The 110514-nt window shown below is 35.7% G+C and overlaps 8 protein-coding genes and 1 long non-coding RNA gene across 13 annotated transcripts; 3 read left to right on the top strand and 6 right to left on the bottom strand.

Annotated features, from left to right (window-relative positions):
• Window positions 1–3489: 3489 nt before the first annotated feature.
• Window positions 3490–23314, bottom strand: LOC108965555 (protein msta). Its single transcript, XM_018928069.1, has 7 exons — window positions 23003–23314; window positions 22580–22840; window positions 10791–10981; window positions 8665–9093; window positions 8488–8595; window positions 4141–4325; window positions 3490–4045 (listed from the first exon to the last, which is right to left on the bottom strand). Exons 1-7 carry the CDS (start codon window positions 23132–23134, stop codon window positions 3807–3809), a joined length of 1545 nt encoding a protein of 514 aa, XP_018783614.1. The 5' UTR covers window positions 23135–23314; the 3' UTR covers window positions 3490–3806.
• A 5908-nt stretch (window positions 23315–29222) lies between these two features.
• On the bottom strand, window positions 29223–33471 carry LOC108965564 (ubiquitin carboxyl-terminal hydrolase 33). Its single transcript, XM_018928083.1, has 6 exons — window positions 33295–33471; window positions 32658–33213; window positions 31887–32601; window positions 30804–31824; window positions 30411–30747; window positions 29223–30355 (listed from the first exon to the last, which is right to left on the bottom strand). Exons 1-6 carry the CDS (start codon window positions 33367–33369, stop codon window positions 30024–30026), a joined length of 3036 nt encoding a protein of 1011 aa, XP_018783628.1. The 5' UTR covers window positions 33370–33471; the 3' UTR covers window positions 29223–30023.
• An 860-nt stretch (window positions 33472–34331) lies between these two features.
• On the top strand, window positions 34332–37563 carry LOC108965561 (SNF-related serine/threonine-protein kinase). The gene is made up of 8 exons (XM_018928080.1): window positions 34332–34582; window positions 34654–34872; window positions 35064–35239; window positions 35301–35652; window positions 35709–35843; window positions 35901–36021; window positions 36092–36775; window positions 36882–37563. Exons 1-8 carry the CDS (start codon window positions 34332–34334, stop codon window positions 37407–37409), a joined length of 2466 nt encoding a protein of 821 aa, XP_018783625.1. The 3' UTR covers window positions 37410–37563.
• Window positions 37564–44634: 7071 nt separating this feature from the next.
• LOC108965545 (dynamin-like 120 kDa protein, mitochondrial) lies at window positions 44635–49315 on the top strand. 4 transcript variants are annotated; one of them, XM_018928049.1, is made up of 16 exons: window positions 44635–44802; window positions 44897–45185; window positions 45258–45393; window positions 45558–45680; window positions 45811–45885; window positions 45954–46543; window positions 46616–46843; window positions 46903–47048; window positions 47102–47266; window positions 47324–47502; window positions 47896–47973; window positions 48027–48421; window positions 48482–48600; window positions 48673–48757; window positions 48821–49025; window positions 49083–49315. In XM_018928049.1, exons 1-16 carry the CDS (start codon window positions 44771–44773, stop codon window positions 49145–49147), a joined length of 2910 nt encoding a protein of 969 aa, XP_018783594.1. In that variant the 5' UTR covers window positions 44635–44770; the 3' UTR covers window positions 49148–49315. The 4 variants fall into 4 exon arrangements, with proteins under 4 accessions (XP_018783594.1, XP_018783593.1, XP_018783596.1 ...); XM_018928048.1 differs by having other exon boundaries at window positions 47324–47511; XM_018928051.1 differs by lacking the exon at window positions 45558–45680 and having other exon boundaries at window positions 49083–49314.
• A 16-nt stretch (window positions 49316–49331) lies between these two features.
• Window positions 49332–51435, bottom strand: LOC108965546. The gene is made up of 2 exons (XR_001993114.1): window positions 51372–51435; window positions 49332–51293 (listed from the first exon to the last, which is right to left on the bottom strand). It is a non-coding gene; the product is annotated as an uncharacterized LOC108965546 (long non-coding RNA).
• A 4438-nt stretch (window positions 51436–55873) lies between these two features.
• On the bottom strand, window positions 55874–78999 carry LOC108965548. Of its 2 annotated transcripts, XM_018928052.1 has the most exons (4): window positions 78898–78999; window positions 77709–78466; window positions 60304–62172; window positions 55874–56552 (listed from the first exon to the last, which is right to left on the bottom strand). In XM_018928052.1, the coding sequence occupies exons 3-4, from the start codon at window positions 62165–62167 to the stop codon at window positions 56392–56394; spliced, it is 2025 nt and encodes a 674-aa protein (XP_018783597.1). In that variant the 5' UTR covers window positions 62168–62172; window positions 77709–78466; window positions 78898–78999; the 3' UTR covers window positions 55874–56391. The 2 variants fall into 2 exon arrangements, with proteins under 2 accessions (XP_018783597.1, XP_018783598.1); XM_018928053.1 differs by lacking the exons at window positions 77709–78466; window positions 78898–78999 and adding an exon at window positions 76851–76942.
• Window positions 79000–85064: 6065 nt separating this feature from the next.
• LOC108965529 (40S ribosomal protein S23) lies at window positions 85065–86363 on the top strand. Its single transcript, XM_018928009.1, has 3 exons — window positions 85065–85154; window positions 85611–85770; window positions 86019–86363. The coding sequence occupies exons 1-3, from the start codon at window positions 85151–85153 to the stop codon at window positions 86284–86286; spliced, it is 432 nt and encodes a 143-aa protein (XP_018783554.1). The 5' UTR covers window positions 85065–85150; the 3' UTR covers window positions 86287–86363.
• A 3665-nt stretch (window positions 86364–90028) lies between these two features.
• On the bottom strand, window positions 90029–97975 carry LOC108965528 (nucleoprotein TPR). The gene is made up of 6 exons (XM_018928008.1): window positions 97684–97975; window positions 91118–97472; window positions 90753–91045; window positions 90561–90697; window positions 90356–90494; window positions 90029–90292 (listed from the first exon to the last, which is right to left on the bottom strand). Exons 1-6 carry the CDS (start codon window positions 97832–97834, stop codon window positions 90138–90140), a joined length of 7230 nt encoding a protein of 2409 aa, XP_018783553.1. The 5' UTR covers window positions 97835–97975; the 3' UTR covers window positions 90029–90137.
• A 10242-nt stretch (window positions 97976–108217) lies between these two features.
• Window positions 108218–108967, bottom strand: LOC108965526. Its single transcript, XM_018928005.1, has 5 exons — window positions 108898–108967; window positions 108761–108838; window positions 108669–108689; window positions 108407–108592; window positions 108218–108316 (listed from the first exon to the last, which is right to left on the bottom strand). The coding sequence occupies exons 1-5, from the start codon at window positions 108950–108952 to the stop codon at window positions 108312–108314; spliced, it is 345 nt and encodes a 114-aa protein (XP_018783550.1). The 5' UTR covers window positions 108953–108967; the 3' UTR covers window positions 108218–108311.
• Between the last annotated feature and the right edge of the window lie 1547 nt (window positions 108968–110514).

Here is a 110514-nt window from a genome sequence, read left to right as displayed (position 1 = left end):
AAACTATAGATTGATTGGGACAATCCTGTTTAAGTATTTACCTTAAACGTCGGCATAAAATTATCTCTAATAATGTTAGTAGCACCAAAAGAAGTCATTTGAAATGCCGAATTGTATTGTTGAATATGACTCAAAAAGTGCTTCGAATTTTCAGAAGTCCCAAAAATTAAGGAAGACAATAGTTCAGGTGGAGTTTCTAATGGCGGCAATCTCACTTTACCATTAGCACAACACATTCCGGGCGTTTCACCTGGAAATTTAGCCGCATCACAATGTGGACATATTGCGTCCATTATTCCAATATAWCCGTACATACTGTAATTAATCCGACTGTTGTAATTAAAAGCAGCACGCATAATTTCAGGTACAACAGATCTATTTCGTGCATTACGTTCACGCTGCGATGCATTAGCTTGTGCTCGTTCATCTGGAGTCTGTGATCGCCTTTGTAATGCCGTAGCATTTGCACGACGCGTTTGCCGACCTATATTTAGTATATTCGTTTAGTAAATGATTAAACTATTATTGATGTATGTTAATATGAAAACGTATAATCCGCTGGCTAAGTGGGACGAATCTGACCAAACAAATGGGTTTTTGGTTTGTTTTTTAAAAATAATTTCATCATACCTTGAGCGCTTTTCAGCTTTCCAAGTAGGTACGAGTTAAATAAAAAAAAATGTAACATACATGTGTGCGGTAAAATTTTTGAAACATTTTGCCGATATCTCGAGACCCTAGTCACGGAGCGGTATCAAAAATACTCTATACTATAGAAATCATCAACAGCTTCCACGTTTTGGCCTATTTCTCGAGACCCTGGTATCCGATTCTTAAAATTTCAAAACACAAACCATCTACGGAATAGTCCAAACAAAGCCTAAAAATTTGGTATGGATAGGTGAGCCCGTTCTTGAGTTATAAAGTCACAACGAAAAATGGCATTAATTTTTATATATATAGATTGGATTCTAACATAAAGAAAGTATCCTATGTCCTTATCCTGGTTCTGAACTACCACATGTAGGATGGGTTTTTTTAAAAACTTGTCTTTTAATGTTTTAAAGCCGTTTTATTTTAATAGAAAATTATTTAATAAATACAATTGTGTTGATTATTTAAGCTGTATGTAGAGTGGTCCGTGGTCGCCGGTTGTCTCGCGTGGTCTGTCCCTTTGTCTGGTCCTTCGTTCGTCTTGTACCTACGGTTTCGTAGTCAATCCAGTCCATTCGCTGCTGTCACATCTGTTCCCTACCCAGTGTTGCATTTCTGTTTTAATCTTACTGTTCGTTTACACAGTCCTACATACATACATACTAACATACATATATACATAATGCATTTACATGCAATGCACATCTAATAACAATAAAAATGCATGGGGACACAAGTCATGAATTTACAGATAAGATAACATTAAACACACACACACATGTATTAAATTGTACACTTGAAAACAACCCAATGTAGCATACTTGTGAAACATATGAAGCAGCACACATACATATACATATATTTAGTTATTTAAGATAGTTTTCTAAATTTGTATATAAGCAATGAAAATACCAAATAAAGATTATAATGAATAAATTATCCCTCGATATAAGTCTATCATTGCCCCCCACCAGCGGTAAGGTTTGTTAGAAACTACATTGAGGTAATAAAAACTGTGGAAAAAATGTCCATAAGAGCCGTAGCGAATGAGTTTTTGTGCTCAAAATCGATGGTTCACAATGCTTTGATTCATAACGCGAGTACAGGCAGTACTGGAAATAAAATAAGAAAAAAAAGCGATTCAGAAAAATTATTTCAGAGGACGATCGTGTAATTTGTAGAGTTAGCAAGGGTGAATCCTTTTTTGACTACCAGAAAAATTCTCGGCAAGATAAAGGATGAATTGACCAACGATGTATCAACACAAACCATCAGACGTCGTCTTCTTGCAAATGGCCTACGGGATTGTTTCACAAGAAAACCGCCTGATTAATTTTTTGTCGCACGTTAATTTTTTTGGAAAAGTGGGCGTGGCCCCGCCCCCTACTAACTTTTTTCTACATATCTCGAAAACTACTATAGCTATGTCAACCAAACTGTATAGAGTGGTTTTTTTTAGGCATTTCCATATACAGTTCAAAAATGGAAGAAATCGGATAATAACCACGCCCACCTCCCATACAAAGGTTATGTTGAAAATCACTAAAAGTGCGTTAACCGACTAACAAAAAACGTCAGAAACACTAAATTTTACGGAAGAAATGGCAGAGGGAAGCTGCATTAGGCTTTTCTTAAAAATTGAAAATGGTCGTGGCGTCGCCCACTTATGGACCAAAAACCATATCTCAAGAAGTACTCTACCGATTTCAATGAAATTCGGTATATAATATTTTCTTAACACCGTGATGACATGTACCAAATATGGGTGAAATCGGTTCACAACCACGCCTGAAATCTCGATTATCACTTTATCATGCGAGAGTAGCCCTTAGCACTTCCTTACTTGTTTCATAGAAATTTTAATTCTAAAATAGAACTTTTTTCACGTACGTATATCGTGGAGTGTATAAACAATTTTTTTCGTAATTTTTTGAAGGCATCTGTCGGAGAAATGGCTGGGTGAATGAGATGCGTTTTTTCACTGGCTGACACGATTTCTTATGTTTGGATCATCTGAACACACAAAAACCCAGTTTATGAATAGTTATCGTCCCTACTACTAAATTTTGTCATAACATTATCAAGAAATTAAAAAAAAATTATGAATCTAGTAGGGACGATAGCCAGGCGGTTTGTGAACATTTAGAAACTAAGCAAATCGGTTGATTAGTTCGACCGGAATCATGTCCGCCAGTGTTTTGAGAAAAACGCGTTTGAGGTGTTCACTCCGAGCGATCCGAACGTCGAGCGGTATTATTATATTTGGGCCTTTTTCGAAACCTTCCAATGGTAAAGTGTAAGTTATGTAATATGATATTTATTTGTAATTAAGCATTTATTTATCATTGTTATTATTTATTCCATTCAACGAAGGAAATATACTTTTAATAAGAAAAGTTCTTGTCTTCTTCTACGTTTTTATTATTTAAGTAAGAAGTAAGACTAATAAAGAACAAATATTTAATAAGTTAGAAATCAATAAAATGATGTCAATTTTGGGTGTTTAAATTTTCAAATTTTTTTAACGTGCTGAAACATATACGTAAGTACATAAAAGATACAATGCTTAAGTGAATACATACATACATATATACTTAGTCTTCCAAAGATTTGTTCAAATATTAATAGATGATATAAATACATACATATCATTTAGTAGTTTAATGACACGTTGCCTAAAATTTTTAATTAATAACAAATACTCAAATCAATGGCTTTTTATAGTATCATTAAACTGTAATGTAATAAATGTAAAGCAAAGTTTTTGTTTTTAATTTTAATCATTATAAGAATATATTTAATTTTTTAATTAATTACTATGACAAACATTCAAAGGACGAAATAGAGTTTGTTTTGTTTGTTTCAAGTGTTAAAATTCTAATTTCCATTTGGCACAGCAAAATGTTACCATTTGACACACAGCCTTTAAATGAACAAATTATTTGGTCACAACGTATGTTGAGAAGATCTAAATCTTAATTCGTGCTATTCAATTGAAACTAAGTGTAAGTATATATATAGTAAGGTATTTTTATTTTTATTGTTATTTTATTTTTTATCTTTAAAAGAATTAAAAGAATTTTAGCTTATAAATTAAGCAATTTGTTATATGTTCACTTAGTGAAATCCCGTGGGTTAAAATCCTGTAAGATCTACATCACTAGCACCATTCTAAGAGCGTCTCTATTGATTTTCGCTTGCTTAAGGATGTGTCCTTCAACGAAAAGGTCGCATTCCTGCTGCAAATAGTCTATGCATTTTTCGACATAGAGTAGCGACTCTTCGAGCATGTTTTTCGGAGACAACGTGGTCTGCAAAGCTACACGTCGGGTGTGTTCTGCTATTGCGGAGTGTAACTCAAAACAAAATGTGCCCAACATTCGGACCTCACCTAAGAAAAAAAAAAAAAAAACAAAAGAAATTAAAATTTGATATTAGGTAGATAGATAGATAAAGATATACCATATAACATTATGTCATACTTACAAGGCGCCAGGTTCTGATATAATTCTAATAGCTCCTTAACGTATTCCAATTTCTTATTGAGTTGATCTTCAGGCACTACCATTAGTTCTTTGGGATCAGTACCAATTAGCTGCACTAATTGTATTTTGGCTTGACATATAAAATAGTGTCTTCTGGTAAGCCACTTTTCATAATGTTGAATATATCTGAAAATTATTAATAATTAAAAAATGATCCAACGTAATGGTATATATTTATGGGAATTGCTTATCTCTTTGGGAGAGTATTAGTCAATCAGTTTTAAATACATCTAAACGAAAATTTAAGCAATAAATAAAATAAGTTAATAGTGATAGTAGCAAAATAGAGAATGGTTAATTGGAAAACTCCTACTTAATATGATTTAGGTATGAACTATCTACGAATAATTTTACCAATTGTAAACTAAAACAGCACTAGTAATTTTTTAATCACTTATTCGTGTAACATGCCCCCGAGAGAGTGAGAAATGGACTTAATGTTTTTCCTGAATCTAATTTCAACAACCGCATAACGTCTAGTTTGGCTCATCTCCGGTTTTGTTGAGGAAATTGGATATGATGCTAAAACTAGGCACACTGTCTGGGAAAGCTGGGACATTAATGCGAGAGGTGAGTCATTTTTTGATTTAAATGTTGTGAATACATATATATGTATTTATCATCATCATTTCATCCTCATTTTCATTGTGATCATAGGTATATTACTTTTAAGTTAGACGGAGAGCGCCCAGCGAGCAGACCCTTATAAGGTCAGGATCAAAAATTGAGAACTGCATTGCAGAAATTTTCGAGCGTCTTTTCCAACCATACCCGGAAAAAAATCGCTCCTATCCGCTGACGTGATTGATGAATGCATCAAAGTACTGTAAATACAGGTAAATAGTTTTATGGCTAAAAGGAGCCCTATTGCTTCCAAGTGCAACCTCTTCCAGAAACATTACATTTGTTCAGTAAGCGCCAAGGCCAAGGATGAAACATTTCGGCCTGGGGAGATCCGATCCAAAATTGATGTCGACCTCTTCAAAAATTTTGTAATAGGTCCAAAACACTTTGTCGATTTACAACGAATTTTATGATCAGTACTAGCTGACCCCGCAGCCGTTGTCCTGCATGAAATTATGTGTTTTGAAGTGAAAAGAATGTTGAATTTATCATTTAATTTTTTTTTTTTTTCAATGTAAGGTTGCTTGATAAATCACATTTTTTGGTTTCTGTTCCGGTGTATAGAAAAGATGGTTTTCATGCATACATGTGAAGACTTCCAAACTTGACAAACCAAGATGTGTCCTGCGGATGGAATTGATATCGAAGCACCGGAAGTATCAACCGGAATTGACCCATTTCCAGTTTTTAGCGCAATGACTCAAATGATGTTGACTCGCGTACATTAATCAATAGGAACCAAAGGTAGAAACAATCGTCGTTTTTCGGGTGGATTATGTAAATTCGTCCTATTGTATTAGTTGACAACACACCTGGATGTCCATCTACTGGTTGGCCTTGCTTTCTGCGCAACTAGGTATTTCGAATAGAGCAATGTTCTAGCAAACGGATCACTGACGAAAGTTAAGAAAAAAATCGTCAATGTTAATTTTGTTGCTGGCGGTGTTTTAATTGGCTGTACCGTATTCTCTGAGTTGAAATATACTCTTTGTCCATTCTCCAAATTAACTGCGAGACGCACAACAGTCGGAAAACGTTCATGAATTGCAAAAGTAAATATCCTACAAAGCGCTTTATTGCAGTTCACGTATCGACCATTTGATACTTGCTAATCTCATCTCGTTCAAGACCAATAACCGTCATGTTGCTTCCTTTAGTGACGTACTTACAAACGTATTTTATCGATTACACCAAATTGCAATACTCAACATAAATATGAGTTTTGAATGTGAATTAGTGGTGAATATAGTACGATCCATGAGTTTTCAACTTCGATATTCATTCTTCTAAATTAAATGCTGAATGTTTTGCCATTGTCGTCTGGTGAGCTGATAGAGTGGATATCCATCATTTCTTGTTTGTGTTTCCGAAAGAAAAGCACGTGGATAGTGTTTCGTGCATTTATTGTCAGCCATACAAACCGAAAAGGGATTGTAATGTTTGAAAGGTCCATGAATCATACTGGTTTTTACCACTTCGATAATACTGGATCTTTGTCTGCAACATTTGAATTTCCGCAGAAACGATTTCATCAATTTGATCTGGTGGAACCACCAAATAATGTGTACGTGCGGTAAACCTCTCTTTTGCCACTCAACAGAGTACATCTARCATCCAACAGCACCATCAAACATCGTAACTGTTGTTTGAAAAGTTGTGCTATGACATCGTGACGATCGATTGTTGATTGACTGCGATCCATAATTCCGCACGTCATCGCATCCTCGCAGTGCTTCTTGCCTTGCCTTGCCTTGGGCCATACGTTGCTCGAAAAAAAAAACGCCGACCGATATTAGGGCGACCTCTTCGTGGCTTCGTAGCAAATTTCAATCTGCAATTGATCACTTTGCGTGAAACACACATATGTAAGTAAAGTTTTTAGTGAATAATTTTCAATAATTTTTCTTTTGAATAGCCGGAATAAAAAAGCAAGCGACCGAAATTGAACGATTCAAATAATTCACAAATCAAAATATTGAAAAACAAAACAAACAAAAACTAAAAAAAAAAATGTGTATGGAAAAGAGTTACTACCCCCCCTCGATCCCCTAGATCCCCTATGGACCTGTAGAGAGGCCTTTGAAAATGACCAAAAATCAGTATTTTTGCTCATTTTTCCATACAAACTGAAACCAATGCAACCCAGCCAACATTTTTGTATGGACAAGAAATCAAAATAAAGAAAGCCAAAATGTTTCAGTGGAATGTATATACGTATATAATTGCATCTATCCTTCGGCCGCGCTTTAAAAAAATAACCTTGGCCGGTCCAACACCGGCTACGCCATCCACAGTATTTTAGCATTGAACACCTTTTCCTCCACAGTATCTTAGCATTTCATTCGTTTCCGCACTAGCGGCCTTCTGCCGCGCTTCAAAAAAATAACCCTGGTCGATCCAACACCGGGGTGCATTGAACACCTTTTCCTCCACAGTATTTTAGCATTTCATTCCTTTCCGTACTAGCGGCCTTCGGCCGCGCTTTAAAAAAATTACCCTGGCCGATCCAACACCGGCTACGCAATCTACAGTATTTTAGTATTGAACACCTTTTCGCGTTCACTTCATACMTTTATTGCTAAGTGGGTTTAATTTATTCCCTTTTGTTCGTGTTTTCTCGGTAATTTGACAGTTCAAATTAGGCAGTCATTTTGGTTTACCGCATTATTGAACTCAATGCAGAAAAAGGTGTATTTTATTTAAAGATTTACAAAGAAATTAACAATCAAAAGTAACTAAAAACATTATTAGTGGTTTTTATAATTCATAAGTAATATATGTGCGTGAAAATGTATCAATAATTGGTTTGGTACAACTCACAACAGATGTTTTCATCTGTACACTAGGATATATTTAGAATTTTGCAAAAAAAATAGCATTTTTTAAAGTGAATTTGTGGAAAAATTTGTGAACCGATTTTTATAAAATATATTTTAAAACAAAGTTCGATAATTTAAGTATACATGCGTGTTTAACATTTTCCATTTGGTTCTCTCGTTTAGGTACGGTGAGCCAAAATTAACCGGCGCGATACTAAACACAACCCGAGTTACTTTTTGGAACTATCCAATTTTCCGACTTTTCCTCATGAAAAGTATAACGTATTTTTATTTTTAGCCTTCCCCGATCCACAACGAATAACCTCTGAAAATTTCATTAAGATTGGTGCAGTCGTTCTCTTAGCGTTACTAGCAAACAAACATTCGTTCGTTTGTATGGGAAACAGAAAAGGGCTGTTTTTGGGGGTTTCCCGGAAATTTTTCGAAATTTTTTTGCGGTAAAAACCATCTCTGAACCCCAACGCCCACATTAAAAAAGAATTATCAAATTTAGTTTAGTCGTATGAAAGTTATGAGCGTACATAAATTTTGGCGATTCATTTTTATTTACATATATATGTACATAGAAGATAAAGGAGAGTTTGGTTACATAACGAAATAACGGTATAAGCTGCCCAACTGAGACAGGTTCGACCTTCCAACTCAACCTAAATACGAAATTCTAAAATTCGGTAAACAGCTATTACGAAATTGATGAACCAGTTTGACATTTCAAAAAAATTATGACTACTTTGCTGGCATAATTTAAATATTGACCTCCCTTATATAATACAACAGTACTGTAATTTTTATTAGATGCAATATATGTATGTACATTAACTTACTTGATGCAATTTTCCACAGTTTTATCCATGGCCTGCAAGTCTTTTCCAGCCTTTTCTAAGATACTTTTTATAAATGATATGTCCGCTTGAGCTCCACAAGTTGAGCATCTAACACAATGTAACAGTTAATGTATAGATGTAAGTGCATATTTATTTATAATTGATTTGTTACCATACCTCCAAGCCGAATTCCATTCCTTTAGACTTGATGGTAAAATAACACCATCGCAGTTGGTGGTAGTGCACTTGAAGGCATCGTAATTAGTTCCGCATTCCGTTATATCCAAACACCTTTCACACACACATTTAAAGAGTTTTGTGTGCATAAGATGTTGCTGGCGTTCTGCAGTACCCCAAACGGCATCGGAGTAGCAAATACTTAAATGAGTATTCTTTTTAATTGCTTTTGGTGCCCATAGAATTAAATTTCCTTCCCTTGAAAAGCTTTTAGCTAAATTCGGAAGGCAGGAGTGTTCTAAAAACGAAGCGTTACTAAAAACTGCTACATGCGGTGGATCTGTGATGGGTACTTCATGTCCATTTATTTGCAAAATACCAATTGTTTTCATAATCAAGTCCTCGTTAAACTCGGTTGTTTTAAAAAATCTATACGGTAAAAATGAAATGACTCATACTCATGCAATTACATCTATTTGAAGGATAAGAGTAGATTTAAAACAAAAAAAAAACTTTTAAAATGATAATGAACCCCGCTTGGCATTATTCCACTGTGAATCTGAATCTTTTAGCTAATATGGAGCTAGTGTCGGATATACTTCATAAACTAACGCAAAATTATTGCTGTAATTCAGTTTATCAACACATGATATTATTATTTTTTCTTTAAATGGGATTTACTCCTTAATTTGTCTCTAACTATATATTGCCATAAGTTTAATATATCATAATAATCACTACTTAATTAGTTAAGACACTTATGTCTAAACTCCTATTTTAATTATTAGCCTACACCCCTTTTGTATACCTAAGTTCGACAATAAATAAATAAATATTTAAAACGAAATAAAAGCAATTAGTTGAAAGAACATTGGATGAATTTGCAGGTCGCTATATGTGGGTATGTTCGACGTAAACCTGATTCAACCCATTTTAAACTCTTGAAATGGCTTAAGAGATTATGAGAATATTATGTGTCAAATGTCGTGCACAAACCTCGAAAAAACTTTGAGAGATGAGTTTCCTGCCCCATTATAAGAACGGAGTGCGGCTACGCGCATAATAGAATTTCTGAAATTATTCATAATTGGGATCGTACTTATTTTTTTCTTTAGTGATTAGTAATGTAATATCTAAATAATTCCACCTTACTTTATGTTTTAGTAGTGAATTTTAAACTGATTGTGTTTTCGAGTTTAGTTTCTATAACTAGTGAGCATTAAGGGGTTAGATGGGTTTGAAACTTCGAAAATTCGCTTTTTTGTTTGTCTTACTAATTTCAACAACACCTATAGAAATTTTCCTTTTCTCTTTGTCCTAAATTTTAAAGTTAATCCGAGTAATAGTTTCGGAGATACAGCCTTTGTGGTCGAGGCTAGCTACTCTAAGTGCGCCGTCTTTAAACGCGTTTTCCTCGAAACCGTGTTTTTGAAATCTGAAATCGGTGGACACGATTTCAAAAAGTTATGGACCGATTTAGTTCCAATTGTGTACACATCTTTACAATAACATTATCTAGTTTTTGAATGAAGTTTTTTTGTTTCATTACAACTTATTTTTTTACCAATAAATGGCGAAAATTTAACCAAGTAATGAGATTTTTTGTTCAAAGTCTGAGAAAAAAAGAAACATTTTAATATTTTTTTATTTTCTTCGTTCAAAACCGAGATTTATATAATATATTAACGAAATAATTAGTTATGCTGTCCACTTCGTGAACACCCTTTTTGTGAGAGACCCAGGGAGATGAGGTCTTAACGGCTGAATTTTCAATATATTGACATATATCAAAATTTCAGGAGAAATTGTTCAAATATGTACCTTTGATATGCCATAAATATTGGATTGATCGTAAAAATGTATTTTTTGTACCCCTAAAACCTACCTAACCCCTTAAACTTTAGCTTCGTCTCTCTCAAGTTTTGTGAGTTTTGTTTTGACGCAATTGGAGGCAGTAGACGTATTAATTTATTTGAGTATATTACTCAGTTAAACAATGCACTTGTTTGTTAAGTAAGTTTGCAAACTACTATTGCTCTAATTTCTCTAAAAACCGTATACATATTTCTACAACTTAAACACATGATTACAAATGGATAATTTTGTACGGTTTGTTTTGTACATACCTTGGTATAAATTTTCCGATACTTTCTAAATCGGCCTTCCACTGCATAGAACCTCGTCGTTGTTTTTCCAGGGATTCAAGTTTTAAAAACATTTTCCATTTTTCAGGATCACTTTTCGCCAAAAGTAGGCAACGTACCGTCCCCATACATTGGTATAAAGGATGAGAATTTGTAAATTCTTTTACTGAAACCTAAATTATAGACAAATTTTAGACAGAGTACAAAACAAAATTTAACCAAGTAAGGAAGGGCTAAGTTCGGGTTCAACCGAACATTTTATATCCTTGCAACTTGCAACAATCAAAGTCAGGGAAATATTTATGGTGTAAAACGTCAGCCAGAGAATCGAATAAGGTTTGTTAGAAAATCGAAAATCATTATATAGTACGTATTTATATAACATTTGAGAGTTGGGGGTAGTAGCGACCCGATTTTATCCATTTTTCTCAACACCACATACTAAAAAACAAGGGGCTATGTCATGATTTTGCCCAATTTTATCTATTTTTGGCAAAAAAAAAATACACTCATGAATAAAATGCGCTCACACATTTTCGTTGAGATAACCACACATTGGTGATAAGGTAGTACACACTAAACATTACATTATCAAGTAGAATATAAAATTGTGCTATATGGGAAGTACGCAGTGATTTGGCTATTTTTCTGTGGTTTAGGAAAAATGTACATTAAAGAACGGGGCCACGCCTATTTTTTCAAAAATATTGAATAAAACTATAATACTCTGTGGCAACAGGTAATAAGAGTATAAACAAAATCCATCAAATTTGCAGTCACATAAGTTGCATGGACAAAGAAATAGCACACTTTGTATACAGTAATTACATAAACAAAAACAAATTGAATAGCACTAGGCCTCTTCTGTGGAAATTAAGAAATTTTATTAGACATTTTTTAAGTGTTATGGTTTTTAAGCACTCTCAACTTTTATACTTTGTAGTGCATCTACAATTTTTATACTCTTGCAACAAGTACGGTTGTAGGTATCGCCTAAAACTTATTACACAAACATACTAATATAAGTATAAATGATCAGGATAACGGGAAAATTTTTAATCCGGGTGACTGCCTGTCCGTCCGTTCGAGCAAGCTGTAACTTGAGTAAAAATATCTTGATGAAACTTGGTACACATGTTCCTTGTTCAAAAAAATAAGGCGAAATTCGTAGATGAGCGTAATTGACTACGGCCACGCCCACAACTCGCCATTAAAGGAAACCCATAAAGTTCCAAAACTAAGCACTAAAATAAGAAATAGAAATTTGGCACAGAGAATTGCAGTAGCAAGGGTTTGATGTGTAGTACATATCTCCTAGACCACCACAACTATATAGAATAGCTAAATTACGACAATTCTTATAATAACTATTTCCAACATTGTGAAAATGGATGAAATGGGATGATAACTCCGCTCACCACCCTTAAACAGTACTGATAACAACTACTTAAAGCGCGATAAATCAATAACTAAATCCATCATAAGATATAAAAATTGGACTTTTTAGGTAAAATCACATATCTCAGGACATAACATTCTTAGTTTACACTGCGAAAATGAGCGAAATCGGAATCGAAATTTCCAATATTTTAAAATTCCGTCTGATTCTCTTCCTTCGAGTATACAAATCAAGATGAAATTAATATTACGAAATACAATTTTGTACAAATATCGGTCAATATGTGAGATATATAATTTAAATTCAGAGGTAATATTTTCCTGTATGTATGTATGTCTGTTAAAAATGGGTTGAATCGTACCTAACTTAACGATTTTCGAACTTCCAGATGACTTAATACCGCATACATCGACCAGTGAGTTATCCCTATGAAAATGGGAGAGCGAGTTTTTGTCTCTGTGCCAAAAATGGATAAACTTGGACGAGAAATTGAGCTTGTCCCCATTTAACAAACATATAACATCCGGTGGACTTGATTCCATATGATTAGTGATAGTGCCTTAATGAACCTCAGAAAGCATTTTATTAGTAGTGTCATATTAATAATACACCACAGTTACTGCTACAACAATATCACTAAAAAATCTGGGGTGTGACTTAACCTTTACGGCTATATACTGTCCATCGTTTTAAAATTATAGAAATCGAATTTAAAGACTTTTTTTGGAACACTAGGTCAAAGATTTTTAGCAAGTGGAGATTACAACTCCAAACACACGAACTGGTGCTCACGTCTAATCAATCCGAAAGGACGACAGCTGTATCAAACTGTTATAAATAGGCACAATAACCTTGAACTAATATCTCCTGGTAAGCTGACATATTGGCCAAGTGATCGTAAGAAAATACCAGATTTAATTGATTTTTCTGTAATCAAAAATATAGATAAATCGCACATAACAGCTGATACATGTACTGATCTATCTTCTGATCACTCTCCTGTAATAATAAAGTTATGTGAACAACCCATATTCGTTAATCCTAAAGTGGGTCTAACTTCTTATAAAACGAATTGGCTAAAATATAAAAAATACGTCAGTAGTCACATTAATATTGAGTACAAAATAAATACAGGAAGAGATGTTGACGAAAGCATAAGAGAAGTCAATGATATAATAACCATCGCAGCTGTCTTAGTAACACCAAACAAAAGCTAGAAGCCGCTTGGTTTCAGAAAAATCTCTAAAAGAGACATAAAAATGCTTGTAAATGAAAAAAGCCGAGCAAGACGTGAATGGGAGATATATCTTTCCCCTTCCACTCAGCTTCAATTAAAATCTGTTGTACGTAATTTAAAAAAGCACTTAAACGTGAAGAAGAATTGAACACCGAAATGTATATAAAGAAGCTGTGTCCAAATTCCAACAAGAAAAATTCCCTTTGGAAAGCCGAAAAGTCTATGAAGCCACCAACTGACTCCAACATGCCCATACGAGACTTGGGTGGAAATTGGGCTCGAAGTGACGAGGAAAATTGCTTTGCAAATCACCTAGAGAAGGTATAATATTTCAACCCAATTTGTCAAAGAACCACTTTAAGCCCAACAGCTAAAGAGTCGCTCGAGTCTCTTAAGACTTCACCTTCTGCTCTCTTTGCTCTTCAATGCAATTCTTAGTTTCTGATACTATACAATTTCATGGAAAAAATCGCAGATTATCTTGATAGATAAACCTGGGAAAGACTTAACACAGCCATCTTCATACAAATCAATCAGTCTTCTACCCTGTATTTCAAAAGTATTTGAAAAGTATTACTATCCATGAAGTCTCCTTTCCTCCACGAAAATAAAACAATACCAATGCATCAATCACGTCACTGTTGACAGTCATAACTTTGAAGTYGTAGATAATTTCGTCTATCTTGGAACCAGCGTAAACACCACCAACAATGTCAGCCTAGAAATCCAACGCAGGATAACTCTTGCCAACAGGTGCTACTTCGGACTGATTAGGCAATTGAGAAGCAAATTCCTCGCTCGACAAACAAAAACCAAACTCTATAAGTCACTCATAATACCCGTCCTGCTATATGGTGCAGAGGCTTGGACGATGTCAACAACTGATGAGTCGACGTTGCGAGTTTTCGAGAGAAAAGTTCTGCGAAAGATTTATGGTCCTTTGCGCGTATAGTATCATAGTTCAGCAAATGAAAAGACAGTGGCTACGCTGGCTAGGTCATGTTGTCCGGATGGACGAAAACGCTCCAGCTCTGAAAGTATTCGACGCAGTACCCGCCGGGGGAAGCAGAGGAAGAGGAATGCCTCCACTCCGTTGGAAGGACCAAGTGGAGAAGGACCTGGCTACACTTGGAATATCTAATTGGCGCCACATAGCGAAAAGAAGAAACGACTGGCGCGCTGTTGTTAACTCGGTTATAATCGCGTAAGCGGTGTCTACGCCAATCAAGAAGAAGACAATGCATCAATTCGGTTTTCGTGCGAAACACAATAGAGCAAGTAAATAGAATTTCTAACGAGATAAGGAAAGCATTTGAGCACAGGGAGTACTGTTCAGCAATATTTCTAGATGTAGAATTGTATAAAACATGGTGGGAGATTTCATATCTGATGAACAACAGATAATGGCTGGTGTATCCCCAGGGCAGTGTTTTAGGCCCAACACTATACATCATACATACAGCAGATTTTCCAACAGCTAATAATGTACTAACTTCAACTTTTGCGGACTACACAGCTATAGTGAGCCGTAACAAATGCCACATTTTAGCATCAAGAATATTAGCGGAGCATTTAAGTTCTGTCGAAGAATGGCTAGCGAGCTGCAGTATAATGTGAATGAACAGAAGTGTAAGCATATTACATTTTCTCGAAGACCAAAGATGTGCCCGGCAGTAAAAATAAACAATATTTTAGTACCCCAAGTTGGATCAAAAATTATTCCCCTTTTTAGAGAACAATACAAATTTCTATCTTTTTTTAATATTTTAAATTTATTTAAAAGGTACAGTTAAAACAATGTCAGGACTGATAATTTCCTGAAATTCAAAAACATTTATAACGCAATAACCTTTTTTCACTCTTTCGCATTTCTCAAGCGTAGCTGTGTTTTTACGGTTCCTAAAAAAAATCGGCATCGGCAAATTACTGTCAAAAATTCCTCATTTCCATACGTTTTGTATGGCGCATATCTATATATATACCGCGGCAACGCTGAGCGTTGAAAAATTATGTTTTGATAACGCGTTAAGACGTGAAAACGAAGAAACTGTAATTTTTCTTAAACATTCCTTGAGGCGCGATGTTTGTACAAATTGATGAAAGTATTTTTAATAAGTTAATTCGTTTTGCATTTCATTTCCTTCGTACTAAATTTACAATTTGTGTGAAAATTTAATGGAAATTTATGAAGCTATGAAGCGTCGTCGTTAATGCTGAGCTGTAAAAAACGCGCCGCTCAACGCTTTTATTTAGGTTTTCCAGTTTGCTGGTTGATGACATATTTAGCAGGATTGCAGTTGAGACGAGAGAAGTGGAGCAATCACAATTCTATTAATTGATTGGAGTTGAGGGTTGTGTTTAGTATCGCGCCTTTTAATTTTATCTCACGGCACCTAAATGAGAGAACCAAATTTACCTAAAAACATACTTTATAAGAATCGGTTCACAAATTTTTCCACAAATTCACTTTAAAAAATTAAATTAAATTTTCATCTGTTGTGAGTTGTACCAAACCAATTATGGATACATTTTCACGCACATATATTACTTATGAATTATAAAAACCACTAATAATGTTTTTAATTACTTTTGATTGTTAATTTCTTTGTAAATCTTTAAATAAAATACACCTTTTTCTGCATTGAGTTCAATAACGCGAAAAACCAAAATGACTGCCTAATTTGAACTGTCAAATTACCGAGAAAACACGAACAAAAGGGAATAAATTAAACCCACTTAGCAATAAAGGTATGAAGTGAACGCGAAAAGGTGTTCAATGGTAAAATACTGTGGTTGGCGTCGCAGGTACCAGGGTTACATTTTTAAAGCGCGACCGAAGGCCGCCATTTCAGAAAAGAATGAAATGCTAAAATACTGTGGCGGAAATTCCGGTGAAGCATTATTTTACAAATTTAGGTATAAAACAAAGTAAGGCTTTACATTTCTTAACGAGATTTCATATTGGTGTTCTTTATTTTGATTTCTTGTCCATACAAAAATGTTGGCTGGGTTTCATTGGTTTCAGCTTGAATGGAAAAATAAGCAAAAATACTGATTTTTGGTCATTTTGAAAGTGCTCCCTACAGGTCTATACTGGCTCGAGGAGGGGTTTATTAACAAGTTCGAAAAAATATGAAAAAAACGCATTGCTTAAAGCTAGTAAAATAAGTAGGGGTGGTCTCGTGGTAAGTGCTTATTTAACCATCTTCAAACTAGCATTCAGTACTACTGAGTTCTTAAGTACTTTTAGTAATTTGTCCATGTAGTAAGTGGGACTCATTATTAATTGATTGGAATTCATTAAATTTTTATTTTTATTTTTCGTTGTAAAGTTTGAATTTTTTTTAAAAAGGCAGCAGACGTAGAGCAATGTTTTGAAGGGTGATCCGTTTCGAAGTGTACTACTTTTTTAAGGAAAAAACAGAAACTTCAAATGTAATGGGGAATGTTTATTATGATTCTTCCTAATTTATTTTTTGAAGATTATCTCTTTGAAATGTTGGCCCCGGTTACGTCTCGGATGGTCCATCCGTTGAGTCCAATTTTCGATGACTCCTTTCAAATGTTGGCCCCTGTCACCCAGCTAACCGTTGCCTTTTCTGGTTGAAATGTCCGCTCTTAAATCTCTTCCGGCTACTTTTCGTCCTAAAGTGGCAAATTGAGCCATTGCCATTGAGCCAGAAATGGACCTCATCGCTGACAAAATGCACCAAGTTGTAAAATGTGCCATGTTTTTCCATACGTCAGTTGAGTGATGGGTTTCAATATTATTATATTTTATCGGCTTAATACCAAACAGAAGTTACTTGAAATTATTTAGAACTAAGGGACTACTTCTTCTTTTTTACTGGAATAGACACTGCTTACGCGATTATAGCTGAGTTAACAACAGCGTGCCAGTCGTTTCTTCTTTTCGCTACGTAGCACCAATTGGAGATTTCAATCGAAACCAAATCCCTCTCCAACTGGTCCTTCCAAGGGAGTGGAGGTCTTCCTTTTCCTCTGCTTCCCCTGGCGCGTACTTATCAAATACTTTCAGAATTGCAGTGTTTTTGTCCATTCGAACAACCTGACGTAGCCAGCGTATATCTCATACAGCTTATCGTTCCACCGAAAGTAATATTCGCCGTGGCCAATCCGTATCGTAAATATTTTTCAGAATCTTTCTCTCGAAAACTCGTGACGTCAACTCATCAGATGTTGTCAAGCTTCTGCTCCATATAGCAGGACGGGAATTATGAGTGACTTATAGAGTTTGGTTTTTGATCGTCGAGAGAAGACTTTACGTTCGAAGTAGCACATGTTGGCAAGAGTTATTCTGCGTTGGATTTTCAGGCAGACATTATTGATTGTGTTTACGCTGGTTCCAAGATAGCCGAAATTATCTACGACTTCAAAGTTATGACTGCCAACAGTGACGTGAGAGCCAAGTCGCGAGTGCAACGACTGTTTGTTTGGTCTTTTCCAAGATTTGGCGCATCGTGAATATCTGGTCGGTTGTTTATTTTCCAGGTTTAAGGCGACATTGATAAGGTCCCATCAGTCTGTTGACGGTAGGCTTTAATCTTCCACACAATACGTTTGATAGAACCTTATATGCGATGTTTAGGAGACTTATCCCATGGTAGTTGGCACAGATTGTGGTTTCTCCCTTTTGTGAATTGGGCAGGTCACACTGAAATTCTAATCGTTGGGCGTGCTTTCGCCCGACTATATTTTAGTTAATGCATGCTCCAGTTCTGCGCCGCCATGTTATCGCTCCATCGTCATCGATTGGGGAATCGGATTCGCCCTCTCCTTGCGTTGCACGTATGCTGCCATTCAGCAGGCTGGAGAAGTGTTCCTTCCATAATTTAAGTATGCTCTGGGCATCGGTCACTACAAGAGCATGCTCCGGTCTTGAAACCTTCTGTTAGCCGCCACATTTGTTCGTACTACAGTGAAACTTCGATAACTCGTATTTGCAAGGGACCACAATTTAAATACGAGTTATGGAGTTTTTCAAGTTATCAAGTATCAATTCATACGAATTATAGAGTTTTTTTTATTTATTTTTTCAATTTTACATAAAAAACAAGAAATGATTGAACATATTTAAATTTTAAAATATAAAGTGCATATGTTATTCAATCAATATATGTATGTATGTATTTTGAAAAATTGTACAAAAAAATTAAGAAAAGTGTTCATTTTAAAAGAAATCCGTAAAATGTTTTTGACGGACATTATTTTGGCGTATTTTATCTATGGCATTATCAATGTTTACAATGTCATTAAAAATAGTATCTTCAACATTTGATGACATGAAAAAAAGACGCAAATTTTCAATTGAAGCTTTCGCAACATTTGTGGAAACTGAGGGAATTTCAAATGTTTCATCGTTTTCATCGTCGGTGTTTTCGAAACCCAGAATTTCATCATCATTGAGGCTTCCAGTAATCACCAACTCATCATCAACATGAATGTAGTCATCAAAGTTTCCACGTGCTTCTGCATTTTGTGGAACATGAGCCCACTCTGCTATGTAAAGTACATCTTCGCTGATTACGACTACAATTTAATCCTTAACTAAACCGCAAGCTCGAAAACAGTTTTTAGTAGTCGATTTACTGATATTTTTGCATGCTTTATGAGCAATATTCATTGCATCATAAATCGAAATGGAATAATCCTTTTTTTCCTCGATGCTTTCAAGCAGTTTAACAACAACTTCTTTACGGTACAATGTTTTGAAACTTTTGATTATGCCWTTGTCGAGTGGTTGCAAAACTGAAGTGGTGTTAGGTGGCAGAAATTCAGTCTGCACATTGCTCAACGGTTCCATTGCAGTATGGGCGATGCAATTATCAATAAATAATAAAATCTTTCTATTTTGTTTTATCATTTGTTGGTTCACCAATTGTAGCCATTCAAGAAATAAATTACGTGTCATCCATTACTTTAAATTTGCACGATAAAGCATAGGGAATGTCTTGATGTTTTTAAAGCATCTGTGTTTCATGGATTTACCAATCATTAATGGTTTAAATTTTTCTGACCCATCCATATTTGCAGCAAGCAACAGAGTAAGACGATCCTTGCTCAATTTGCCACCATGACAACTTTGGCCTTTAAAGACAAAGTGCGATCAGGAAGACACTTGTAAAATAGACCCGTTTCATCCGCATTGAAAATATTCTTGGGCTCATAATTCTCTATTAACTTTTGAATGTTTTCTCTCCATTGAACGCACACTTCATCATCAACGGCCGCGCTTTCACCGCAAACTTTTTTGAAACTTACATTATTTCTCTTCTTGAAATTGTTCAACCAGCCATTACTTGCGTTGAATTGTGTTAAGCCCAATTTTGCAGCATACACCTTTGCTTTTTCTTTTAGTAAATGTCCTCCAACTGGAATAGTATTAGATTCTCGGCATTGCAAAACCAAGTGAGTACTACTTTTCTAATTCCACGTATTCTGGTAATTTTTGGCACTTACGTTTGGTGTTTGAGGGCAAACCCAAATCACATCACTTTTTTCCAAAATTGATTTGATTGTAGATGGCGCAATACCGAACCTTTTCGCAATTTCTACTTGTTTTTCACCAATTTTTACGGCAAGAATAATTTCGTTTTTTTTTTTAACTGGCAATATTTTGCACTTACGAGAACTTGACATCTTGCGTTATAATTGATACTAGTCTACGCTAGTTGTAGAAAACAAAGCAAAACATATGAATAAGCGTAGCTGTAAAATAATAACGGTTAAAAAACGTACTATGTTTTCGTCACGTACGGTTTTTTGTGAGAAAAAATTCGAGTTGTAGAGGCTTTTGATACACATTTTTCAATTTTTGTCTCAAGAAAAATACGAGTTATCAAAGGGACCGAAATAGATGCATTTTTCGGGAATTTTTCTAGGGACCAAAGAAATACTATGAAATATCAAGGCTTTTCGCTTATCGAGGTTATGACTTATCAAAGTTTCACTGTAGTACCACAGATAACAACAATATTTCGGGACCCGGCGAAGTCGATCAGTCTAAGCCCATACTACTACTATTATTTCTATTATAACTATTAGTTAATGAGATACAGCATTTTTGTGAAACAATTTATGTTGGTTTACAAATATCATAAAGCACATAGTATGTTAATAAAGCATTGCTTTTTGGAAGAAAATACTGTTGAATTTGGGCTCAGGGCCAGGAAAATCAACCGATGAAAAGAGATTTCCTAAGTTGGAAAGAGGCGAAATGTGCACCAGGAACAATGACGCCCTAAAGAGGTGAAGCTCTGTGCAAAGTAGATGCCTTGCAAGTTCATAATCTAATAAAAACAACGATTCTGAGGAATGCTTGTGCCCTAAAAATAAGGTGACATCTGAATTTAAAGTGCGCAATTCGAAGGATTTGGAGAATTATTTTTTTTTTTAGGTTGGTAGTACTGTCAGTCACATTTATGTCAAATTCCATTAGTGTTTGAGATACGTGTCGTTTTGTGAGCTGCTAAAATTGAGTTTTTTCGTTTTTTGCGATGTCGAAATTTGTTGATCAAAGAATTTGCATTAAATTTTGTTTACAGAAGCAATTTTCTGCTGCGGATACGTTGAGGATGATGCAGAAAGCCTTTGGTGATGAGGCTATGTCTAAAAAAAATGTTTACAAGTGGTATAGTGAGTTCCAAGCCGGCCGTGAACGTGTCGAAGACGAAGAGCGTCCAGGGCGACCATCAACCTCAACCGACGAAGCTAACGTTCAACAAACCAAAGATTTGGTGTTGAAAAACCGTCGATTAACAATTAGAGACGAAAGGCTCAGCCAATATTATTTTGAAGGATGTTTTGCGCCTCAAGCGCGTCAAATCTCGTTGAAGTGTGTAAAACGATGCTTTCTGACTACCAGGGTGTAACGAAACGCATTATAACTGGCGATGAGACTTGGATCTATGCTTACGACCCCGAAACAACCGATCAGTGTAGTGCGTTATAAATTCCTTCCAACCAGTCAAACAGTCAACAAGGAATATTATTTGAACGTTACGCATCATTTGCGTAACGCTATTCGCCTAAAAAGGCCGGATTCGTGGAAAGGCAATTCTTGGTTTTTACACCACGATAATGCACCATCAGATACTGCCCTCGTAATTAGTGACCATTTTGCCAAAAACTCAACCCATATTCACCTGATCTGGCGCCGTGCGACTTCTGGCTGTTCACCAGGCTCAGAAGACCGCTCCGGGTCGTTTTTATACGATAGAGGAGATTCAAGCCGCAGCGAAGACGAAACTGAAGGCCATCCCGGAAAGAGACTACAACCAGTGTTTCGAAGATTGGAAAATCCGTTGGCATAAGTGCATTGTATCGGGAGGGAATTACTTTGAATGGGATGAAATTGATTTGGAAGAATAAATAAAGAATTTTCAAAATAAATACAATGTCACCTTATTTTTTGGGCAAAGTATAACCGAATACCATTAGAAATATGGCTCCATCATTCCACACTGAAGTCCAATCGACAGCTATTCTAGTAGACTGCATATGATGAACCGGTTCTCAAGCGTGGACGAGACGAAAAAGTCGAAAGGCTGCTAAATTCAAAATGCTATAGGGATAATCGCGGCCTCAGACGGGCTATTTATAGGCACGCTCCCGCCACCTGGGCCGGCCGGTACCACCGCAAATCTGTAGTATCTTCGAAAATATTCATTTAAATTATATGGTTTATAGGGATATATACAAGCAGATCTATATTAAATGAACAATGTATTTAAGGTATTTAATTGTAAATGACAAAAAACCTTATTGTGGGATACCCATAAGATAGACATATGCCATCGCGGAGTTTTCTAGAGACCTTTTCAATGTGTACAATAATTAATACATTATTTTGATTAATCATATTAGAAACCTGAAAAATAACAGTCCTTTTCCACTTCTGCAATCACTCTATCTATTAAAAAAAAAATACCGCATCAAAATTCCGTTGCGTAGTTTTAAAGATTTAAGCATACAAAGGGGCATAGGGACAGAAAAGGAGAAATAAAACTCCCAAACGTAATCGACATTAACAACAAAAATCTCATAATTTGAATGCGCTCTTTCAGAAATTAGCTAAGAATTTATAGAAAATAGAGAAAAATCGTGTTCACTTACTTTTGAACCTCTTTTAACGGTAAATTGGCACTCAGCTTGGTGGTCAGCTTTGCCCTTACACTCAACGCCGCAAAGCGGCCAACCACATTTATCGCATTCGACGTAGTCTGAAAGCTCGATTCCATTTAAACAGCCTAAGCAAACGGGATTTGTTACTTGCGAGGGCGTACATATTAGAGGAGCTTCCTTTAGGATGATTTCAAACGGTTTAATGCTTCGGGTAGCCACCAAATATCTTCCCAGCTGATCTGAGTACTCCACCTTTGAATATACATTTTTTTGGGAAATTGTGTAGAATTATAAAAATGTATACATATACATATGTACATCTGCATGTATGTATGTGCATTTATTTACACGCATCCATACATATACATATACATATGTACATAAACAGTTACGCTTAAACAAAAATATAGTTACTTTGAAGGGTCTGCAATTGGCTTTATGCGTTTTCCAATGCTGTTTCTGATGCCCCACGCAGCAATAGAAGCTTTGATTACAATTTGAACATTTGTTTTTGGTCGGCTGATCGCATACTGCACAAGTGGACATATCCTTTTTTAATTTATTCGAACTGAGCAGAAGAGAATTGTAAGTTAAAGCGGTGTAATTAGTTTTATTTATAACAATTATATTTATTATCTAAAGTAGTTTAAATACACGGCACCAAAGCATGAACCACCAAGAAGAATCTCGCAATGAATATCACTAAAATAAATTTATCCAAAAATAGACGTTTAAAGGTTGATGCTTAGAGGAGAAATGTGTGGTGCCCAAGATGAGACATGAACACTGCCACACCAGCGCAAATATAGGGTCGGGGTATTACCGTATATACATGTATACATAAGTACAGTAAAACCTGTAAAGTTGGACACCCTTGGACAAAATATTTTGTACCAACATAATATAGTACAAAATATCCATATACATACTCACTGCTTAATCTGGACACTTTCTATTTTGGAAGTTGGATAAAATTTGTCTCAATTTTTAAACGGCTAGCATTAAAATCCATTTCTATCTTGGACAATACATTTAATATGAATGTATATTTATATTACACGCAAAAGCATTAGTATTTCGGAATCAATGGAATTTTTCAAACGCAGTGGAGTTATCTCTGAAAATAAAAAGTGAGATATTGAATAAACCGGCTAATAAACGGCTATCTATAAGTAAATTTGTAGACAAATATTGGGTTTCCAAATCAACGATCGCTAACATTAAAAAAGGCAGCCAACACGTTATAAAAGAATTAGATGACAACGCTGTAACAGGTGATGAAGGACCAAATGTAGATCTTCAAGCTGGCTCAGATGGGAAGGAAAAGCTATCACCACTTAAAACATATTTACTGACAATAAAAAGGCTTAAATGGCAAAATTGACTTAGTTCTAACAATGAGGAAATGAAGTGCAAAATAGAAAAATTATTTCGTTCACTGACAACGCTACAAGCCACAGTTATATTGTTAGAAATACAACCTCTCGACCAAGGAATTATTCAAAATGCAACATTTTGAAATGAAATCACCACATACTTATATGGAGGAAAGTTCTCTGATTACCATTTGCATGATTAGCAATAATTCGCTGAGTATTTATTATCAAAATGTAAAACGCCTTAATACAAAACTTTCCGATCTGTATTTAAATAGAGTCAATTATAATTTTAAAATTATTGCTTTCACAGAAACTTGGTTAAAGCCCAACATTTTTGATAATGAAATATTCTATAGCGAATTTGAAATCTTTAGATTTGACCGGCTGAACAAGAAAGGAGGAGGTGTCTTGTTTGCTGTTCATTCTTCAATTCCATCTGAAGAAGTCGATGTTTCGCATGCAGACTTCATAGGATTTAAGTGCATTCGTAATTGCGCTAATAGTGGCTATATCTACTTAACTTTATCTTATATACCCCCTCACTCGGATATATCTGTATATATGCAGCATGCTTCATTAATAAATATTAATCATTAATAACTATTAGTACTCACTTATGTTTTAACGAGTTCTTAGATAAAATGTCGGAGTTGGGTCTTAACCAAATTAATTTAATTTCGAACGAGTTTGGTAAGTTCTTAGATCTAGTCTATGTTGATAACGCTTCAATGTCCTCTGTTGTCCGATGTGATCCTTTGGTTCGGCCAGAGGACTCGTATCATCCTGCTTTGGAAAATAACATCGAAACCATAGCCAACTTTGCTCATAATAATACACAAGACCTTTGTTTTCGGTTCAACTTTGCGAGAGCTAATTTTAAGAAAATTAATTACGAACTTTCTAAAGTTACTTGCCAGATTACAATGGCAATATTGAATTTAGTGCTTCCCACTTCAATGAAACTATTTTAAACTTGTTTGAAAAATATGTTCCGAAGTGTGTTGTTACTCATAAAATGAGTTCTAATTTATTTATGGTTTTTGAAAGAATTATGTAAAATAAAAAATAGAAAATCTCGTGCTTTTAAACTTAAAAAAAAAAAACTGGTTTAGATGCTGACTATTCAAAATATTCTAAATTGCGCCGACAATTTGGTGAACTTAAATAAAGTAAAAAATAATAGTATACGTAATCCAAAATAGTTCTATGGTTTTGTCAACTCCAAACGCAGGATTTCTAATTTTCCGTCCGCTATGAAATATAAGTCTAGTATGTCCAGTGACAATCACACCATTTCTAATATGTTCGCTGAATTCTTTAGGTCCAATTACTCTCCAAAATCTCCAAAAAATGTTCCGCATCAGCACAAGTTATGTCCGATTTCTGTCATTAATGCACCTACCATTTCCGAAGCAGACGTCTTATATCAGTTAAATATATTAGAACAATCATACACTTATGGCCCAGATATGATTCCCTTGTGCTTTCTTAATAAATGTGCCAAATATACGTATATACCAACCCCTAATAAAAATATTTAATTCATCTCCTATGCAAGGCTTATAATAAATTCAATTCTTTTGAATAAACTTGATCTTCCTGGTTTTCAACCAATATTTCTAAAATGCGTTGCTTCTTATCTTAGTAATAGAATTCAACAAGTCATATTTAACGATACTCTTTCCGACATAATCAATGTTCCTTCAGGCATTCCTCAAGGTAGCCATCTTGGTCTAATTCTGTTCTTGTTATTTATTAATGACATATCATCTGTTGTTAAGTTTTCAAAAGTTTTATTATATGCTCAAATAGCGAAAGATGTCAGTTGCAAATAGACTTAAACAACATAGTTTCTTGGTGTGCTAGAAATGACATGCCATTGAACATTAAGAAATGTAAAACGATGTGCTTTTCACGTAGATCTGTAGACCCTACTTCATACGTAATACAAAACTTTAGGTTGGAGCAAGTATGCAGTTTTGTTGACGTGGGAGTAACTATGGACCCCAAACTCAATTTTAATCTTCACACATCTTCCATGGTTTTTAAAGCTAAAGGTGCTCTTGGTTTTATTAAACGTTGGTCTAAAGAAATAGAGATCCGCTTACCACAAAAATTCTTTTTACATCTTTGGTTAGGCCTATATTAGAGTATGCTTCCGTGGTATGGAACCCTCTTTATCAAGTTCATTCTGAGAAAATAGAGTCCGTTCAAAAACAATTTTTACTTTTTGCCTTAAATCATTTGCATTTGGGATTCCAGTTTAAATCTTCCCCCTTACACTAAACGTTTAAAACTTATAAATCTCCCTACACTCGCTCGTCGTAGGGAAATGCTTGGTATAACATTTCTCGTAAAACTCATCAATGGGTCAGTCTGTAGCCCATCTCTCTTGTCTGATATTAATTTTAACATTCCCGCTCGCTCTACCAGGCAGYTTAGACCTTTACTTTTAAAATTTTCTAGAACAAATTTCGAGTTAAACCAACCATTCCGCCGCATATGTCACGATTTCAATTCTTATTCCAGCATATTTGATCTTACAGATTCACTATTTACCGTTAAAAAATTATTTTATCTACTCTTAACAAGTAATATTTAAAAATTATAAACTTTAATATAATTCTTAATTTTGACTGTTGAAATTTTTGTTTCTGTAGCTGAGCAGCTTAAGATCGCAACGCTTAAAACTCCCTTGCCTTTTATGACTCGGCTAATTCCGCTCGTTCGTTTACATATGGATCAAGCAGCTCACGACTTCCAGTCTTAGATAAAGTATCCTCTAGGTAGCCTAAGGATATCCGTTTGAAGGTCAGCTAAAGTGTGAAAGCGGAACATCCCCTCCAGAGGGTTGTGCACTGGGTTTGGGACCCGCGACGTAAAAAACGCCCCCTTTAAAGTCATGTATCTGGAATGTCCGGTCCCTTATTTGGGAAGGTGCTGCCCAGATGTTTGATGTCCTCGTTAGAGCGAAGGCTGGCATCACCGCCGTCCAAGAAATGCGATGGATAAAACAAGGACTGAGGCAAGTAGGTCCCTGTGGCATTTACTACAGTGGACATATGAAAGAGCGCAAATTCAGTCGCCGAGTACTGTCATTCACCCCGCAGAATAAACGTCTAGCCACAGTCCACATCAAAACGAAGTTCTTGGAGCGCACCTATGAGAGCTGCCCCTGCCACGATGACAGCAGAGCGGTTCGATGCCAAGCGACGCTTCAGACAAGACGGCTCTCTTCGGCGCGACAACTTCAATCTGCTCTTGGAGTAAATAATTCGAGCTACAGAACTAAGTAAGGAAGGTACCAGCTTCTATAAGAGTGTACAACTGCTGGAGTACGCCGATAACATCGATATCTCTGGCTTCAATACCCGCGCCGTTAGTTCTGCTTTCTCCATAATACATAATGAAGCGAAGCAAATGGGTGTGGTTGTGAACGAGGAAAAGACGAAAGACTCCTGTCAAACAAACAGTTGTCACACCCGCGACTAGTTATAACAGCCATAACTTCGAAGTCATGGATAATTTCATCTATCTTGGACCCAGTATCAACACTTACAGTAATGTCAGACTCGAAATCCATCGCAGAAAACCTCTTTCCAACAGGTGCTACTTCGGAGATGTATAGTCCTTTGCGCATTGGCCACGGCGAATACCGCATTCGATGGAACGATGAGCTGTATGAGATATATGACGACATATGCGGTATCTACGCCAGTAAAGAAAAAGAAGAATTGCATTGACTTTTTGCGTTACTTAAATACCCTAGAACATGCTTCCTAGCAATGTTCTGATGATAACTCACATACTGATCTACAAATTCAGTTAGGGGTTGTTAGAATAACCAAAATCATTATACATATAGTATGTAGTATGTGGGCGTAGGGAAAATTCTTTGACACAAGGATTTATTATTATCAGAAAGTGATTCTCGCCGAATTTCAATATATATCCCACTCATTGGCCGATGAAAAGTCAGCCATAGTCCGATTTTGACAATCATTTGTCATAAGATGGCTCACATTAAAGACACTATTTAATCCAAGTTTTATCAGGATATATTCATTGGTATAGAATCCATTGAAATTTGAAATTGTGTTATACATATGTATGTGATTATGATCGATTTCGCCCATTTTCATATCGTAAATAGGAATGTCAGAAGAATTTTACGAATTTGTTTGAAGGTAGTGAATTAGGTGCGCCGTGGCCCACGCGCAAAGGAGAACCTTTCTCTAGAAAACACACTACATCGACTCATCAGATGTTGTCTTGTTTGGTTTTTGTTCGTCGAGAAAGGACTTTACTTCTCAATTGCCTACTTAGTCCGAAGTAGCACCTGTTGGAAAGAGTTATTCTGCGGTCCGTTCCCACGACAGGGTCTACGCAACCGGAACTGTTAATTCCGAAGGACTGTCAACTCGGCAGAATTCTGCCGCTACAACAAAAACAACAACAACAGTTACTCTGCGATGTATTTCGAGTCTTTCCTTTTAGAGTATTCATTTACTACGAATTCCATTCAAAATACATACATACACATCTAAACAAGAAAGTCTTGCAAACGGAAAAACATATTTTCCGTAACGATTCAAAAAAATATTCGTAAAGAACACGTAGTCTAATAACACATTTGTGTCACTTTGTTTGTCCGCGATGGGCTATGGGCTTCTAAACTACTGAACCGATTTTAGTAAAATTTAGCAAACTTTGTCTGGTTTGAACCAGCTTAGAAAATAGAATAGTAAAAACAATTCATAAATAAAAAATACTGTAAAAGATCTATTAATTGGACGCTCTATTAAGCGGACAACTTTATTAACTGCAGAGAAAGAACCAGACATTGAGAACAGCCTTAAATTCGTTCTTTTTTCCAATGAAATTTATTTCTATGAACATATTCCCCTGGATTCTTATACCGACAAAAACGTTTTCCCCTTTTTTCGTAAATAAAACTTTCACTGTATTGAATAGTTTATTATATGAATAATAGTACAAAATTTATACCACAGCAACGCGAGGCCGGAGCCATTAGTCTGATATATAATTCAATGAAAAATTACGTTTATTTTGAATTTTTCCTTCTGGATGTTACAAATTTCGTGGCTAACTTAATATACCCGGTTCAGGGTATAATAATAATATTTTAAATCAGAAATAAATGTAAAATATTTTCACCTAACTGATTGACCTACCTATATATGTTTGTTTTGCGAAATTCACCTGAGTTCCTGATATGTATAGAAAAACTATAATTTATGACGTATACATTTCATTTTTTTATTTAAACGAGCAAATATATTGAAATATTGCAAACAGTAGCCTCTACCATATCTATATACCACAATGAAATAAACTAAAGGTGAATCAAGCCTTAGCAAATAATTAAAAAAACTGACAATTCAAATAGGCAAATGTAGCAATGAACAAAGCAAATTTACACATGTGCATACATATGACAATATATAGAACATATAAATTCTTTATGTTTGATCCAAAGAAAATACGTTTTCTTCTCGAAGCATTTTGTTAAACTCCATAAAGAAGTAGAAAATTTTAAAGAAATTTTATGCTAATACATATATGTAGGTATGGCAAGAACTTAAGAAAAATTCTATTTTTTACTAGAGGAAATCATCACAAAATGTTTTTTTTTTTTTTTKTGTTACAAAACCACAGAATAAAGAATATTTCTTGCAAAGAATTATATGTCGTTTTGTCGGTTACGTAGAACAAATATAAAAATTTGAAGTATGAAACACAATTTGAATACGCCTTTTTCACATGATAACAGATAATTCAGTGCAATTAATTTTTATACATGTTAGTTCACCCAAAAATGTTTTTCTTTATCTTAAAATTTGCAAAATACAACCTTTCTACTAAACATGGTTAACCTCTCTTTTATTTCATCATTGGTATATATATACTTACATACATTGATAAATTTACAATGTAAATATAAAAAGCTTACGAATATAAAAATACATACAAGGATAGCCCAACAGAATTAACTCTAAAAAAATTGTAATGCCCACTTCGAAAGTCTCAAAGCTTTAAATATCAGTTTCGGTGGTCTCTCTGGATTCCGGAAACTGAACAAATTTCTGAAGAGTTACGCCATCTTTACTTCTCGATCTATTTTTAGTATGTCCAGTATGCACCGCTATTATTTCATCCGAATATGATCCTATTCTCTCGGAATAGTTGCTCTTTGAATTTGGTTTTCTAGGCTTGTTTTCATATAGGAATGATTGCTTTTGATTTGTATTAAATGCACTTTGCTGTAAGTCGGGTTCGATATCAACTGCTTGAGTGGAATGTCTGTGTACTTTTTCCGCTGAACCATTTTCTATGCTATCGAAGTTTCTCCGAAAATTGTAATTACCTGTTGTTAATACGCAACTTAAATGAAATTCCATGAACAAAAAATATATAGTTACCTGTAGGTCCAAATGCACTTTTAATAGCATTTCGGCTTTTTGTGTTCTTTCTTCGTAGACTATTTCGAAGTAATGGTGGGCGTAGCTTCTTACTATTACCTCCAAAACGTTTTGTATTTTTGACTTCTTTAAAATTGCCATAATGAACAGACAATATTGGCGAGCGATTACTGTCATCCGAACTTCTATTATCTACAATTAAATTTTCTTGCATCGTTTCAGATTCATTCATATCAACAGAATTCATATTTCCTATATTGCTTTCCGTATCAGAAAAATCAAATTTGTCTCCTAAGTGGTCAGAATCGAACTGTTCATCTTGGTCAATGATTTCAATCTAAAAGTAGAAATTGTTTTCCAATTTAGTCTTTTTATTTTTTGAAATTTACAAACCTCTTCTGTAACCGCTCCTCGAAGCATTATTACTGGCCCTCCTCCATAAATACCATAAAAGAAACGCCACAGAAGAGCATTCACCTGGGCATAGTCCGAGCCCGGCCGCACTTGTCGAATTGGTAACGTCTGAGCAGCATCTGTTAGGGCAATATTAGCATTAGAAATGGGTCCCGGTTCCTTATGAGTAATCCCGCGAGCAAATTGTTGCCATTTTCGCAGCCAAGGCATTGATATGGCATATATGGCGCCACAATCATGTTCGGTATCCATACCAGTGAATTTCGTGAACACACATAATTCATAAAGTTGGCGTCGTTTCAGAGATTCAGCTGCTCTTTTGCAAATTTCGCATTCAAACAACATGTTTATAGCAGGGCCGCCACCAAATGTACAATATAAAAAATCCCACAATGGCTGAGATATAGGTACTGCAATCTGATCTAACAAAGCCATTTTAGACTGTAGAAGGCCACCGTGTAAACACAGTATTGTCCAATTATTGATTGGTCCAGGTTCCGCAAATGTACTAAACCTTGAGAGCCATTCACGTGCAACATAAAATCGAATTTCTGCCGTGTGGACTGGATTCATCGCAGAAATTTCACTTGCCTTTGCTCTAACTAGATCCATTTGGGGATTATGCTTTCGATAAAATAGAACATATGCTTGACAGTTCTGAACAGTGCTAGCTTGTACTTCTGTGACGTGTTGATCATCATATTGGTACCAACGATCTGTAACAGGATTACGGGCAAAACATGTATAGTGACCACCGCCTACGGTACCATGATGACAAATTACAGAAACCAAATTGTACACTGTTACCACTGATTTACAATCTTTATGTAAATATGGTTTCATATCGAAACCTTCAAGAGGAAAATGAACAGGTGACGATATTTTCGAACTATAGGACAAATCATGACGGAATCGCTTCAAGTGAATGCACAGCACCTCCGGTAGTTCCAAAATTTGTGAATATTTAATTCCTGTTCTTAATTTATTGCACTTTTCACAACTGTGTAATAATAATTTTTGTCGATAAAAATATTATAATTAAATATTATCGAAAATAAATACCTATACATATTATCTCCTTTGAGTTCGTCTGCACTAAAAAAACTTGACATACAGTCATATAACGTTACAGAAGGGCCCCACAGCCATGATCGAAAAACTTTCCAGAACCAGGTGAACCATCCGTCTGTGTTATTAGGTGCCAAAGTGTCAATTGAATTAAGACTTTGAGCGCTTAAGCTATGGTTTTGATGGAGCATGTTCAAATAGTCTCGATTCGGAATGGGTAACGAAAGATCTTGAAACGTTTCTTCGCGAGTGGAAACGCGATCACAAGTGAGGCATTGTACAGATGAGAGTAATTTTCCATCAAATACATCACTTATAATTGAATGAACTTCTGCTTGAGGCTGCGATGAACTGTTGTGTGCTTTTCGCGTTCTTCGATTACGATCTGCGCTACTTGTATTTAGCTGTCCTTTTACTTGATTAGAATGCTGGGAAAGGCTGCTATCACACGTTTCATACTCAGAATCTGACAAGGAGCTTGACAGAGACACAGAGTCTGAATCTACTGGTTCTTCTGAGGTGTTCATCTCTATCATTGGAGTTTTGGTACACGACATTATTGGCAATGCATGACTATTTTCTTTTAATTCTTCATGTAATTGGTCCATAAAACAACGCAAAAACTCTTGGGTATCATGCTGCTGAAAGCCACGAAACATCGGATGAACACTTCGAATTCCATATAATATTCCACGAGGTGCAATGTAATCTAATTTTCAACAATATTGCATAAATAAACAGATTCAAATAATTTTAAATATTTACCTTTTCCAATCCCCTTTTTGCACCATATATCATGAATTAACCGCTGATAACTTTTTGCAAGTCCAACTTTATTCCGATTTAAACTTTGCTCAACTATGTGTTCAACCAGATCACTGCAGTTAAGGAAGTAATGTGTCATGGGTTGTACGTTACTGAGAGCTTGTAGCGCTGAGTTCATGTAACAGGTATTAGCGATGTTTTGAAGTCCGATTAGTCCGTTTGATGATGACGATATTTCCTCGGCGTTTTCGTCACTTTCATTTCCATCACTGCTATCTTTTTCATATTTTGGCGAAGCGACCGTTGACCTCATTGCTGTTATAAACGGATCCTCTATCAATGTTGGCTTCACGTCAATAAACACCTCTCGTTCACATAAATAGCACCACAAACGTTGTGATGACATATTCATGTGTAGACAATGGCAGTTATCCAGCTGAAAATGTTCAGTACTGTGATCATTGGCTTGTTCAGAGCATCCCACACGTAAACAATTTCTCTGAAGACAGATCCATAGATTCGGTCCGGAATATTCACACTCTGCACATGACTTTACCTACTCCAAAAAAAAAATATATATATTTTGGACCGTTAGTAGATAAAAAGACATTACGAAAAGCACCTAGTACTTGTGTACCTTTTCAAGCTTTTTAATTTCCAACACATGCTCATTGCCAATATGTGGGCACATCTTACTCCTTTTCTGTGCCATTGCAAAAATTAGTTGCCAATTCCCGCACAAAACATGAAATCAAAGCAAAATTCCAGCTTAATTTTGCAAATCTTCCTGCAATCAAGTGATAGTCTAAACACCACAAAGTTACCACATTTAAAAATTTTGTTATTATTACTAGATCATGAAAAAATAATATGGTGGTTACATGTTCCAAAGTTTCCTAGCGAAGACAGTTATTTTATAAGTGTCCTCCGCGTACGCATATGACAGAGTTTAATCAATTAATATAAAATGTCTGGTAGTTTAACATATATTATATATGTATATGTTTTTATGTAATATGAGTTATATATGGTATTGAACGGTATACAAGATTTACGGTAGGTAAGGAATTTTTACGGAAATGTGATAAATTAAATTAAAAACGAGCTATTGAGTTGGGCCAGTAAAATTTTGTTTTTGAACAAGAAATAAGGAAATATCTACACTGTGGAGACTTTACAAAATAATTCTGATGGTGTGGCAGCATTTAAAAAAATGCATTTGCTACAGCCAGAGCCCGTCGCATACAGATATTGGATCAAAAAAAGAATTGAAGAATTATTTCTATAAGTGTTTTAATAAATTAACTTCATAGAAGTGTGTGCATGGAGTGTGCATCTGAGGTGTGCTTGGAGATTCGGAGTTTTGTTATTAAAAGGACGTAGAGAATTTAATTTAATTAAAATGTGTTTAATTTGATTGGAACCAAAGAAGAATATAGAGGTTTCCACTTCTCTAAAACAGAATGAGGCAGATTCTCTCTGGGAAATATCTCCAAAGAAATATTTCGCTTGATTAGAACAAACGTCAAATTATTAAGGAAATCCTTTTAGTTATGACTAAAAGTTCTATATAATCGAGACGAAAATACATTTTTAATCGGAGAAAAGTTTTTAGAATTAACTGCCTATTCAATATAACAACCATATCACCAAAGTATATTCGTGAATTCGGGCATGCACTCTGATGAGAATATGGCTTTCGGTGCATCGGCAACACAAATACAATCTATATCCGGTTGTAGCGGTGGATCTTACGATGGAAAAATAGCTGGATTATATGATTTAGAAGAAACTCTAGGATCGGGACATTTTGCTGTAGTGAAATTGGCCCGACATGTATTTACTGGTGCTAAGGTAGCAGTGAAAGTAGTAGATAAGACTAAATTAGATGAAATATCCAAAGCCCATTTATTTCAAGAAGTAAGGTAAGATATACGAAAAACAAAAGAAAATAACCCATAGTAAGGGCCATTAATAAAATGCTTATTTTGTTTAGATGTATGAAATTGGTACAACATCCGAATGTGGTGCGTCTCTATGAGGTTATTGACACGCCAACTAAACTCTATTTAGTTTTGGAGTTGGGTGACGGTGGCGATCTTTATGATTATATAATGAAACATGAGGGGGGTCTTAGTGAAGAGTTCGCCAGAAAATATTTTAAACAAATTTTACGAGCTATCACTTATTGTCATCAGCTGCATGTTGTTCACAGGTGGGTAAAGAATTTTGTATTTAATATGATGGATTTTGCAATATATGCAAATCATAATTAACATAAAAGTTTAAAGTTATTTGCGAATAATTGACTATTATGTGCATGAATGAATGAGAGATTAAGATAGAGTACATTTTTTTATGCACTTTTATTTAATTTTTTTTTTTGTTTGATATTTTAAATTTCAGAGACCTGAAACCAGAAAATGTTGTGTTTTTTGAAAAAATTGGTGTCGTTAAATTAACAGACTTTGGATTTAGCAACAAATTTTCTCCTGGTCAAAAGTTAGAAACATTTTGCGGCAGTTTGGCGTATTCTGCACCGGAAATTCTTTTAGGAGACTCTTATGATGCGCCAGCTGTTGGTGAGCATTAAAATATTGTAATATAAAATTCGTAAATTGACAAATCTGAGATTTCTTACAGATATATGGTCCTTGGGAGTAATACTTTATATGCTTGTTTGTGGTCAGCCACCTTTTGAAAAAGCGAATGATTCAGAAACTTTAACCATGATTATGGATTGTAAATATACTGTCCCACCACAGGTGTCTCAACATTGTAAACAGTTAATTAGTTCAATGTTGGTTCGTGACCCAAAAAAACGCGCTACCCTTGAACAGATTGCAGCACATCCTTGGTTAAGTGAAATACCCGATTTTGATGCAACCGATAGTTTGCCATTGATAAGCAGGCAAGAACTTAGTGATGAAGACCACGCTTTCATAATACAAAAAATGATTAACGGAAACATAGCTCCTAAAGAGGAAATTTTGCAGTGAGTATTAATCGTCTTACATGCTATTGTACTTAAATAATGGAAAAAATCTATAGGGCGCTGGACAAAAATCAATATAATCACATCACAGCAACATATTTCCTTTTGGCAGAATTGAGGCTACGTAAACGTCGCGAAGAGCAATTACCGAAAAAGCATACATCTCTCTTTTTACCAGAAGCTGTTACGAAGTACATCAAATAAATTTATAATTATATCGACGTATGAACTCATTTAAAAAATTTTAGGGCTAACGTTACAGATTCAAAGCGTGAGAAACAACCAGACAAAAAAATAAATTCTTTGGACTCAAATAAAATAGTAATGCCGATAAATATGGTGGCGCGAAATGCAGCAGAAACTAAAACCGTTAGTTTACGAAATACGCTTTTGTAAACTGAAACCTTATTAAAGTTACATGTTTTTTCTATTAATTCAGGATAAAAGAAGTAGAAAGTGTAGCATTGTCCGAGAAGAGGACGAAGACGAGTCTGGCTATGAAAATACGAATGATGGTAATGAATTACGTGTGGCCATTACACGACGAGAATCAATATCTGATGGTCGTTTGAATTGTGTGGTTCAAGAACGGACGAAATCCAATTCTATGATGCAAGTTGATGATCGTCCAAAAATGACTGCATCAGTAGACGCTACTTTAGTACATAAGCTTAACCAAATAGAAAATCACGTCGCATGTGATACAGACGTGAAGAGGAGCGCTTCAAATTTTAGAACAGCTAGACCACCCGTAATGGAAGATGCTTTAAGAGGAATGAAAGACCTTGAAATAGGCAAATTAAATTCCTTATCTATGAGTAACAAAAACCCAGTACTAACACATCGTCGTAGCAAACTAAGCAAAATTCGAACACCCTCATGTAGTAGCTCGGAAGCATCGGATGATGATACTAAAGCACGTAGCAAGAAAAAGATGAACAAATTCGTTGGAGACACTCCAACGAGATTTCGCATGCACCGACGTGATTCCCACGATGATTCAAGTGATTCACAAGATCAATCATGCCCTCCCTCTGGATCCCAAATACCATCAACACAAATGGTTACCGGCAGTAATACAAATGTAAGCGGAAAAAAGGATAATCAAAAACCTAGCAAAGAGGTAAGAAAAAGTTATTTATGATAAACGAATTATGTATGTATGTATACATTTTTGTTTCCTTATATTTCGTTAACTATTAATATTAATTATAATTTTTTAAATTTAGCATAATAAAACAGATGAAAAGCGAAAGGACAGTAACTCGCACACAGAACGACAAAAGAAAACTCCGAAAGACGAGAAAAACAAACATAACTGTTCCCTTGAATCAAAATCAGAACAGTTTATGATCGGAACAGGTCGCCGTCGTGTTCGAGAGAGCCAATCATTGGATCGTATAACCGAGGCACAGGAATACGAATTTCGTCAAAAATGTCTCACATCTGACATTCAAACCGATATTAGGAATTCTCTTTTTAATGTTAACTCATACACTGTTGCAGAAACTAAGGAAGAGTATGAAGATGATATAATTTCCATTGATTCACAAAAAATTAAGAGCAATTCCATTTTCCTCGAAAAAAATTCAATGCGCATACGTGAAAGCATATGTAAATTGAACTCAATAGAAGATATTATTCTCGAAGATAGTAAGATATCAAAAGCAATTCAACTTACTGGCTCAAAATGTTTTGTTACTATGAAAAAAATTCGTAAGCTAGGTAAATATTTTCCAGTAGTAAACTTTTCTTAATACGACAGGAGTCAAATGATACAACCACTCATAAGAGGCAGAATGAATGAAAAATATAACTAGATATTTTAATTAAATTAATTTAAACTTAAAAGTATAATCTAATATTCAATGCAATATTCTATTATTAGTAATAATAAATAAATCGCAACAAAGTCACATGCATTACGCACGTTCTCAACGTAATAAATATTTTTAATATACGTGTTTTCGAATTGAGCGAACAATTTGTAGGCTACCAACCATAGCATAAATCATTTATATATGTATATGTATATATACAACTGTATTCGAAATAATAGCATTGGTTTGTGAATAATATGTAGCAGTGGCTTGAAGAGCACCTGCATTGGTCAGTCGAAAAATGGCCAACATATTGTGGTCCGATGAAACAAAAAATATTTTATTAGATTCCCGCGGACACCGACAGTATGTATGAAACATGGATGCGAAATTGTACGTTGATATAATGAAGTCGACTATGGAACCACACGCTGAATGGAAAATGCCGTTGAAATGGGTCTATCAACAAAATAACGACCCCAAACATACTAGCAGGTTGGCAAAAAATTGGTTTGCTCTAAATGGAGTTGAGGTTATGGGTTGGCCGGCTCAGTCACTGGACCTTAATCCAAATGAGAATCTTTGGGCAGAGGTCAAAGAAGCTGTAGGGAAAGAGAATCCGTCAAATACGAAGCAATTATGGAGTGCTGTGAAGAAGGCGTGGAAGATGCGCAGCTGTGTTATTCAACAATGATCTTTCGACGAAATACTACTTGTTTAAACTTTATTTTATATTTTTTTAATGAATTAATTGATTTTTGATGTAAAATCCTCAATACTCCTATTATTAATCACAGCTGAAATTTTCATTTACAAACTTTTTTATTTATTTAAAAAAGAACTTTATCTTATTCTTTAAAGAAATCATATTTCTTTTAAGCTTGAATATGAGCGAGTTAAATGCAATAATAATAACTCATAATAAAAATCTATTACACGATTTTTGTGTTTCATTTGAATTCTGGGTTATGACACTGCTATTATTTCGAACACAGTTGTATATATATATATACACAGTGGGCGACAAAAGTCTTCGTACAGCGATCATTTCGGCTATCTGACATGTCCAAAAGCAATATGAGAAAAGTAAAGATGCAATTTTTTTTAAATGTGCTTTTATTAATACATTACAAAAATTAACTTGTATTAATAAAAACTGAACCAGTTATTAACATAAAACGAAAAAAATTCAACCTCTAAAGTCTACGTACGGTTTGAAAATCAGAAGGAAATACTTTTGTAGGGCACTAAAAGTTAACATAAGTGATCGTTTAACATTTTGTTGACCCTCCACTAGCATCTATAACTGCTTGCAAACGTCGGGGCATTGAAGCGAAAAAATTTTCGATTTCAAGGGCCGTTATTTGTTGCCATTCCTGTTGCAGCTTCTCTCTTAGTACTAGGGCACTAGTAATGTCATGTTTTCGTATCTTCCGCTCCAAAAACTCTCAAACGCATTCAATTATATTTAAGTCTGGGTTTTGAGGAGGTGAATTCAGTTGTCGTGGAGCGTAGTAAAGCAGCCAGCCCTTCACGATGTGGGCAGTATGATTTGCATCGCTATCCTGTTGTAAGATCCAACTCTCACCAAGACATAGTTTATCAACCGATGCTTTTAAGTTTTGTTTCAAAATATATTTATATAGAGAGCGATCCATGTTACCTTCCACATACACCAAAATTCCAACTCCAGATGCAGCGACAGTGCCCAAAACCATTACACTACCAGCGCCATGTTTCATTGTAGGAACTAAGTGCTTCGGGTTCATTGCGGAATTTGGTTTTCTCCAAATAAATTGTAGTTTAACTCATCTGTAAATAATACTCATTTCCAGAAATCGAAGTTTGAGATTTTTTTCACTTATATATGGTTTCTTACGCGGAGTTCTGCTGTGAAACCCATTATTATTCAAGGTCTTTGAACTATTCGTGGATGCACACTTGTATTTGACCTAGGTGCTACCTCTGCGTCCAACTTAGTGGTTGTCACTTTCGGATTTGGTCCACTTCTTTCAAAATGAACGATATATCTCTGCGACTCAGCTTCTTTGAGCGACCACTGCGCGTTTATTTTCAAGACTATTCGTATTTTTGTAGTTATTGAATATTGTTTGAACTGTTGATTTTGTTAAATTAAATAAATTTGATATTTCACCAAACGATTTCCTTTCATTTCTATACGGGAAGCCATTGTCACAACCACGAACTTCTGGAAGCTTCCAAAATACAACTACACATGAAAAAAGAAGCGTGGAATGTGCGACATATGTAGACTTTTGTCATTGATTTTTTTTTTTTTTTTTGTTTTATGTGAATTATTCGTTAATGATAAAAACAGATTTGAAACAAACTTGCATCATTATTTTTTTTATAATACTTTTGAACATGTCAGATAGCCAAAATGGTCATTGTACGTAGCCTTTTGTTGTCCACTGTATATATATTATATTTATCTAACGGTAAAAGAATAAAATGAAATATTGGACTCAATTGAGTTGATTATAATGAATAATGAATATTGTCAAATATGCAAAAAAAAAAAAAAAAATAGCAGCCAACATAAAATTAGCAGCGCAAAATGCGCCAATATTTTCTGCTACACTTCACCTTTGGCTGATTAACATAAAATTTTCGATTCGCTTTGCTTCAGACATTTGCTTTGACAGCTAAGTTCGATGTATGTTTTGCTACGGTGGTCAGACGGGGATTCTTTGTCGTTCATTATAGTCAATTCTCTGCTGGTGTCGCTTGTAGCGTTCACAGAAGTAACAAGTCCGACGCGTTGATGTGTTGAACACAATGCTCGCGACAGACTGCAGCAGCACGACAGTGAACTGAAAATGGCGTTGTGAATCCTACTACATGAACGTTTGTGAGAGGGCAGCAACATAACAATGGCCAGCTTGTACACAAGACAATGCAGTTGTCCATTTTGCATGTACCCAATTTCGTTGTTGCCATACTAATACCTTCTTGAAAGTGAAATTTTTTATGCAAAAAATAAGTATAAGTCGGCCTGCAGTCGTGTAGTCGTGTAGCTGCCAAAATAGGTATGTTCATAAGAACGTGTGTATTTTAATATTTGACAGATGGCGTTTGCAGTCTGTCGCGAGCATTGTGTTCAACACATGAGTCGGAATATTTTCTTTATTATCACATTCTCATAAATACAAAATTCGTAATCACAATCTCGTTTAACCATTCACTAAAGTCGCAAAATTATATTATTGAAAATTGTCACATATTTTCACGCAACATTAGTTATTCCATTCATTTCATTATAAACCAATAAATTAATCTATTTCAAGAATTAAAAGCGTTTATGTTCATTAAATTAGTTTTTAGTATAAAACAAGAAAATACTTAAATAGTTCTTCCATTAATTAAACGGTGAAAATATAAAAATTTTTAATCTGTATAATAAAAAAGCGCTATCCGGGATTTATCCCCGGCGCTATTGCTGAGGCGCGCAGGAATAAGTTCTTTTATCTCGGATATGAATTGTCAACCTTATGGCCAATTAACGTAGAACTTTTTCTTCGTTTTACGTCAGACATTTGTTTTGAGAGAAAAGTTCTATGTGGTAGCCAGATCCTTCTCCACCTGGTCGCTCCAACGGAGTGGAGGTCTTTCTCTGCTTCCTCCAGCAGTTACTGCGTCGATGTCGCCTTATCGGAAACCTCGTTTGGTATCGCTTGGAGGCTTAAACCGGCTGTTGACGGACACTATGTTACAATTTCGAGTATGATTTATCCAACCTTATTCTACAAAGAAGCTGATGCATGCTCCTTATCAGTTCTTCACCACCATATTTGAATAGCTAGACCATCAATGCATAGTCTCCCGCAACTTTGTTGTTTTTCAGACTGTTAATTTCAACTTCTTCATGGTCGGGCAATGAAACGTGCGCTTCATCGTCATCGCTGGGGAAACGCGTTCACCATATCTTGGGTTCTACTTTCACTACTATTCAGTAAGCTGCAGAAGTGTTCCTTTAATAATTTTTCTATGCTCTGGGCATGAGTCACCACCTCTGGGGATTCTACAAAAGTATGCACCGCATCTTTTCGTAGAATGTTCGAGTATTATCACTGTCGGCAAGCTCTTCGTACTCACGCACTTCGGCTTCTTTCTTGTTTTTCGTCTCGTTTCCTTCAACTATTTTTATTTAGGAACTTGAAGCGAACGCACGTCAAAAAAAAAAAAAAAACACTGGAGATGTATCTTTCGTCTTTCATTGGTTGATTTTGATTCGGAAACAGCCAGATAGCCTGATGAATTTTCTTTTGCTAGAATTTAGTGCTACTGATAACCATATTTCGGGTCTAGGCGAAGTTGATCAGTCTCAACCCCTTTGAGGATGTTTCATCAAGGAAACTAAAATTACCAATCGTTGTGCCTTCGATTCCTTTCTTGCCATCCTGGCGTTAAAGTCGCCAAACACGATTTTGACATCGTGGTGGGGGCAGTTCTCATAGCTGCTCTCCAAACACTCATAGCGAACATCTTTGGGAATATCGTCCTTCTCCTCCAACGAGGCGTGGGCGCAAATCAGCGTTATCTTGAAGAACTTCGCTTCGATGCGGATTGTGGCTAAACGTTCACCCACTGGGGTGAATGACAGTACTCGGCGACAGAGTCTCTCTTCCACCACGAATCCGACACCGAAATTGAGCTCCTTTATATGACCACGGTAGTTAATGCCACAAGAACCACAATAACCTGATGCCTTCTATTAGCGCTTGGAGCGTCACGTTTTAAGTAGCCTGGCTTTTCTCAATTAATCAGTTTTTGAGATGATTTCTTTATCTCTGTAGTCTCTAGTGATCCTTCACACAGTATGTATTAACAGGTGATAATAGTCATTTTCTTGCTCAGAGACAGTTTTCAGTATATACAACGTCCATTTTCCTATTTATTATTATAGTTGTCTTCTTGTTATTCTATCAATGTCATACGAGTATAAGAGAGTATGTAAAGTATAATGAAGTGATTATTCTCTTCTCTGAAGCAGCCTGCTTTTTGTACTAGTAAATCTGCGAAAGTGTTGGGTGTTTTCAAAAATTGGGTTAGAAGAATTAACGTACACAATTCTCTTCCCTTTAAAAGAAGATATATGTACACCACAAAAACTTTAGATTGGTTAGCAGGTTGTTATGTAGGAGGCTTTTGAATACTGTATCTAATTTATTCGATAAATCGTCTGGAATGGTGCAGCATGACTTTCGAAATGTGGATAGTACCACCATAGCACCTAGCGTCATAAACGCCCAGATAGTTCAAGTCCTTAACCAGAAACCATCCTCTGATGGGGCGATCCTCGTAGCGTTGCTATTTGCGCTATTTGAAGACATCAAAGACTCGACGCTCCCCCCAGGACTGAAGAGGTGAACTCCTGAGCGGTCGACAATCATCCGTACTATTTCAAGGTATAAACTCAAAACTGAGAACAATTAAACAAAGGATTCCGCAGGGTGGGGTCCTCTCCCCCATTGCTTAACTGCTAGGTATAGCTAACCATGCAGGCGATGTTGAGCTCGAAATATTTAACATATACGTCCCCACAGTTATGTTGCCCTATAGAATATTCTCCGAGCATAGGTACGCTACTTCGTGTTGAAAACCGATTGGCGACAGATAGACGATTCGACATTCTGTACAATGAATAAATACGCCCCTACCAGAATAATATAGCACATTTAAAAACTCGCCCGATATTACCATAGCTAATGGTGGTATGACCTCTCCCCTTTAATTATCTCGATCGAGATACTCACCGACTTTATTTCTATGGACCTTCGTTAGTTATAACAAAAGCCAACACAGAATTTACCGAAAGCACCTTCACCTACGGGTGTAATCGTTGGCTAACGTCAATACCGCAAGGTGATCGCCCTTATTTCCCAGCCGAAGCAGCTATTTTAACTAACGAGCGCGACACCTTATACAATGCCGATCCCTGAAACTCCAAAATAAGGAACCTCAATTTAAAGATTGGGGGAATGGTAAACCAACACAAGCGGTCAAAATGGATAGAGCACATGAAGTATTGTAACCTTATTGCAGTCGATGGCGTTAAGATTCCGACTACAATAACCCTAAAATTTTAGGTGTGACTCTCGACTGGCTGTGCTCCTTCACTCCTCATACGACTGCGATTATCGTCAAAGTAAAGAGCCGCAAAAAAAATTTCTAACAAAGAAAAGTTAACAATATACAAAGCAATAGTCCGAGCGACCCTTAACTATGCCGCACCTATAAGGTAGCTTGAATGCAGTGAAACGAAGGCAATTAAGCTCCAAACATGTCAGAGCACTCCACTCCGGACAAGGACATCATGCCTCTTGAAGTCTTCCATCGAACACCTACTTAAGAAGGCCCGTATGATCCGAGTTAAGAAGCATAAGGAACTCCTCTCCAAGCAGTTCTATATGGGGTTCTATAGCAGAAATCATACGTGCAATCACCTGCTTTGAGCGGAACCGCTTCCTATGAGCATCAAGAGGTTATTCCTCCATCCACCGACCAGTGGAGTCATTAACACCTTCATACTGTAGCAGGTTAAACTCCTACTCATTCAGAATAAGCCCTGAAATATCAAATATATGTTCAGCGTGCAATGAGTCCCAGCATGACACGGCTATCTCTTTGCATGCTATGACAACCCTACTCATCATCCCTGGTCTGCACATCGTACCATATCGACACTAATAGAATTGACAGACGGCAGCATTAATCCAGATTAATTCAGGAGTTAGTGAAGATAACTCCGTTGCTAACTCCCATTTTATCCTCAAATTTTTAATTAAAATACGAAGTTTTATGTTATGATGCAGTTTTAAAAATAACGTGTTGATACGTTTTTGTAATAATAAATGGTTTTGTAAAAATTAGTTGGCCAACAACCGCAATGTTTTCTTCTATCCATTATTATAAAAATGACAATCAGCTGTTTACGGGAGCTTAGAACTCGCATAGCTGCTTGTCAAATACAAATTTGGATCTGTTTAACCAATTAACCCAAATTAACGCTGTCGTCTGTCATGGCTTTTATACTCGTTCAGAGATTTCTCTCCCTCGTGTGAACACCTTGTTTGTAAAAAGACCTTTTATAGAAAAGCTAATTTTGAAACGTCTGGCAGTTACATTAAGTGTCAGTGAATGAGCAACACAATCAGGTGAAAAAGAAGAGCACTATTTCACGGTTTGTGAAAATATTTAATTTTTCCAACTGAACTTTCGTCTGCACCGCATATTTATTCTGTAGACTGAAAAGCTCCAAAGCTTCTCTTAAAACCATGTTACGATTAGCCTTTAACAAATCACATCTGTAAGTCAAAATATGAGATAGATTATGAAACAGTTATCTGATATTATAGATGTAATGGCGTCATCGTTTAATAAATTTCTCGCATATCCTTCAGGGGTACAACCCAAAGAACCACGTATTTATGCACGAAAGTTATTTGCTCCAATCATTCCACGCTTTGTAACAAGTCTGTACGCAGGCAAACTTGTGATGAGTACGACAGACCCCAAAGTAAACGTGGTCCAGGTGATTTTCTATACCCTCATCCTTACGGAAGACATGGCTGGTATGTACCACCAACTCGAAAATACGGAATGCTTGTGGTCAGAATATTACGTGGTGCTTTAAAACTACGATATATTGTTCTTGGTGGCGCTATTGGTGGTGGCGTATCACTAAGTAAAGTAAGTATAAATATTGACACATTTTATTAACAGATTATTAGATATAAATATGTTCATTATCAATCGTTGTAGAAATATGAAGAATGGAAAGATGGTCTGCCCGACATGAAATGGTTGGAGGATGTTTTGCCACAAGGCGAAAGATGGAATAATTTTTCGAGAAAATTGATGGATGTTGGCAGTGTTATGAAGGAAGTTGTGCAAATAGGTAAGAAATGTAAATAATGAGTGTTTTTGATATTCTCTCACAACTCGAGTAGGAATTTTATTAATATAAATAAGTAATTGGGTATTACTAATTGCATTTTTGTGCAGATAAATAACTGTAGTAATTTTCATATGTAATTTAAATGTAATTGTTTTCGTATTTAGATCCTAAGCTAAAGGAGCTCGGGGAAGAGAAGATAGCAGAATGGAAAATATGGTTCGATAATCGTCTGGATGATGCCATTGAGGCCGCGGATTATCAAGGCAACAATGCCAGTATAATTGAATGTACGTTCATTTTAATATCATTAGCCATTTTTTAGTGAGAGAATTTCAAAAACATTTGACAAATCCTTGTATATAAAGATTAATACACATGTACTAACAAAATATTTTTTTTAAATAACTTAATAATTAGCAAAAGATGATATTAAATCCAAAGCTTCTGTGTCGGCATTAGGTCTGTCTAATGATGACAGTCGTAAAAAATATGGTAATTATGAAATTTCAAAAGAATTAATTGATCAAAAAAATTAAATTAAATATTATTTTTAATTTTAGAGAACTTGCAAACTCAAGTTGAAACCTTACAAACGGAAATTATGAATGTACAAATTAAGTACCAAAAGGAATTAGAAAAAATGGAGCGAGAAAATAGAGAATTAAGGCAGCAGTATTTAATACTAAAAGCGAATAAAAAAACAACTGCTAAGAAAATCAAAAAATCCCTTATTGATATGTATTCAGAGGTTCTTGATGAACTGTCAGGCTATGACACAAGCTATTCCATGGCCGACCATTTACCTCGCGTTGTGGTTGTTGGTGATCAAAGTAGTGGAAAAACGTCAGTTTTAGAGTCTATTGCAAAGGCACGCATTTTTCCTCGTGGCAGTGGAGAAATGATGACACGTGCACCAGTTAAGGTGACTCTCGCAGAAGGGCCTTATCATGTTGCTCAATTTCGTGACTCGGATCGTGAATATGACTTAAATAAAGAATCTGACTTGTCAGAGCTACGCCGTGAAGTGGAGTTAAGAATGAGAGCTTCTGTTCGCGGTGGCAAAACAGTAAGCAATGAGGTCATTTCAATGACAGTAAAAGGACCTGGTTTGCAAAGAATGGTTTTAGTCGATTTACCAGGAATAATATCTGTAAGCTAAAATAATTATGTTATATACATATATTAACATTAACTGAAACTTTGCTTATATATCTTTACTTAGACGATGACTGTTGATATGGCAGCTGACACGAAGGACTCAATTCACCAAATGACTAAGCACTACATGAGCAATCCGAATGCAATAATTTTATGCATTCAAGATGGTTCAGTTGATGCTGAACGAAGTAACGTGACTGATCTGGTAATGCAGTGTGATCCACTAGGACGACGCACCATATTTGTTTTAACCAAAGTGGATTTGGCTGAAGAACTCGCAGATCCTGATAGAGTATGATTGGAATTTTTGCATTCCTTAATATAACTAAGTCATATTCAACTATTTAACAGATACGCAAAATTCTTTCTGGCAAGTTATTCCCTATGAAAGCGCTAGGATATTATGCTGTAGTAACTGGTCGTGGGCGCAAAGACGACAGCATTGATGCCATTAGGCAATATGAAGAAGATTTTTTCAAAAATTCAAAGCTTTTCCAGTAAGTAACTAATTTTACCAATTCAGGGCTGAGTGAAACTGATATCCATTTAGCCGACGAGGTGTGATAATGCCCCACCAAGTAACTAGCCGAAATCTCAGCTTGGCAGTCTCAGATCGATTTTGGAAAATGGTCCGCGAAACAATAGAGCAACAAGCCGACGCCTTTAAAGCTACCAGATTTAATTTGGAGACAGAATGGAAAAACAATTTCCCACGGTAATTTCCTTATTTAACAGTGAATACTAATTTATTAATACAGTGTGTATTGCACAGGCTTCGTGAGTCAGGGCGAGACGAATTATTTGATAAAGCTAAAGGGGAAATATTGGATGAAGTTATCACGCTCTCACAAATATCCGCAAAGAAATGGGAAGAAGCGTTGACTGAAAAACTTTGGGACAAGCTATCAAATTATGTGTTTGAGAATATTTACCTGCCGGCCGCACAGTCAGGTTCTCAAAGTAATATTATGTAAATATAAACTAGAAACTATTGTAGTTCGCTTGCTGGCACTCATTCTGTTATGTTGTGCTTTTAATGAATTCATTAATGCCTAAAACATTTTTTTTAATAATTGTTATTATTCAGGCGTTCAAACGGAGCAGTATGTGTTTGGATTGTTCTACTATAATAACATATATATGTAAACGCACAAACCCTTCTTCCTATGTATTTATGTATGAATTACACTCACACCTTATGTACTCAGGTGTACTCAAAGTAATTTACACATGGGTTTCATTTTATAAACATATTTATACTCGTCATCAAGCATTTTCACTCTTTTTGATAAATTGTAAAAAATCTTACCAAACACCTTCATACTCATATAAATATCCTTCCAGATTCCTTCAACACAATGGTGGATATAAAGCTGCGGCAGTGGGCAGAACAGGCTCTGCCTGCTAAATCGGTGGAGGCAGGTATGTTCCGTTAAGATATTAAAATGATTTTTGGTTATAATGACTATACATAGGTTGGGAAGCCCTGCAAAACGAGTTTATATATTTAATGGAGAAAGCGAAAAAATCACCTGACCATGACGACATTTTTGATAACCTTAAAGGCGCTGTGGTGGACGAAGCGATTCGTAGGCATTCTTGGGAAGATAAGGCTATCGATATGTTGCGAGTCATACAACTGAATACATTAGAAGATAGGTTCGTTCATGATAAAACTGAGTGGGATCAAGCTGTTAAATTTCTGGAAACCTCTGTAAAAGCTAAACTGACACACACTGAAGAGACTTTGAATGAGATGTTGGGTCCAGGGCAATTCACTCGTATAACTCATTGGAAATCGCTAACAGAAGATCAATCGAAACGACGTTGTGTGAAAACGGAACTGGATAAAGTACTGAAAAACGACGATGTGAGTGCTCCAAAATATCTTAGTACAATCAAATATCAATTCAATTGTAATAAAATTTAGAAACACTTACCTACATTATCCTACGACGAACTAACGACGGTCCGAAAGAACCTACAGCGTGATGGCATTGAGGTCGACACAGACTACATACGTCAAACGTGGTTTCCTATTTATCGAAGGTATTCTATGTTCTTCAAGTTTGTTCGACAATTTTTTTCCTAAACATAGTTTTTCTATTCTTTTAATTTCAGACACTTCTTGAAACAGGCACTAAATCGTGCGAACGACTGCCGTAAAGCATATTACTTATACAGCCAACAGGGTGCAGAATGTGAGGTAATAATTATAAATGTATAGAACCTTGTTAGCAAGTTTACGAAGTGGTTAATGATGTTTCAGATAAGTTGTAGCGATGTTGTCCTCTTTTGGCGCATTCAACAAGTGATTAAGGTTACATCGAATGCACTGCGGCAGCAAGTAATTAATCGCGAAGCGCGTCGATTAGATAAAGAGATTAAAGAGGTTCTGGATGAATTTAGTGATGACGAAGAGAAAAAGGCGCAATTGCTAACCGGGAAGCGAGTGACACTTGCGGAAGAATTAAGTATGCTATTTTAATTGAGTTAATCGCAAATAAATAAATATACGATTTATTTTACAGTTAAAGTACGACACATTCAAGAAAAATTAGAAGAATTTATTAATTCTCTTAATCAAGAAAAGTAACTGTTCACTGCGTGGACGTATGTCTAGTCCTTATTTAAAATTCATCGAAATAACTCCATGATTCTGACAGAAAAATATTAGTTGATATTGATTTGTTCACCATTGTGATTTATTTATTTAAAATTCTGTTTTTATTGTTAGAGCGTGACATTTTAAAAATGAGTGCAAAAATAAAAATAGATGATTGAACTTATTCATATTTATTATTTTAATATTTCCATTTGATTCATGGACAAAATAAAGCAACTTATATAAGTGGTATTAAATGATTAAATTTTAGGGAAATCACTATATTTATGATATGATATGATGCGCCTACTAATTGCTATGCTGGCAAAGTTGCCCTCCGTTGTCACTTTCTGTCCTAAGAGTCCTTATAAGTCTCTTTAAGGTAGTAGAAGCGTTACATAATTCAAAGGTACTCTCATGCTGCCACCTTTTTTCTTCAAAAGTCCCTCATCTGAACTTCATGGACTCGCCGCTTTCGCTCATTTCACGTGCAGTCGGGTTTACAACGTCACGGTTTGCTTGAGGAACGCTTCGAGGAGCCTGGCGAATTGGTCTCGCATGTTGTTGTGTTAATGAAATGTTTCAAATCTTTGGTTCTTCTTGGTGTGAAATCGTCTATCAAAATGGTTGAGTATCTAAGTTATTTAGCCTTATTTTGATGATTTGCCTCCAGTCCCTTAATCCATGTGTTAATTTCGTTCAATATATCGTTTTTGCCAATGAATCTTCAAGATGTACATACTTCACAATTTATCTCTTGACAATGTCTTAACATAGATCCCCACGAAGATTGATCGGTGACTTTAACTCATTAAATAATTTTACTGGAACACATTTATCTTGTCCTGTCATAGCCAGGGTTTTTCATATGAGTAAGTCTGGTGTAAGTTTTTCTGTGGCCTCAACAAACTAAAACTTGTTTGTCCCATAGTCTCCATCCACTTCTTCCCAAATAACTGCTTCTGATTTTGGTGGAATATGCTCTCAGACTGTTATTTTGTATTTGTTATCATATCCTTATAATATTCAATTATTATTTCATCGACGATATATGCAACTACAAAATAGTGTATCACGGATGCCTTTCCAATTATGACCCTGAACGTTACTTCTCCGAAGATTTCATTTCCTCCTGCAGTTGCAGTACGCAATTTTGCATCAGCTAATGGTCTTACTTCTTTATTAACCAGATCAGATCGAATTCTGGAATTTAACGACCCTGTATCCACACTCAGTATACGCTATTTACCGTCTGCACATTCCATAATGGAAACATTACTCATACTCCTGCTTATTTGTGAAATGGAGATTATGGCGTCCGTTGCGGGAACTAGTCCATGCCTTTTTTCGTTGGCTTGTTTTGGTTTAACAATTGGTTGAATTTGACATCTTAACAACGCTAACTAGGCCAAATGCTCCGAAATTTGCCAAAATTTAACGGGAACACTTGAAGTTTTGTAAGCTTTCCACATGTGTGAGTATACTTTGGGCAACCGTCTAACCCGATGAGGGATATTGAAATTCAATTCGATTGCTATGCCTGCTCAAGGCAAAGAAAAACGGAATGCGTTGTTCGACAGCTGCACAAAATACCAAAGTCCTGCGCACTGCTTACTGTCATCAAGTTTCCATGAGAATAGCTATCTTCATAAGGTGCGCAATCTCCCTCTAACCAGAATAGTGGCCCACTGCTGTATCGTAGGAACTCAGGCATCATATTGCCCGATAGTTCTCTGTTCCCCAGTGGTAATAACGATCTTTATTTGCTACTTCTGAATTTAACACACCAGTTGAGCTTTGCACTATGAACAATTAAACAACTTGTTATATCCCACCAGAGGGAATTTCTGTGACTGTGCACAATAATGACATCGGCCACTGGAACTGATGACATGTGTTTTATAGTAAACGACTTTCTCCGAAAAATTTCTCGCTTCTTTACTGCAAGGAGCCTAAACTTCCCCTACTAAACCAAAAGCCCATTTATTCACTAAATGTGAAGATATTGTCTTCTATGACAAAATAGTTATTAAATAACACCAAAACTTTGGGCGTTACGTATGATAATTTGTCCGTTTACACTCTGCGTGCAATAATGACTATAACCACCTATCCTCAAATTAATAGCCGTCAGAACCTGAGGAAAATATAAAAAATACGTTATTAACAACTCACAAAGCAATCTGACGCATCACATCTGGATGATTAAAGATACCATACAATCATGGATAAAATGATCCGGAACTCTTCTACTTGTTGAGAGAACCCATGATCATTGTATATACCTACAAGTAACCAATCCTTCATTTTTCACTAACACATACGCAAAAATCTACTACAAATTAGGCACTTGGTACGGGTTGCCCCTAAATATTCTACTACAAATTAGGCACTTGGTTCGGGTTGCCCCCAAATATTCTGGTACTAATTAGTCACTTGGTACGGTTTGCCCCAAAATATTCTACTAATAAAACGTTCAAATGCCTCAAATCTGCTTTAGTGTGTTGCCGTGTTAGGTTTTAAAATTTATAACTTTAACAATATTTTTATAAAATATTCAAATATTTTTCGATTATTTAAATTCCCAAATATCAAATTTAGTCAGTTTTTTCCAAAATATTAATTATTGTATCAATATATTATTAAATGTTTCCAATTTTATAAAAAAAATATTTATTTCCAKAGWTACCTTGATCTGTGATTTTGAAATGAGAATTTTAGCGATTAGGTTTGTACGCTTATTATCAATATTTTTTTGTTTTTTAAGTGTTTTCGTATACCAGGTATAGGACCCTTCTTTCCACCACTAGTCTTTTGATAGGGTTTGTAATAAGTATTTCGCTGTGGGTGATTTAGAATATTTAGTAAATATKATTTATTACCTAGTAGATTGTTTTGAATATTATTGTTGATTTTCCTGAATTGTACCTGATTTTTTGTATTAGTTTTTGTTTTTGTTAAAATTAACACAAGCAATCGACTTGTATTGTTAATKTATACATACAACGGAATTGTACCTAATTTTTTWTATATTTATTTTGCTTTTTGTTTAAATATTTTCAGGTTGATTGTTTTGACATACATATGTATATTGTCAATGTTATATTTTTAATGTAATTAATATTCATGAATTGTACCTGACTTTATATATTTATTTTTGTCTAGTCATATTTTTTATAATAAGTAGATTGATTTAAAACTGTATATATAAGAAGAGTGAAAATGGGGCTCCTGGTTAGCCGAACACCCAAACAGATCGGTGGGCCGCCTACTTTGCAACCTCAGAGGTGGTGAGGAAGAGCAATAAACATCCAATAATCTTTTTTTTCAAAAATATTCTTGAAAGTTTTYATTAATGTTTTCCGTAACAAATACTTTTTCACAAAAAATTTAATCTACTACATTTCTTTTAATTACATCTCTGTGCCTWAAAAAGGCAGATTTCGATCAGGTGATCTCAGCTGTGAAAAATTCTTGGAAAACAGCTGATTCTTTTGTTACTTGTAGAGTTATACAATGCCCATGATCTCGTTGTTTGCTTTGGCAGCACTGAAAGTTCATGCGCTACTGAACAGAGGGCAAGCAAAACAAGAACTACTACTAAGAATCTCCTAGAAATAAATTGCAAAATTAATGGGTTATTATTATCATAATTTTTTTTTTTGAAGATGGAACGTGTATTTTGTCGCAGAGTTTTTTCGCTTCGTCGTATCAAATGTCAACGAAAGTACATACATATGTACATCTTTGGAATTCCCTGTAAATGTTATTTAAACTTTGACTTCCGAATAAATAATTAAAAATATTACTTTATTAACAATATAATTAGCCTAAAAAGAAGTTTTTTAGTTTCATATATGGGTCATTTAAAACATGCAAAGTTTTTTAAATATTAAAATGTTTTGTTATATTGAGGTTTAAATTTTATTTATGAAAATCGTTTTTAATTATAATTATATATTAGGGTGTAATATATAATAGGATATATATTATCTAAAACTATTGATAACTCTAATTGCCTTTCAGTGGAATGTAAATCGAAAAATACCTAAGAAATACGACAAAATTTTTAAAACTCAGTTATTCCTATGTGGCACCATTAAAAAATTTTATAAGCAGTGCTCTTTCGATCAAAGAGTTTCGAATCATGATATACCTGCTTTCAGTGGCGTTGCTACAACTTCGGGCGCCCGGGGCCAAGGATGTTCTGCCGCCCCCCTTTATCTACATACCTACCTACAAGTTTCATGAGGTGGTCCGAACAAAAGTGAACTTTTACAAAATATCTTCGATATTAAATATATAAAATTTAGGAATTAGAAGCCACGCAAATTCTGATGTTCCAAAATTCTCACACGGTTTTTGAGGAAATTGATAGTAAATTTACAAGACATCTTATTAAAAGCCATAGAACCCACATAAAACCCATTTTCTCCCTATATCTTGTATACTTTTGACACAATTTGCAGGTATTTTTGGCCGAATTGGAGTTTTTTAAATAACATTTTTGAGAATTTGGAGAAATAAAAGTATTTGTTCCCAGCGGTATATGGTAGACATTGGTAAGCGAGCAAGGTAAACGATCCTGCATGATTGCATTATCGCTTACTCCTATGTCCTACGAAAAGTAAGAGATCACCTCTTTCGCTTACCATAGGAAGAAAGAATTCTTCGATGCCAAAGTTAACGAATAATTCTTCTATGCCAAGATCAATAGTAAAATAGAAAAATTAGCATATTAATTTTGCTTTATTTATGATATGTATATATTTCGTTATGAAAATAAGTATTTATGTATTAAAAGGAATGATTTTCTTTTAAGCTACGATATTTAAAGAAACGGTATATAAAGCGAAGATCGTTTTGCCGCCCCAAGACGTTGCGCCCGGGGCGACAAGTAAAGAAGGGCTAAGTTCAGATGCAACCGAACAGTATATACTTTTGAAACTTACAAGAATTAAAGCCAGGAAAATACTTTATGGTGTAAAACGTCAAGCGAAGGGTAGAAATCTAAGAAATTTTATATATCTTCTGCTTCCCCCGGCGGGTACTGCGTCGAATACTTCCAGAGCTGGAGTGTTTTCGACCAATCGGACAAAATGACCTAGCCAGCGTAGCAGCTGTCTTTAAAATTTAATTTTATATATACATATACTAAATATAACTTCTATGTTGACAGACACATACGGTTTGTTAGAAAAAAAGAACACCATTATATGAAGTACATATATGGAAGTTGAGGTAATACCGACCAGATTTTATCTATTTTTCCCAATATCACATACTATCAACAGTCACATACTAAAAAACTAATCATATAGAGTAAAGTCAGCCGGATGTTCGAAATATTAGTTATATAGCGTCAAGGTCAAGTTCTCGCCTCTCTCCATTTTAGGCACAGAGATAGACTGTTATGAGTACCGTACCGTTCCCACGACAGTCGGGTCTACGAAAACCGGAACGGACCCGGATTTTTATCCGGCCAAGAACTGTCAACTCGGCAGAATTCTGCCGTTACAACAACAACAACAACTGTTATGAGTAAAAGACGCACATCAAAGTCGACATAAGCGATACAAAATCACCCGGAAGTTTGATTATCTTTATATTAGATATATTTGGTCCGATTCAACCCATTTTTAACATATAGATATATCATTGCCAGAGAAGTAATATCCCTGAATTTCAATTATACTTATATCTCACACATTGACCGATATTTTCGATAAAAAGCCAACTATAGGTACAATTTTTGGTCATAAGGTGGCATACACTAAAGGTATTGTTCGTGAAGAGTTTAATCCTGTTATATTAATTGATTCTTGATTTGTGTACTGGAAAGTAAAATAATCAAGTGAAATTTAAAAGTGTGTCAAATGGGAAGTAGGCGTGTTTACTGTCCTTACTCATTTTCAAAACATAGAAATATGAATGTAACGCCTCGTACCAAATTTTGTCAAAATCACCAAAATGTGGGCGGTGCCACGGCCATCCCCAAATTTTTATCCCATTTATTAGAGGGCGTAGGCAATTACGGACCAGTTATTATCTAATGTATGGCGAATTTGATCGATGTAGTAGCTACTCCAAGACGAATTTCGTGAAGGTTGTTCAAAAATAGTTGTACTTCCGTAAACCATTGATGGTGTGCGCAAACTGATATTGCAAGATCGTCATATGACTTATCATGAGATTGAGACAACTAGGCATTGGTTAGACCAGCATACATTCAATATTCCATGAACATACTTGTATAACAATAAAAACACGCTAGCTAGAAAACGTTTGATTCCACAAAATATGTCAATCGTCTAAAAAGTCTCGATTGGTCAAGAGTAATGTTAAAAATACGAAGCGGTGCTTCTAAACAGATCTATGGTATCTTGACTGGTGATGAATCGATGAATCGACGATTTATTCATATGAGCCCGAAAGTAAACAGCAGTCGACTGTATGGGTTCTTCCAGATGTGCAGAATCTAACAAAAGTTCGCACACGAAGCACTTTCTAGCGAGTGGTTGTATGGTCTGTATAAAATGTAAGGAGGAGTCCTCTTCTATAATATTTTGCTTTTATCCCGGGGTTTTAAACATTAATTTGCGACTTCACATATGTATATATAAGTTGGTTTCGTTTTTGTGATTCCTTTATTATAAAGACTAAAAACTAATGTCACTGGTAAGATATGGTTGGATGCAATTGACAAACACCCGAAAATTAAGTTTAAAATTTTTATTCATTAGATTATTCCTTCGTTTTTTTTTTTTAAACAAATTAATAAGTTATAAATGTTAGTGTTACACTGCGGTTTATATTAAAATTAGAGTAGTCGTTGCTATTAAAATATAATAACTTTTTCGACCTACATATGCAAATATGCATATCCTAAAAAATATTTAATTACAATTTCGTAACTTCTCAGTATAACTTATAAATTGTATTTAAGCTATTTGCCTGACTTCGGTTAGGAAGCTTTAGTTTCGTCTCGGTCACTACGAACTTATTTTTTACATAACATAAAACATATATATATATATATCCTTCTGCGTCGATTATATATATATGTATATATACATATATATATCAATATTTTCATATGTGTGCACACATACACAGTTTAAATTCAAGTCTTTAGTTTTACTAGTTTATTGTTATATGTTCATTCAGTTGTATGATATTATTTTAAATTTAAATTTAATTTTAGCTTTAATTTTAATTCCCGAATATTTATGTACTTAGGCTCTTGGGGGGCTCTGCGCGGCCTTTCTCTCATTGCGCGCCTTCTCCCAGTTAGCAATATATGTCAATGGGTAGCAGAGGAACGCCGAAACTAATATCAGTCCGCCAGCAAAGTAGAACGAAGTATTGTAGTCCTGTGTCAGCTCAAAGAGTATGCCTGAAATGGTAGGAAAATGTTGATGAATATAATTAATGGTGGGCACTTGAATTTTCGTCTGTGAATTTAAATCAATTTAAAATACTATATAAACACCCTTTTTTTATTTCTGCCTTGTTGAATTCCAATAAACCCTAATAAGTGCAAGCGTACATACATAAAGAGTTTGTCCGGAAAGTAATAGGACTCAGTCGATTAAAAAAATTGATTGAATCAATCGTTACAATTCTTTAAAAACTTTCGAAATAGGCTCCTTCTGCGTCTATTAAGCGCTGTCAGTGCGATTTTCAAGCATCAAAGGCGTCACGGAAGGCATTCTCCGAAATAGCCTTGAGAGCAGAGGTGCATGATGCTTGAATCCCCTCTGACGTTTAAGAATGCTTGGCTTTCATCGGCATTTTCAGGCAAGGAAACAAAAAGGAATATTTAGGTAACCCTAAATAAATATTAAAGTCTCCGTCTCAGCTTTAGCAAGTTTCACACAGAATTTAATCGCGTACCTCTGCTCTAACGAACGCCGAATTTTCGACTTGCGTCATTCACAGAATCACGTCGCGCGAAAATGTTTTACCTGACTCTCCAGGTGCTCGGAGATAACTGACCAGCCGTTCGTTTGTTGGCTAGGATCTGTCTCTTATACACATCTAGATGTGTATAAGAGACAGGCCATGTATAATGCTTACATACATACTATTTAACAGTCCTTTAAAAATAACACGATTAGTTTTATACTCTCGCAACATGTCGCTTCTAACGGTTGCTTATATTAGTTAAAACTAATCAAGATAGATATGGAGTTAAATATGGTATATAAATGATTAGGATTACAAAACGAGTTGAATCGAGTTGGTCCGTCCGTCTGGTAGTGCAAGCGATAATATTGACGAAACTTGCTACATATCGTCACCTAAAATGTAAAATAAGGTATCATCAAAAAATTCGAAATTGAGTATCCTATTAATTACGATTGACTACTTCAAATTACATACATAATATTACATATTTATATCCAACATTTTCGAGTTCTGCGTTCATACATGAACCAGTTTTAACTAATAAAAAATATAAATTTGAAATTGGGAGAAATCGGGCCACTACCACTACCATAACCAAGTACTAAATTAACTCACAAAATCAGAGAAAACCACTAACAACGCGATAACTCACTGATTAAACGCGCGATAAGCATTAAATTTAACAATGATGGTAGGGTGGTAGGAAAGACCTTTATGGGTTCGGTTAAAATGTTAAAAATTTGAAGGATATTCACATGGAATATGGAATCTATTTCTAATAACAGATAATCCTATTATCTCAACTGAATGAAATTAAGGCAATACTTAGCCAAGTTTTGCCAATACCTGAATATATCAGTTACACCCGACTTAGTTCCTCATTACAATTTAATTTTTTCACCACATCCCCAACTTTTAAATAAGTTAGTAAAAAACACTTTTTGATGTTGGTCGGATTTATAGATTATATACTTTTAGTTGCCTCTTTATGTTGCTTTATAAAGATTTGAACACATCTCGAAATTCCAAACCATATTTGTTCCAATAAATATTGAGAAATTAAGAACACTGACTCAGTCATTGTTCTAAGTCTACTATTATAAGAATTGTATTTATTGATTTTTAACTATGTATGTTGTACTCGGTTATAAAAAAGCTTAATATATGCAATCATATGAAATATTTTCTTTGTCATTAGGAAACTAAAACAAATGTTCAAATACTACATTAGGGATCAGTAGATATACACATGTGTATCTTTAAATAGTTGGTGTTCGAATAACTCCGTTTTATCGAATTATAATAATTTATTCCACAGATTGCTAGTGGTATGCAGACTTCAAATGTGGCTAAAGTAACACACAAAAATTAGTTGATTTATAACTCACTGCCGGTGACGATAATGTGCTTAGAACGATATCAAAGTTATATATGGTTAGCATAAATAACAATTGTGTTATTCCAATACAGATATAATTGAAATCAATTGCAACCGCCAAAATTAATTTCACTCAGAATTGAATTATAATTGTTTTTTGGTTTGTTGGCAGAAAGCAATAAATACTCGATTACGACTACGTAATTATCAAACACAAAAAACCGTCTGAAATAAATGACATACCCAAAAGAGCGACATATAAAAGAAGCTAAGACTTCAAATTCAAAATACAAAGTGTGCACAAACCAGTAAGGAAGAGCTAGGTTTACGTGTATTTCATACTCCCAAAATTATCAAGCACCAAGCCCGAGAAAATACTTTATGATTGCAATCATATTTGATATCTTATGAATTTATATTATAAGTAATATACACACTTAGTTTTATTGCCATACTTCGTCCGATATATTTATTTATATTTGCATCAATCTAAACTCAAATGATAGGTATATAAACTCAACCGAAGAAGTTAAATTTAAACCACTTTATTTTTAAGACAAGCTGTTTAAAGTAAAGTGGGAAGGTGGTGTATAAGAGCTGGGGTAATTTGTGGACTGATAGATACATTTTTGGAATTAATCTTTAGTGTGTCCAATACTATAGGTTCAAATAATTTTATTAAGACATCTTCATATATGGGTGCTTTGGGTAATATTGAACCAATTTTATCCATTTTTGGCATTACGTATAACATTGCCAAAATCCTCTATGAGTTTTATTAAAATACTAATATTTAATGAATAAAGACAAGATGATATTGTAGAACTTTGCATAAGATATATGGAGGCTAAGGAAAGTATTCAGAATACATACTGCTATCATAAAAATATTCAATCCTATCTAATTTCCTTCATTTTTTCAATCGATCTCACAGATTGACCAATATTTTCGGTAAAAAGTCGCGACCACTGTCCAAGTTTTACAATGGGTCCTTCGTACGATCTCGGACGTGAAATTTATTATTGCTGAGGCACTTATTTAATGAGTTATCGCACCTTTAGTAGATTTCAACACAACCGTATAGTGAATAGGCGGAGCTAACATACGATTTTATCCATCTTCATACTACATGAAGAGATAGCAGAAAACATTTTTGCAATAAGTCTTGTTAAATAACTTTAGTAAGGCAGGTCATGTCCATGAAGTTAAAGTTTGATTTCTTTCGTTTTGAAATTCTACAAATAATAATCCTAATACCCGTGACAGACATGTAGTAACAATACCATAGTAAAGGTATCATGGTACCCTGTTAACTACCTTGGAGACACAAATGGCAATGTAGCAAACTCAAATACTACCTTTGTTTCATAGCCATTAAATATGTCAAAAAAATTTTAAACAATAAATGTGTGGTTGTGTGTTGTGACGACAGTAAATATAGTTATTTCAAATACTGTAAAGGTAATCTATTTTCATCGCAAAAAAACGATTTGGTTAAAGTCTCCCCAAAATCTTCACATTAAATGAGGCATTTCCTGCTTTTCCGGCAGAAAAAAAGAAAAATTTTGAAAAATGTTTTGCTTGCATTTCATAAATTAATTTTTTAAGTAATTTTGATAGAATATTTCGAAGAGCTTTTGTATAAAAGCTTTTAGCAAAGTTTGTTACCTGTTTTTTTAGCTGTGATTATACAAATACCACAATGAAACATCATAATATTGTTACCAGCAAAATGCTACATTGCTCATATGGTATTTTGCTAGTATTTGGTGACAAACATATGGTATTTGTACCATATATGGTATTGTTACTACATGTCTGTCTCAGGTATTATGCAAAATACAAAAAAATAACGTACCTGCAATAGGTGCTCCAACTGTCGCTGCAATACCCTGAAACAGCATAAGGAAACCAAATGCATTTGTTAGTTTTTCCAATCCAATCATTTCCACGGCAATTAGCGAACGCAACGCCGAAAAACAAGCTATACAAACGCCAAAGAAGATAGCGAATGCCCATTGAGTCACAACCGTTATTTTTAGTCCACTGAAAATTGTCGCCAGACCACCCGCTGTGATGGCCACATTGTTCAACCATAGTGGTTTCACGCTGGGAATCGAACTGACCGTACCACAAACTAACCTAGCAATTGTATTAACTAATCCTATGCCAGAAACAACGCTCAGTGCAGTACTTTTGTCCATTCCTGCCGCTTCGGCGCGTGGTGTTAAAAACATAAAAGGCACAAAGAAACCCATCATGGTTAGAAAGCCGCTGAAGGCCAGACACATGAAGGATGGCGACTTGAGTAACGATGTGTCCAACATCGTCGATAAAGTACGCCGCACAGCTTCAGGACATAGTCGGCATCCCTTTTGGCGATCCTCAAGCATATCCTGTTTGGTTGGAAGACGTGTCACCGACATATGGTAGGCTAGGGAAGTTTGTGATTGATATTGTGGAATTCGTGCCAAGGAACCAGTGAAGAATATATCATCACGGTACATTGGTCTAGTGTGAATATTGTGCACGGTATCTTGCGATCCCACTGCACTCTTCTTCCCAACGATGTCGTTTGGCCTTCTGCCAGACACTGTATGCCTACGTGCCTGTATTACCACTGGTTTTGCCTCAGTTTCGATTAAATTCTCATTCTCAGTTTCTTCTTCATTTTCTCCAACTGTTGTTAATTCTTTGTTGATATTGAAGTGAAGTTGTGAGGGTTGAGGCTCACCATTCGGAGTAGTAGGCTGCGATTTTCGCAGAGCTTTCAATTCGGTACCTTTACCGGAAGAGCTTGAGAGGCGACGCTCAATATTGGCACCTCTAAAAACTTCTGCAGCTGTGGGATAATGATGTTTGGGAGATGCCCCCATATATGTGTTATGTGCTGAATTTGGCATTGAGTAAGCGAAACGTCCTTCAGGCAGTGGTTTAGTAAAGGCAGCTTGATGGAGTTGGGGCTTTGGTGCAACAATATTGCCATGTCCATTGCGTTTCTCATTATCATTCTTGTTCTCGTTAGAATCTTCATCAACAGCCAGTGTGATGGGCTGAATTGGTCGAAAGGCGCATGCAAACAAAGCACAAAACGCGATTATAATTCCTTGAATTACTAGTGTGTATCTCCAACCCGACTTTAGCAGTATATCAGTTAATGGAGTGAATACAATAGTGCCCACTCCAGAACCGCACATAGCAATACCGGTTGCCAGAGCACGCCACTTTTCAAAATAAAAGCCAATTATTACAACGGCCGGTATATAGACCATGGAAAAACCTATACCCGCGAGAACCCCATATGTTATAAATAAGAATTCAATACTTCGAGCCCAATATGATATACCAAAGCAGGCTGCTGCAAATAGCGCTCCAGCTATGGCTACAGGGCGGAAACCGAAGCGATTTGCCAAGGCACTTACAAATGGTCCTGCCATTAAATAACAACCGCTGAGAAGTGAAGACACTAGCGCCGCATAACCTTTTTTAACATTAAACTCTTTGATTAAGTCTTCTTGAATTAAACCAGAACAAAAAACAATCCCGTCGAGTACCGTACAACATAAAAATGATGCCACCATCACGACCCATGCCCATCCGCTATCCGGTGGAACGACTACAGCTGCAGTCGATTCGTCGATTTCATAATCTTCATCATTCCCATTTAGGGGCTCAGCCACGGCTTTGGTCTCCTCATGTGCTCTGCTGCTCTGCGTTGCCATTTATTCTAAAAGTAGAGTAGAATGGAAGTGAACAATAAGTAACTACTTTGCCTTATTCAATTTCAAAATAAATTAATTCCGTTATAATTATATTTCCGATAAGATGTCTTATGTAATACTGGTGATATTCATAATCACTAAGTAAGATTAGGGATTACGTTTAGAAAGTCACATTGTGTATTTGATATCAGTACAACCGGGCGTGGAAATATTTTAGGTAAAATCATTTGACTACGGAATACTATATATATATGTACATGTATGTATATATAGTGGCATTACTTACTTGCAAATGATGAAAATTTTCAAATTTCGCTAATTTTCCCATCGTAGCCTAAAAATACTTACACCTAGCTTAGGTAGTTTGACAAGGTTCCAGAAATATAGGAGATACGTATAATAAAAACGGTTAGATTCCGAAGCTAGGTCCACCTTAAAAACTTGCTCAGGCTTTGAGTAGCTTAATTCGTTAAGATTCGTTTCTGCCAATATGTAATAGCAAAACGAACGAAATGCAAGTCAACGATCTTCAGCTTTTTTTTTTTTTTAATTAAAGTAAGGATGAACACACATAATACATACATCCGGAAAGCAATAAGTACATTTGATTTCTGATTATTTTGTTACACATTGCACTATACACATCTAACACGATTAAATCTTGGTGTTGGCATTACAAATAACCGTTAGGTTAACAAAACTCACAAAACATACTTTGATCAACATATTGTGAAGGTATTAATTTAATTAACCTGCATTTGAACGATACTATTTATCGATGGTAATAAACATATAAATTTTAATATTGCCACTTAATTTTGCTGGGAAACCCGTTTCCCTAGGGTTTGGCTGCATAATATTTGTGGGTTACCATGTGAAGTTTGTGCAGAGAAATCTGTGTAGTAATTCATATTTTGAAAACCAATTTTCTATTCGCAAAGCTCGTTAGCGGTTTGTCCGATTTTATTGAAATTTTGAGGGAGTATCTAGGAGTCCTTCAACATGTTTCCATTAATATAGTTATAATAATTAAAAACAATTTGCTGGAATTTTTTTTTGCCAACATGAATGCAATGGATACATGATTTAAAATACATACTTATTGGGTAGTTGAATACTACTGAAGGACTAGTACGCGTATATGTATATTTGATCATGGTTAAATCGACTCAGCTTCTCATATATACTTAAACATATTTTAGAAAAAGTTACCATTTATCGAGAAGATGATATGAGAAATTTTTAAAACAATCAATTAATAAATGGACAACAACAATAGTTGCGGGATGTCAAAATAAGTTGAGCGTACCTTTCAAGTTTTTATGAAATATTTTAAAAGACTGATAGAAATTTTAAAATAAAGAGTATCAAAACAATGTCTTATGTGGAGAAAATGTTACTCTTGCAATAGAAGAAACTACTTAACTATTTTCGTGGGAAAAGACACTTTGTTATTTAACTGCAACTTTTACTACAAAAGTGTTATCTTGTACAAAAATCCGAGATAATTTCAGTCAAAAACTATTACACAGTACTGTGTAACAGTAATTTGCGGCAGTTTTTCAGCAAAGCTAACGAAAATAGAAATAAGCAACATACAATTCCCTCTCTCCGAAAAAACAAGCCATTTATTTGCACTGTTGTTAGGTCTTAACCGCACTATACAATTAATAAAACTGAGATTGTACCTATTCTCAAAGCATCACTCAAACGAATACGCTTAAAATCATAATTTTGCAAAAATTCATATGTACGAGTATAGATAACTAACGTATATCTAAGTATATAATAATCCTATATACATATTTAACTAAGAAATCTAAAGTATTTGGAAAATTTTGCTTACTTGACAACCAAAAGATTTGTAACTACTACTTGATTTAACAATGCAAATTCTAACTAGATAAGACCTATCATCTTATTTTAGACCATAATATGTTATCTTTATAACGAAATTTTGTAAGTAATCGGGAACTGTATTATTTTGCTAAAACCTATTGGGATTTCGCTTGATAAAACTCATTTGACATTAATATTTTTAGCTTCGTCGCTGATTTTCGCTCGCTTAACCTTATAGTATAGACAATTTTTTAAATTTTATTCACTCGGGGAAATATGTACCTTGACTTTTAGAGATCGTGTTCTAATTTAAATATAGTATATTACAAATATATAGCAAATATTATATTGTAATAAATATAAAAAATAAAATTGAAAATACTTTCAGTAAAGCACTTGGTTCTTGGTTCCAGTCTAGTTGCCAAGAACATAATGAATTTCAAAAAAGTCAATCAATCAAAAATTCAAAGAAGCTTTCTGATCATACACTCCAGGGGTGCCTTAAATTTTAATATTTAGCATTACTAATAAAACAATACAGACCAAATAAAATCTTGAACAGTTTATCATTACACATTGCTTTAATCAAAGAAAAGTCAACAGTACCGACTCTAGTTTATTTATGTCACATACCCTTATTGTTTTGCTTGTGCATATGAGGGTATGAATGAGTGTATGTATTTTGATGAAAATGTGTCACTGTAGTCGTATGGATGCATCGGGTTTATTTCATGAGCACTGATGGAACGGAGTATGAGATTATTCTCAAATAGAAAAAGTTAGAAAACTTGAGCTCGTTTTGAAATATTTATTTTTACTACACAATAAATATTGGAAAACGAGTTCAAGAATTTCTTACAAATTAATAAAAAATTATTTTTTTGTTTTAGAATTTTGTTTACAAAATTAAAAAAATAAGTTTTCAATCCTTACTTCGGATTTTAAGCAATATTGCCAAATATGGAATCCATCGTGTGCTCTTTCTCTCTGGTGAACATCTCCAAACACTACCTCGAATCATTAACTCGTCGTTGTTGTTGGTCAAAAGTGAGCTCGTGCCGCGCAGACTTTGCACATTGCTTTCTCATACCAAAATATTCGTGAATGATAATGAAGTGCGTGCTCAATTGATATCAATAAAAAGCCTGCTATCAGTTCACTATACGGTCATCCAAAATAACTGTTTTGTGGACTTTTTTAACATTTTTATCGATAACAGACAGTCTGGACCTCTAGGAACTTCAGAAAAACGAAGAGGACCAATACTGCAGAAAGCTTTTCATTGCTCTCCCCTGACGCGGTCCCTTAATAGATGAAGTCTTTAACTGGAGACTATATATAAATTATATGGGTTTCTTACAGACGATTTTTCAACAAGGATTAAGGCATGTAACGAACATGCCTACCTAGAAGGTAGGACTAGCAATCCACAAGTCCGAAATTAGGAAGGCCAAGAGGTCTTCGTTCAAAGCATTCACAGCTCAAGCGCATCCTTGCAAAGGACTTCATTTCCTTAGAGTATTTAAATAATGAAAGTGATAGCTGGGCTCTGGAGAGTGAGGATTCCCTTAAATTGCTCCTGAACGCTCACTTTCCAAGCAATCTTTACCCTGGGATAGCTACTCTTGGAGTGCTGGAGACGGACTACATATCTTTTTCGAACCTTCTGAATAAAAGCTCCCGACATAGGTCACCAGCTCTTTCAAAACATTTAAGTCTTCTGGGCCGGATGCCATTATACCAGCTCAGCTGCAACGTCTCTTACGAATTCGTGCAATTGGCTGGTACCCATCTATGCGAACTGCATTAGATTCGAATATATGTATTGCTGCAGCTTGGAGGAAAGTTAGGGTTGTGTGCATTCCGAATTCCGTAACCATTGCGCAATGTGTAAACGACTGATGTGTTTGCAATTGTTTTTGAGTACAATTTCCAAATTGTGATTATATAGCAACCGCAGTAATAGTTTTAATTTTCTAGTTTTCCGTTTTAATTTTATATTGTCCTAGGTATGTACCATATGTACTTTCAACAAGAAACAGTATCGAAAATAAGTTATGACTCAAGAATGGCTAGAAATTAATAATCTCTGGTCAATTGGAGTAATTTTTTTGTGAATTGTATGTATTACTAGTAATTTCCGCGGGGTTTTCTTTTTTATTGACAGCTTCTGCCGAGCCCCTAAATATATTATACTATGTATTTGCAGATACCCTATTATATGTGTTCGTGCGTATTACAGTTTTTTATGTTACTTGTTGAAAAATTTATATTCGTTTCATTTTTAGAAGTATCTATTTATGTTTTGTATTTGTATGGGTTCATATACTATTCAACAGAAATAGTGTTGAAAGCATTTCATTTGTATTCATCTTTCAAGATTAAGATCGTCACTTCTGACACATATTTCTGTCCAACGCAAGGGGTTTTTAAATTTCATAAAAATGTCTAATTTTTTAAGATATTGTTATTTGTAAAATAGGTTTTTGCGAATTTTATACTAGGCTCGTCTGTATACAAATAAATAAATTCCTATGCCATTAAGAGTTGCCACTTGAATATGAAAATTATAACGTTGTCTCATGCTTTATAATGTTCGTAAGGAGTATGAGAGAGTTGCTAGCTATTACAACAAATTGGAATGTTATGTCATTAATATAATATTTAGCACGACAACGCTTTTTATGACTCTACTATAGTTATAAATTCTAGAAAATAAATTATATATGAAAGGATTTAAATATTTCGATTAAGAAAAGAACGCATCCGTCAACAAGGGTTTCGAAGTAACATACGATTAAATAGGATTTGATTTAATAAATTAATAAAAATGTATGTTTGTGCTTTATATATTTATGTACATATATAATATGAAGGGAATTTGACACTAATCTAATATCGCGGCCGTCTATGTACTCATACCTTGTGACTTGTGTTTTAGACTCAACCGCATAAGCTGGCAAACAAGAAACTGAGCAGTAGTATTTTACGACTTATGTATTTTACTCCGAATTTACTTAATTGTTATTTTAAGATTGTCAACTGAAACAAAAAATGTGCAAATCTGTGAAAGCAAGGCGGCCATTGAAGGTAAAAATACATGAGAAAATATTTGCACTAATAAATACATATATTATATATGTATATGTACATATGTATACGTTAATATGAGAGTAAGCGTATGTAAGCAAACATCTTAATACTCACCGGTTATTTATTTCTTGGTGGAACATTTTCTAGCAGATCAGTACTCAGAAATTATATATTTACAAAACAAATGTACATATATCTATCTACATACAAAATATATATAAATTATATGAATACAGAAATTGTTAACTTCTGCGTTGTACGTTAATTTAAAAACCGCACGCAAGTGCTACGGCTGCTTTCGTAAGCGCATTATGCAAAGCATTTTTTAAATCATATACATACATACATATGTATATGTCCATGCCATGCAAAGCATTTGATTTGCCAAAATATGCAATAAATTTATTTGTTGTTTATGAACAGTGTGCATTCTCCTAATAATAATATAAATAACTAATACTAAATAAAATTAAAATGAATTAACAATTAAAATTTAATAAGCAACATATTCTGCTTTCGTAAGCGCAAGGAAGTAAGTAATTGATACTACAATATAAGTTTTCTTATTAAATTTTAATTTAATTCTACAAATTTAAAAATTCGTTAAAATTTCAATAATAATATATGGCATCTAATGGCATACGCCTCAAAGCTTTTACAACGTGCAGTTCCAGTTGTAATATTTTGTTCATAAGACAATCTCAATCAACTTTCGATCTTGAAAATTTCTGGAAATATTGTATAATTTCTTTTTACAATAATTAACACCAAATTCAGTAAAATAAAAAAGTTTTCCTTATAACAAATGGTCCGATATCGCCGGTTTCGACAAATTAGCAACTTCTTAGGGAGAAAAGGGCGTGGGCAAATTTTCAGAGCGATTTCAAAAACTCTGGAACTAGTTCGCGTATGTAGACATACGTACATACATATGTATTTATTTATAGCGTCTCCGACGTGGCAAACTTATTATCCCCTATTCAGGGTATATAAATATTTCTCCTGAAGCTGAAGTCCTGTTATTTACTATTTTATAAAGTAGTAATTTTTTAAGGCTATTCTAATATTTTCGTATTATCTGACACCTAATTTGGACATAGTATGTTTTTACTTGTATGTATGTATAAATTTCAAAAAGCGTTAGTCATAGTACTCTTTGATAATATTTGGCTGAAGTCTGAAGAGTTTTGTGGGAAGTTTTCAACCCGTGACTTACCGAGTCGACGACGGCAGAGAAAAGTTGTATACTATGAATATATGTATGTACATATACATATACATGTGTATATTATATATGTACGTTGCTGTTTTGCGGTTACAATCTAGTTTTTAGTTAACGACAAAACGATAAAGCCTCAAAAATATGTTGAAGTGTTTCAATATTATTCCACTGCGTAATTATGAGATAACGTTTTCTAACGTTGATAGAAAATAATGCAAATTAGCACACTTAACTGCTACTTTTCATATGAGCTTTTGAATACTGTATAAGTAAACATTCATTCACTTACATAGATGCACGTATGTGCATACATATGTATTCCTATTGAATGTAATATATACTTATATAAATTACTTAGAAATAATTAATTAAAATGTGTACAAATAGGTTTTCTTATAAGCATGTGTAGACGATCGTCGCAATCACAAAGATTATAAAAGTCTAATGACCCAACAATGAAATGTAAATGAACTTTGAGTGCAGCCTTATAATTGTGTACCGAAACATTACTTTCCGATTTGTGATAAGAGAGAGGCCCCTGCAATGGGAATTCATAATATACATATATATACAGACATACATATGTATGTACATCTGATTACGCATATTTATAAAAATATACGAACCTACATGGCCTACATATATATATACATACATACATAGTCGTAAATATGTCTTCTTAATATTGTATGTATGTATAGTGAATGGAGAAAACAAAGAGAAGTAAAATTACTTTTCATCTATAAGTATATATGCACATATTTTTTCTAAATATGTGTCCCTCATCAAGAAAATATGTAGTTGGCGACACCTCTTTTACTTTGTCTTAATCGTCTTTAAATTCTTAATTTTTATCCTATTTTGCGAAGTAATATGAATTTAACTTTATTTTAAGATAATAACGTTTAGAAAAAATTTAAAAAAGTATTTATATAGAAATGGTATTTTCCGAAACTTCAAACCAACACGTCTTGAGAGCAGTTTAAGCGATCTGCTTTTACGAAATTTTCAATATTTACAAATGATTGCAATAGACTATAACTTTATATTTTGTGCAGTAAGAGATCGCTCTGCTTTGATGTGTATTGTTCCTAAAAATAAGGAAAAGCTTAAAATTTTTACATCAGGTATATGAGGGCTATAGGGGCATTGACCGTATTCAAGCTATTTGCACCACACAGACAAATTACTATCAGGAAAGGATTCCCTCTGTTCTATTAATTATTAATACGACACATTGACCAATATTTTCGGTAAAAAGTCAACTATAGGTACTAGGGGCTTAAACTTTTTTTGTTGGACTTGAACAACTTTTGGCCAGAGTTTGGCTTACTCTATAGTCATTATTCGTGCAAAGTTTTATCCCCTTATATTAATTGCTTCTTGAATTGTACAAGGCAAAATTTTTTTGTTGTATCTTTATTGCTTTAGGAGATATGTACATTAAACTTATTAGAGGGCGGGGTCACGCCAACTTTTCAAAATTTTTTGCCCACAGGTCTCTCTCGCTACTGTGATCGCCTGTGCCAAATTTGAGTTTTATATCTTAATTTAGTGCTTAGTTATGACACTTGATAGATTTTCGTGTAATGGCGTTACATCTATCTCGATTAGTTTTAGATGATACCGTTCGGTAAACAAAACTATTATACTCTGCAACAACATGTGAAAGGAATATAAAAACTAAAAGTTACATATTTTCAATAATGGGCAAGAAATATTTGCAATAAAAATTTGATGGCGTCCCGCTTAATAACTCCCTTAAATTGATACGTTTAATTTTTCAATTACTGATTGCTTTATGACACAATGATTGAATTAGAACCTCCTACAAAACAAACATACACGTCTATGTAAAAGATGTTGAGCGCTAGGACCAGCTAAGTCAGAATAGGGAATTCGGTTTCACTAATATAATGCTGAAGAAGATAATCCGTATGACAGACCTAACTGTCCTGGTACTATCTTTTTGAAAAGTCAAAAGTTAGTGTCCTCCGCCGACGACAACAATAGGGCAGTATGTGCAGAATTCTGGTAAAAGGCGGGGCCAAGCGAGGTACCTCTAGTTATCAAACAGGGGATCTCAACGATTGGGAAATCTTATCACTGTTGACAGTGGTGAAAGACTTCGTCAAACGACTTATGAGCGTTGGAGAGAAAACGCTCTTCGACGATATGGTTACAGAGCAGGCAATGGTAGAAAACACTCCAAATTCTGGCTAGTGTCAACCTACTGTTTGGATACCTGGAGTCTTGCGTCTTCTCAACGTACAGTTTGAATTCTGCTGTTAATAACCCAAAACCGGTGTTAATTTTGTCGCATTTAAAAATAATATCTTAAGGGGTTATACAAAGTTGGAATTTTCAAAAGTTCGTTTTTTTAATTTCAGAGAATCTTGTTCTGACATATATGGTCACCGCAAAATGTCTTTATTGAGAGGAGCTTCCGAAGATCAGCTGTAGTTCCTTTCCAAATAAATATTATTTACTAATACCAAGTCTTAAAATACAGTTAAAAAATAACATAATATGTGTGCAAATTTTTGGGTCAATAAATTTAATGGTTTTCTCAGAAACAATTCTGGAAAATTAGCTTTTTTCGGCCTTCTAACTGTATATAACCCCCGATTCAGATATGAATATTGGTAGGTATGAATGTCAAGTATACATACATACATACTTTATTGGTGTATATGTACACATGCCACTTGAAATTTTTACACTAAAAGCCGTATAAAGTTATAAAGATATTATAAAAAACCCCTGACAACTAAATGTACTGAACGATCCAAACACCTATCAACATTTTATTCACATTTCGATTTTTACAAGGGAATATCAAGTACTTGTTTGAAAGTAGATTTGTTTACCGGCATTTGAATATTTATAGTCAAGGAATTGTTAGCATAATCAGTCAACTTGCAGCTGTAAAGATTATGAAATTTATTGCTCTCGAATAATGTTATAATTTATGGACCGCATTAAAATAACAGTTAGTAACAGGCCGCCCATAATAAATAAATACAGATTTGTAGCATATTTTTAGACTTTCTACACGCCTTTCACAGCTATATTTTCGACAAGTATAATATTGTAATTTTGAAACTTTCGCTTTTCGACAAAATGAAGCTCGCCCTTTTTTTGAAAAATTCATACTCAATTACGATTAATTACCCCTGTGATTTCTGCTTGAATGGCGAGATTCAATCGACTTGAGGTGTAGTGAGGCGCAGGGGGGTAACTTTAGGATGCTTAAATATAATTTGATAACACATTGCACGCTGTATACGTAGAAAATGTGTGTTTGAAACTTTTAATATTCATTGTTCTTCTATGAGAGTGGTCATACGAGTTTAGGAAGAGAGCAAGTGACTTTGTTATTCATAGTTATTCACTCGTTTGCATATTTGCCTATTTATCCATTTATTATAAATGATATTTATCCATTTATTGAAAATGAATGTTGCTTTTAATACGAAATACAAAAAAGTTTTACATATATCTGTTTTTATTTTAAAATTTTAATGAAAAGGTGCTGTAGGTTATCTGGGTAAACGGACTTTATCAGTTTTCAAACTGCAACGATGTGGTATGTATGCACACACAAGTTTGTATATATGTATAAAGCTGATCTCATCTCACTAATCCTGATCAAGTTGTGTGTAGGTAAAACTACCAGAGCCAGGTAATTCGAAAATTTTAGTTCTTTAGCAGCATCGCTGTTGGCGACAAAATACCGATCGAAACCAAATAAGAAAGGCAGGTGTAAAATTACGTTTTCTTTACAGACAATAAACCAGCTTGGTGGGGAGGATAGAAATTTTTCCCTGCTAAAAGAAACAGAAGCGATATAAGAAGGTAAATAGGCCATGACAGTAAAAAGAGTACTAAAACTCATCTTAATTAAAAAAAAAAAACATAAGTAGAGGTGGATTAATTCTAAAAATTACACTAATTAGTGCAATTTAAAATAGATCTGTGTGTGAACTGAAATATTACATCGCCAACTACTAGTATGCTTCTGAGGCTAGTAACTAAGTGTTTTATAACAAATCGGGTTTGAGTTTTTTCTCAAAAAAACTGTGCGAACCTATACACAAATCTACCATTCGTGCTAGTACATACTCCAGATAAGTTACGCAAGTATTTGACCACGCAAACCGACAAGAATTCGAAAGTATTAAGTAATTTATACATATATGTATGTGTGTGTATCTATATCACACCAATACTAATATTACCGGCACGATTCCGATTACTTTGGCGGAGGGGTAAAAAAACTGAATTTCCGTATAAATGGGGTATGTCCGGATAGGGGAGCTTCTCCAGAGGAGCAATATCCAAAAATAATATAAAAATTACTTATATTTTTTAAAATTTTCACGATTAAAAGTTCAAAAATATGCACTAATAACACAAGATATTTCTCTATCTTCCATTAAACTTATTCACGTTTTTCACTCTGTATATTTAAATATACACTCTAAACATTGAAATAAGTTCAAATTTCAATTTTATTTTGTAATATTTCACATAAATTTATTAATTTAAAAATCACTTAGCGAACTCCGCGTTGCAAAGGTTAGATTGTTTACAATTATGAGGAAAACGAGCATTGCCACATCTTAAACACCAAATATGTAGGCTTCTTAACGATTTTTCTTTGTTTGTTTTTTTGCGTGATTCCTTTTTCTACATTAATTATAATAAAAAATACTTTCTAACATTTTTTAAGTTATAATTGAGTTATGAAAACTTTTTCCATCTACATATGTATGTATATGTATAATATGTGATTTATATTTAATAAACACATATAATTAAAACTATATGATAATATAGTATTATAAAATTTATATAATATCATGTCGTTATGACTGAAGTACTTTAAAAAAATAACCCTGGCCGAGCGAATACCCGGGTGGACTGAAGTACTTTCGCGGAGTACTCCTTTCTGCCTGTCTCTTATACACATCTAGATGTGTATAAGAGACAGATATTATATAATATTACTAATACATGTATATTATATTACTTATTTGCTTAATAAATTTAAAAAAGAAAATATCCATATGCATGAATAGAGGAATTTCAGCGAATTGCCTTATCATCACATGGCAGCGCTCCATTTCGTCATAATTTTTGGTAAACAAACAAGTGTAAAATGTAATTTATAAAATGCAGATTTTTTAGGTAAAAGACCTGCTAAAAGTGTAAGATATGGAGTTATTTACAAGTTTGTAGTGCAATTTAATTAAATTAAAGTGAAAAATCTGAATAAAGCGTGTTTAATGTGATGAAATAGCGTCTTGAAATGTACGAATTTTGGGAATTTTTGAACTGTAAGGTGGAATATCTCCTAAATTAAGCGTTTGCGGTATATATTTTTTAATCAGGAGGACTTCCTCTTTCCAACGGTACCTTTAGATCGCGGCGCCAAAAAAATCGGCATTGTGCCATATTACCACTAATACACATTCATACATACATACATATATGCAAATGATTACTGATTGTGATACAGATTGCTTAACCGTCGTGTATTATGCAATCAACAGACCTGCATACATTGTATACATACAAACATACATACATATGTGTGTACAAATATGAAATGTGGCATTTTTTACTTGCAATTGGTTTTAAGTTTACCCATGACTCTCATAATAGTAATGCAACTCCGCATCGAGTGTAACAAATAATTATCGAGAAGGTCAAATTCTTCACATATTTTGACAGCAATAAAGTGAGAGCAAATTGAATAATATTCACATGAACATTACTGCACACATATCCACATTTGCACGTACATACATATATGTAGTATGTATGTGAATGTATGTATGTACATATATACACGTATGTTTGTACAAAGCGCCTAGTCCATTGTTAATATGTAGTTAATATAAGTGAAAAATAAAGAACTTTCGAAATTTTCAGTTTTCTCAGAAAAGTGAAGCTAAAGCTCGCACCGGCCCCTTTTTGTCGTGTATAACTGATAAGGATTTCGCAGTCGTCATACTTTTTGTTCATACATACATACAATATGCGCGTTAAGTTCATATTTATGTATATTCATAAATGTACTATGGTCACATAAATAGATATGTTTATGTAAATCATTCGATTGCGACTCACATGATGCTCTTACCGCTCACATGCTTGCTGCGCTTTGTGGTCATGCATTTGCAGCCATGCTTCAAGTGCAAACTTAAGCACATACCTATGTAAATAGTGTATATGTGGTATGCATACATTTTTGGACTTTCTTAGAGGTTGATCGGAAAGCGATAAAATAACTTCTTAATTATTTCTAAAAATACAATATGTGCATTTGTCTATATTGCTTTTATTATAATGTTATTATCACTTAGTTAATTTAGTAGATTGATTGTGATCTACCAAAATTGTTAATGAAAACATATCTGGTCTATATATTTTTGAAATTATTTCTATATGAGAGAGGTAGTATATAATTATGATTTGGAGATGAAGAGATGATTTGGGCTATAACTCCTTGTCCGTCTAGCCAAACATTTATACCATATCTAGATATGTAGTATATTATTCATCAACCGTAATTATTCTATTAATATCATATATAATAGAGTTTTCCCAGTCTAACTTGAGCTTTTAAAAATCTAGAGACAAACTATGTCTCTACAAACTATGTATTTTTACATTAGCGGGATTAAACTTTGGTAATGTCCACATTACCTTTTTGGTTCTTTGGCTTTTATATGTTGATAACAAAATAATAGGAAGGTTTGCTCGGCAGAACTTTATTGTATGATCCAATATAAGATCCTTTACACATAAAGCTCGAAAGTTTCTTATAATCCATTTTAGTCGGAAAGATCTTCAGTACGGTTGACATTGGGTCGAATAAATAAATATGTACATAGAATATAAGTTCGAATAGCAATTACCCGCCTGAGGAACAACAAAGCGGCGGGGGCCGATGGATTGCCGGCCGAGCTATTCAAACACGGCGTCAAAGAACTGATAAGGACATGCATCAGCTTCTTTGTAAAATATGGACGAAAGCATGCCCAACGATTGGAATTTAAGTGTGCTATGCCCAATCCACAAAAAAGGAGACCCTACAATCTGCGCCAACTACCGTGGGATAAGCCTCCTAAACATTGCATATAAGGTTCTATCGAGCGTATTGTGTGAAAGATTAAAACCCACCGTCAGCAAACTGATTGGATCTTATCAATGTGGCCTTAGACCTGCCAAAACCACAACCGACCAGATATTCACCATCCGCCAATTCTTGGAATATACCCGTGAGAAGAGAATCGACATACACCACCTCTTCGTCGATTTCAAAACTGCTTTCGTCAGCTGCCTTTATGCCGCGATGTCTGAACGGCTGTGTAAACTGACGTTAAGCAACACCAAAAGCTCTGGACAAGAAGGCAAAACAAATGGGTCTGGCAGTGAACGAGAGCAAGACGAAATATCTCCTGTCAGCAAACAAACAGTCGTCGCACTCGTGACTAGACTCTCAAGTCACTGTTGACAGTCATAACTTCGAAGTCGTAGATAATTTCGTCTATCTTGGAACCAGCGTAAACACCAACAGCAATGTCAACCTGGAAATCCAACGTAAGATAACTCTTGCCAACAGGTGCTACTTCGGACTGAGTAGGCAATTGAGAAGCAAAGTGCTCTCTCGACAAACAAAATCAAACTCTATAAGGAACTCATAATTCCCGTCCTGCTATATGGTGTAGAGGCTTGGACGATGACAACAACTGATGAGTCGGCGTTGCGAGTTTTCGAGAGAAAAGTTCTACGAAAGATTTATGGTCCTTTACGCGTTGGCCACGGCGAATATCACATTCGATGGAACGATGAGCTGTACGAGATATATGACGACATTGACATAGTTCAGCGAATTAAAAGACAGCGGCTACGCTTGCTAGGTCATGTTATCCGAATGGACGAAAACACTCCAGCTTTGAAAGTATTCGACGCAGTACCCGCCGGGGGAAGAAGAGGAAGAGGAAGACCTCCACTCCGTTGGAAGGACCAGGTGGAGAAGGACCTGGGAATATCCAATTGGCGCCACATGGCGAAAAGAAGAAACGACTGGTGCGCTGTTGTTAATTCGGCTATAATCGCGTAAGCGGTGTCTACGCCAATTAAGAAGAGGAAGAAGTATATATGTATACATTTAAGAAAATATAATACATCACAAAAACAATTTAGTAGCTTTATAGTGTCTCCAAAAAGTCCTCCGAAGCCCTTCATAACGAATTATAGTACAGAAGTTTGTTGTGATATATTTAAAAATCGAACTCTTCATAAAACAGTTATTATACAGTGTATGTATATGCACATTGTATATGTATGGATTTAAGTCGGGGAAAAGTATAATGTATATCGTGCACTAAGGCATCAGAAGAGTTCAATATCCAATAGTAAATACTTGTCCGCCGATAAATGGAATAGACTAAGTCGGCAAAAGTTTTTTCTTCTTAATGTGACTTTTATTTTTTCATTTCGTTTTGCTCTTACCATAACTGCTTTAACCGGAGAAACCGCTTTTGAACTCGTACACCATGCACAGTCTTCACCTCATAAGAGACTAAGAAATCAGAAGGCTGGGTACGACACCCATCGCGTATTACCAAGTGTGCGGTGCAATTAGACAGTATCTGCTGGGAGCACTAACATCGCAAACGTCGTCTGCGTCATATCCAATGCCAACAGCCTCGGCCACTGCACACTAACAACAACAGCGATTTAGTATTTCGGCACCATTACCAATCATACTTTCATGTGGTTCGTATTGGGTAAAGCAGCAAATACAGCCGGGCAGCAATAGTCGCAACTGCTCGTGTAGCGTGCGCGATCCACTTGCCGGCAACCGGTGCGAAAGCCAGCACTACAGCGAGCGCCAACACGACTTGTTACGTATTTATGATCGCAATGGGCCGACTGGGAGAATGGTCTGACGCGCCCCATGGCGATGCAGTGGTAGTGGTGTCACATACACAAGCGTGTGAAATACACACTAGAATATAAATTATTGCTGTCGATTGCAACCCGACATTGCGACAGTAATGGTGAGAGCACTCAAAGTTTTCCACTATTGCAGTCAAAATCGGTTAGAACGTATAGTGTATAGGTGAGTACGCACTACAGTGGGGTAAGCAAAAACCAAAAGGAATGTGAGAATTTGTAGCAGAATTGGGCTAAATATCAGACTAATGCCGTCTGCAAAGCTACAGTTTCTTGGTTGATTAGACTCTCAGGCCAAGCGATAGCGCTCGATCGATAGTAAAGTTAGCGAACTGCTGTCAGTTACATACTCGCGCGCGCATACTTATACATATAATTTAAAATCTAATTGCGAAAATAATTTACATTTACCTGCAGTGTGTTGAATAAATAAATAAATCAATACGACAAAGTATTGCCGTCAATGCACAAGTCTTTGGGTTGTCGATTGTCGCTGGTGGTTGTTGTTTATTATTATTGCCGCTGGTGCTATTGCCCTAATCGTTATTATTGTTGGTTTGCTTTTATCGTATATACTGGTTGTTTTTGTTGATAGTTGTTATCTATGTTAGCTTTGTCGTCGATCTGTGCCTGCCCGGCCAGACATCTGACGCAGATGCAGCTGTTTGCATGCGAGAACGGAACAACGGTTATTTTCAATGATGTTCAGAGTGGTGGCACCGATGAATTGTTTTGGTGCGCAGAGAGACTTATGCGCTTATGAACCTGTCCAGAATACATAGACCGTTATACCGCATAAGCTGATAAACTGTAGGCAACAGTTTCTACACCAGTTCACCTTTCTTTTCGTATGCCGGCGCATGCACTTGTGTGAGTATCTGTTTGTGTATATGTAAGTAACTAGAACTCGCTCCCAATCGCTTATTTGTGAGTGTGTAGTAAGTCGTATGCGCACGCCTTCTGTGGCTAGTTGGATGTGTGGGCAAACAATCGGCGCAAATGCTGCTTCAAGCTTTTGCTAACGATATTTTGTGTGTTTTATTCGAAAAACTTACTTCCCTCTTTTAACTTTGCATTTACTTATTTCTCTTTCTATGTTGCTATTTTAAAATTGTCTTCACTTGTGTTTTGACTTCATTTGCTTCTTGCGACCACAATGCTTCGATTTACTAAATTTAAATACTCTTCACTTTTTGCCTTCCATTTGTTTTTTGTTTTCGAACACTACGCGCACATACATACATATGTCATGTAATTCTATTTTCTTAAAATATGCTTATGTATACGCATGCACACCGATATACAGAAGTATATAGATATGTTTGGGTTTGTACGTACGCAAGTGTTTTTATTTATTTTCTTTTTGTTCAAATATTTTTTTAAAGAATACTAGAACGGAAATACATATGTACAAACGGACGAATGAAGAATCGAATATTGAAAAACTGAAAGCACGTTTTACTGTTGCGCGATGCACTAAGTATTTACATACATATGTGTATGTATGTATGTATGTGGATATATGAATGAATGTGCATATAGCCTCTGCGGACGTGTGTGTTAAGCCGCGGTGGCAAGAAAACGAAAACAAAACACTAACTAATAATAACCACTAGCGCCGATCAATTAAAAATAGACTATAGCTTATCATCCGGTAGCGACGAGCCCGCAACCGTTTCCTCAGACTGCTTTCAGATAACTAAAGGAATGGAATTGTGCGCGGCTCAATGCTCTGGCTACAGATATGGGCGAGAATATAAGCGCGCGGCACACACAACACAGCAGCATGGAGCGACAGTTAGCGACCAGGCCATTTCAGCATTTGTGACTGCGCCAACAGCGAAAAACAAAGACAATAATACTCGTATAAGCGCCAACAAGCAACCAGCCAACAGTTGAAATCGAAAGGCGGCGAAGCCAAATGAGCAAAAAACCCCAAAGTCAAAGCGGTAAAGCAAAAGTAGCAAAGCAGACTGCCAGTAAGCAATGCTAGCAACTCATGCTTACATGCATACGTAYATACATACATGCATAGGAATAGGTACTTGTAGCTGCGTTTGTGCGAACGTGTGCGGCGAGCAAGACAGTAAGTCAACAAGGGAGCAGCATGCACCGAACAAGTAATCGCAGACACATACATACATATATACACACATGCATACATATGTATGTGTTATATACGCATGGGCGGGCGTATATACATAGGTATATATGTATATATGCATGTATGAACACTTGAATTTACTAAGTCGGCATGAATAAAACTGTAAAGAAGCCGATCAGTATTTGAATTGTGTTGAATTGGATTGAGCAGTGGGAAGCATGTGCAGCAAATTCGTTCTCTGCCCACTCATGTGATAAACTTTGTCGATGGCTGCTGAAAAGCGAAGCGCGCCGCATCAAGGTGTTCACGCTCGGCACTATGCATGTTGGAAGTGCTCATTTAGTGCTAAATTTTCTTTGTGTCTGTTAGCTTATTAGCAAGTGGCGACATTGCCATTCTCAATTCCATGCAATACAACACTACTGTACATGTATACATATATTAAGGCATCAACAACACAGGCAGAAGTAGAAGCGGAAACGGCGAAATATTGGCTTTAGCGCCACACCAAGTCTCAGTAATAGCCAATGTCGCGAGTACTTGTGTTGTAGAGTCACGTTATCACATTCAGGCTTGATAATTGTTCGTACGGGTTACACTCGCGAATAAGCGAAATAGGTTGGGATTGATATTCATATGTACATATGTCACCATATAAATACATACATATGTATATGTCTGTATATACTCAAGTACATATGGGTAAATGTCCATGTGTGTGTTTATGAATATCTACATGCAGATATACATATGCTTGTTTGTATGTTTGTACGTGCGTAACATGAACTACTTTGTGCAGCTATAATAGGCGCGGACAAAAAATTGCCACTGCCATACCGACCGGTAGACAGACAGCAAATAGTTCAATAAAAACAATTACAATCACTTACCCATGCATTTATCAACATATGTATGTATGTATGTACGTACACAATCGGAGGTGAAACAGAATAGCCACAGTGCGTGCAATGCATGGTTAACTAGAAGCAATGGCTCATTAGACCGTACCACCAGCACTTATTGCCAATAATTAAAAATTTACAAAAATAGGCATACATATGTATGCAAATGTACTGCGCGTATTACATGTAAGAACATTCTCATAATTATACAATATATTTACGTACATTAGTATGCATTTGAAAATATTTGTGAACTACAGATGTGTACCATATCCCGAAATCTTGGTTACAAACGGGATTGAGTGTTGCAAGAGTTAATCAAACAATTTATTCTAACAGCACAGTTTCTGAATTGATTATATAACTCGGTTATACCAGTAACATTTTTTGTAACAAACTGGTTTGGAATTGTATACTTTTCACGTCTGTGAATATAATATTACTCTAGACATACTCTTTCTACCTAGATATGCCCCAAATTAAGGATTATGCTCTTGCAACATGTGGCTGCAAATTATTGTATCACAACTGTAATTTGGTACAAACGTTTGTAGTAGCCAGGGGCATTTGTGATTCGAAATGTTTGAAACATTGGGTGTGTCCCCGCCTCCTAATGGGTTTCATGTATATACATACATATATCCCAAATCAATCAAATTTGCACAGATTAAATCATTTCGACACTTCTACCGAAACAAGTGAAATCGGATAATAATCACGTCCACTTTCCATAGAACGGTTTTGTCAAAAACCGCTAACAGTGCGATAAATCGGTAACTAATGGGCAGAGGGCTTTATAGGAGCCAAATTTAGTTCAAAATAAATGTATCCGGACCTACTCGACTAATTTCATCCTAATTTGACACATAGCATTATTTTAGCATTTCCATGTTGCAATGTGAACTACCCATGTATTATTGAAATTCGAAGAAAATGTTACTTTGATTGTACCCTTGTGTCAAAAATATAACATATATAAAGATTTTCGAACTTCCAGTTGACTTTATACTAGATATAGTATATCGACCAATGTGGGAGTTATTTTGCGTAAATAAAATCACGAAAAGTTGCCTTAGCCACCATATAACTGATATTCAGGATTTTTAAACATCAGGTTGACTTTACTCCATATATGTATGTATATGTATATGTTTATTTATTAGATTTCTTAAAAACAGGTTCCTTAGTAATGCCAAAAGTTAATGCAATCAGCACTTTCATTTCTCTGTCCCCAATCATTTTAATATAATTTTCGCTGACGGGAATTAAAGATAATAATGAACTAAAGTCAAAGACTCTACTTTCAAAAGAGGTGATACCAAATTTGATTGTAATCCATTCACTTTTTTGTAGAACAATGAAGTTGAATCCTTTGGCTACATTTTTATACTATTGCAATCTGTTGCTACGAAGTACTATAGTTTTGTTCACATAACGGTTGTACGTATAACTAAGAGAGATCGATATAGGGTTATATACAAGGCCAAAGTAAACAGAAATAAATGAGTTTTTCTGCAAAATTTTTTATTATTTTTATTCAAAATAGTCTCCCTCAGTTTCAATACAGCTTTTTGCACGGTGGAAGTTCACGTAAGAAAGGAAAGTTCTCCATTGCCATTTACTTGGGAATGGCCAGAAACGATTCTTTTACATATGGCTGAAGCAGCTCACGACTTCCGGTCTTTGACCAAGTATCCTTTGGGTAGCCAGAAACATTCGTTTGAAGGCAAGCTAAAGTGAGAAAGCAAGACATTCCCTCCACAAGGTTGTACGCTGGTATGAGAGACCCCCTTTTTGATGACGACCCCTGCAAACGTGGTAGGGATTACGATTAAAGGGCATGCACCTGGAATGTCCGGTCTCTCAATTGGGAAGTAGCGGCTGCCCAGTTGGTTGATGTCGTCGTTAGAGTGAAGGCTGACATCACCGCCGTCCGTGAAATGCGGTGGACGGGACAAGGACCGAGGCGATTAAGCCCTTGTGGTATTACTACAGTGGCCATATAAAAGAGCGAAAATTGGTGAGAGATTCGTGGTGGAAGAGAGATTCTATCGCCGAGTACTGGCCCGATGGATGAACGTCTACCCACTATCTGCATCAAAATGAAGTTTTTCAGCATATCGCTGATTTTGCCCTGACGGAAGAGAAGAACAATGTGACCAAGAATGCCTTCTAGGAGCACTTGGAGCGCATCTATGGGATGTTGCCCCCCATACCCAAATGGGTTGAGGCTGATCGAATTCACCGGGGCCCGCCATATGTATGTATATCTGTAGTAGTAGCTTCCAGCATAAGAAAATTCGTGAAGGTACCTGGCTGTCTCAGTCTCGAATAGCCAACAATCAGATTGATAATGTTGTAGTAGACGGAAGCCAAGTATCCAGTGTTTCAGACGTATAGCTGCAAACGAAACCATTAATTTTCGGAAAATGTAAAAGAACAGCTGTACGATGAGGAGTGCCGTGTCGCAGTAGAGAGAAAACTGCCCACCTCGCAACGATAAGATCGACCACAACAAGTGCGTGATGGGATAGATACCGAGAGCTGCAGGGGGAAGCTAGACGCTTTTGCAAACAGAAAAAGAGACAAGCCGAAATGCATTAGTATGAAGAGCTTGACAATCTGGCCGACAAAGGTTATGCTCGGAAATGCTATGAAAAAATGCTGCGATTAGAAGAAGCTTTCAAGGCCGGAGCAGTCTCTTGTAGAACCCCTAGAGGTGATCAAGTAACCGTTGCTGATATTATACTAAAATTATGGAGGGATCACTTCTCCAGCCTGATGAACGGAAGTGAAAGCATAACACCTGGAGATGTCGAACCCGAGTCCTCAATCGATAACTAATACGGCTCTGCAAACTAACGTTGAGCAACACCAAAAGATCCGACGGAATCGGTCTTTCCAGCGAGGTTTCAGACAAGGCGACTCCCTATTGTGCGGCTACTTTAATCTGTTGCTAGAAAAAAATAATTCGAGCTGCAAAACTTAATCGAGCAGGTACAATCTTCTATAGAGTGTATAGCTGCTGGCGTATGTTGATAATATTGAAATGATTATATCCGTGAATTCTGCTTTCTTCAGAGCAAGACGAAATATCTCCTGTCATCAAATAAACAGAGTTGGCTCCCACGTCACTCTTGACATTCATAACTTCGAAGTCGTAGATAATTTCGTCTATCTATTCTAAGTAGAATAACTCTTGCCAACAGCTGCTACTTCGGACTAAGTGTTCAAATGAGAAGTAAAGTCCTCTCGCGACGAACAAAGACCATACTCTATAAGTCACTTACTATTCCCGTGCAGAGGCATAGACGATGACAACATCTGATCACTCGAAGCCACGAGTTTTCGAGAGAAAGGTTCTGCGGTAGATTTATGGTCCTTTGCGCATTTGCATTGGCGAATATCGCATTCGATGGAACGATGGGCTGTATGAGTTATATGACGACATTGACATAGTGCAGCGAATCAAGAGACAGCGGCTGCACTGGCTAGGTGATGTCGTCCGTATTGATGAAAACACTCCAGCTCTGAAAGTATTCGATCCAGCACCCGCCGGTGAAACCACAGGAAGAGGGAGACAGATCAAGAGGAGAAGGACATGGCAGAGAACTTAAAACATGGAGAAGGTGCAGGTTCGATGTCGAACATTTTATAAGATTGTAGTAGGGAAGTCCCCACACAACCACAGAATTCACGATGTGAAATGTTAACATTTTTAACAGTTCTCTCACATACTCAAACAGAGAATATGAAGAGAAATAAATATATGTATTTTCGGCCTATAATAACATGCCATATATGCCCAAGCAGAGAATATTGAAGAAAAATAAAGCCTTTGACATTCCACTTTTAACAGCGAAAAATTCGTACAAAACACACCTCTCATACAGAGAACATAAATACATTTTTTATTGTGTTCTCTGTCTCACATACCCAAGAATATGAAGAGACATAAATATATGTATGTATGCATGCCCATGATGACACTCCCATACAGAGAATATTGAAGAAAAATAATTTCTTTGATATTCCATGGGAAATATGTTCCATTTTTTATGGAAATATGTATGTAGAACTTTTATTTCCTTTTGAATTTTTATTTTTCAAATTATTTAATGATAATTTGATCTTATTTTATATTAAGTCATATTCAATATTAAAAARTTATTTTTCTTTGCAGTTTATTAATAAATTTAAATAAATTTACATGTAGTCTCATTTTTATTTAATTTTCAATAAAATTCTTAAAAATGAATTGCTCACATAGTCTATTTTATTTTATCATGCATTTCAGTTGATTTTTGTATAGAAATTTTGACCGGCGTAGAAGCAAAATGCGAAACAATCATACATATATTATGTCGTTTGCACATTTGTCTGTACGTTTACGAAAACTTATAAAATGTTCGACATAGAACCTGCACCTACTCTATGTTTTAAGTTCTCTGGTTAAGCGATCTATATATACTTATCATAGGTGTGTTTCTATTGCAATAGAAAATCAAATCTATTCAATTTAGCTTACAATCTGTACATGACGTTGTAGAATTTGTTAAGGTATCTTATATGACACAGATTTGTTTTTGTTATTTGTATTCCGAAAGCAAATAAATTCTTCAAAATCTATAAATTTCATAAAAATTTGGCAAAATATTTCATAAAAAGTTTACTTTTAGTTTAGGCTACAATGTGACATCGACTTTACTTTTTTTCCGAACACTTCCTGCTTGAGAAATTGTTTGACAGATTGATAAGTTGTTGTAGTAGGAATTTGAAAGATGTATACGATCTGAACGACAGCTCGTTCTTTTATTTCCGCCATTGCTTGAGAAAGTTTGGAAATTATGGGTGAGTTGCAGAAATAGTTCATTTCATTCGTTTTGAAGCATTTCTTTGCTATATTTACGAAAAGTTTATGAAATGTTTTAAACGGCGACGAAAAATATATAGCAGTAAGTAAAAGTTCCTCACAGAAGTTCGGAAAACTTCAAGAAATTGTTCGCAAATTAATCGGCGTCTAAGTGCAAATAGTTTGCCGACATCTTAAGTTATTTTTATCCAACATTATCACTAGAATCATCGTATTAGATAACAGATTTTTAAATAAAAGTGAGCTTAGTTTCTCTGCTTGAATTGTTAAAACAAATATAAAAGTCATATCAAATCAAATATCAAATAACAAATGCCTTCGGAAATCTAACCTCAATTTAGTGTACAAAAATAAAAATTACAATTTCTATTTTTTTTTATTTTGCTACTTGATCAAAAATATACTCAAGATTTCTTTCTTTTATTACTTTGTAGGCAAGCCAAGAGGTCTCCGCACTGCTAGGAAGCATGTGAATCACCGCCGTGATCAGCGTTGGGCTGATAAAGACTACAAAAAAGCTCATTTGGGAACCAGATGGAAGGCCAATCCTTTCGGAGGAGCATCACATGCCAAGGGCATTGTACTCGAAAAAGTGTATGTATATTTAGTAATTTAATAGTAAAATGTGTTAAATATGTAACGGTGTAATGTGTGTAACAACCGTCTTTGGCTAATGATTATGCGGCACGCAGTATATTTTTGTGTTATGTGTACTTAACAATCATATCACAGGATTATACTGTGAGCAGCGTATCACTTTACGCAAATTTATTACTATTATTAGTAATACATTCGACTACAAATATAGTATTATTTTTAAATAGAAGAATATTTAATTGCAGTGGCGTTGAAGCTAAACAGCCTAACTCTGCTATTCGCAAGTGCGTGAGAGTGCAACTGATCAAGAACGGCAAAAAAATTACAGCTTTCGTGCCCCGTGACGGTAGCTTGAATTACATTGAAGAAAACGACGAAGTATTGGTTGCCGGTTTCGGTCGTAAAGGACACGCCGTCGGTGATATTCCCGGTGTACGTTTCAAGGTGGTTAAAGTTGCAAACGTTTCCTTGCTTGCATTGTACAAGGAGAAGAAGGAACGTCCAAGATCGTAAATCTTCTACTTAATGGAAAAAATACATTCGTTTAGTTTCTACAGTAAAGAAAAAATATAAAACTCATAAAAAATTAACTTCTCTCTATTTCTCATATTCTATGAATTATTTTGTAAGGAGTCTTATTTATTATAATAGTAGATATGAAAGCAATACTATTTTCTAAAGTTGATTTGATAGCGCATTACTAATATCTCAGAGTTTTCAATTGGGAATTAGCCGTCCAATTAATCCAATAATTTTTTTTTTCATGTTTAAGATGGTTGCAGAAATTAATTTCAAGTGACTACTTAATACTTACATATAGGTTTAAATTGCAGCACTTTGACGGATAAAATCTGGTAACGTATAACCGGCTGTTGTGTTTTCGAACACTTGGGAGGGGGGCAAAGTAGCTGGAATTCGACTGGGACAACAAGCATTCGGGATACTACGCGTTGGTATCATGTGGCTAATGATATATCCATATTTAATCCATTATCCGAATTCGAGGTAAATTAGTTATTGTATATTGCGTTTAATTTTTCAAAGGTGTTCTGATCGAGGTTATCGCAATGCTTGGCTTTGCTCTGCTTTTGACTTTCATCAGGAATTTCCATACAACACCTTGATTTTGATCGTTCAGTTTGTGTGACAGCTATATGATATAACAGTCCGATATATTTCTTGAAATAGTTTTTCATACGGGAACTTAATTGATTGTTCATTGTATGCTATGATCCAATATCGGCGGGTCCGACAAATGAGCAGCTCTTTAAGAATAAAAGACTTCACGTTCTAATTTTAAATAAATATATGTATTAGTGCTAGGATTTAAATCAACCGCTTTTTGAAAAGCAAATATAAGATATTCAAAGTAAATTTAATATGAACACGTGAAGGTAACATACAGATTCGAATGAAATATAAAATTAAGGACCCTATTACGGGTTTCAACCCAAAAGCATATTGGTTGAAGTTCTAAAAGTTGGAATTATGATTTTCAACTCAACCCGTCAACAAAAATTTCGATTTAAGTGTTATTAAAAAGTGGTTTTCAACTCTGTATCAGTGGGGTACACTAGGAATTAACAATTTTTAACTACTAACTTGCAGTTGTAGCTTAATTACTTACAAATTAATTTTGGAAAAATATTAACAGAAAATGGATAAAAAGAACTATTTCATTTATAATTTCAAACAATTGTTACTTCTCATTAGTAACAAATCAATGGAAAGATGGAGAATTTGTTGAGCTCGTGGAGTGAGTAAAACCCCGAAACTGGACGAAATAAACCACAGTTTGAAAACATTAGGGGACCGTGGAGTCGATACAATCTACTACTCCTAGGAATATACTTACGAAATTAAAATTGAAGCGTTTTATTCTTTTTCAAACATTGTTTTTTTTTTTTTTTGGTGGTATCGGCGCAGACTATGGCGTTAACAACATTTAGTAGCAAGTTTTATAAGAACCACAGTTATCGCAGATTGCTGCAGTACAAAGTAAAATTTTATAATAATATTAAAATGCATTATTGATAACTACCCGTAGCAAGGAAATAAAGAGTTTGTAATAACATTCATTCATCTTATTTAGTAAAAAAAAAAAATGATTCCTCATATAAACGAGGATAACTTATGAATCTGCAATAAACAAAAGTTAAAAGCCATTTAATTGTCAATAAAACTTTGGCTTACTTTGTATTAGGAAGTTTAAATGGATTTCTGTCAAACGGCTTTTTCTTACGTGCAGCACATCAGTTTTGACCCTAACATTTTAGTCATCGTAATATAAACCAACTCATGTCCACATTAATAATAATTCACTTTTTGTGAACAATAGCTAAATTAAATCGATTTTGATTTTTCGTTTAAATATTTTCAGTTATTTATCGGTGAAATCTTCCGACTGAAAATAGTTCAATATCGGAATACCGAAAATAGTCGCTTTGGTCTAAATTGAACCGCTTTACTTTCAATTCCACCTAGTGACTTCACCACAGTGATAGGTTTTTTTTTTTGTATCCGAAGGGGGAATCTTCTGAAGATACTGCCAGGGTGAGACTGGTAGCATGCACTATTCATATTGTCCGCTAGCTTACACCTCTTACCGGACCACGCCCAGACAGTATTAAATAACTATGCTGGACTTGCGAAACAGTATGCCTACGTACTAAACCCTTAAATTTTGCTGCTGTAGTTTGTATACGGACCTGAGGGACCGCCGTTAAGCACTACTTCGCAAGACCAAGTTGGGAGATAACTGCCTCTTCACGACCTACCTCCAGGGCTATTAATGCGGTCTTATGCTTCTGCGCTGCCTTCCTTTCATTCTAAGTTCTAGGAGCGCTATTGCACTCCACTCTTTCATTTTAGTCCACACCAGCTGTGATCGAAGCATGTGCCTAACATGTTGTCGGGCGCCATCTCTTAAGTAGAAATCTGTCTCACCGTGTTGTCTGTCTCTCCAGGCCGGTACATTCTTAATAAGTCTATACATATGTCGATCTTGCTTTGTCTTCAGCATTACATTGCTTTTGCCACTCCTCGAGGCTGTTTTCCTTTCCTGTTTGCGCCGTTGGCGCTTATTCATGGCTTTTGTTTTAAAGTAGACTACTAACTCAACTAAAAGCCATTATATCCGGTGGCGTAAGGCCAGACATGATAGCACACGCCTCGTGCGATACCGTTCTAAAACTTTGACTTGTGCCACCAATGTTTGCCATGATTCTCGACAGGACCGCAGTCACTGTAGCCGCCCTACCACAGACCTTTTCAATGTGCGCCTCGTATCGATCATAACGCCAAGGTACCTCAGTGAATTTTGCGTTACTACTTTTTATCCATCAAAGTGAGTCAAAGTTCAAAGTGAGCGTTTCTGCCTCGATGTCCGCATATCCAATTATCTGTGCTTCTTTTGGCAGCGGTCGTAACACCCCGTCATACAGCACATTCCATAATAATGGGCCTTGCAGTACTCCACCTGTCGCCATGTAGGTTTTTGGACCTGTCCCGGTATCATACAGCAGTAGTCTGTCAGACAAAAAAAAGGTGCTAATTGTTCTCAGAAGATATTCCGGGGTGTTTCTTGCCTTTAATGCCCTCAGTATATGTGGTCAGTATGCAGAGTTGAAAGCGTTTTTAACGTCAAGCGTAACCACAGCGCAGTATTTTTTTATCTCCGTGCATCCATCTGGTGCCCTCTATGGCGTTGACCGCAATGCCCGTCACTTTTCCAAATGCGTCTAAAGCGGACCGTTGTCTTCTGAATCCAAATTGATTTCCAGATAAACCAGGAGACTCCTCTTCTAGGTGATGTTCTAGACGTGTGCAAATCAGTCTTTCCAGTATTTTGGCCATCGTGTCGATATGCAGAGTGGGCGCTACGCACTCGGTTTTGAGGAAGAACCAGCCATTTTTTTTTCAAGTTTTCGGGAAAACTTCTTTTAAAAATCGTGAGTAGAGTTCAGCAAAAACCCTCTTGCTATGGTTGATGGCAATTTTCAGTACCTTGTTCGGGATGCCATCAAGTCCTGGTGCTTTTGCGTTGCCAAATCTCTCCGCCATTTCCTCCTCCTTCTCGTCAACAATTGGAGATTCCATTACGGTTGGTATCGTTCTACTCGATTGGGGTTCTTGCGTTGGGAAAAGTGTTGTTTCCACCTTTTCTAGCAGGGTCGGACAGGTTGGTACGGTAATAGGGGTATAAAGTACAATATGTAAAACTAATATATTTATAACTAAAAATAAAGTGGTTGTGTTCATTGTTCAAAATCAATTAAATCCATTTTTATGTTGAGCGTTTTATATTGAGGAATATAATGGGTGCTGTATATGATATTTTAAATACTATTTCTAATGGCTAATATTTATGAGTAACGCATGTTTCCGTAATTTCCTCCGGTTGGGCGTCGCATACGTCGGGCTCTTTGTGAACGCTGGTTTGGAAAGCCACGAAGTGGACTACCAGGCTGCTCTTGTCCACGGTGATTTGGCGAAACATTCCTTGAATGTCCAGCACTATCTGTAAGTAAGAAAATACATTTCAGGTGGACATATTTATTTCAGATATATCATTTATTTATACCTTGCCAAATTATAGGTGTAGGTCTACCACCTCGCTGAAACCCACGAGAAGGTCTTCTTACATTTGTCGTCCCTTTGATGGCTTTCGAACGTGTGGTGATTGAAGGTGAAGTGGAGGCTTCGGCTTCACGTCCTTCTTCCTAAACACGAAAAATTATTAAAGGTAATTAAAATTATGTTTTCACATTTTATTTGAAAATACATACTTCTACTTCCTCTACAGCTTGTTTTTCACCCTCTGAGGAAACACCATCTGCGCCTTCATTATCTTCAGACGTTGCTTCGACCTGATTTTGCTGGATATCTTGTATTTCAGACTGCGTAGCACCGCTGCTATGGTGACCTAAGAAATGTTAAGATTAAATTAAATATTTAGAGCTGTTCTCTGCTAAACTCACTTTCGCTATCTGCATTTTCAGGAACTTCACCAGTAGCAGCTTCTTCCGCAAACTCTTCTTCTACAGCTTCCATATCTTCTTCTGTGGCAAGCGCGGCTTCACCCGACCCACCACTTTTGGAAGCGTCTGGCCCATTCTCGTCGTTGTGTTCTCCAACAAGTTCTTCAGTCTCTACTACATTTTCCCCGGTCGCCTCGTTAGTAGCAGCAATATTTTCATGTTGATCGGAATGGACAGCAGTTTCACTAGCTCCAAATTTTGAACCTTGTGGTGAGCTTACGATCTCAACGCCGCTGTTAAAAAAAATGTTTATTTTTTGTATTATTTATCTTGTTTAAATCAGATTTTAAAATAATAAACCCTACCTATCAGAAGGTCGACTTCCACTGAGATCTTGTTCAGTGTTATCATTTATGTTTCCACTAATTCCCTGTTGTGGTAACATTGTCGCTTTCTGTGGGCGAGTTTGCTTCCATTGTGGGCCAGTTGGAAGAACGGCATTGGTGTTGGTTTCATAGCTACCGCTGCTGATAGTTTGGCTCTGCTGATGGCTATCCATCTCATGACTGTGTGCTATTGCAGCCGCGGCTGCTTGACTTGTACTAGCTCCAGTGTTATAATGAGCATCTGGCTGGTTGTCAGTGCCTGAAGTGCACTGTGCTTGGTTTTCTGTACCCTCATCCACATCTACTTCATTGTTATCTACTTCGGCATCAGCGTGTATATTACTTTCATTGACTTCTGGAATTTCGTTTTCATCCATGTCTTGGTCTTGTTCATACGAATCTTCATACCCTTCATGCTCGGCATCCCCGTCGGTTGGTCCATCATCAGCATCAATCATACCGTCGTCTTCCTCCTCTGAGTCGACAACAACAATGTCATCCTCTTGATCACGCTGCGATGAAGTCGGAACCTGATACTCAACGTCAATTCCTGACTCTGTTACACCCAAAATAGCGGGCTCAGATCCACGCAAACGTTTTGGATGTTTGGCGGTTTTATCAGCGTTACAATCTTCAACATTTGTCGATGAGTCACCTTCTGGCTCGCGAGATCTCTTATGACCGCCTGATGTACCAGCTTGTGTAGTGGTAACGCTGCTGCTCGAAGGTGCATGGCGGCTGTGACTACTAACGGCAATATGTGAGCTCGAACTGGTAGTTCCCGATGTACTGGGTTGTTGATTACTAGGATCTTGCTGAAGTTGCAGATTTGGAGATGGTACATTTTGAGAGGACCCCTCAACACGTGGCGAAACTAGGGCAACAACCTGTTGCTGGCCGCCACCTACAAGCAATTGTGATTCATTTTGTTGAGGCTGTTGAATGCTTTCTGCTTCTTGTGAACTTTCTGCTGCAGATGTAGAACCCATTGGTGGAATAGCAGCAACCGCAACCGAAGCCGATGTGCTCGTGGATGGCATATAATCGGTGTGTGATGAAGTTGGCGACGATGACATCGACTCTATTGAACTGCTACCAGTAGTATGCACCTGCTGTTGTGGGGGAACCAATGCCGTGTTACTGCTGCCAGTCGAAGCGTTCGTAGTACTAGACGATGAAGTTGACGTCGACGTCGATGATCCACCGGCTACAGGCTGTTGGCTAGTAGGTAGAATGGCAGCTGTTCGGCTATTCTGCACCGATATTGGACGAATACTAGCCAAAGGGGTTTCACTCCCGCGCCATGGTGTTACTGTTGCCGATTGCTGTACGGTTGTGGACCCAGACATAGGCTTAACGTTCGCTGTGCGTAGAGAAGATTCTGAAATGCAACCTTTATCGGTTATGGCCACCGAACTCGTGGACGGCTTAGCTGATTGTTGTAAACCTAGTTGTCGGTTTAGTTGATTAATGCGCATCAGCAAAGATTCGTTTTCTCTGGTCAGACGAGCAATTGCCTCTTTATTCTGGGTATTTTGTTCAAGTAATTCTTTCTCCAGCCGTGCTAAAGTCTCTTCATACTGAGTTTTTATATTATTAATAGTAGAATCTGTGTTTTCAGAACTTTGTAAAACATTCTGTAATTTGCTCTTAGTAGTGTTTAATTCCTGACTGATAGCATTCTTGGATTCAGTTAAACTCACAATACGTGCCTTCGCCTCTCGTAAAAGAGTTTTGGTGCGATCATCAATTTCTACCGCCGTTTTCAAATCATCGTAGTCCTTGCGTAGCTTATCGCTTTCTTCTTGCATTGTTCGAATGACACCATTAAGATTTTCAATTGTAGTACGCTGTTGTTCTATTTCATTACTTACGGCCGTTGCAKTGGCTGCAGAACCATCAGCTCCACTGTTGCCGCCCAGATCCATGTTATCTTGCGTCGTTACGGAACCATCTGATGAGGCGGCCGCGGTTTTATTGGATAACTCTAAATAAGAGTCCTTATAGCGTTTAGCTATTTTGCGAATCTGGAATTCTTTGTTCTTAGAATCTTGCAATTGAGCTTCTTTAGATTCCATTTCTTCAGTAAGCTTTTGTAGGGATTCTTCTTTTTGCAACAATTTATTGCGCAATTCCATAATCTCTTGCAACATGCGCATGTTATTTTGACGTACACTGGTGTAGTCGTCAGTGACTTTCTTCTTTTCTTCATTTAGAGTTTGGATTTGCTTTTCAAGCGATGCTATATCGGTTTCACGTTGAAGCTTGTCTGCTTTGATGGCGTTTAGCTCATCGGTAGTTTGTTTCAGCAAGTCCTTTTCATGAGTCAACATTTTAGCCAAATTTTCCCGTTCCGTTTGTAGACGCTTAAATTCCTCAGGATTTTTATTGCTCTTTTCAACCAAAACGTTGGCACGTTGCCGCCACTTAATAGCTTCTGTGCGTAGGGAAGTATTTTCTGATGTGATTTCCTCAATCTTTGTGGAGAGCTCTCGATTTTGATTTTGTAAAGGTAGCAAATCATTTTCGATAGTGTTAATGTGATCGTTGAGCTCTTTTACACGTGCAGCAAGCGAGTTACGTTCTTCACGCAATATTCTATTACTATCAGTTATGGCATTTAGGTTTTCTATCTTACGAAGAATTTCTTCGTGTTTCGTGGCTGAAACCACCAAGGTCTCAGATTTAGCTCGCTCCTGGTTAAAGCTTCCCTTTAATTCATCCATTTTTTTCTGTAAAATCATATTCTCCGACTGCAATCGCGCATTTTCCGCTTTTAATATGTCCAATTTTGCATCGATAAGGTCCTTTTCTTTTCGTAAATATTTTATGATTTGTAATAATTGGTCATTATTCTTGGAGTCATCTTCTAATTTGGAACGATTTAAATCTGAACAAGAAGTATCCATATTTGATTCATTCAATGAATTCGTAGACAAGTTTGGTGCTTGTGTTTGGCTGAGTATGTTTAGTTTCATTGTTAATGCTTCAATTTGGTCGTGTAAGCTGGAATTAAGTCCATTCAGATCCACTATTCGCTTATCCATTTCGTCTCTTTCATTTTGGAGTAAACGTAACGACTCATCATGTGAGCCTTTAAGTTCTTCGTACATTTTTTTGGCACAATCTCGTTCTATGATCAATTCATTTATTTGATCTTGTACCTTAGTCATTTCAGCCTTAACTTTTGTAAGCTCTTGTATGTCGGCTGAGTGCAACATCATTTCATTGGCATATTTTCCTTGTACTGAGTTTAGTGTTTCTGACAAGGAAGTATTTTCTGTTCTCAATGTGCGAAGATTTCGGTTACACTCACTTAACTTCTGTAGAGCATCTTTCAGTTCTTCTTTAGACCTTTTCAGTTGATCGGATTGATTGGAGTTTGGTACTTCTGTTACAGATGCTAGTTGCACCTCTGCTTCCAGTTCGCTAATGCGAGATTTTAGATTCAATTCGGCTAATTTCAACTCATTCAGTTGAGACTCAGCTTTAGTGGTGTATGCGGTATGCACTTCATGAAGATTTTTAATTTCGGCTTCAGCGCTTTGGGACATTTTAAAATATTGATCCGCATGTTCTTTAGTCTTTGCCAATTCACTTTGCAAAGAATTTATTTCAATTTTAGCTTCCTCAAGTTTTACTTCAAATTCTCGAGCTTTTTTGTTCGCCAAAGCAATGGGATTGTCATTTTTGGAGGGAGTTAGACTTTCCTGTAATTTCTTGCTAAGCTCATCGATTTGATTTGTTTTAGCTGCGAGCTCTTCCCGAACTAAATGTAACTCATTTCGTAGTTTTTCAGATTGAGATCTTTCTTCTTCCATATGCTTCTTTGCCGATTCAGCTTGTCGCTTAAGATCACTTGTGGTTTCTCGGAAGCGATCCTCCTCCTCCTGGAATCTACGACGTTGTGCGGACAATTCGCGTACTGTTTCGTCCAACCTTTGTTCCAAACGTGCTCGCCCTTCCATTTCTGAACGTTCTAAATTAGATTTGATCAACTCCAAGTTGTTCAAAAGTAAATTTTGATTTTGCTGTTCACGGTGATAACCTTCCTTTTCAGCTTGCAGCCGATTTACAGTGTCTTTAAGTATGCGATTTTCACTTCGTAAATGAGATGCTTCGCTCTGAGCAGAGGAGAGTCCATGCTGAGACTTCATGACTTCGTCTTTTAGGAAATGTACAGTTTGCTCATGTTTTATAATTGTATTCTCATAGTTTTTGCTACGATCTTCTAGAGCAGTAATTTGTTGCTTATAAGTGGATATGTTCTTCTGTTGTAGTTTTATTTGCTCTTTGCTATACTCTAGAGAAGACATAAGTTTACAATTGGTTGAAGTTAATTCCCTAACTTCAGTGCGCATTGAATCAAATTGTTCATTCATAATACGTTCGTTATTTTTTTTCTCCTTTGTATAATATTCATATTGTTCCTTAAGGGTTTTATGCTGTTCCTTAACTTCTTGTAACTGCTGCTCCAAGTCTCTTATGCGACGTTCTGAATTTGAATCTATAGATTTTCTATTCTTACTTTGGCTCGAAGTATTAGTTGTATTTTTATTTTCAGTTTCATCTAGGTCGACCATTTCAGCGTCATCAGCAGTACTGAGTTCTAACTGTGAACCGGACTTCTGAACATTTTTTTGAAGATCGAAATACATTTTCTTATAACGCTCACATTTTGAAACCAATGTTGCCACAGTATTATTTTGTTGATTCAATGTTTCTTGCATTGACTGGAATTTCTTGGCATAGTTTTCAATTTTCTCTTGATATGCTGCAGCATCCATTTGTTGTTTCAATGTTTCGGCATCCTCCAATTTAGTGCTTAGATCGCGAACTAAAAGCAATAATTTTTGATTATTCTCTTGCAATTCGACAATACTATTGAATGTGACCAATTTCTTTGATATAACATCATCGGTGGTTGAAAGATTTCCACTTTGATTGGGACCGTTGTCTGAAATTAGTCCGATTCGTAACTGCTCAACTTCCTTAAGTAAATAACACACTTGACGACTAAGATCATTCTGTGAATTCTTTAATTTTTTATTTTCTCTTTCTAAGTGATTTATTTTGGAATGTGCGTTGTCCATAAGATCCTCCATATCTGCTTTCTTACTGAGTAATTCATCACGTTGGTGAGCTAAAATATTATTGGTTTCAATTAATTTTTCGTACTCGAGTTCTTGTTTTTTAATTACAGGAGCATTTTCGCTTAATTCTTGCAAGATTGTTTTTAATTGCAGGTTTAGTCGGGCATTTTCTCGTTTTTGAAGTTCAAGTTCTTCCGAACTCTTGACATAAAGTGAATATAATTCCGTCAAAGACATATCAGTTCTTATTAATTTGCTAGCAATTGCCGCAGATGGAGCAATTTTCGATATAGCACTCTCTGTAGTTTCATTTTGCAGCTCTTTTAACAAATCGTTTGCGTGTTGAAGCTCAGATTTTTGAGACTCAATGATTTTGTCGCGTTCTTCTAATTCTTGATCATGTTGTAGGACAGTAGCTTTGAGTTTTGTCTCTATTTCTCCATATTGTTCACTGGCATCAGCCAGCATGCGCTTTAGATCAGTTATTGCCGTACTTAGTTCATTACGCTCAATGTCTGTGTCTTCGCAATTACTTTTGTATAATTCAGCCAATTTCGTTTTTGCCTCAAGCTCTTTTTTGTAGAAATCCATCATTTTGTTCGCTTCTTCATTTTGGTTTAATATTTTAGTTGACAAATCTTGAACATTTTGAGTTAGCCTATCATTTGTTTCTTTGTATTGTGCACACTGATTCTGTGCTATTTTCAGTTCTTCAGTTTTGTCAGCAAGCTTGGCCTCAAGATGCATACCCTGCACTGTATTATCTCGTCTAATACTCTGAAGCTCAGATATATTGCGATTCAAATCGTCTGTGAGAGTTCTAATCTGATTATGAAGCATTGCTCGTTCTTGCTCCATTCGTCGTTCTTTAAAATCAAGCGCCACTTTCTGGCTTTCTATTTCGTCTACTCTAGCAATAGCTTCGCATTTTGAAGAAATAGCATTTTTAAGTTGTTGTTGATACGAATGAATTTCTTCCTGTAGCCTATCTAGCTCACTTTTTTGACGCTCGATTAACTTCAACAAAGAATCCCGTTCTTCCGCTACAGAATTTCTTTCAGCACGTAGCGCTGCCAATTCTCTTTCGTGATTATTGCACTTCTCAAGAAGATGAACACGATCCGCAGAAACATTGTCCAGTTGAGTACGAAGTTCTGCAACATTTTTATCTTGACTCTCTAATTTCACCTCATAATCCTGAATTTGAGCTTGTAACTCCTCAGATTTTTGTTCATAATCATCTAATTTTAAAATAGTAAAAAACACCATATTACATTTTTATACTTATACATATATAGTATATACTAATTATATATATGTATACAGCGTCGAAATAATTGCAGTTTGCAAAATGCAAGAGACGCCATTTGTTTGAGGTTAGATTATTTGCTATCTACGAAATTTGATCGAAAACATTATTATTAAATTATACACGAGAACATATTTACTTACGAAGGCGATTTGCCGCTGCTTTATTTTTACAGAATTCATCAACAAATCCGTCTAGCCATGTCTTTAATTTATCTTGCACCACAAGCGGTGTTTTCTCCAGTTCCTCACCAGACAAGATGTTTGATATCAAAAGTGGACCCGACAGATCCATTTTCTTTTATTTCCAATATTACACACAAACAACTGAAACTATTCAATATATTATTATAAAATCCGTCTACGTAATTCCTCCAAACGCGAAAATTTTTCTTATATACAGCGGCAAGCTCTAACCCGGTTGTACGCAAAATATTAACCAAATGCAATTCACAATAGATTAATGAGGTTGCCACAGCTACAAAACTATTTAGAGGATAGGTGATGTACTAACTAAACGCAGAGCTGATGTCAAATAGTTCACAAACAAATTCTCAACAAAAGAATAAATATCTGCAAAAATAAATACGCTTATTTATTGTGATGAATTTTTTTTGATTTTTTAATATACTCTAAATTAGTTTACACCGAGATGGGTTTTTAAACACATCGCTCTCTTTCCATTAAATTATATATTTCGTGCAAAACGTTCAGGAATTTTTTTCCTCGACGACGACATTTTGACTCTTTGATTAATTATCAAATTGCTGCCTGCCAACGACATAGCTGTCAATTTTGACAAATGGCTTGTATGATTGACTTAAAAGCAAGTTCTTATTGTTACAAAAGTAGTATTAAGTTTGGTACCACTTGTATTTGTATTGATATATGCATCACTTATTATAAACATTGGGCGCCGCGGTTGTCTGTTTGTCTACTTAAACAATAGCTGTATGTATATGGAATGTATAGCATTACGTGTGTTTGTCTTGCTATATGCATTCCTTATTATAAACATTGGGCGCCGCGGTTGGTTGTCTGTTTGTATACTTGTAGCATAAACATTAACTGCATATGGAACGTATAGCATTATGTTCTTATAATTGCCAGACGCAATGTTCTAGAGGTACACGTCGGAATCAGCGAGGAGTGCGTGGCTATATAAGCCGTGGTAGCGCCAACGTAAAGAAGGAGTGCTGAGAGTAAACTGCTATAGTGTAGACGAATTCTGAAATAAAGAGATTTTGTTAAAGTGAATTAACGGTGTTTGGTTTTATTTGTCAATCCAGAGATACGAATCTAGTAAAGTAAAGTAGTAAGGAGTAAATTCCCAACAATTGGTGTCAGAAGTGGGATTGTCAAATAATCCAAATTCAACATGGTTAATTTCGGGGAATTGAGAATTCAGCAATTAAAAAAGGAACTGGAGGAGCGTAATTTGCCGATAAGTGTACAAAAGGCGGATCTGCAGGCACGATTACGTGAAGCAATGGAAGCGGATGGAATTAATGTGGACGAAACTTCTACAAGGGTAGAAGAAAAAGTAGAAGAACAACGAACATCAAAAAGTGTAGACATGAACATGCTGTTAGTGGCTATTAAGCAAATGGCAGAAGATGCAGTGCAAACAGAAAATCGTCTGGCACAGCAAATGACGCAAATAGCGGAAAATACATCACAACCTTGCACAACAAATGACTGAAAATAATACGCAGTTAGAAAATCGTTTGGTACAACCGATTACAGAAAATACTACACAAGTACAAAAACAAGTGCAAGAGAAATTTTCAAAATTTGAAGACGATTTAAGCACGTTAAAAAATGAAGAAAATTTAAAATCAGAAGTTCTTCAATTGAGTAATCGTATGCGAGAACTGGAACTGCATGGCCCTGCACCATCAACAAATAATCCAAGATTGAAGGCGCCCACATTCGATGGAAGTATTAAATTTCAAATTTTCAAACTTCAGTTTGAAAGGCAGCAATGGCCAATAACTGGAATGTAGCGAACAAAGTGGCGTTCTTGTTTGTATCATTGAAAGGAGCTGCGGCAGAAATCCTTCAGACTATTCCAGATTGTGAACGCGGCAACTATGTGGCTTTGATGAGTGCGATAGAAAGACGATATGGTTGTTAGCACCGGAAACAAATATACCAGATCGAACTGCAAAATAGGGGCCAGAAAATGAACGAGTCATTGCAAGAGTTCGCAACTGAAATAGAACGACTAGCTCATTTGGCAAATGCAGATGCACCTGTGGATTACATTGAGAGGGTGAAAATTCAAAGTTTCATAAATGGAATTCGTGATGTGGACACCAAACGCACCACATATGCATTGCCAAAGAGAACATTTGCTGAAACGGTTTCGCACGCCCTCACACAGGAAACAGCTTCTCTACTTAGTAAACCAGTACACAAAGTACAAAGAGTTGAAATGGAACAACCGGCGCTGATGGAAGAAATATTGAATACTCTGAAGACAATTGCTGCACCGCGAGTAAATACAACAGGCAGATGTTTCAACTGTGGAAAAGCGGGTCACTTTGCCCGAAATTGCAATATAAAAGTAAACCCATCAAAACGGAAACAACCAACAGATAACGAGAACAGAGTATCCACTTCTCACAAGTCGTTAAACTAAAACGGAACAGTTCAAAGGGGCATGAACTGGTTCCCACAACTATTTGCCCCGTCATCTCGATATCACTATTTGTGTCAACCATGTCGCCATGTCAACAATCTTACTATCAACGTTATCGTAAATGGAAGACCGTCAACGCTTACTTTGGATACCGGTGCCGCAAATTCAATTATCCGACCGGATGTGGTAGGAAGAACGGTTGAACCATTAGTCGGTTGCAAACTTCGAACGGCCACCGGGGAGGAAGCAGCTGTTGCGGGAAAAGTGTTTTGCGAAGTGATGATTGGTACCCTGGTAGTTAATCACACCTTCATCGTAGCAGAAATCACGGATGAAATTGTAATGGGAGTAGATTTCATGATTGATCACGGGATTACTTTGCTTTAAACAATGCTGTTTTGCCAGAACATAGAGATGCCTATAAACACCGGATATGTGACCAACGTTGAAAGTAAGAAGGTGGTTGCTGGTGATAATCTGATTATTCCACCAAAATCTGAGGCGGTTGTATGAGCTAAAGTGAATGGAGGAGGTGGTACTGAGGAATTGTGAATTGTGGAACCAACAATAATAGATACACCTATATTGGTAGGAAGAACACTTGTGAAAACTAGAGAAGACGCTACCATTCCGGTCAGAGTAGTGAATGAATTCAACACGCTTATAAGTCTGAAGAAAGGAGCACTAATTGGACAGTACCAGAATATAAGTACAATATCACGATGCGAATGGTCACCACAGAAGGATACTATTGAGCGTCAGCAGATAAGTCCTACACTCCTAAACAACTTGCTGAACGAGGTGCATGGAAATGAAAAACTAAAAGCAGAAAAACTATTAGAAAAATACGCATCCATATTTGCAAACGAAGGAAACAACACAGGAAGAACCGGCATTGTCAAACATCGCATAAATACCGGAGACGCTAAACAAATCCGATAAGCTCCGCGTGGGGTTCCACTAGCAAAACGTGAGGTTGCTAACAAAATTATTGAAGACAGGCACCAAAACGGTGTAATCGAACCTTCAATAAGTCCATGGAGCTCACCTATCGTCTTAGTTAAAAAGAAAGATGGTAACACCCGTTTCTGCGTAATTATAGGAAGTTGAATGATGTCACAAAGAAAGACAGTTATCCTCTCCCGAGAATTGACGATACATTAGACACCTTGTCTGGAGCGAAATGGTTTTCTACATTAGATCTACAAAGTGGATATTGGCAAGTCGAAATTGGTGAATATGATCGTGAAAAGACCGCTTTCAGTATGGGCGACGGGTTATGGGAATTCTCTGTTATGCCATTTGGGTTATGTAATGCGCCTGCAACATTCGAGCGACTGATGGAACATGTGTTAAAAGGACTCAACTGGAAGACATGTTTGGTGTATCTTGAGGACATTATCATCATGGGAAAAAGTTTTGATGAGAATCTGAAAAATCTAGAGGAAGTCTTTCAGCGAATAGCATCAGCCGGTTTACGCTTGAATCCCAAAAAGTGTTCATTATTGAAGAAGCAGGTCACATATCTCGGGCATAAAGTGTCAACTGAGGGGATTCACACCGTGGAGGGAAAAATAAAAGCAGTTAAAGATTGGCCTCGACCCACTAACATACATGACCTCCGCAGCTTCCTCGGCTTATGCACGTATTACCGCCGTTTTGTACCTGGATTTGCGAACGTAGCTAGAAGTTTACATGATTTAACAAAAAAGAATCGCCCGTTTTCTGGCAGTTGGAACAAGAAAAAGCGTTTGAGCAGCTTAAAGAACTACTTTGTACGGCGCCGATGTTAGCTTATCCAATACCTGGAAAGAAAATCATCCTGGATACAGATGCGAGCGCTTATGGAATTGAAGCTGTCCTGGCTCAGCTCATCGACGGGCAAGAAAGAGTAATTGGGTATTACAGCAGAGTGCTCGGGAAACCAGAGAAAAACTACAGTGTGACGCGAAAAGAACTACTAGCTGTGGTGGAATGTGTAAAACATTTCCACAAGTATTTGTATGGGCAACGATTTTTGCTGAGGACTGATCATGCAGCCTTAAAATGGTTATTACAGTTAAGGAATCCGGAAGGCCAAATTGCACGATGGATCGAAAGATTACAGAATTACGACTTCGAAACAGAACACCGAAAGGGGATTCACCACAAAAATGCGGATGCATTATCACGTCACCTTTGTCCACTGGAATGTAAACATTGGTTCCAAATCAGAAGGAAAAGAAGGTATAATCGACGTGTGATTACTGAATATAGAACCTGAAGATGATTGCACTCCTCACCGCATCAGAATCAATCAGCTGGAGGACCCTGATCTTGCAAAGCTGATAATAGCCAAAGAAAATGGGGTACGACCACCAAAAGAACAAATAAGTAGCGAGAGTCCAACTGCAAAAGCATATTGGGCCCAATGGAACAGCATAAACTTCGTTAATGGATTCCTTCATCGTACCTGGGAAAGGGAAGATGGCAAACAGTCTCGTCTGCTGATCATAGTACCGAAGTCCATGATCCCGAAAGTATTGAAAGAATATCACAATGGCCCTAGTGGAGGGCACCTTGGAATTACAAAAACTTTAGAGAACATTAAACAACGGTTCTACTGGTTTTCCAAGAAGTCTGTACATTATTGGGCATCCACAAGACGCGGACAACAGCGTTACATCCACAATCAGATGGGATGGTAGAGAGATTCAACCGAATGCTCGAAGAACATCTGCGGAAAATCGTTGATAAAGATCAACGGAATTGGGACAAGTGCATTCAGACGTTCCTGCTGGCGTATCGTTCAGCGAAGCACGAGACAACCTGCAGCTGTAAGAAATGATGGAGAGTATTGCTCTTAAAGGAAAAAATGAATCAATTGCATCAAATAGTAAGGCAGCACACGCATCTGATGAGCAATAAGAGGAAGAACCGGTTTGATCAAGCGGCAAATTCAAAAGGTTTTGAAGAAGGTGATCTGGTCCGGTTGTACAATCGACTTCGAAAGAAAGGCTTGTCCCCGAAATTGCAAACAGCCTGGGAAGGGCCCTATACGGTGATGAAACGACTTAATGACGTGGTATACCGCATACAAAGAAATGGAAAACCACGATGTAAAATGAAAGTAGTACATTTGGAGAGGCTCGCCCCATTTGGTTCAAGAGGATTTCTGCCTAATCCGGACGATTGGAGGGCAGTGTTACAAAAGTAGTATTAAGTTTGGTACCACTTGTATTTGTATTGCTATATGCATCCCTTATTATAAACATTGGGCGCCGCGGTTGACTGTTTGTTTATTTATAACATGAACAATAGCTGCATGTATATGGAATGTATGGCATCATTATATGTGTTTGGCTTGCTATGTATATGCATTCCTTATTATAAACATTGGGCGCCGCGGTTGTCTAATTGTCTACTTGTAGTATAAACATTAACTGTATATGGAACGTAAAGCATTATGTCCTTATAATTGCCAGACGCAATGGTCTAGAGATACACGTCGGCATCAGCGAGGAGTGCGTGGCTATATAAGCCGTGGTAGCGCCAACGTAAAGAAGGAGTGCTAAGAGTAAACTGCTATAGTGTAGACGAATTCTGAAATAAAGAGATTTTGTTAAAGTGAATTAACGGTTTTTGGTTTTATTTGTCAATCCGGAGATACGAACCTAGTAAAGTAAACTAGTAAGGAGTAAATTTCCAACATTACCATAATAATTCATTCTTATAGCTGTATATGTGCGAAATGATGTCATAAGTTACATAAAGGTCTGTTTTGAGCTCTCAAGTAAATGCTCAAGAAAAAATACTCCTTATTTCTTTAGCTGTATTCAAGTAATTTTGACAGCACGTAACGCATTAGCGGAATTCTCTTGCTCTTGCAATATCGCAATGCAAGGCCAAGAAAGCGCCCATTGCAGAATCTAGTGATATAAGAACGGCTAAGTCGGTCAATTTATTGAGAATGACTATTGTACATAACTATTGTGAATTAGCGTACCTTCTGCATCAAAAAACTATAACAAATCTTTATAATTTAAGTACAAATTATAAAATCGATTTAATACTTACCTTCCTCAACCGTTTAACGGTGAAATATGTCTTTATGTAAAATGTCATCTAAAACAGGGTTGCAATTATATTTTTACGTGTTACGAAAATAAACGTCGGTTTTGGCCTGACATATTTTGCAGCGATAAGAGTAGTTTCCAGCTCTCAAGAAATCTAAACACTTCATGTAAAAAAAACTCTTAAGATGTGGGCAAGAAAGTTTCTTGTGGTAAATTTTATTTTGCTAGTATGCAGATCTGAAGAAATGTAGTACTAATTTTTAATAAAATATTCCAATAAAATGCGAATATGGAATCGCAGGCTTTGCGTAGAAACGTGAAATAAACAATTGTTTCTTGAAGGAAATACAAAGTAATCGTTAATTTGATCCTAAATTAGATAAAATCATTATTATGAAGTATCAGTTCATTTTGAAATTTTGTATAAAATTTACCAATCGGCATCCACATTCCTCAAACCGCAATAAAAACACATAAGTCTGTTATTACACGCGTCAACTCTTGCTGTTAATTCTCGGGCGGTTCTCTTTTGCTGTCGCCCATTACGTTCACACGAGCAATTTGTGTTGCGCAACTCTGTTCGAGTTTTTTTCTCATTCTCTTTCTTCTCTTGTTATTTGGATAATGAAGCCTGATGTGCAGAACACAATGCTCCTGACAGATTGCAGCAGCACGACAGTGAACTGAAAATGGCGTTGTAAATCCTACTACATGAACGTTTGTGAGAGGGCGGCAGCAACATAACAATGGCCGGATTGTACACAAAACAACGCAGTTGCCCATTTTGCATGTACACAATTTCGTTGTGGCCAAGGTATTAGCACTTCAATGAAATTTTAATATTTTGTTCAAAGTGAAATTTTTTAACAAAAAAAAAAATGTAAATAGATAAATTTATTTGTTTTAAATTATCAATTGTTATTAAAAATGATGTAACAGAGCTATTTTATGCTTTTATTTGTAAAATAACGTCAGGTTTGTTAGAGCTTTGAGTAATTTTACATTTTACATATTAGTGGCACCACCACTCTTCCTCATCTCTCTACTGTCGTCCTACCGAAGTTAGCAATAACGACAACCGTCGGCTTGCAGTCATGTACTCGTGCACCTGTCAAAATAGGTCTGTCCTTAAGAACGTGTGTATTTTAATATTTGACAAATGTCGTTTGCAGTCTGTCAGTGAGTTGAATAAATTAATTTTTAAATTTTCTGTTTATTAATATTCGGTTATTGAAAAATTAATATATTTGGTAGAAGCACAGGTTTATTTATAGTATAAAGTCACCGCTATATTATTATTAACTAAAATTATGAAATTATGTAATTATTTATTACAAGAAAATAAATTATTTATACCTTCAAATATAACGCCTTCAGTCTTTTGTGAATAGCGTCAAAAACTTCGGTAATTATTCCACTAATTGTTGGCTGCGAAATTTTTGACCCAAAATTTAAGCTTTGAAATAATTCTCTTATAAAATATAAAAAAATATTAAGTTTTCTAAATTTTTAGTTTACGAAAAAGTTGAATTTTAAACTTACCCGTTGCGAGAAAACGGAGGGTCAGTGACAGCTTTGCAGAAACTGCAGCTCGCATCACAGTATCTTGCTTCATTGTGCCGTCCTGTATTGCAGATAATATGCAATTATACTGCGTCCATTTACATCAATATACAGTAGTTATTTCATTAAAAATGAATGTGAACCAGTTTGCGCCTTGCTTGTTCTCTATACTTTAACCCATTGTCGTTTCTTTTTCCTGATAGGTATTTGGGCCACAATTGGGTAGAAATACATTTTATTTATAATTCAAAATTAAAACAAAGACTACATAACAGACCTTCACATATATCACCCTTTTCACTATCGTCTGAATCAATTTGTATGGCATCCTCCATACATTGCACAATATCTTTAATTAATTCGATTTTTTCGTCCTACTCTATTTTCTGAAATATTTATGTTATATTATGTATATTTGTATAAATATTTGCAAATTACTAACCAAAAGATGAAATTAAATCTTTTAAATATATTTACAATATTAATTTAAAAAATTTACGCAAATGCCACTATGTACTACGAAACTAAGAACACGAATGCCGAAAAACGGCGCAGCGAACTGTTACGAATAAGAACACAAAGCGAGTTGCTTTGTGGGTTAAAGTAAAGAATGTACAATGGGTTAAAGTAAAGTGAAAGAGAATGAGAAAAAACTCGAACAGAGTTGGCAACACAAATTGCTCGTGTGAATGTGATGGGCGACAGCAAAAGAGAATCGCCCGAGTATTAGCAACAAAAGTTGACGTGTGTAATAACGGACTAACAGACTAAGTATCTCTCTTTTTTATTTTCTCTTGCTCTTCTAATGCGCATCATTCGCAATGGTTAACCAGCTATCAAAATTACTTGACTACAGCATGGATAATATGATACGAGACTCCTTAAATCGAGAGAGAGCTGTCAAAACTCGCATTTTTTTTAACATTTGCCAATGATGCTACTGCTGAAAAATATTAGATTGGGTATTTAATAAATTACACAAAACACTAAAACGCTTTGAAAATGCATACATATATACATGCTAAAATGCAAAATCATTAATTAATTTACATAATCATTTATTTTGCAAAAGTATGTTCGCACAGTTCAATGAAATTTCATTTTACACTAATTTCGTCAGGTAATTATAGCGGTTTACCAGAGAACGTATATTTATAGAGAAGGTTCACGATGTCAAAAATTTAGGGATATTTACTGTTTTGGATGAGTGCGTTTCACCAGAGAAAATTATTAGCGCGTTTCACCGCTTAATATCAGTGGCACGATAATAACAGAACTGAGTAGTTGTTAGAGCCAATGGGAAAAAATATGTTAATTTCAATGTTTAGAAGTGTATGCTTACATATTCGTATATTTACTATGCGCAAACGACTGCATATCATTTATATACATACATACATATGTATATTTAATATCAAAGCACACAAGCATCTATGTACAAATTGAACTATTTCATGATGAATTCCTTAACATCTTTGGAAATATATAATAAAGTCATACATGCATTATTACTTATGTAAATCTTTAATTAATGTAATTTTGATAAGATATATACATGCATATTTATTTACAGGTCTTCAAAAGTTTTGATAACATGTTGAAAGACCAAGCGGTCGCACATATTCACGTATGTAATTATGTGTGCATGTAAATTAAAAGAACCATACGCATAATGTTTGTAAATTTGTCTACCCACAACTTCGTATGTAAATGTGTACATTCCCTGCCGGCAACTCAGCTAACTTTTAATGCACTTTAATCTAACTATTTCGAAACTAGAGGCGGTTGATACTTGGACTATTTTTCATGGAGCCAACTGACTATTTTATTGCGATGTCCTAGGCAGTAATCAATTATCCGACTCTGCATGACTTTTCAACTAACTTAAAGTTAGCTACTTGTAGTTGGCTATATATTAGCTATTGGTTATTTATTTAAACGACGGGCGCGCTGTTGTTAACTCGGCTCTAATCGCGTAAGCGGTGTCTACGCCAATCAAGAAGAAGAAGAAGGCTATTTATTTAAGTTAACTACAAGTTGGTTAATTAGCAGTTAATTAAAAATTTGTTATTTAGTAGTAAGCTATCAGTTGATTTTTTTTAAATTAGCTACAAATCAATTACACAAGTTAAAATAAAAAAGGCCGATAAATAAAGTATTAATTTTCTGTTTTATTCTTCTTATGTTTAATACATTTTACATGGAAATGCCGTTTTTTAATGATTTTTAAGGCATTCCTTATCTCCTTTTCATTGTCTTCAAAACCAAGCGAACTACAAACATCTGTGTAAAATATTTAAAATATATTTGAGCTATGTTATTCGAAATATCTATACATACATATATGCTTTCAATATATGGGTTACCCATTAAAGTTTGGTAAAAAGTAAAAATCTTTCAAACGCTTCTTGCCGTGGACTCCATCCAAGTTGACTTCTATGCACACACTTTGGGAAATAACATATATCAATGTTTTCGCCATTCGTCCTTTTAACAAAGCCTTCATCCTGTTAACCTGTTAAGTATGTTATAAAAACTAACTTTTAGTATAGTAATGCATTTTAGCAAGGTATTAAACTCATGGAACACAATTTTTAAGACTTACATATGTAGAGGTCACGATTGTCCTCGCTAATAATAGTGTTGAAGTCATGTAAGTCGTTGACACTTTTTATGGGGAAAACTGCATGTACATTATTGCTGGTTACCTCTTGGTGAAGAACCCTTTCCGTTAACACTTTCTGCTCAGCCAAGGACTTCATAATTATGTCATTTTGGTTGACAATAGTTTCTGCATTGCATTTGGTAATGAAAAATATATATATTATTTAATATAAACAATAATCTGTTTTAAAAGGATTAAATACCTTGAAGCTTTTGTATAGTATCTGAAAATGATTTTTTTTTACATTTAAATTAGTTTAAGTTTCGCTAATTTTTTGCAATTCGAATTTCTTACTGTTCATCTCCTTAAATTGTTGCTCAATATTTTCCTTGAGGCTGCAACAACCTGAGCAGCAGCTTGTTTCGTCGCTATCTGTAAACCCATTTCTATGAAGCCAAGTTATATACATTTTTATTGTAGTTAATACTTACACTGAGGCATTGGTTGAATACTGAATGTGGAACGTTTAATATTTGGTATGGACATCTAAAATTTTTATACTTTTTTTTATTAACTACATATAATATTGTAAGTTGGTTCGTTTCGCATGGAAAGTACTAGATGACCGCTTTAAATTTTAATTACTTGCAACTATGCAATAGTGGCACTAAAACCACTTGGAAATCCAGCAAACTTTAACTCAACATCGTCTATAGCAAATCTCTCTTCCTCCCCCATGTTATTCTGATCAACTAGACAAGTACCTAAAATTTTAGCTGARTTAAATGGTTCCTGAAAAAAACTCTCGATACTTCTKAATCGGCGCCCTAATATTGATTCTGATCCAAGTGTTGAGAAGCCTGTGATATGTATCGGTATAAACGGTCGAATAGCGCAAAAGTTATTAGGGCAAACGGTGGTAAAAAAATGTTCGGAGGTTGCGACAGCAACAATATCCCCATTTTTTTCAATAAATTCCATTTTTCGCTGTTTTGTCACGATTTTTTCATATTGTGTGCGAATATGAATTTTTTTGCAGAATCTCTGATGGCTTTTTCACGTATTTTTTTAGATTTTGAAGATAATCTTCAAATGGATATGAAGAAAAATTTATAAGTGGCCCAAACTTTTTCACACAGCCACTTATATGCAAAAGACCATGAATATTGTGAGATATGCTATTTTCCCCAAAAACTACAGGGATATTTTCTACAAATTGTTCTAAAAATATTTGAGCATTTTCAACATTTCTATCACACGTTCTCGGACARRATAACAAACGGCAAGCACAGTGAAGCAAAAGGAATTCATAATAAAAATCAACATGAACTTTGTCCTTTAAAGCCAACATGCCTGTGTATAACAGAAATTGACGAAACTCAGTGGCTTTCCAGTTGAAAAGTTTTTCCAATCCTCTCGGAAAGCGACAGAATTCCCAAGGTGGGTGGAAATTTCTGCTTTTACTTCCTTGTTGATTTTGAAATTAGTTTTGTGTGTATTAATTCGAACGAGTATTTTCTTCATCACTCCGAGATCTATAAGATGCATTGGATCAAGGGGTACTTGAGTTATCATTTTTAGACTAAGCTCTTCAAATGGAGATTGCTTCGAATGAAACTCTTTCTGATGATGCTTTAAGTGTTTTCTTGATGAAAAATCGGCATCAGAAATGAGTTCGTGCAAGATTGTGGAATACGTGAGCACATTCCCTGTTTTCTTGCTGATTTGGATACATTTTGTACAACCATGAGAAGAAGTGTGACCAGGGATACCGCAAGCAAATGCTTTTGCAGGGGCGTCACAAATAAATGCTCGAATTTCAAATGCAATTATCTTGTTTTCAAACAATATTCCGTTATCAAGTAAATCTTTTAACTCTGTGACCAAGTCACCTAAGATACTAGCAATGTTACCGGGTTTACTGTTTCCAACGTAAAAACCAATTGGGAAAATAGAAATGTTGGGAAAGTTAAAAATTTTAGCCAAAATCGGCCAAAGTTGCATTCGAGAACTTTTAAATAATGGTAATCCATCAATATTCAAATCAATCACTATTTTATGGCAATCGTTTAATATGCTTGGAATTTTAAACAGATGTTTTCTTAAAC

This window comes from Bactrocera latifrons, unplaced genomic scaffold (assembly GCF_001853355.1).
Source record: "Bactrocera latifrons isolate USDA-ARS-PBARC rearing strain unplaced genomic scaffold, ASM185335v1 scaffold_141, whole genome shotgun sequence".
In the NCBI taxonomy this organism is placed as follows: domain Eukaryota; kingdom Metazoa; phylum Arthropoda; class Insecta; order Diptera; family Tephritidae; genus Bactrocera; species Bactrocera latifrons.
Note: the sequence above shows the minus strand (reverse complement) of the source record. Positions and strands in the feature narration are given on the sequence as shown.

Excerpts from the sequence above, each read along its gene's own strand:
- LOC108965561 (XM_018928080.1), top strand. The coding sequence starts at position 34,332 with ATGCACTCTGATGAGAATATGGCTTTCGGTGCATCGGCAACACAAATA. Across the intron at positions 34,873-35,063 it reads CAGCTGCATGTTGTTCACAG|AGACCTGAAACCAGAAAATG; the intron begins GTGGGTAAAGAA and ends TTTAAATTTCAG. Across the intron at positions 35,240-35,300 it reads TTATGATGCGCCAGCTGTTG|ATATATGGTCCTTGGGAGTA; the intron begins GTGAGCATTAAA and ends GATTTCTTACAG.
- LOC108965548 (XM_018928052.1), bottom strand. The coding sequence starts at position 62,167 with ATGGCAACGCAGAGCAGCAGAGCACATGAGGAGACCAAAGCCGTGGCT. Across the intron at positions 56,553-60,303 it reads AGTTGGAGCACCTATTGCAG|GCATACTCTTTGAGCTGACA; the intron begins GTACGTTATTTT and ends CTACCATTTCAG.
- LOC108965555 (XM_018928069.1), bottom strand. The coding sequence starts at position 23,134 with ATGTCCACTTGTGCAGTATGCGATCAGCCGACCAAAAACAAATGTTCA. Across the intron at positions 4,326-8,487 it reads ACTGTGGAAAATTGCATCAA|ATATATTCAACATTATGAAA; the intron begins GTAAGTTAATGT and ends AATAATTTTCAG. Across the intron at positions 4,046-4,140 it reads ATATCAGAACCTGGCGCCTT|GTGAGGTCCGAATGTTGGGC; the intron begins GTAAGTATGACA and ends TTTTTTTCTTAG.
- LOC108965526 (XM_018928005.1), bottom strand. The coding sequence starts at position 108,952 with ATGTCCATACCAAATATTAAACGTTCCACATTCAGTATTCAACCAATG. Across the intron at positions 108,839-108,897 it reads TATTCAACCAATGCCTCAGT|ATAGCGACGAAACAAGCTGC; the intron begins GTAAGTATTAAC and ends ATGGGTTTACAG. Across the intron at positions 108,690-108,760 it reads ACAATTTAAGGAGATGAACA|ATACTATACAAAAGCTTCAA; the intron begins GTAAGAAATTCG and ends AATCATTTTCAG.
- LOC108965545 (XM_018928048.1), top strand. The coding sequence starts at position 44,771 with ATGTTACGATTAGCCTTTAACAAATCACATCT. Across the intron at positions 46,544-46,615 it reads ATTTACCAGGAATAATATCT|ACGATGACTGTTGATATGGC; the intron begins GTAAGCTAAAAT and ends ATCTTTACTTAG. Across the intron at positions 47,267-47,323 it reads TGGAAAAACAATTTCCCACG|GCTTCGTGAGTCAGGGCGAG; the intron begins GTAATTTCCTTA and ends TGTATTGCACAG.
- LOC108965564 (XM_018928083.1), bottom strand. The coding sequence starts at position 33,369 with ATGGCACAGAAAAGGAGTAAGATGTGCCCACATATTGGCAATGAGCAT. Across the intron at positions 33,214-33,294 it reads AAATTAAAAAGCTTGAAAAG|GTAAAGTCATGTGCAGAGTG; the intron begins GTACACAAGTAC and ends TTTTTGGAGTAG. Across the intron at positions 31,825-31,886 it reads AAAGGAGATAATATGTATAG|TTGTGAAAAGTGCAATAAAT; the intron begins GTATTTATTTTC and ends ATTATTACACAG.
- LOC108965529 (XM_018928009.1), top strand. Across the intron at positions 85,771-86,018 it reads GGCATTGTACTCGAAAAAGT|TGGCGTTGAAGCTAAACAGC; the intron begins GTATGTATATTT and ends ATTTAATTGCAG.